At 41.0% G+C, this 144,179-nt stretch overlaps 1 protein-coding gene across 1 annotated transcript; it reads right to left on the bottom strand.

The window, feature by feature from the left end:
• Positions 1-47,288: 47,288 nt before the first annotated feature.
• ALKAL1 (ALK and LTK ligand 1) lies at positions 47,289-94,574 on the bottom strand. The gene is made up of 4 exons (XM_077809008.1): positions 94,229-94,574; positions 54,436-54,489; positions 49,013-49,093; positions 47,289-47,353 (listed from the first exon to the last, which is right to left on the bottom strand). The coding sequence occupies exons 1-4, from the start codon at positions 94,572-94,574 to the stop codon at positions 47,289-47,291; spliced, it is 546 nt and encodes a 181-aa protein (XP_077665134.1).
• Between the last annotated feature and the right edge of the window lie 49,605 nt (positions 94,575-144,179).

Genomic DNA, 144,179 nt, shown 5'->3' with positions numbered 1-144,179 from the left:
CTACAGACCCTGACGGCCTGCAAGTCATCCACGTGACATCAGGCAGCAGCTGCCTTCCTTCACTGATTTTCAGGGGATGGCAGATAGCCATTCTACCTATCAGCTGTTTTCAGGAACCACCAGATCTGTTTATCTACATTTTTATACCACACTCATGTTAGCATGTATTTGATGGGTTTTCTACCTGCAGTGCACCCAAAATCCTGGGAAGATTCTTCTTTGCAAGCTGACCATTCTGCAGTAGGAACAAAAGATCTTCCTGTTATCTTTCCACTGCTTTAGCAAGTTATCAAGAGCCAAATATTTTCCAGTTATTTCGACAACCTTAGTTTCCTCAGATAGTCTTATGTAAGGGCCTTTCAGGAATGATATTTTCTCAGAATTCATATCACTATTAGTGATTCTCTCATACTCTAAATGCCACAATATATTCAGGATAGGACTTTCATGAAATCTAAAGATTTGAAATGCCTGTGAGTAAGTCTGCAATTTAGTCATGGAGGTCACAGAAGTCACAGATTCCATGACTTCCAAAGACCTCTGTGACTTCAGCCAGCACTAGCTGGAAGCTGCAAGGTCCCCTGCTGTCTGCAGAGACAGGGAGCTGCGGGGTACCCCCGCATACCCAGGAGCCCCCCCACCCACCCCCTTCAGCTTCCAGCCACCGCAGACAGCAGCAGGGACCCCTGCGGCTCTCTGCCTCTGCATATGATAGGGGGGACCTCCAGAGCTCTCCACCTCCAGGAGCGGCAGGGGAGACCCCTACCACTCTCCACCGCCCCAGGTGGCAGGGGGGATCCCTGTCCCTCCCCACGGCCGTGGGCGGCAGGGGGGACCCTTGCTGCTCTCATCCACTGTGGGCAGCAGGAGGGACCACTGGAGCTCCCGGCCACCGCGGATGGCAGGAGGGACCCCCAGAGCCACCAGCAGATGGGGACCCTGGAGCTCCGAGCCCCCAAAGGTGGTGGCCAGGATCCTCATTTTGTCATGGATATGTTTAGTAAAAGTCAGGGGCAGGTCTTGGGCTTCCGTGAATTTTTCATTATTGCCCATGACCTGTTCGTGACTTTTACTAAAAATATCTGTGACAAAATCTTAGCCTTACCTATGAGGTCATCTCGATGCCAATGTGAGCTTCTTCCCTAAAGTGCACACTCGAGGGCTTTGTTTTTTAAGAGTGTTCTTATTAGTCTCGATTAATATCCATACCCATTATAAACCACTAAAAATCCACCATGCAAAGAAGAGTAGGAGGGTTATTCTAAAATGTTCTACAAGATTTCTGCCATTAAAGTAACCCTACCTAAAGCCACATTAAATGCATTTGACTATCTGGGAAGTTTACTCAAGGTTACATAGCCAAGGAAGTAAAACTTTTCACAGCTTCTGAACATTGCATTTGGCTGTTGCTGAGCTTTCCAGATGACTATTTCTGCAAAATAAGTTCTGTGTTTAACTTACATACACGCATTATAGAGGCCCTATTTATTCTCTGGCCCCTCTTTGCTGCCTTAGCCATAAAACTAGAGGATCCCACCACCAGTGAATGTCCCTGCTGCAGAGCAATTCCCATGGTAATATCTTTATGCCACCTCCTCTCATATCCGTTAGCACTTGAAACACGGCAAAGAAGTGGCAGTGGTGGGAATTGACTCTTCTTAGCTGCCAGAATGACTCCTTAGGGCAGCTGAGCTTAATTTAGAGCAACCCTGAGAGCAGAGCTGGCTCCCAGACAGTTATGTGTCTTGGCATTTTTAAATTAAAATATATATTATACATATAAAAGCAAAGGAAATAAAGATATACAAAACCTGTGGAGGAAGACATGGTGCTGCTCCCCCTTATACCCAGTATTCCAGTGGGGAGGTCACTCTGGATCAGGGACTTGAATGCAGCTCTCCCACATTGCAGGCAAGCTTCCTAAATCCCAGGCTAGTGAGTATTCTGAGGCATGGGGAGACCTCAATCTTTCCTTTTGAAACTGTTTCACTCCATATGAAATATCTGAACAGTCACTGGGCCAGAGAACGAGCCCAGTGAGAATGACTGTATAGCCTGGTGGTTAAGGTACTCCCTTGAAAGGAGGAAAGACCTACCTTCAAGTCCTTGCTCCTATGTGGGGATTTGAACCTGAGCCTCCCCTCCATCCCAAGTGAGTGTCCTGGATATGGCATTTAAGTTTCCTGGCAAATCTAGTGCCCCCCCACCCCCGCTTTTCCCCCAAAGCTATTCACCAAATTCACAAATTGTTTCAGGTGACCTGAAACTGCATTCTTCAGTGAATAAACTATTAGTCTGGCCAGGCACAAAAGTGAAATAAAGCCACATTTGTCCCCACTCATCAGTTCCTGCACTGAGCAAAGCTCATCCAGAGGTGAAAAACCAGGCCCCACTCTCTACTTAAGACACATGATAGACACAAACATATTTATTCCAGCTAGCTAATCCAGAACAGGCTGCCACCTTATGTTTTTATTGTGCACAACTCTGGCCTGCAAAGAGCTGTAGTTAGTACATGAGGAATAAACAATAACTGGTTGAAGTCAAAAACATCTTCACTTTCTCATACTAATAGATCTAGAAATATAAAGTGTATCTACTGTGCTGTAGATGTATACTCCAGCTTGTTGTGCAGTAACTCTCTGTGTAGACAAGCCCAACATTTTCCATGACATTTAACCAAAACTTTCTCCTTTCTTAATTCTAATTAGCCCTACTTTCAGCCTCGGGTATTATTCCCAGTAATTCCTCTTGATCCTTGATATTTACTAGAAATAGTAAAAAAAAGAAAAAAAAATCTAATTTTGAAAAGTTTTGCCCAAGATGGGGCAGGGGAGATGGGAAGGAGAGAATAAATTTGTCATGGAAATATTCATGTAAGTGCGTCCCAAATTGGAGCAGCTCTAGTGATTACATCTTTCAGATACTTACAGATTGTTTCGTCCCTTCAACAGCTGTCAACAAAATGCATTTAATTCTTTTACTGAAATTCTTTTTTCATTTCAGTCAATGGGAGCAAAAATTAGACTAAGCATTCTTGAAAATTCCAGTGTATGACTTAAAATGAAGAATTCCAAGTGAAAGTTAAAGATACACATGCAAAAGTGAGGTTGTACGTCCCATGAAACTTTGGATATATACTGCTTCCAAAGCATATTAGTCTTGGTATGTACTACTTGTGTTACTGTGTATATACAATAATTGCAGACAAACATCTTATAGAACCCAATCAGTTAGAATCAGCAATAAATGTGCCAGGATATCATTTAATTGGTTGCTAATGATTTGCCATTACACTTACTGAATTGGATGGATTATCACTTTTTATTGCTCCTTAGTCCCAGCCAGGGAGAACTGTGTTTTTGATTTTCCTCATTTTCATCAGTGGTTCGGTTCTACTCACTTGCCTATTTTGATAATGAAGTCAAGAGATTAGATATACTATTTGCTTTTGTGGATTCTAGATTCATCCAGCTAAAGTTATGAAAGGAATTAGCTGAAAGTTTGCCAACTGTCTATCATGGTTTTCCTTGTGACAGATGGATTATTTTTAGATCGGACAGTAAATTCCACGTGACCCTCTTTCCCATGACTACATGCTCTGTTTTTCCAGTGGCTGCTGGATTTTGCTGCTTTGAGTCATCCAAACTGCTCTACTGTTTATTAGATTCCTGAATTTTAATCTTTTGAAAACCAAAAACCAAACAGACTCTGTATTTATAATGATTTCAGAAGTTCCATAGAAATAAATGTTGAAAACATATGGTATCTGTTTGTGTGTTACTGCTTTGTTAGGCCCAGATTGTGACCTGTCCTCTACACCTGTGCAGAGGAGTAAGGCTCTGTGCTACTTACCCATATGATGGGTACCTGTGCAAGGAGGGAAGTCATCTCTACAAGGTTACATGGGCAGGAGGGGAGAGGGAAAGGACAGAGCCTTGTTTCCTCCAATAACATGCCAGCCCTCACAACTGCACCTACACCCTGGGGAGTGTACGGGGGGAGCAAGGGGCAAAATACACTGCATTAGGTACAGGGTTGGTGAAGGATACATCCCCACTCTGGAGCAGAAGGAAAATGGGAAGCAAATTATGACTGAGTCACAGCCTCAGTCATAATTTGGGCAGTGCAACTATAGGCTTACTCATACATGGAGCTTTTGACAAAGTCCCCCTTTGTTCAGCATTATTCATGTACTTATATTTTAATATGCATGCTCTGATTTATGTCTATGTGGTATCTTGTATTATTTACCTGGGAAATGGTAATGTCAAAAATTTGTTAAAATCGCCATCTTGAATCGTGTCTAGTAGTTATTTGACAGTTGTTGGCTACCCTTCTCTTTGGAACTTTGATGCCTTATTGTATGAGTTTGGTGCTCTTTTGTGGAAAGGTGGGAAAAGGACTGGTTAGGTGGTCACTAATCTGCCTAGTGACTAGAGAAGATAAAAGCCCCACTCACAGGCTCTAGGGTGCTGTCCTCCCTAATGGCAACCCACGCTCACGTTGTTGGATCAAGAACCACCGGAAGATCTCTGAGAGAAACCACCACAGCTACTTACCTGAGAAGTAATCCTGATTCAGCTGTCATCATAGGTCTGAGTCCCTCCTGTGCCACCTGTCATCCCCAAGCACAGTGGTAGGTCTGGATTCAACATCTCCAGGCCAAGGCAGACGATCAGATGAACTTTGATCTGTAAAGTATAAACACCTTTGTCTGTCATTTGTAGAGGAAGAGGGCTCTGGGCTTCATGCCCATGCAAGCCACTGAGATATTTTGTCCATATACTTACCTTATGTTAAATAAAGCACCTTTTTCGTTTATTTTTTCTTGTCCCTTATCCTTATTTGCACTGAGATCAATTAGGTGATAGATCCTAATTCAGGGACAGCCGTACCTGTGACTTCTTAGCAGGGGTCCATAACACCTTTAATTTCTTCCTCCACATTGATACACTGTAACACCGTGACCCCTTAAATAAATGCTTCTGACTTTCCCCCTCCCACCTCCCCATGGAACAGGGAGCCAAGGATCAAACTGTGACTGTGTGATAGTTCATTCCCTGGTCTGCTCCTGGACCAGTGTAGCTACATGCTGGCCCTTACTTAGGGCTTATGGTATTGCTGAATGCTAGACCTTAGAAAAGTAATTGCTTCCAGGGAAGCAACATAGTTTTCTGCTAGAGCACTGGTATGGAATAAGGATAGCTGTACTGGATCCTAGTTCTGACAATGACTCGTGTACCAGTAGGCTAAGCATGTAACCTTTTTGTGTCTCACTTTCCCGACTGGTGACATGGTGAAAATACCACCATATGGACGTGACAGGAGTATTAAGACATTTATTCAGTTAGTGCTTGTGAAGCACTTGAAGATCCTCAGGTGGAAGGTACCACGCAGGGCTAAATGTTAATATATTTTACACAATTGTGTAGACAATTGTTGAACTACCATATTTTAGTTAAATTAAAGAAATGTTCAATTTTCTCTTTTTGCAGATTGGAAGAGATTGTTGACTTGTAACACAAGAAAAACAGCTTCCATTCTAACTAATTTGTGTATAACTACTGCATCTGTATTATAAATATAGTGCAGAACCGATCATTGGCAGAAATATATTTGGCACTCAGGTACCATTCATACATAATGGACTTGACATTTCCGCATGGATTCTGAACACACCACACAGACAGTGTTTTTTAAAAAACGAGAATCTAAAAAACCCCCGAAAAATGTGTACCATCTTAGTAAGACACGGTGTTCAGTTATTCTGCCTGGGATGGTACTTTCATTCTGAGCTTCCAATTTTAACCCGTCAATGACTAATTTGCTGTAAATGATAGAAAACTATTTGTTCACATCCTCTGTGCATTGATGAAAGCAAAGATTGATGCCTTCAACCATCTGAGTGGTGCACTAATAGCTTACTAATTAATCCCATGGCTTTGCCTATTGCTATTAGAAGATGGTATAAACTTTCATCTGTTGGTAAGGAGCTGAATCTAAATTCCCAAGTGATCATCAATACGTACATTTACCATGCAATTTATCACCAAAACCTGTCACTGAACATCTATTTAAGTTGATAGGGGAACTTGTGGTAATATCAGTCAGATTTTTATGAAGAAGGGTACAGAGAGATACATGAATTTAGGGCCCTACCAAATTCACAGCCATGAAAACTGGATCACAGACAATGAAATCTGGTCTCCTCACCCCGTGAAAGCTGGTCTTTTGTGTGTCTGAAATTTTAGCTTTTACTGACTTTGCTAGTGCTTTTTCTGTAGCCTGTTGTAGAACTAGTCAACTATCCAGATGAGTTGGTGTACCCATTGGAAAACTCCTGTGTACCCTCAGGGGTACACATACCCCTGGTTGAGAACCACTGATCTATTCTACAGAATGTTGTATAACTAAAAAGTGTGAGATGGGCAGAGAAAAACCTATAGGGTTACAGTAGCTAGGCAAATTATTTCTACTGTAGAGACTAATGACCTGATTTTCAAAGGTGTTGAGCCTCTGCAGCTCCCATTAACTTCATGGAGTTTGTGGGCACTTCTGAAACATCAGGTCCATTAATATTATACTGTTATTGATATAGTACCTATTGTTGAGGTTATCCCCTCACTATTCACAGTAAACTTTAAGCTATCATTGGACCGAGTGCCATTTTCATAGTTTGCATGTACTATGAGGTACATAGATGAGCCAGTGAGATTTAGATTGCATATGCAATATAACCATTCTGCACACTGATAAACATGATTTCCCAGCCCTGGCTGACTGGGGACATCGAAGTTCTATAGTGACAAAGGTTGAGATTACCTAGCCCAGCTGTACTGCCTCCATTATATGAAGTATTTCATTGTGTGATGGTTATACATACAAGCACTGTATTTGTGTGTATTGTTTAGAGAGTTTAATACCAAACAGCCTACTGCACATAAGTTATTTTTGAGTGTCTATAGCTTCATATACAGGATATTATTTAAGCCATCTGAAAATGAAGTTATCTTTTAATTATCTAAGTGCAAAACAAAAAAATCCCACCTTTTTTCATTCTGGTGATAGTCATTGTTTCATTCTTTGATTGCACAAAAAAGCAACCAAAGAGAATTTTGTAAAATGTTGTGTGTGTGTGTTTCTGTCTGTCTCCCTGGAGGGAAAGGAGGGTGGCAAGGAGAGCTGAAAAGGAGAGTGTAAATTCTGTGTTGAAGACAAGACTCTTAACTCAAAGGGGTGGTTACATTTAAGTTTAAAAAAACAAAAACGCATGTTTTTGAAACAGACGTGCCTTCTTTGTGATAACTATGGTGTACTGATATTATAACAGACTCACAGAAACTGACCTAGCAAAATTGTAGTCCCTCTTGGTACCCAAGCAGAAAGAACAGACTTAATATGGAAGATGAATTGTATTTGAAATTTAAAAAATTGTATGATTTGTAGGTGAACAATATAAATGTTCAAGTATTAAGGCTGTGACAGAGTACAGCAGCAATGTTGTCCAATAAAGCAGTAAGACCCAGTTCAGAGGTTTTCCTTTAAAAAATATGCCAAGATTTATTTTAAATAATAGTAATTTCTAAAAATTACCTTCCATAACAACTACAGCATATCCAGATTCCTACATGTGACTTTTCCTTCTGCAACTCTGACTCCATACTGGGCACCAGGGAGTTTTATAGAGTTTTATACACAGAATCCTTTGCAGGGAAGGAAAATCCCTCCTCTGTCTAACTGAGCGATGGATAGCCAATCCAGCCAATTAGTTCTCTTTCCCTCACTCCTGGTACACACAACTGTATACAATATAAAAATCAGATACATGCATATTTAGCTTGAAAAAATAATGTAATATGGCCCAGTTTTGAGCTTGATTACATCAGTGCAAATCCAAACCACTTCTTTAAAATAAAAGCAGTTTAAGTCAAACCAGTTTCTAGTCCCAAATTCTTAATACTGACTAGAAAATGTTCTAAGTGTCTTCATACAGTATAATGTAATGCTGAGCAGTAATCATATTTTAAAATATATAAAAAAATAAATAATTACAATATCTGAAAAGTAGCTCCAAATAGATCAATATGACATTGATGTAACCAAAACTGACAAGACAAATAGAAATGGCTAGTTAGTTTTTCTAGTAACATTTTACTATTTATCAGGTTTTCCAAATGTACCTTAAAAGCAAAAATCTGTCAAGAAATGATGGGTGATATCCTGGCTCCACTGAAATCAATGAAAATTTTGTCATTCACTTTGGTGGGGTCAGAATTTCACCTTAGACCTACAACAGTGATACTAAACAGTTACTGTATGCTTGCTTTGCCATACAGCCAAGTGAAATGAAGGTATTTGCTCTTCTTGGTCACTTGCATGTATATAAATTTTAAATAGATGAACTAATTACAAACTGCTGGATAGCTAATGTCCACATTTCCGCTGTTGGTGTTTTGTTTCTCTCTGGCTCTCTCTCAATTTAGGGTTAATTCTTACCGTCACTTTTTAATAACCCTTAATTATAGATGTGCTGCAAGGAGTCTGAACAAATTATTCCTTAGTGACTTCATCTGCCAGAGGCCTTCTGCTCAGTTGGTGTCCTTTAATTCACATATACCCACTCATAGTTATGTTCCTGCTACTGAAAATTTTCAATGCCATTTTACCCTTACTAGTCTATTATAACATTTGTCATATCAACCATTTAAGATCTGGAGGATATTTTTTTTCCACAAACTGAGTCTGTTTAATGCAAATCTAATGGGCTCATTTGTAAAACCTTCTACTTTGTTGGCAAGCGGCTACCTACACATATAGCCCGATGATTTCCACAATGGGGCACTAAAAGTTCTATATTAAAATGACCTGGTTCATCAGCAAATTATCCCCCAGATTGTAAGTATTTAATGTGATGAACATTTTACAGTAGAAGATCAATGGTAAAATGCTGTGAAAAAGCTTTCAATTTCAGAAACATTACTTTGTGCGGCTATATGTGAAATGCAATAAATTGCTGGATCCTAAAGGACACTGAAGTAGGTAATAAATGTGAGCGCTGTAAAGACTCAATTCCCACTGCACCACATCTGTTCTGGGAATTGCTGTCTTACTGTTCCTAATTTCCCCATGCTGGTGTCAGCTTAAAAGAGAAGTATAGGATTTAAATGAGAACAGGCTAATTTTGGAAGAGTGGGATGCAGTAACACTTTCGTTTAGAGAGCATGTACTTGTTTCTGTCTATTTTAGGGTTTTATCTTGCACTCACCACTACAGCTGGTTGGAATATTTTCAAGAAAATGAAATTTCATCATGGAGATGGATCAGTTTCAGTGAAGTTTTCAGCCAGAAAGCATGTTGAGAGAAAGAGACTCCACTCTATAGCCAGGTAGTTAGGACACTGGTCTCAGATGTGGGAGACCCACATGCAAGTCCCTTACTCTGCCTGAGTGGAGAAGAGTTTTTAAATCCCCAATCACTCTGAATGAGACATGGACTTGAACCTGGGTCTCTCACATCCTAGGTCAGTGCTCAAATGGATGTAAGTTCACACACACAGTTTGATCCAAAAATGGACATTTCTACACAAGTATCTTGTCGCAAAAATGTTCAAAAGGTTTTGTTTTCCTTCCAATACTGAATGCGAACAAATTTTGAACCTCAAAAGTTGTTGGAAAATGGAATTGTCATCCTCTAGTCAGCTCCACTCATCACTAAAGCTCTGAAATCAATGGAAATCAGGCACTTAGGTGCTTATGAAAATCTCACCAGTCACCTTATGTAGAGACCTAAAGCTAAAAATCTTTAAAAATCCAGCCCCAGGTGTGTCTAGAGATACTGATACTAATGTCACCAAGTTCTAGCTCTCTAATGAAAATCAGGACTAAAAACTTGAACCAGCAACAAAAGCAGACGGTGAGCCCACTGTGGGACTGGAGCACAGGGGAAATATGCTCACAACAGCCCAACCCATTATGAAGCCATTTGGCACAAACCTGAACCTCCACATTGAAGCTTACCTTCAAACATTGACACAATGAATTACAGTAATCGAGTCTGGAGGTGCTGAATGTGTAAATTGCTGTGGCTAGAACCTTGTTAGGGAAGAAGGGACAAATCTCCTAGTAAGATAGAGGAGGAAGATGACATCTATGTCACTGATGATACATGGTGTCCATGTCATGTCACTGCGAAAAATATTTTTCTGAGAAGAGCAGTTGTTCTTTGCCACTTTCAAGGTCCTGTTGGATCAAATGACTGGTCCTACCATAATGCTACGCAGTCTCCTCCAGCTAATGTAAGTGAATAAAAAAAAAAAAACACCAGATCACCAGTGGATGAACCCTTTTCACAAAGTGATCACTCTATATCTGACCTCTCAGTCTTCATCCTCAAAGGAAACCTGCACAACACTTTCAAAAGATGAGCCTGGGAGCTTAAATGCATAACTCTTCCAGACACTAAAAATCATGGACTGAATGGAGACAGGATTTATGGATGTATGGCTTATTTCAATCGTCTGTAACCCACTAATCCCCTCTTTTTGTCCTATGACTGGAGGGGTATTAGTGGGCCACTCTACTTGAATGTGTGCTAACTACTTCTGCTAAAAGAAAAGGAGTACTTATGGCACCTTAGAGACTAACAAATTTATTTGAGCATAAGCTTTCGTGAGCTACAGCTCACTTATGCTCATATAAATTTGTTAGTCTCTAAGGTGCCACACGTACGCCTTTTCTTTTTGCGGATACAGACTAACACAGCTGCTACTCTGAAACCTGTACTTATGCTAAACAATCTCTTCCACCTTGCATTTAGCTGTGATGCAAGTCCTAAGCTGCTGTTATCCACCTGTAGAGTTTCAGCACTTTTCTTTTTTTCCCACTCTCTTCCCTTGCAGTTCCAAAGAGGTTGCTCTCGTTTTGGTTCAATTATGTGCAGTTGGCTCCTTTGGATCACTCTTGTGCTCCAGAATCTTTTGCCCCAGTTCATGGGACACCGGTTTTGAAGCTCACCTGATTCAAATGCAAATGATTCTGGATTGCTTCGGGAAAACAAAGATGGACACTGCAGAAACAGTGAGGGAAAAGACACCAGTAGGAGACAAATTGGAAAGGAGAGAGCAATGAGTGATTTTTTTCCCCAAAAAGGAGGCACCAAATCTTGTCTTTGTCGAGGGTACAAACAAACATAGGGCTGTTCTAGCTACACATACATTGTTTGTCTTCATTTATTCTCACTATAGCTGCAAGAAGCATTTTACCAGAGATCCATGTACTCAGGAGATGAAAAGCAAGCATGAAGTCTCCCAGTGGCTATTGACTAGCACTTGGCGAGTTGATTGTTTGTAGATTTGGCATCCCTGAACCTAAGTGATTCCTGGCTACATTAATGGCCTCTCAGGGTCCTTGGAAACTGGTGCCATTTAAACCAGCTTTAACCCTGATCCAATATGTGAGGAGACGAGTGGGGGAGTGTAACAGACTAGTGCAGAGCTGCTCAGGGTCAGGAAAGGGCAAAAGGCATCTTTCTGCCTCTTCGATGACAGATGAGGATCTGAGCCACTGTATTTATGAGCTTAATTTTGTCAGTCTTGTAGATTTCTCATTTAATCAAATTAAGCTCCGCAAGGGTTGGTGTGGACATAGTGAGCTTATTAAACAAAAATGGAGACCTTGCTTGCCAACTGGGTTTTTTCCAATTTCCCATAATGATATCTGTACCATCTGTCTGCAAATCATAAATACACTAATCATGAAGTTTATCATTATAAACCCTAATCTCACAGCTCAGTCCTCTCAAGTTATCTTTGATTATTTTTCCCGACACTGTTTGCTACCTACTCATCAGCTGTTGTAAGACTTTGAGAGTGAGAGCATCCCACAAAAATAGTCCTGAGACTTGACTTAGGCCATGCAGTTAAAAGGTTCTCTTTGAAACATTTGTTGTTAGCAATTGGTCAATTCATTTTATACACACACTCAGAAAAAAGGCCCTCCAGCCATTGATAGGAACACAAGTTTGGTGTGGTAATTAGATGCAGTATCAGAATCACAGTCAATTCTGCAGGGGTGGATTTGTGTGGGAGATATGGAGGGCAGAATTTGTCCCATAGAAGTTAGAAATATCAGATCCATTGGTCATTAATCCATCTTCCTTCCATTTAGGATTTTTTCCTGCAATATATTTTTTTTCTAGTGATTTGTGCAGTCAGCTTTTAAATATTCCACATGAAGTGGCTTCCACCTCACTCCTTGGAAGATTTTACCATAAAGGTCTTAATGAAATTGAGATTTTTCTGGTTTCAGTCTTCATTTGTCCTTTTCTTTTGTTAAATTTCATGGAATATCTCAGGCTCTAAAACTGTACCAGCAATTTCTATTACAATTTTTAAAATGATTCTTGGGCAACCATACCACCAGATTGCTTGAATATTACATAATATTAAAATGCTTTCATTTCTTTTAAACCTCTTTTCACTACAGTCCCCAAGCAGCGTTGCAAGTAAGTAGGGAGTAGAGAGAGGTAAGATAAAGCAAGCCCCCTTGGTTTGCATTGGTTTGTGCCTCTGATCTGGATTATTTTCACTTTGCACAGGTGCAGATGACTATACAAGGTGCAAAACAGGGGAAAATATATTAAATTAAATGGAAGTCTTGAAGATTGGTTAGAAGGAATAGTTCAGCAGAGACAGAGAAACTGGAAAGCTTGAGAAAAAGTGAAACTGGAAGGCCAGGGAAAGGATGGGCCAAGACCTGGAGCAGGCAGAATGTAGCAGCATATCTTTGCAGATATAACCTTTTCAGAGAAACAATGCATGCACCATTCTTTGCCCAATTCACAGTCAAGCAACTATATACCTTTCAGTGACAGATCATGTTGATCACCTCCAAATTAGTTTGGAGAGAAAAAAATTAAAGGCACTATGATACCGTGATTCACGATGTTTTTTTTTAAAAATTAAGACCCCCCCACACACACAAAAGTAAAACCCCTCTGACAACAGTGCTCAGTTCACCTCAGAAGTGTGGTTTTATGTCCGCTTTCTTTTCCCAATCCTAGAGGTTGCAGGGGACCAAACCGACCTCTGGTGCAAAAGAGAACAGTCCCAGAGCTTCTTTAACTTATTCTGACGGCTAAGACCCCAGTATAAAAATGGCAAAACTGAAGGATGTGTAAGTGACTTGCCCACTGTTAAGTGTCCATGTCAGAGAATGATAGATCATGTCCCCACTGTGTTGTTACACAGTAAATCTCTGACTATATTTGTTTTGGACAAAATTTTGTTTTCATCTAAATGAACTGAAAGTTTTTAAAGCATGAAATAAATGACAAATAATGATTTTTAAACTTAAAGGGAGCAACTATTTTTTCTTCATGTAAGAAAAATAAAAGCAAATTGGTTTTGGTTTTGAAATACAACAAAACTTCCCTCATCTTCCATGCTGCTAACTTATTCCAAGAGAAAATATTTACTGAAATACTCTGAATCCGTTAAAATGTTAGGAAAGCCTACAATAATGATTCAGTCTTGTATCTTTGCCATGATAACTAGGACAATCTTAATTCAAAGATTTGCTGTAAATGTCTGAAAGGGAAAAGGGAAAAGAAAGCAGGAAACTATGTAACTGGTGGTTTAGCTCCTGGTGTTATATTATATATACATATATATGTGCTGTATCATCTATCAAAGTGATTATTGTTTTAGTCTATGCATATTTTAGTAATTTTGGTTCCATGTGCTATTCCCTCCCACCACCGCCATGCTGTGAAAATAGATTCAAGACATTTAGCCTGTGCCTCAAACTTCAGTTTAAAACATTATCCTTTACTTATGAAATTGTAAGTACTGAGCAATTTGGGCCAAAATTATTCTCTCTGTGAAATAAGACAAATTCCATTCAGCTTCCCTTGATGATACCTTCAGTTTTAAAACAATCTAGCAGGTTTTTTTTAAAGTAAGAAGATCATTTGTGCCCTTAATTATCCACATGTTGATTAAGTGGATCACAAGCTAAATATGAGTGAACAGTGTAACATTGTTGCAAAAAAAGCAAACATCATTCTGGGATGTATTAGCAGGGATGTTGTAAGCAAGATGGGAGAAGAAATTCTTCCACTCTACTCCATGCTGATTAGGCCTCAAATGGGGTATTGTGTCCGGTTCCAGATGCCACATTTCAGGAAAGATGTGGACAAATTAGAGAAAGTCCAGAGAAGAGCAATAAAAGTGATTAAAAGTCTAGAAAGCATGACCTATGAGGGAAGATTGGAAAAAAACTGGGTTTGTTTAGTCTGGGGAAGAGAAGACTGAGAAGAGACATGATAAACAGTTTTCAAGTACATAAAAAGGTGGTTACAAGGAGGAGGGAGATAAATTGTTCTCTTTAACCTCTGAGGATAGGACAAGGAGCAATGGGCTTAAATTGCAGCAAGGGCGGTTTAGGTTGGCCATTAGGAAAAACTTCCTAACAGTCAGGGTGGTTAAGCACTGGAATAAATTGCCTAGGGAGGTTGTGGAATCTCCATTATTGGAGATTTTTCAGAGTAGGTTAGAAAAACACCTGTCACCGATGGTCTAGATAATACTTAGTCCTGCCATGAGTGCAGGGGACTGGACTAGATGACCTCTCGAGGTCCCTTCCAGTCCTATGATTCTATGATCCTAAGTGATGAGGCTCTGCAAGTGCTCATGTGCACAAACATGACCACTTCCTTTCTTTGATGCATGTCATGCTGTAATGAAACCTGGATTTCCAGAAATCTTTAAAGATTTTCCTTAAGGAAAACTTGGGATCAGTTCTCACATGAGAGATACAGGTGTTCATTAGTAATTATTATGGAGGCCAAGCACACAGGAAAGTCTGTAAACAGGGAGGTGTGTGACCAGAGCAATAAGACTATACGAGAGGCAAGGATGGCCAATCTACCCCTCCCGCCCAAAGATATATTACGATGCTATGCTGAAATTCAGCATAAGAGAGCTACTTAATGCTCCTGTCATTTATAATTCTGTGTTTCAGGTGACAAACTCACTTCATGTCTTTCAGCTAAGGGCTTCCATGCCTCTAAAAGATTCCCGATGAAAAGCAAATAGCAGGCAGCCGAAAGCCTCTGCATGTGGAACCATATTCCTGCAGGAACAACACTGATCCCACTGTAAACTAGCAACTTCAGGTGGAGGCTGAGGATTCCATCACTCAGCTCTGTAACTTTTTCTATGCATATTCTTATTTTTAGAATTTGATGCTTCCAGAATTTGTATTTTGTTCTTCTAATATGCTGTGCCTTTGGTGTATAACATTGCATGAGGGGTGATACAGAGGAGAGTTAAAAATTTTGTACTTGTCTGATTTCCACCGAGGCCATTTTAAAAACGTTTAGCTCTAAAAGTAAAATCTGAGGAGTGTTGAAAATAAGTTTAATATCTGCTATATAAATAACTCAAACTGCTGTTACCCAAATCTAACACAAACCATTTGTTTTAACTAGTTTCACTGAAACCTACTATATTTTGTAGAAGACAAAAGACAGCCACTAAACTAGCCTTTGAGGTTTCTTTTAAAATATTTTAAAATATACATAACTATATATTTTAAACAAGTGGTGACAGTTGTGCCTAAATAAAACATAAAAAAAAAAATTTAACAGGGTAATAAAATAACAAAAATAAAACTATAAGAGTTTAGGTCCTAGAATCTACTCGTCTTGAGATCCATGGCAAAATTCCCACTGACATGGGTGGATCCATCTTTTGGTTATACAGGATAGTTACTACTATAGGAACTTAAGAGGTTCTTTCCTTCTGTTTCTAATAGGAAATTGTCCAGTCTTCACTAGTTATAAAAGACTAAAGTGTTTTTGAGAAGGGGTTATGTCCTATATTTAAATCAGTAAAGTTCTTTACAACCAACTGAAGTAGGTATTATTGTAACTGGTGCTTTTTATCCTTTCTTGACTTACATTTTTTAATGCAGTGGTTCCCAAACTTGTTCCGCCGCTTGTGCAGGGAAAGCCCCTGGCGGGCCGGGCCAGTTTGTTTACCTGCCGCGTCCGCAAGTTTGGCCAATCGCAGCTCCCAGTGGCCGTGGTTCGCTGCCCCAGGCCAATGGGAGCTGTTGGAAGTAGTACGGGCTGAAGGATGCGCTGGATGCCTCTTCCAGCAGCTCCCATTGGCCTGGAGCTGCGATTGGCCAAACCTGCGGACGCGACAGGTAGACAAACCGGCCCGGCCCGCCAGGGGCTTTCCCTGCACAAGCGGCGGAACAAGTTTGGGAACCACTGTTTTAATGTCTCCTTCTAGGAAGAAGAGTTTAAATGACTTTTCTTATATTAGGATAGGGTTACAAGGGAACACAAGGATCATCTGGTCTAACCCCCTGCTGAGATGCAGGATTTGTTGTGTCTAAACCATCCAAGACAGATGGTTACCAAGCCTCTTTTCGAAATCCTCCAGTGAAAGAGCTTTTCTATGCATATTCATATGCATAATAACAATGTTAAACCAGAAAATCCAATAAACCACTAGTAAAATAAACAAACTGATGACTTTTTGCTCTTAAAAATGACTGAAAAGGAAATTAACAATGTGTAAAGTTGTTGAGCACGGAGAAGATACTTCCCTTTGCCCCATCAGTGTCTTCAGTGACTTTTCCTCCAGTGAGCAGGAGGTTCCCTACTGAGACTAGAAAAGCAATGTTTCATTCTGCCAGGGGTTGCCTGTATAGCGATATGAAACATTCTCCTTCAATGGGTCAAAGTGCTATCTTTTGACTAACCATCCTGAGAGCTATGGCAAAGATTTCAGTATTAGTGCATGATGCTGCCGCTAGCCCAACAGGGCTGATCTCTAATGGAGCATCTTTCAAAGATTATGGTAGTTATAGTAGCATCGTGAAATCTCCATTGAGACTGGATTCCCATTGAGCTAGGTGCTGTGCATATAAAGGCTTGTCTACCCTTAAAACACTACAGGGGCATCTGTGACACTGCAGCGCTTCAGTGTAGACACTACCTACGCTGAAGGGAGGGATTCTCCTGTCACCAGAGGTAATCCACCTCCCCGAGAGGTGGTATCTAGATTAATGGAAGAATTCTTCTGTCGACCTAGTGCCGTCTACACAGGGATTTAGGTCGGCTTAACTATGCCGCTTAGGGGTGTGGATTTTTCACACCGCTGACCGACTAAGTTAAACAGATCTAATTTTCTAGTGTAGCCCATGCCTAAGAGGCAAACTCTGTCCCCAAAAGTTTATATTCTAAACAGACAGGACCCCCCAAACGTGGGAGGGGAAACTGAGGCACAGATAAGGAAACTGACTTGCCCAAGGTTGCAGAGCAAGGAATAAGATCCAGATCACCTGACTCCCTATCTTTCTCATTACTTTTCTTTCATATTATATATGCAGATATACTAAGTAGCATGGGCCTGCTTCTGATCTCGCTTACAGAAGCATTAAACCAATGTCATTCCTTTTGGCTTCAGTAAAGTAACTTCTGATTTACATGAGTATACACAAAACCAAAAATCAAGCGCTGAATCATTGATCTCAGTTCCATTTTAGATATTCCACTGTGCTGCCATTGGTGCCATCTGAGAGAAGTTGTAGATTTCCAATTAGATTACAGTCTTCGAGTTAAAAGGCAACCTAGACAACTTTAAGACAGACCAATTTGTCATGTTATTCCCTACAGCAGATTCTGGTCATAATTACAGCGTGAAATAAAACAGAACACATTCTCCAAACATATCAGTTCATTCATATCCAAGATATTGTTAGAAAGCAAATCATTTTTTGACTCAGAGAAGCAAACATTGCACAGATAGCTTTGCTAAAATGCAGGAATGATCATTTGAAGAAACTTAAATGACTGTTTATTTTAAGGGAAACATCCGACAGACAGCCACACACACGAAGTAAACGCAGATTAGTATCTCACTGCTCTGTCAGTGGAATCCACCAGGTGTCAGCAAAGTTTATGGCTGAATTTTTAGCATACACAAGCTATGTGCTACAATAAAATTAACGAGATGGTTGGGCAGCAATCACCTGAATCAGATGCACCTGGACCACAAACCAAACTAGCATAAGGTCTCCTCATGCAACTGTGCTGGGCTGTTCGAGGAACCAAAACAATTTTGCCATGATTTTCATGTCCTTTACCTTCCTATATGCTGGTTTTCAGCTACCTGCTCATAGCATACCATTTTAACTTAAGTGAGTCTGTATTCAAACATTTCCCAAATTTTCATTCCCATTTTACTAGTTGTTCTAGTACTTATCCATACTATTACCAGCTATTACAGTACAGCAAAATGTTATCTTATGAAACTAACTCTAGGTGTCAGTAGTGACAAATATATGCCAGGTCATCATCGGAGACTGCTATAACATGAACTATATGACAGAATGCAGGTAAAACACAACAGGAGACATACAATTCTCCCTGAAGGAGTTCAGTCACAAATTTAACGAACACATTAGTTTTGTAATGATCATCATCAGCATGGAAGCATGTTCTTTGGAATGGTGGCCAAAGCATGAAGGGGCATATGAATATTTAGCATATCTGGCACATAAATACCTTGCCATGCCATCTACAAAAGTACCATGCAAATACCTGTTCTCACTTTCAGATGACATTGTAAATAAGAAGCGGGCAGCATTATCTCCTGTAAATGTAAACAAACTTGTTTGCCTTAGCAAGTGTCTGAACAAGAGGTAGGGCTGAGTGAACTTGTGGGCTCTAAAGTTTAACATTGTTTTGGTTTTGAGTGCAATTATGTAATAAAAAAAAATCTACATTTGTAAATTGCACTTTCACGATAAAGAGATTGCTCTACAGTATTTGTATCAGGTGAACTGAAAAATACTATTTCTTTTGTTTATAATTTTTACAATGCAAATATTTGTAATAAAAAATAATAAAAAGTGAGCACTGTACACTTTGCATTCTGTGTTGTAATTGAGCTCAATATATTTTAAAATGTAGAAAAACATCCAAAAATATTTAATAAATTTCAGTTCGTATTCTATTATTTTTTAACAGTGTGATTAAAACTGTGATTAATCGCAATTATTTTTTAAGTCATAATTAATTTTTGGAGTTAATTGTGTGAGTGAACTGTGATTAATTAACAGCGCTACTAATCACCATAAAGTTTTTACCCCATATGAAAGTGCATGATGTGAAAAGTTTTTGTACTCTTCAGGTAGGTCTTCCCATCTTGGCTGACAGTACTTTTATGGCACTCATGCAGAAAAGCTGCACCAGAAATCCTAATGTTAGAAGGTTTACCACATGCAGGTAGCATGTAGAATTGCTATATAAACAGAATACAATTGTATGGTGTGAACGCACGCAATTGTTAGTACATGATATGTCTATACTGAAACATTCTTCTCATTAATTTGTGTGTTGAGAATGTGTCCTTTATACAATATAAGATTCTACAGTAAGGGTTCAGCGCTCAGGGGTAACGTTGTAAGATGTGTGTTTGGGACCTGTAATATATTTAGGATTTCTAGATTTTGTGGGGTTTATTGATTTCATTTGGGGGGTTATCTTTTACCAGTTTTTTAGTTTTATGTAGATGTCCAAAAGTCAGGGGTTTTCAGGTCTCTCTTTGTCTACACTGTAATGTCTTTGTGATCATAGAATCATAGAATCATAGAATATCAGGGTTGGAAGGGACCCCTGAAGGTCATCTAGTCCAACCCCCTGCTCGAAGCAGGACCAATTCCCAGTTAAATCATCCCAGCCAGGGCTTTGTCAAGCCTGACCTTAAAAACTTCCAAGGAAGGAGATTCCACCACCTCCCTAGACAACGCATTCCAGTGTTTCACCACCCTCTTAGTGAAAAAGTTTTTCCTAATATCCAATCTAAACCTCCCCCACTGCAACTTGAGACCATTACTCCTCGTTCTGTCATCTGCTACCATTGAGAACAGTCTAGAGCCATCCTCTTTGGAACCCCCTTTCAGGTAGTTGAAAGCAGCTATCAAATCCCCCCTCATTCTTCTCTTCTGCAGGCTAAACAATCCCAGCTCCCTCAGCCTCTCCTCATAAGTCATGTGTTCTAGACCCCTAATCATTTTTGTTGCCCTTCGCTGGACTCTCTCCAATTTATCCACATCCTTCTTGTAGTGTGGGGCCCAAAACTGGACACAGTACTCCAGATGAGTCCTCACCAATGTCGAATAGAGGGGGACGATCACGTCCCTCGATCTGCTCGCTATGCCCCTACTTATACATCCCAAAATGCCATTGGCCTTCTTGGCAACAAGGGCACACTGCTGACTCATATCCAGCTTCTCGTCCACTGTCACCCCTAGGTCCTTTTCCGCAGATGTTCCCTAGTGTGCTTTAACATAGTACTGTTTCAAACAGCGCTATATTAAAGCGCACTAGGAGAACATCAGCACGCACCGGCAGTGTCTACTCAAACTAATTAATGTGCCACATATTAGTGTGCAATGACACCCCTATAGTCCCTAATGATGCTCCATGTAGACAAGCCCTCAGATGTAAGTAACCATTTCTGGTGTTTTTCAGGTGTTTAGTGGACAAACAACTTTTTCTTGGTTTGGTTTCATGTATTGGGGTATTTTATCAGTGTTTCTCAATTAAAACCTAAAGTCAGAAATCTTATATATACTGTCGTGCGTTTTTGACAGTGGTGTCCCATAAGAACCTCCTTTGGTTGAAGGGTAATGGGGAATATGTATGTGTGCGGTTCAAACTTTGCATAACATCCTACTTTAAAGCACACGTGTCAGCTTCACTTTGTGCATGGTGAACAGATGTGACTAAGTGTCAGATCTGACACATGCAGTATGTTAATACTGTATTGTTTTTCCTCCACAGTATTTTTGTATTGCTCTCACTATTTCTCTCTTCTCTTTCTTTTTAAGACCAAGGGTAACTCTGGGTTCTCCTAACATGAATTAGGGCAAAACTGTCTCTTGCAATAATAAGTTTCTCATGAGCCTAGCCTTCTCTCACATCATTATAAAACTGATGTTTTAAACTAACTATTCCTTGCCATGATTTAGATTTCCTGACAGTATGGGGCACATCACTAGTGTCCAGAGACTCATGTTAAAATGGGGAGAGAGCCAGACAGGTCAAAACAAAGGACAGGATATCAGATCACCAGTATCTGACCCATGGGAGGTATGACTGTCATCATTACATAAGCTAAGACTGTTTGAATTAGACCAGAGATTAATAAAACCCTTATGTAGGAGTAGTTTAGCATGGATGGATATGTCCCCAGGTATGAATGCATAGCTAAATCTCTGATGGCCAAAGGATCTGTAAGTAAAATAGCTTTCGGCTCCTCCTTTAAACAGCTATAATTTTGTACTGGACATCAGAATAAGATGTTTATTGTGACAATGAAACAGTATTTATATACACTGTATGTACTGCCCTGTCTTCTTTCATTTGCAATATAAGTACTGTCAGAGGATCTTTCATGTGGATGCAACTGTGGCCAAGGCCTGTGTCAAACTGTCTAGAGTGGCTCATGCCCATGGGTGCCAACCCCAGGGCAGATTATTAAAAACCAGGGCACAAAACCCAAATAGGTTGCGTGTTCTATAACTAGATTTTATCTACCATGTATCAAGTGTGAACACCTCAAGCACTACAACAGCCTGAACATGGAGTCACAGACAGTCCCCTGGGGTTCTCCAGCCTATCTTGCCATCCAGGCAAGCCTGCCTTTGTGATAGATGGTCCCTTACACCCCAAATCACAACACTATTCAGGTTACTCCCAGGCCCAAAGGACCAATCACTTACCCCAAGCCCACTGCACTTCAGATCTCAAACCAGAGACAATGCTTGTAGCCAAGCCTATAACAAATTAACTGAAGATTTATTAACTGAGGAAAAACTGGTAAACATACACACAAATGAATTACAGTGTAGGTTTCAAAAAGTAGTAGGAGCTGCTGTAATGTGCAAGGTAATATGGCCTTTAAGGCTAACCCAAGCTGAACAGCCAGGCATCTCCTGCTTATGGTTAGACGTCTTGCCCACTCCCTGAAGTTTAAGCTGCATAAGGACAACAATTTCTTCTTGACAGGAATTTTTATTTTCTTTCTCCAGGTCAAACTGTGATGGGATGAGAGTTTGTGCAAATCCCCTCTTCATGAGTGTGGTGGGAGCAATCAACAAAGTCTTTTGTCCACTTATGTTCCACAACGGCTTTTCTGGTGTCTACAAACCTCCTTTTGTTGGGCAGGAGATGAAATCTCTTGTGGTGAACTAGCCTTTGGTAATGCTTCTGTCCTGATTGTGTAGGTTTTCGGTTTCACCGCAAACACTTCTATAGTTACAGAGCAAAACACTTAAATATTACCTTCTAACATGGGATACAGATATTATAAGTGAGATTACTGCATGCTGCAACTCACAAGCATTTCATAAAGTCCAAACAGTAAACACATCTCTATGCCTATTTAATACCTATTTTAACAATACTAGCAAATGGGTGAGCCAGACTGATTTTTGTCAGTGTTCAGTGAGGCCTACGAGCTTAGCAGGAGCTGGTACCTGCTCTGCCAGTGTCACTGACTATAATATGAACTTTCTTTTGAGAGAGGATTCTGGGAGTTGTCAAGAAAGGTGTTCAATATCCTGTTCGGTCAGAGGCTTATGCTGGCTTCTTGTGCCATTGCCTGGTTTTGATCCTCAACTAGATGGGTATTACATTACAGCAGGAATTCCCAGACCTTTTCAAAGTTCAGACCAGATCTCAATAGAGGTATTTTCTTGTGGAATACTTCCCTCTGTCTAGCAATCATGTGGGCTACCTCACTCACAATCATGTACCACATTACACATGGCACATTAATATTAGAAACATAATGCTTATTTTAAAGATAAAATATGTCAGTAAGTAATCTGATCTTTATGAAAAAAAGAAAGTTACATTGTCCAGTTTTGCCCTTTATTTAATCTCCCCTCTAATCTGCTGTGTCTGCAGTCAACAAGCAGGAAAGTCTGCACCATACAAGAAGCCAGTAAGCACTGATGTCAACACCTACTGACCTCTGTCATGTGACAGAGGTATTTGGCTTCAGAGCTCTAATCCAAGCTGTGACTAGGACCTAGCTCTGAAATGTGGTTCTTGCTTGCACATCTGTGTCAGATCCCTGTATCAGATAATACCAGCAAGTGACCTTCAGGCCACCAGTGATCCACAGACCAGCTGGCAGATACTTAGTGAGCTGGATATATGTTTCATGGAAGATGGCACTTTGTGTCCACTAACTGGATTGTCCAGTTTAGCTGCTGTAGAGGTAGTTGTTGGCCTTGATGTAGGGGAAAAATATGGTTGGCATGAATCCATTTAAAATATAGTGGTTAAAAACAGGAAAAAGTGTCATTGCACATAGAACAAGCAGTACCTGTAAAAATGATGGTTGTACACTTGAACAGAAATAATCTATTCTGTGTTCACCAGTCAGTATAAAAGGCTTTGAACTAAAAACTGTAACTCCAAATATAATCTCAGTTATGGGGTTAGTTTTGGATTTCACACTGTTGGCCCTGTACAAGGGAGCTGTAAATCTAGAAACTCTTTCCCCAGCTGGAACAGCAGCACTCAGGTCTGACGGGCAGGCAAAAGACGTTCAAAAATGAGTTCTGCCATTTCACTGATCTGAAGAGATGCACAGGAAATGGGGTTACTCTCATACCTCAGTGAGTGGAGGATTTAACCTTTATATGTTATTTTTGATCAACCACTAATGTGTTTCATTTACTGTGGAAAATGAACAGTAAACCAATTTACCTCAAATGAAGATCTTTCTAATTTTACATTGTACAGCAAACATGTATATACCTTAAAATTATCTCCACAGTATTTCTTGTTATAATATCACATTAGAGCAGTGGTTCCCAAACTTGTTCCGCAGCTTGTGCTGGGAAAGCACATCCCTCTGCCCGCACTGCTTCTAGCAGCTCTCATCAGCCTGGAGCAGCGAACCGCAGCCACTGGGAACCGCGATCAGCCGAACCTGCGGACATGGCAGGTAAACAAACTGGACCGGCCCGCCAGGGGCTTTCCCTGCACAAGCGGCGGAACAAGTTTGGGAACCACTGCTGTAGACTCCTCCTCAGCAGAGGGAGTTGGAGGCTGGCAAACCCAGAGAATAGGGAAGCCAGATATGTAGGAAGAAGCCCAGGGAAACAGCAGCAAGTACAGGGACTGGGGCTGCTTGTTATAGGGTCCCTGAGCTGGAACCTAGTGTAGCGAGCAGGCCTGGGTTCCCCTACTAGCCACTTGGGAGTGGCAAGCGTATTGGAGGTGCCAGCCAGACAGCAGGTCTGGAAATACTGTTGAATTCCCCAGAAGGGGAGGACTTTAGAGACCTGGCTGGAGGGCTAAGCCACACCTGCAGACCTGGGAGTGAGCGGGGCATCAGAGCGAGACAAGACAGGAGAAGGCAACATCAGAGGGAGAGCACAAGCTGGCAGAGCTGATCCCCAGGATGGCCAGCAGGCAGTACTGCTCACAGTGAGTGAACCCATGACAATAATATAAAATAAAAAAATAACATTTCAGAACCAAAAAAACCCTTTGGAAAGGAAATACTGAAATGTTCTGAAAAATGTCAAAACTGTACATTTCAATGGGGTCAGAACCTTCCTTGTCCCCCAAACTTCAGAAAAATTCACAATTTCACAAAGCATTCTGATTTCAGTGGAGCTGCATTTTGACAGAAAATGGTTCCAGCAAAATGTTTCCAACCAGCTCTACCAGTAAAACTCACCCCAGTATGTTCACAATTATCATGCACAAATAATGTCCGTCGACCACTAGCTTCATTGAGAAAGCAACAGCAAGGCTAAGATTCATAAATTCAGAAATGACCATTAGACGTATAGTCTGAAATTCTCTATCACAAGCCATTGAACTTCACCCACTAACTTGTTTTTGGCTAAAGCATATCTTCCAGAAAAGCACCTAGTCAGGGCCAGCCCACAACATTTTGGCACCTGAGGCGGGGAGCTCAAATGATGCCCCCATGCCCCCTTGCTTGGGCCAAAACTTCAAAAGGTCTCAATTCTGCCTTCTTCCTGTTCTACTCCTCTCATGGCACTGCTCTGCTACCTACCCCAATAAAGGAGAACTAACAACTTAAAATGCCTTGTTCAAAAATTTTAACTTAACTTTCAAATGCCTGACCAGCAAATGTAACTTTTCTTGTCTGCATAGTAAACACTGGCATTTTTATCTGTTTGAATAATCAAAGTGGTGCTTTCCGTGCCTTCTTGATTGCAAAGATTTGAACTGCTTCCTGAAGGTCCACAGTCTGGGCCAGCTCATTCTCTATTGAGATGGTCGCAAGGCCAACCAGTCTCTCCTGTGTCATTGCGGAGCTTAGATGTGTTTTTATTAACTTCAGCTTGGAGAAGCTGCGTTCTCCACTGGTAACTGTTACAGGAAGTGTTAGAAGTATGCGCTGAGCAACAAAAGCATTTGGAAAGAGGGTGGTCATCTTATTTGTGCACATATATTCCAGAACAGCCTTTGGAGTTGATCCTGATGAAATGTATCTTGAAAGGGCTTTCAGTTCATCACCTAAATCACTTGCATCAATATCACGCATGTTATCATGTGTCAACACTGTCTCTAGTGCCCTGCATTGCTGTTGTAGGTCTTCTTCAGGTATAGTGAGGCATTTTGGAATATCATACAACATCCCAAATATACTTTTGTGTTCCTTGGGCTGCATGAAACGTTCTTCAACTGACTCTATTGCACAATCTAGCACCTGGGTAAAGAATTCAACTTTGAATTGTTGTTTGGGGTCTCTTATGGGATTATCCCATGCCTCTAATCAAAATGTCTTCTTCGGTGACTCTTGTATTCTTCAATGGGTGGGAAAATAGCTTCAGGATGAAGTTCCTCTGCCAATATCTGTGCACTCTTCAGAACATTTTGAAATCCCTCATCTGACAGCTAAAATTGTAGGCATGACTTTGCTTTGTCCAGTTGTTCCATTGCTCCAGATATATCAAGGTCAACACCTTGGAGACTCTTGCTTACAACATTTATTTCAAACAGTATATCATACCACAACACTAAGCCACACAGAAATTTGAAGTTATCTACATTTCTGGTGATTCCATTTCCCTCTGGCACTGTTCTCCCACAAACAGTTCCTGTCATAGCATTATCCCAACTATGGCATCATGTATCTTCCCAATTTGGTGTTTGATAGGCTTTATCGCCTCCACTTGACTTTCCCATCGTGTGGCACTCAGTGGTTTCAGTGCCAGAGGATGTTCCCAGATGTTGCTTCAAAGTTTGCCATCAATGAGGTGATGCAGAGAAAAATACATAGATGCTTTGACTTACATTTAAAAATTCAGCAGCCTCACTAGAAGCTGATGCTGCATCATTGACCACCAAGTTCAATAAATGAGAACTGCATGGGACAAAAAAAGCTCGAGGGTTTAACTCTGGGATCCGTGTCTGCACTCTTCTGTTCTTTCCTCTCATGTTGTCACCATTATCGTAACCCTGACCTCTCATGTCAGCTATCGCAATTGCCGTATCTTCCAGCTTTTTAAGGAGCACATTTGTCATACCAGCTCCTGTAGTATCATCAATGTCAAGAAATTCTAGAAAATGCTTTCTGACAGTCACCATTGCAGGGACATTTTCACTAGGTTCTGTTGTTGTTGTTACAAAACGCACCATTAAAGTCATTTGCTCCGTATGGCTGATGTCCAGTGTGCAGTCCAGAATAACAGAGTAATATCTTGCTGACTTCCGATCTGCCACAATCTTCTGTTTGACTTTTGTTGCCAGTAACTGTATGATCTCATTTTGAATTGTTTTTCCAAGGTAGTGGTGTGTGTACATTTCTTGGGTGGTGACTCTTCTTAGATGCTCCTGGAGTACAGCATCAAACTCAGATGTCAGCTCCACAATTTTAAGGAAGTTTCCATTGTTTGGCACATACAGCTGATCTGAAGCGCCACGCAGTGCTAGGTTTTGGGTTGCAAGCATTTTCAAAATGGCAATGAGCCTTTTCAGAACATTTTGCCATTAAAGAGACTCTGATGCAATCTTCTCTTGATGCTGATCATCTCTGGTGGACTTTACTCTTAGTCTCATCTCAAGCTCTTTCCACCTATGGAATGCTCTCTGGTGATTTGCTGCCTTCTCATGGCATGCCAGATTTCTAGCCAGATTTTTCCAGTCCTTTGTTCCTGTGGAATCCAATGTGGCTGGAACATTAGACTGGATGACTTTGCAACAAAAACAGTACGCAGCATTCTGGGTTTTTGAGTACATAAGCCATTGCCTCTCCACTTCGTCACCATTGGGGATTTCACGCCAGTAATGTGTTGGATGAAAACTTCTATTTTCATTGTCTTGGGGTACATGAGGTTTTTCACTTGCTGTGGCCCATGCAGTACAAGAAAGTCCCTAAGGCTACTGCTCAAGTGGGTCCACTGTCCCTGGATCAGCTAGACTTAAGAAACTAAACTCAGCAGCAGATGTTTCTTGCACCTCCACCACACTCTTCTCTGATCTACACTTTTCTTCGGGAATATGCATGGTTACATCCATTTGAGATGGAGATATGGATGCTGCAGAAGCTGCCAGGTCACCTGCACTCTGACTAACTGGAAGATCAGGCATCTCCTCACCACTCACATCCTCACTGGGGCCAGAACATTTGTGTTTATGTATCTCAGGAGATCTCCTTCCTGTTTAGATAGAAAAGCTTCCTTTGCTTTCTTTCTTTTTCTGAATGCCGCCCCAGAGGGATGTTTTCTTCTTTCACTCATGACTGCTGTTCTGTGCCAGCTGTGCCACTCAGTTGAAGGGGACAAATAAGCAGGCTGGTAGCAGGGCCTGAGTGAGGGAAGATATCAGCGTCTTACGGGCCTAACTGGCTCCTACTCCTTCAGTTGACTGCCTGTTCTCCTCAATGGGTTCATGGAAGCAGCGGGAAACAGGAAGCTCCCTGAGAAGCTGGTGTTAATCAGTCCAGGCTCCTGGTGGTGTTAGAGGGGTACATAAGAGGCTCCTCCTCCTCTCTATCCCTGCAGCTCCTGCTGCTTTCTGTTATTCCCTCTCACCTTTCCTCCTGCCTGCCTATTATGTCCCTTGTGCCCTCCTTCCTCCAGCACAGCACTTCACCGTCTCTGTGCATCTAGAGCAGAGAGAATACATATGCACCAGCAGCAGACACAATTTTCTACACTCTGGGTCCTTGTGCCTCCCCACAGTCTAGCACCTGAGGCAGCCACCTCAGTTCGCCTCATGGTAAGGCCAGCCCTGCACCTAGTCTTGATCTGAAGACATCAAAAGATGGAGAATACATTACTTCCCTGGTTAGCTGGTTCCAAAGTTTAATCACCCTCACTTTAAAAATGAAAAAAGTTGTGCCTTGTCTGGTTTCAGCCTCCAGTCACTGGTTTACACGATGCCATTCTCTGCTCGATTAAAGAGCTCTTTAATATCCAGTATTTCCTCTCCTTGAAGGTAACTAGACACTAATCAAGTCACCTCTCAGTCTGCTTTTTGATTAAATTAAACAGGTTGAGCTGTAAGTCTCTCACTATAAGGCATTTTCTGTAGCTCTTTTCTGCATCTGCTCCAATTTTACAACATCCTTTTTAAAACACGGGCACCAGAATTGCATGCAATATTCCAGTGTCAGTCTCACCAATGCCATATTCTGAAGTCAAAATCACCTCTCTACTTCTATTCCTCTGTTTATATAGCTAAGAATCACATTGGCCCTTTTTGCCACCGCACTGTACTGGGAGGTCATATTTGAGTTGCTTCCCAATATGGCCCCTAAATCCTTCTCAGAGTCACTGTTTTCCAGGATATAATTCCCCATTCTGTGGGTATGGCCTGCATTCTTTGTTCATCATGTTTTTGGGAATGATTGTTTTAATAGTCAATCTCAGAGAGGCTAAATTAAAAGAGAAGGATGTATACTACACCTTTTCCCAGCCAGAGCTGGCTGAATTTACCCAACCCATCATTGTAGATACTAGTGGGCCAAAGCAGAAGGCAGCTGAATCCTTCACTCTGCCAGCTTCAGGGGATCAGTGATGTCTAAAAATGGGATTGTTATAGCAACTAGGGAATATGCTGATTTGGTGCGTCGCCACTGCAGGTGGGATTCTATAGAAGCCGCACTGGAACTTGTGACAGAGTGCATCTTTAAGCAGGTTACCTGAGGGATCGTTGTCCTGGAGGCACCACTTGCCTTCCCTCCTCTGGGTGCATTTCTTAAAAAGTCAGCTAGCACCAGTGGGGTGAATCTGGCCCACTTGCTTTAAATGATCAGGTAATAGGACTTCTGCCACAGCATCTTACATAAAGCACAATTCATCTCTTTCCTTAAAAATCACACAGGGAATATGAAAGCTTTTAACAATAAACCATCAAAACAAAAATGTATTGTACACTAGAAAAAAGGTACAGGGGAAGATGTGGAGTTAGCTGCACTGCTCTGTGACTTTAATCTCATCATCCAGTTTGCTAGTGTGTGTGTGTGTGTGTATGAGAAAGAACTGTTTTGTCTGGGCTATTCAGAATTTAAGTTTCTTGAAACCAAGATTATGTCTTTCTACGTTTTGTACCTCAGTGGTGCTCAGTTAAAAATAGTGGTAACCATTTTTTTTTCAGCTGGATTTGTCCTTAATTCCTGATTTTGACACCTACTTTCAGAAAGATATAATCTGAGCACAAACAGGGTTAAACCAAAGAGATGAAGTAATTTAATCATTCAAATTGAAGATTATCCTAACTTTCCTAAAGCAAAGAAAGCAGTTACTTTAATAAACTGTAAAATATCATGTTTCTAGGGGGTTAGAAATCTTTTAAAGTGCAGATAATTCTTTATGTATTGTAAAGATCTATGTTTTAAATGATCTATAAAAAGGATGTCCATGGCATCAGTGAAAATATACCAGTTTAATAAGTTGCATCTCTGTCTCTCACACGCACAAGAAGTATTGCCCTTTGTGACTTTGTTTTATTATCTGTTTAATGCAGTAGTATCCTTGAGATGCTGAAATGTATTCATCAGTACAGTGTGTAAAAAGCCTTAGATAACATGAATATGCCATCAATTGGCTTAAGTATTTGCAGTTTATGCAAATATAATGTAAAGTAATTTAAGAAGTATGACCAGCTAATTTTCTTGTAAGGAGCAATGGCGTTTTGACTCTGTACATCACTGTAACATTCACAGGGGTCTATTCTGATCTTAATTCATGAACAAGCTCCCGAGGGGCAGTGCGGTCCTGGTCCATGACTAGGGCTCCTAGGCACTACAGTAATACAAATTTGTAATTATAATGTAATTATTAAGTCATCCTAATGTGTATTGTAGACGTTGTCAAAAGCATCACGTAAAATATTATGGCATTCTGACCAGTGGAAAAAAGACTTCTGCATCCTTAAAATGGCAAGAATACTAATAAATGCGTATGTACAATGCCTCTGGGAAGAGTAGAGATCACCCTGTGGAAGCAGGAATCAACAATGGGTTTCCAGGTGTACATGGAGGAAAGGATGTGGGACAATGAAAGGATGTTGCACCCAGTTTTCGTAAAAATTCCCACTCAACTTTAGAGCCTGCAGCTTCAATAAACATTTGTGTATGCCAGAGAGATTTATTGAGGCTGTAGCACATGTGATAAAGTATTGTAGTGTTTCCCAGCCTGGGCAGAGCATCAGCTGGACCGATGCCTTGTTGTATGCACCCAATAATCCACAAAGGAATAAGGAGCCTACCGAAAAGCATGCTATTTTTCTCTTCCCCCTGAAGAAGTGAAGTGTTTTTTGTAATTATTATTTCTTGTTTTTCCCTGTCACTGTGGGCCAGAAGCACATTTTTGGTGCTAAACAAATTAATGATGATGATATTAATGCTTTTATTCCCCCTGCTGGGCAAAATTAAGTTCAAAGGTGAAAAAAGAAGACAGTCTTGAATCACAAAGAAAAAGCAGCCCCTTTTTTTCTTGGCCAAAGTAGAATTGTCAAAAAGCCAGAAACAGCAGTCAATTGCTGAGCCAAGAGGGTTTCTCACAGCTCATGTGTTGACCCTTCATTTTCAGGAAAAAAAATTACATTCTACATATTTTACGCCTTTAATAGATCTTATAGAGCTGCACTTTTCTTGGGCTCTTTCCTGGATCTATTAACCATGACATCAGGTTCCATCTGGGCCATTGGCCCCTACCTTTAATTTAAAATAGTTTTGTTAATGTTTTCCAGTCTTTGTTGGCACTGCCTGCAGAGTTCTAGGATGGATTCCATCTGAACCTTATGTCTGGCTAATCTTCAGGTTCACTTCCCTTGTTCCCCTCTTCTGGCAAGAATGTGATTGTCTTCAGGTTTTCCCCATCCCTCCCCATTTTGAAATACATTTTTTCCATCTGGCATCTGCATTTCATCTTCCTTTATTAATCTAAAAGTAAATAATTAAATTTTAAAGAATTCTAGGAAGAGTCAGTGCTCTGCTTAAAATCCAGAACCAGCCTGGGTTTCATTTTTTTCCTCTAAATATATATATTTTTAAAATACTAAAAAATATCTTTAACAGTTTTCCCTTCCTTCAAAACACATCTTGCTTTATTCCACTCTACGGTCTGTAGTTTCTCTTGGCCAGAACTAGTTCAGTTCTAGTTCAGACAGCCTAGCAGTCCTGCATAAGCTACTGTTATGTCTCTTTCAAACAAGACTGTAAATTCATTGTGTCTTTTACTGTATGTTTGTACTTTGATTAACATAATGGGGCCTTGTCCCAGCCTTTATGCAATATTTAATTCAAGTAAGGCGTTATAATAAAAAATAGCAGTATGCCACAACCCTCAAAACTTAACTGTCAAGTTAACTATAGATTCCAGTCAACCACCCAGCCAATTCAATACTGCATTTAAAAAATGTATAGATCAGAACCAATGTCAAAGAGGTGCACATCACTGAGATGAAACAGGCTGGGAGTAGCACGTGATGTTTTACTGCTAAGTAACCACACAAAACTCTTCAGTTCATAGCCTTCCTGACCCTCTACATCACTGCAGATTTGTTTGATCTCCCCCAACACCAGTGTAACAAGAGTGTAGACCAGGGTAACCATATAGCAAGTGTGAAAAATTAGACAAGAGAGTGGGGGGTAATAGGCACCTGTATAATAAAAAGCCTGGAATATCAGGTCTGTTCCTTTAAAATTGGGACATTTGGTCACCCTAGTGCAGACTAGCCTGAACTGGTGGCTAGGAATTCAATTCAGGCAAACTGTGTCACCTGGATAATCAGCCAGAATCATAAGCTTTAAGGCCAGAAGAGACCACTGTATTATCTAGACAGATCTCCTGTGTAACAGAGGCCATAGGATTTCATCCAGTACTCCTTCATTGAGCACGAGATTGTGTCTAGCTAAACACAATCTGTGACCAAAATGGCAGTTTCTTGAAATATTTTTGGGAGATTTTACTCTATTAAGTTTATATATCATTGTGGGCCAAGGATTGCATGTAATTCCATGGATCAGGGTGACCACAGTTCCTTCAGGTTTCAGAGTAGCAGCCGTGTTAGTCTGTATCCGCAAAAAGAAAAGAAGTACTTGTGGCACCTTAGAGACTAACAAATTTATTTGAACATAAGCTTTCATGAGCTACAGCTCACTTCATCAGATGCATGCAGTTTCCTTCAGAAACTAAGCACTCTGTGTGGGGAGGGAGCTTGGGCAAGTTATCTCAGGTTGTAACACCTTCAGAGAAGTATCATCACTTGGAGAGACTTGCATATACTAGTTCAACAGACAAGGAATGGACTTTTGGATAAATAGCCTGAGTTGAGACTGACTCAGGACCTTATGTCCAAGGGGGGCTCAACCTTTCTTGGGAAGGGTAGGAAATACTTTGGCCTACTTAAGCCCCATAAGGCTGATGGGTGACCTCTGGTAAGCTTTCGGCATACATCTAGGAACTTTTATTTTCTCTGTAATGCTTTCACCTTAAGAATAAATGTGCTTGCTTAGAAAGAGCTGTGTGCTGACTTGTGACTGCTGGCAATTACAGGTGTTCATAGCCTTCAAAGAGAAACCAAAGTATAGATGCTCGCCCGTTTAGGCAGTCTGGCTTTCTCGGGATATCACAGTATAGGCAGAGAACTGTGTAGCCTAGAAAAAAAAAAACCTTTCAGCAATCAGAGAGACATAGATCTCTGCCCAAGAGAGGTATTGATCAAGGAGCCAGGAACAGCAAGTGCATGTCCTTGAGGGACAACAGATGGGGAATACTGGTGCAGTTGCCCTGAACTGTGAAAAACCTCCAATCTGGTTTGAAGACATGAAAAGATGGAGAATCCACCACTTCTCTTGGTAGTTTCCTCCAATGATTAATCAGCCTTCCTGTTAAAAAATTGTGCCTTTAAAGCATGAATTAATCTGCCTCAGGGCATGAATCTGGCAGAGACACTAGTAATGAGCAACTCAGTCAAGGTTAAGACCCCCCCAATATGGCAAGCCTCCTCCTAGATTGCCCATACTTCCATTCATGACCTCTATCCAGACTCCACAGACTTGTTTGGATGGTGCCTTTATCGATGCCGCAATCTCATGTAGACATTGAATTATTTATTCTAATGCTGCAGCTGGGGCAGATGCAATGGAAGCGTGGAGCAGGTTGTTTCCAGCATGATGAATACACAGGAGCTGTTATCGCCTTGCTAGCTCTGTCAATGGCCTCATACACATGTGCAGCAGGAGAGTTAACAGAACAGATACCACCATAATGTCTGAGAATGCACCTGGGGCAGGAAAGCAATTGCCCAACACTACACTCCAGACCTTTTCACAAAGATAGGATCTGAGCCATGCCAGAACAATGTTTGCCATTGCCATTGTTGTTGCTCCCATTGCTTTTACCCCCTGCAAGGAAGTGAAGAAACTTTGCTACTGTCTGTGCCCCATGCTCTGGAATGACAACAAATCTCTACTCCTGCTCCAGCAGCCTGGCCCCACTGACCTGCTCTCTGTAGGGTGCTAAGGACCTACAGCCACTGTTCCCTTTTCCTGGTTCTGTCCCTTTAACTTTTTGCGCATCAAATTTTGATTTTTGGGGGGCATTGAGGAGGAAGGAGTTAAGTCATGAATTTGGAATTTTTGCTATCATAAACCATCATGCTTTCTTCTGGTCAATAGGATGCTGACAGATCTAAAAGAATTGGTGTTAATATCTTCAACCATTGCTTTAGAGATTGGACTGATTGACCTAGTCAGTGAGTTTCAATACTGTACCTCAAACCACAACAAAATTGACTGGAGTTGAAGCTATCCGAGGGCTAATTAAACCAGCAGTCAACCAATCTGTCACAACCTCCTTAATGACTTTTCCTTATAAAAGGAGTTTAGGTGTAAGTCAATAGTTGGCAAAATGGTCCATGTCAAGAGCTACTTTCTTGAGTAGAAGCTTCATAGCAGCTGCCTTAAGGACAGCTGGCGTTTCCATAGGTCTCACCCATTGGTGATTTCAATCAATCAACAGTAAACCCATGACGTCCCCTATGGCCTTCAGCAGCCAGGAGGCTCAAGGGTCCATCTCACAACTTATGAAGCAGAGCACCCATGGCATCTCATTGAGTGAGACTGCTCAACACTCAACCAGAAGAGCGTCAGCATTTGCTCCCTCAAAAATACACCCTGTATCGATAAAGACAGACAGCCCAACCTGCATTTGAGCAATTTTATCTGTACTGCAACATGAGAACACCTTTGTAATGAGCAGAGCTGGTTGAAAATGCTATTTTTATTAAAATCTTCAAAAAAAATGTTCCAATGTATTTGAAATGGACCTCTTTTCTATTATTTTCCAAAAAAATTAATTACTTTTTAAAAATAAACAGCTATCGGTAAATGAAAAAATGACACACTTTTAAAAACTTTTTTTTTCCAAAAAGGCAACCCTGATTAACTAGACTGTCCACTGCCCAGTATAGTTCTGTTGTGGGAGACTGTGAATGCTCAAGTTGAGGCAAAGAAGCCATACTTCACTTCTAGCACAGACATGACAAAACTATATCTCACATTTAAATAGACTTCTGTCACCTGTTCTGTAGCAGTCTCCACGCTCTTTACTGTCAAAGGCCATCTATAATCCATTAGTGACTTGAGTGTAGCACCAGGGACGAGGGAATTTAGCAGCCAAAATTTCCATATCTGAGGATAAAAGCTGTTAGTAAAATTCTACTAGATTACCTATGGAGTGATCTCTCAGCAAAACAGAACTCTAACCCCAAATCACCCAAATTTAGGAACTCAGAGGATTAGAAGAGATTGAAGGAGAGTCCCTTTTCTCCCTGCATCACAAACAAGCTTACTTGTCCAATTACAGTTATAGCAAAATTTGCAATTATATGTTCACCTGTTCAAAATCTTTGATGCCTCAGGAGACTCAGCTAAACCTGTATGAATCTTTGTAACTAAACATTAAGATGAAATCCCAACAATGGAGCTCCATCAGAAAGAAAAATAGGATACGGGCTCTGCTGCACTGTTGCGGTGACCCAGTCTAGACATAGTGCAGTTTGGGGCTAACAATAAGAAAAGATATGGGGTAAAAATCCTCACAAGCGCTCAAGTCCCTTTGACATTCAATGAGATTTAGGCTTCTAAATCACTTGGGGCAAAATTTTCCAGAGTGTGTACGTTATTAACAGGTTCCAATTTACCCTTCAGACAACTAGTTTTCCTTTGATCTCTTTATCCACCTATGAATGGTTACAAAAATCTACATATTTTAGAAGCCAACAGCATTATATGTTTGACAGAGTTGGGTGCCTATATTTTAATTTTGCATTCATTTATCTCCGATTACTCCAATGGTGCTATTCTTGATTTACATCTGTGGACAATTGGGGTTAAGCCTTGAATGGCTGGAAAGAGAGACATAGATCTCCTTCATCATGGGGAAGCTATTACTAGTCCTACAAACAAAGTGCAAGATTTTATTGCTACCATTCTTTGACTATATGTGGAGGTACTTTACAAATGCTAGCAGACCTACAATTCTCAGATCTTATTTTTATATACATAATTGTATGATTACTATCAACATCCACTTGTACGTGTCAGTCATGTGATCTAACCTACCTATGATTCAGGAACGCATAATGATTTAGGTATCCCTTGGAACAGTACTAATATATTTCTAAGCACAGTAACCAAAATGGAAGGTATTTTTCATCTCCTTATTAGCGGAATGGATTTCTTTCCTTTTTAAAAAACAATAATTATTCTTTAAAAGGGTGCATGCATTTTTATCTAAATGGATTTCTTCTCTTTTTAAAAAAAAAAAAATACTTGAGGGTTATTGCTTTTAAAAAAAGTTAAGTTCTCTTTCTTTGGCCTAGCTGTAACCTTGTTTGCATGTGATTGAAATCTGAACAGGTGTGCAGTGCCTCTTGAGTGGTGCTTTAAATGTGTTTCCCAAAAGAAAGTCAATATCAGAATACCAAACAGTGGTTAGAATGAATTTATGCAACTACTATCTATTTGCAGTAGTGTTGTAGCTGTCTTGGTCCCACGATATGAGAGAGACAAGGTGGATGAGGTAATAGCTTTTATTGGACCAACTTCTCTTGGTCAAAGAGACAAGCTTTCGAGCTTATAAAGAGCTCTTCAGGGCTGTGGAGCTTGAAAGCTTGTCTCTTTCATCAACAGAAGTTGGCCCAATAAATGAAATTACCTCACCCACATTGTATCTCTACTATCTGTGAAGATATTTATATTGTCCTCATGCTATCTACCTTCTGAATAAATAAATAAAGAACGAAAACCTAACAAGACTCTCTCTTCCCCTTCTTAGCCTGCAGGAACAGCTCATTTTCTAGGGCAGTATTTAGTTTAAAGAGAACATGATCTGTGTATAAGATAATGAATGGTGTACAGAAGGCAAATTGGGCACTCCATTTTACCATTTCTCCTGTGTACGGGGGGCAAAGCACATGACATTAGCATAATGCATATGTGCAAAGGGACTGAATTAAGTATGAACAGGCAACCTTAACTCTGGTATTTCCTAATTTATGAGTGCTTGATCTTGCAGCCTTAATAATTGTGTGTGTAATATTCTATGTAAGTACTTATGCCACCTTTGTCAACCAGGCACCTTCCAGTAGTGCATTAAATAATGTGACTAACTTTGCTCACCTGTGGTTCGTTCTCTCTCCAAAGATAAGGTATCAAGGAGGCCAAGACTGTCATAGAATTCAAATGAAGATAAGATACTTGTATGGATGAGAACATCCACAGTTACATTCAATAGGATAAGAGAGTGTGTGTTTGTTTGTTTGTTTAAAATATGGAATAAGCCCTCATGCTTAAGAGCATAATGCAGTCATAACTGATGGGAGCTGGGAAGAAGCTTTGCCTACGATCAAGTTATAACCACTCAAGTGTTTCTTGCAAGTGTTCCTCTGAAAGTCTGGTACTAGCCACTGTTGTGAACCACAAATCTGACAACTCCTATTTTCCTATAAAAGGTGTGGGTTTTATTCAGATGTCATGGTTATGTGGCAAAAGTAAGACGTATAGTTATGTCATACTTGTATGCACCAGCTCAGAACAACTACTTGTGTATTTCAGCATCTAGGATATAAAAGAACAGGACCATTGACTCTGGAAAAAGGGACTGCTCCTCTGAGAAGAATTTGTGCAGAATATAGGGAGATAGGGTCACATGTGTCCTATATACTACAAGTTTAAATACTCGATTTCCTGACACACAAAAATATGGAATATTTAATCAATGTATTTTCAAAATAATTCACACTAGTCATCTGATTGGTCTTGAAATTGTGTTACTGGCCAGATTTTCAAAGTTAGGCACATGCAATTGCACATCTATATCTGTGCTCACTTAACACACAGCGTGGGATTCACAAAGGTATTTAGGAGTTGATTTCAATGGGAGTTAGGTGCCCAAGTACCTTTGTGAATCCCATCCAGTGTGTGCACATCTACACTGAGTAGTTGCACTCTTTAAATATCATTGCCCCCTCTCTCACACACATTGGGAGCTGAGGATTCTCAGCACCTTGCAAAAGGCATTGAGCACCTTGAATGCAGATTATATGTCCAACCCAATATGTCCAAATTAATATGTCTAAATTAAAATTTCTAGATAATAAGTAGCTTAGATTTTAATATAATTTGATGTTTCACAGCATCCATAGACACAATCTAGAAAAAAAAAATCTGTTTAAGGTGTCAGAGGTGATTTGCTCACAGTGTTCTAGCTTATGTAATTTTAATATGTCTGACAAGACATATGTTAAAGAGATGACAAACACAGATGGCTAAATGGGAATGGCATGTCAGAGAAGGTCTTAACAACAACTAATTGACAAAATCAGAACCAAATAACTGAGTACAATTTTTATATATTTTTTTATGTCTTATAGTATATGTAGATCAAGAGAGAATAAAAATAAAATAGTAGGTTGTTTGGTAAGGCAGATTTTGATATATATATATATACATATTTTAATGTTAGTAGAGACTTAAGTCAACAGCATGTGGGAAGAGGGCCCATCGTATCATTTCTTCTAATAAATTAAAATATTTCTGATAGTATGCTACCTACAAGATTGATTCTGCCCATACAACTTTGTTTGCTCAGCAGAGATTTTGTAGGGTTTGTTTGTTTGTTTTAGTTTCAAGTGCCCGGAAATCATATTTGCGTGGCAAAGTCTTCTGTACAGTGATGAAAGTATGATATTTCATTCCAGTTTTTAAAACTCATTCAGTTGGACCAAACATACAGATGCGATTTTGACAAAGGAGACAACTGAAATTTTAAAAATTCATCTATGCAACAAAGACTGTGATGTCTTATTTTTAATTGAGTCACTAAAATAACATGTTGCCAATTTTTGTGGCACAGTATGACTTAGAACATGTAAAGTATATTTAGGAATGGATAGAGAATATTGTACAGTGTGGGAAACATATAACTTAGCTGTAATTCACAACTCATGTATACAACAGAAACTCTGACAGTGTGTGAATTTCAATGAAATTTTTATTGCTTTAAGTTCACGACTGCAGTACTCGCAAGAAGCAGAACCACAAATTCCAGTCTTTTTCAACATATGGCAATAAACATCTTATTGCATTCTGCATTATATATTTCTTTTATGCTTCATATTTTTTCATTCTGTGTCAGTTTTTACTACTTTACTTCTTGAATTCCTTTTGGAGCAAGGAGTTTTAATCACTTTTTGATCCTTCAATGAAAGGATCTAAGCAAGTGCGACCAATTATTTATCATTCGAGTTAGCGGTGGCACTCATCCATTTGAAATTTTCTGTCAATATTAATGTATTTTCATGGCACATTTAAGGAGTTTTCAATTTTAAACTTTTAGAACTTTTAAATACCAATACATGTTGAAGTTATAGCAATGATCTAAACTATAGCTTTTGCTAATCTGCTGTAGGAGTGGCTTAGCAGTTTAAGCAGTTTTTAGATTTAAAGTGTTTAAACTGCTCTGAGATTGAGATTCACCCAATCTAGAGCACCCTCTGAGAGGCCCTATTCACCTATTAAGATCTGTTTCAAAGTTGTGAGTAGCCCTTAAATAGGTTTTACGTGGGGCTTAGTCTTTGTGTGGCATATTTGGAGTGAATATCAAAAAAACCAATGCTCTTTCTATTGTAAAATGGACTTCATGTAATCGGAAAGAAGAAACATTTCCCTAGATGCCCAGATTTACAGCACCATTAATTTCAGTTTTGCCAGTATTCTGTACGTTTGTTCAGGAATCGGGATGAGTCGTGCCCACATTTACTTATGCAAAAACGTTAATTGATCACTTATGTGAAGTGGGTCTTATCTGAATAATGGGTCATAAAATGAGACCCATAGATGGTAATAAGGTAAAAATACAGTACCTATATACTTACAATACATGTATTTCAACCATGCTATCTATCTTGTTGTTTTCCCACCATAGGATGCAATGATTAAACACAAGGGGTTGTCATCAAAGCATTGTGCAAGATTTTTTCAGAATTCCCCTGTCTTTTTAGGCTGTTAAAGCCTCCCCATTACTTTGCCATATTATTTGATGCTTCTGTAATTCATATACCACTGGCATTCATTAAGGTCAAGGTGGCCCCTGCAGTGAAGTGAATATATATACTTGTAATTAAGCTGCCAACACACGTTTCTGTAACCTCTGGGTTATATTTCCATCCATACTTGGACTACGGCCTTTTCTTTCTGCATTCTAAAGGAACGAGAAAGTTAAAAGGACCAAAAAAAAAAATCTCTATTGGTACCATCTGCCAAGATGCTCATTCCTGGGCCTTAGCTCCCTAGGATGAGATTAGCATAACTTGCACTGCTCTTATAGCATATTGACCTCTGGGGCCGTGGTAGTGGAGAAAGAGCATTAGCCGGGCCCACTAATGGATATTGATATGATCCCCTGCAGGGTACAAATGCTGTCCTCTGAACATTCCACTGAGATCCTTCCAGGCCAGGCTTGGGGGGAAAAGCTCCCTGTGGCTATGCATCTGCACTGCGTTAGCTTTTCTATATGACCTCCACATGTTCCTACCTACTATATAGCCCCACTGCCCACATTGTATAGCCTTTGCCTCCAGCTGCTTTATTATATTTTCGTAGTCTTTCTATGCCCTCTTTCTGTCTCTGTGCTCTAGTGCCTTGCAGTGCATCATACCTCCCTGTCATTACTGGCAGCTGCTTTGATCTTCCCTTAATACTTCATCATGAAGACTGATTTCTTCATCTACATACTAGCATTTGTGCAAAAGCAACCCAGTGCTTTGTTTCAGCAGTTCTCTTGGCAAATAAATGCCTGATCTCCATTTCAGCCCCTGGTAATTTTTGCTTGCTCGCTTTGCCTCGTAACAGTTACCTATGCCATCACCATGAAAGCTGACCGCTCCACCAAATGTTGGCTCCTCGATACACTCAGGGCAGGGATTAAAAGTGGGTGGTATCAAGCTCCAGGCCACAGAGGGAGCCTCCACACAAAAGACTGAAGCAAAAGAGGGGGGCTAATGCCTGGGTGCCCCAATATTGAAAGTCCCAACTCCAGGTAGTTGATGGAACTACGTGAATCCCAGAAAGACTGTAGCAATTAAGGGCCAAACTTAAAAAGGAATGGTGTCTAAATATATCTATAAAGTATATGCATGCGGTTAGTGGTTTGTATATGCAGGCACAACCGAGACTCCTGTGGTCTTGAAAGTGTGGCCCAGCAACAAATTTTATCATCTTTGAGATTGAAAAATGCTGCATCTAAATATTTCTGGGGTGCCCTTCATGTAGTAGAATATGAGTTCAGATTTCTACTCTGATCTGTTTAGGTTTGTATCAGACAATTGGGTTGAAGGAATGTGGTAAGAAGGTAGCCACATGGGGAAGTCAGACAGTAGGTGTGTGTTTCACAGCCTGGGAAAGGCTAGTTTTAACTCCAGCTCCTCACAAGATAGCAGGCTCTAAGAGTCCTAGCCCTTCAAAGGCTAACCAGAACAAATAACCTTCTCCGCACCCAAGGTTCCCAGCAAAACATGACTTACCTCAGCCAAGGCACCAGAAGAAAGCTGAAAGTCTGATTCTTAGGTTTAGTTTCTTCCTGGTCTCAGTCCTGAGAGCTCACAAGCTTATGTTTCTTCCCTCATTCAGTTCACTCACATTCTTTTTCTCTCAGCCCCAACATCTGAGTGTGAGAAGGAGGGACGTCCCTTCGCCACATATGTTTCCACCCTCTCTTGATTATCCCTGCACTGAGAGGAGATAGCTGCACCCTTTCCTATGGAAAGGCAATTAACCATTTCCCTGACAGTCAAGGACCAGGGTCTTTACCTCCTATCGTGGGGAGGCAAAGCTTATGATTTAGTTACAGACCTTCAAATTACTATATTATTATAGGTTAGCCAAGAATGACATTAAATAGCCCAGATCAGGCTTCTTCAGCCTGAAAATAAGAAACTGCATGGGATTTTCTTTTAAATTGAATGTGTGTCTACGTGTCTGAAATGACCTTGGATATTATGCATCCAGCAGGGCTTGGGCAAGGTTTTCCTGCAGTGACTCTTCCTACCCATGGCTATGATGCAGAAACTCATGTCTGGGAGACAGTCTTTTCTCTTCTGCTCTCATGGCTTTCAGTCATATGGAGACACTGAAAAGGAGAAAGAGGCAGCCTATGGGCCTTGCTAGCAGGGAGGTAAACAGAACAGAATGGATGCATAGAAGCTCTCTGAGAACTGTCTGGAGTGGGGAAAGGTATTCCCCATGAGCCTCTGATCTTCCCCTATTCTTTGATCCCAGAACTCCTGGGATCACTCAGTTTCCCTCCCATCCTGCCTCACTGCTCCTTGGAAAACTAGAAGAGCATGGTCCAATTTCAGTTTGGGGCAGTCTTTCTACTACTAGAGAAGGTATGTGCAGAGAAGCAAGCTCATCTGTCTCACTGAAATGTCTCAGGGAAAAGATCCTAGAATTTCATTGTTCAACATTTCATTAATAAGAATACTGTCTCCATTATGCATCAGGTCAGGGCCTGAGCTCTTCTTCACTTTGAGAAAAGTGGGATGTGATGGTAAAAAGTTTGAGAAACAACAACAACATGAATTTATAAAGGAAGAGCAAATGTTACCTTAATTGCTGGAGCTGCTCAATCATTAAAGAAAGATGTAGTAGTTAGAGATTTTTCTAAAATATTTGAACTTGTCATATTATTGTCCAAGTTCTTACACTATGTCCAAGAGGCTTCAGAGCAGCAGCAGCAGAAGCATATATATGCAGTGTGGTATACTCTGTGTAATACAAATCTTGCTTTTCTTGGGCAGGATGGCATATTGAACTGGCCTAGTGCATTGTCCTTACTGCAGCTTGCTGTGGTGCATTGCACTTGTTCTGGGTGGCTGCCAGCTGGGTTTGTAGGGGGTTGTTCCTTCTAAGCATGCTCCTTCTAGCACTTTTATATTGATCTCTGGCATTACTTTTGTGAAAATATTTCTACTGTTGTGGGCTGTGTCAGGATGCTATCTTTAGCCCTATACTAGGTGCTGTGTTCATTGTGCACTTTAGGTACATTCTGTACTCACATTCACATACTTAATCACCTGCAGACTGAACGGCTAGGCAAATGTAGCTCTTAGGAAGCAAACTTTGTGAAAGTCCTGTGCTGTGTAAAATCAAGGGTTAGATCTCTTAACCAAATTTTATTGCAAGTTCTCCAGCATTACATTAGTGTTCTGTTACAGCTAAAGTATTATGTTATCTCTGTAGTAAGTTCCAACTCCATCCAAGGTGTCAATAAAAACAACTTAGAAACAGGTTATTTTTATATTCTTTATTCCACCAAAACTGCATTGCAGTCTTCCAGTCTTTTATAGTATTTACATTATTTGCAACTCTTTCCATAAGTGCCAGTACAAATGTAACTGATGATCATCCAGAATAGCTGTACAAATGTTCCTGAAAGCAAGGTGCATTTCTGGGAATTATTTTCTTATGTGCAATAATATATAAAGTATATATTTAACAAAGCTTCATAATATACAATATCTTCCATTGAAAGTAGAACATCCCACTTACAGCTTATTCAGATTTCAGTTACATAGACTTTTGCATTTCAAGTTAGTGCAAATAATGAAAGTAGGAGCCTGAGCAAAATGGTGTAAATACAATGGAACAGGAAAATCAACAGCAAAAACTAACCAACTCACTGCATATGATAACATTTAATTAGTATATTATTATTCTTTATATACAATATATTTAAATAATTGGCTTATTTGAGCTATAGGAAACAAATTTACAAATTAAAATAAAATAATGTTTCCTTCACACAAATATGGAATGTCCAACATATGAAAATAAAATGCATCTAGTAACAAAACAATGCTGTAAATCAAAAAGATACAAGATGACTTTTCTATTATCTTGGGGAAGATTTCAAGGCACTTTCTCGGCAAATCAGAGTTCTCTTGTAATAGAAAGGACTGCAAGAAGAACAAACATATCTGGTTTCAGAGCTGTGCAACACTGATGTGGTCTGATTAATCCAAATCTGTTTACAAATTACAGTTTTGTGTGAACTAAAGAAACCTCTAGATTTGAAGAAACCTTTAGATTAACTCCTTGGTGCAGGTGGATCTTGCCCCCCTGCTGTGAGCACTAATGAGTTTTGCATCTGCAAATCCTAACTAATGGTGGTAAGAGGCTTAAAAGTTAGTGGTGCATGCTGAAAGTTTCCCATGCATACTGTACAAATGCATTGGCTGCCATTTAAATCTTTATTATCGCCACTCCCAAGTACCATTGTGTACTACCTGTTCTGCAATAAACCACAGTAACTTTAATGAGACAAAAGTATAAAGATTGTAATTGCAACCACGTAATCATTCTTCATATAAACTATGTTCCTAAATGCCTTACAGCGTTGTCATTTTTGTAACCAAGCTAGCAGGTCACCTAGCCAATCTACACATATTGTATGACATCAGTAGACTTCTCCGTGGTCCTGAAATGGAAACAGAGGAAACCTTTGTACATCCCTTCCTGGAAAGGTTGGTGTAATACACTTTTGGAAAGAGAGCTTGGGATTTCCAAAGGAAAACCTGAGCCATAATGTACAAATACCACTCCATCCTTTTCTCCCAGGGCATGGAAAGCAGGGGGAGGAACAAGCTTGTGCTCCCCTCTATCGCAGTTGCTGTTTTGGTTAAACAAAATTATCAAGGTCACTTACATCCTAAAATGGGCCTATTTTTTATGTTGCGGGGGGGAGAAGGTACTTAAATATCTGCGGTGAGGTTAGTCCTGCTGTTGGTGCCATGAAGGAACCCAAAAGGGCTCTCTCAGATGTAACACAAGGAGCAGGTCCTTCATGGGAGACAGGAACAACAATAATTTTGGTTCTCTGTCAGCTGCTGAAGGGAGCACTACATTTGACCTTATTGAGCCAGCAGGAGGAGAAGAATCAATCACACAAATTAAATCCTCAACTAATGGGGTAAGGAGAAGCACCAGTCCTGCCCACTGCTGCCAAGACAAATGGCAAGGGAGCAAGCAAAGGCACCCCCATTGCATGATGGGTAAGAGGTAGGGTAGAGGAAGGTGGGTCAAACATACCCCTTGCCCTTCACCCCCCCCCCCAAGAGAAAAGCCTCAGCTGCTGTAAGGTACTAGGGTTGGAAAAAGGGGCACAAAGAGCAGGCTCTGATCTCCCCTGCAGGAGGATAGAACATGGGAGAGGAGAGGGAGGCAAGGAAGACTTGGGACATGTTTATACTGTCTGACTGTATTACTTTTTTCCTCTAACCTTTACTTTGTTTTTTTTAAAGAAAGCCCAAATGCATGTTAAAGAGAACATGGTGAGTGGGAAGCTGCTCACATTGCCTGCCCTTCTAACCTCCAAATCAGCTCTTCATTTTCTATCCATTTGGCAAGTGAATTAGGACAGCTGGGTCCATAAATCAGGGGCCACTTCTGATCTCCTTACCCTGATTTTTAGGATAAAGCAGAAGGCAGTAAACTTTCTGGGGAATAGGCCTGCACTGAGGCTACAGCAAACATCTTTAGCTCTATCAGTTAGAAGACCATGTGAAGAGAAGAATGGGAACATAGAACTGTCTGTGGGAATCCTGCAGAGCGAGCTGGAGGGGTAAAAAAAGACATGGAGGAGGGAAGACGAGGCAGAAGAGAGGCGGGGAAAGCAGACCAGTGAGACATAGTGTAAGAAGGAGACAAGGAGCAGGAAAAAAAATAGAATTGAGTAGGGGGGAAGATAAATATTGTAGAAACACACAGGAAGAAAATAAAAAACAGAGATAAACAGAAGAGAGATGTTAGGAAAGACACCTGCTTCTAGTCAGTGAGGAGACAATGGGCTAGAATCAGTGGTGTGCTGTGGCAGTGGAACAAAGCATGTTGAGATAGTGATGACTCGGGTTTAAACAAGGAAAATAAAAAATACCGGGATAAAAGAAAGAGTTGTCTCATTTCTTCTGGCACTAGAATATTGATATACTTTTCTAAGCTCTCCCCCCCAACCAATCCCCCCCACCCCCGGATCTTCCCATTTTCACTTGGGAATCAAATCAGCAAAGGCAGCTGCTTTTTATCCTGCTCTTCTTTCCTTGTTCCCTTTCAATTTGAACTGAGATCTTGATACCAAAAAAAAAGACACAGCTTCTTAAATCTTAAGGCTATCACTATATTTTAAAAGGAAAATGTTTTTGAAATCATGCTACCTTGTGGTAACTTCTTTGCAAGCATTGTTTGGGTGTAGTAAGAAGTGAACACCAGCAGAAGATATTTAAATAAACAAATATCCCAGCTTTTGATATTTATAAGCTATGATGACTCTAGAGTGCTTTTAACAATCAGCATGAAAAGTTTGAACATTCTAAACAGCCTTCTGAGAGTCTATGTGGTTGAGTGACGTTCTTTCAAAGATGTGCATTGTTTTCTTCCTATTTATGATACTGTGCCCCATATTTAACCACAGGCAATGGATTGGTATCCAGAAAGCGTGCTGCCCAAGAGTTAATAAAGCCTCAGGCTGTATTATGTTTTCTATGCTCCCCCAAAACCTCCACTTTGATGAATGCAAACCCTCCTTCATGCTTGTTCCCAGGGGCAGATTTTGGAGTTACAGATGCACCTGAATCTGGTGCAAAGGCACAGGACGTTTTGCACTGTGCCTTTAAGGGATTCTAGCCCACCTGGGATCTTCACAGATATCAGGGGAATTGTGGGTTGGGAACCAGACTTCCTGTTTTTTTCCATGGAGGAGCAAACCCTGCCACATGGAAGAAAGAATCTGGAGGAAATACTGTGAGGGAGCTTCACAGATTCCCTGCCCTCCCACACCTTTCCAGGTTCCTTCTCAGATATTTCCATGGAAGTGGGTCATCTCACCCATAATTATTTAGTGCCAGAAACATCACATGGAGCCATGAGCTAATATAAGAATACTACATTGGAGCATGCATAACAGATGCAGGACAGGTCTATACATTAATGTGCTATCTCCATGATACACCAGTAGGTGCAAAATTCAAACTGTGGCACAATAGAGCACATTAATACCAAAGCAGCAGGTTATAAACACTAACATATTTCTGTTTGTTTTCTAGATAACAGGTGAAAGGTATCAAGCAAATCATTAGGCCATAAAGTAAACAAGGATCAGATGAAGAAAAAGGATACTTACACAGCAAACTTTCTAAGGTTGTGTACACAAAGGACTCATTGCCAACCTTGTTAGTAATCTTGCACACCTTTTGTAATCTATAAAATAAAATAATTCACAACAACAATAAATAATTGGAATTGTCATGTATTCTGGGTGAGCAACATTAATGTTCAGAGTGGGAACCAGGTTTATGTGAACTGCACAATAAAAACATTTCTGTTTGAAATACATGAAATAATTTGTGCTGGTTGCAAAATGATACCAGTAGCTTATTACAATTTTGCTTTTCATCACACACCTATGGTACACCATTGTATTAAAAGAAGGTAAATTTTGTCTTTTGCTCCTTACAAAATCTATATAATATGAAGGAATCACATGGCTCTGTGAATTTAATAAATATACATAACGTGCAAGGCCATATATACAATCCTGTTCTGGCAGGGTTTTGGTGTCTTATGAGATAGAAGATAGTGAGGTCACAAACCAATTAAAGGGATATTATTCAATCCCTATACACTACAGGAAAGAGGAAGTAATTTTACTACAATGAACAATATTATTTATTCTTTACAGGATCAGGCCTTGATTTCTATATTCCCAATTCTACACAGCACAGGGATTGGAGAACTAGGGCCTAGTATTATTCAGTCAAGTTTGGACTTGGCTGTTCTGGGTTGTATGAAGGCCAGATTCTGTGAGGTACTAATGTTCAATGGGACTTGAGCTCTCAACACCTCACAAGAACTGTTCTCTACTTTTCAGAATGATGACATATGTCTGGAAGTGTGAGGTTTTGCATGACTAATAGATTTAAATGTTGTAGACAAACAGTGCTGTTGATTGCCAGTCAGTTTCTCTTTTCCTTTCCGTTTCACTAGAACAATTTCTTTGTTAAGAGTTCCATTTTCCCCCCTTTTAATACATTATTTAGAAAAAAAAATTCTTAAACAAAGCTCTGGTACAGATTTAGCACCTGGCCTTGAAGTCCTTATTCAGGTAAACCTCCCATTGAGTTGAAATGGGAATTTTAGCTCAGTAAGGACTGTAGGACTGGGGCTGTAATCTGTCAATAGTAAAAGCAATGATTCTCTTCTTGCTGGCATTATTTTTATTTGCAAAAACCAATTGAAAATTGGGAGTTCATTGGTTTTCATTCTTTGAGGTGTGTATGTAATTACAGAAAATTCTTCTAAAAATTGGCATTTTATTGCTACAATGTATCCATTTTCCAGAGGCCTGGTTCTCTTCTCACTTACATTAGTCTTATTTAGGAGCATCTCCATTGAAGTTAATGGAATTACACTAGTGTAAAACCAATGAAAGTGAGAGACAAATCAGACCCAGTGTATTTTCCACGGTATGGCACTGGAGTGAGGACTGCTATAAGCAAAGGTTATGATCAGGCCTAGCATGGCACACATTTAGGCCTGGTTGTATCAGCATAGCTACATTGGTCAGGGGGTGGAAAAAAACACGTCCCAACTAATGTAGCTATGCCAACATAGCCCCCAGTGTAGACACCACTATGTTAACAGAAGAGGCCTTCCATCCATTCAGCTAACGTCCTTTGAGGAGGTGGTATTCCTGCACCAACAGAACACGTTTTTGTTGGTGTCAGCTGCATCTACACTACAGAGATATGCTGGCATAGTCTACATAGTAAAGACATACCCTTGGGAGGCAAAACAAGCATGTTTATAGACGGAAAAACACTGCTGTTAGAGCTAAAAATCATTTCATCTGTTACTTACATGCTGGTGTTGAACAGTCCCTTGTGTTGTGATAGAGCCGATGGAAATGCTTACTGCACTCAGCTGAGAATGAGACTGGCCCTGTTGGATCGCAAATAGCAGTTAGTGACAAAAGGAAATGTTTGAGTATTTCAAAGCCTGTTTGATAGCTGGTACATGTGTATATAAATCCCCCTGCTCCAACATTCTTCTGGATGAAACACAATCTTCAGAAACAGATCTGTATTTGCCTAAGACATCACAGGTTGAAAAAAGCAAGTCTGAGCTATCTCACAACTGCTAATGTTTTACAGCCTTAATACAATTATGCTTAATCTGTTAATACAATTTAAACAATTACATTGTAATCTGATTATGATGCCACAAGATAACAGAAAGGTGTTATGTAAATTGGTGTGGAGGTAGTGAGAAATTTTAAATTCCAAAGTCAAAATATTTTTATCATTAAATTTTCCCTTATTTCCTTTTTTTCTATTTAACACATTATCTCACCGTAATGAGGTCCTATCATGCATTCTTTCACTGATATGATCATGGTCTATGTGTCAGAAATACAGTCCTTTGAAAGTGAAACAGCTCTTTGTCTTGAAGTCCCAGAAATAAGTCCAAAGCCAGGAGTAAATTTTCCAATAAAGTAAAAAACAAAATTGTGTAGCTACCACAGTGCCCACTTAGCTTAATACACCGTAGTCTAATGTGGAAGGAATAAATATGATGTAGTTCATTGTTTGGCTGCTATAATTTTTATCTCTAAAGAAGCAACATTTTAAACAAAGTTCCCAAGTCCAGCAAAGCTAAAGTAATTAGACTACAACTTCAGTTTGCTTTAGATGCTCCATGGAGACTCTTTGATTCTATGTAAGGATTTGTTTTATTAAACTGTTTTAATAAGATAGCAACTTGCAGGATTGGCCCCATAGTGCCTCTTGCAAAGTATTATGCATCCTCAACCACTCAGTGTGTTTCAGAGTTAGGCTCAAAGGAAAGTAACTGGTTTGCCTCTGCTATTTTGGATCCATGACATCTTCCTAGCTGTGCTTCCTAGTCTGGGCATACGGTCAGTGTCTTCTGTTTGCATGGCACAAATATGCTGAAACTGAGGAGGACTTCAGAACTTGGCTCAAGAGTTAAAGAAAGTGAAACAAAATAGCCCAAAAGTAGCTAATAAGCCAGGAAGTCAGATGAAGGTGGTAGGAATACCTGGAAAAATAGTTATTTTTCCCTCACACATGTGAGATGAAACAGAAGTAAAATCTTTAAAATTGATTGTTATATTAGGGAACATCTGGGGTTTTAAATTAAACCCTTATTTTGTTTAATGTGTTTATTGTCCAAGAATCTTATATACAGTACTTATTCAACATTTAAATTGATCATAATCTCTTGGCATATTTGATGTGTAGAATATTTTTCTTAATTTGGAAGCATATGGACTATGGAAAAATGTTGATTATTTTTCCGCATCCCGACCCCTTCATAAATTTAGGATGCCCTAAAACTAACAATGAATGTCTGTAAAATGGCTTGTGTTGTTTACAGTGATGCAAACAGGATTATAATTTGGAATAATAGGATGAAATTAAGACATTGAAAATGTAGACTAAATTTCAAGAAAAATTTACTGATGGTGAGATCTACTAAAGTTATGGAATAGTCTTTCAAGGGAAGTGGCCCCATTACTTGAGACCTTTAAAATGTATATTGGGAACATTACAAAATATACCATAGGGAATAATCCTGGGCTACGTGAATAGACTACGTGATCTACGGGATAATCCAGCTTTCCCTATTCATGCAAGGAATTCTTACTGAGGTAAACAGTCTGACTAATTTCATTGGGATTACTCATACAGAAATGGACTTATATGATTAAGGGCTTCAGGATCAGGCCTTATTTAGGTCTTTATCCATCGCTAACTTCTGTATTCTGGTCATATGTTCTACAGTATTCATGGATATTTTTCACTATCATTTTTGACCAATGTACTCTGTTTTAGGTACAATTTCTATTCCATCTAAGTTCTTATACTGTACCCACTTCAGTATTTGAGCAGTTAATGTTAAACAATATGACTAACATCAGTCTAGTGACATTTTCTTTTTTCACTCCCCAAAAGAGAACTCTTATGAGTGTTTTTAGTTGTTGTTTTTAAAATAAATAAAATGGGTGTATTACGCACTGCTACACTGGAAAGCAAAGTCAAAGACTTTTGCTGGTGGTGGTTTTATGTGTGTTTGTTTTTGTTTTTTTAAGGTGTACTGGACAGGGGTAAGGTTTGCAGTCACTCTTAGTTCCTTTAACTAAAACTTCTAAAACTGGGGATCAGGCACTAGAAAACCCTTCTCTCCTCTCACACATGCTTTATTCTAAGTAGACAATTCTACCATTCCTGAGAAGAGTCAAAAGTGAAAGAGCTTCCACAGGGTGAGACAATACTTTATGTAACCTGAGCCCCATCATTTAGAGCCTTAAAAATATGGACCAAGACCTTCTATTTGACCCATTGTTCTATAGGAAACTAGTAAAGTACAGGATCATGTGCTGGTTCCATTCTGTATTTCTGAGATGTGCTACTACATTCCATACCATTTGTAATTTTATCAGGACTCACGTTTTCAAGCCCAGGTACACTGTCTTGCAATAAACCAGTTAGGAAGTAACAATGGCATATATGATCAAGGCCATGTCTTTATTGGTTTCTAAAGCCTCAGGTGATAAGAGTAGATTCTGTGCAGATGCAACTGTGCAAAAATCCACAGTCATCAAGAACTCTAGAATGACCCTTAAACTGTGCTTAGCTTGAAGATTTGTGGACATTTGACCCTGAGTGAAGGAGACAGCACTGAGGTAGCAAGCTCTGTGAAGCATTGCCTTTTGCCTCTAAATATCGCTTTGAAATATCCAGGAAAAATATGTTCAAAACCAATTTTTATTTTTAAAGAAATCTCTCAGTGATGTAGGAAAAAGTCAGAGATGAATTTACAGAGGCATATGAAAGAGTTAGAAGGAGAGGCTGAATGGTTAGGGAAGATTCTGCTGAATTTTGCCTTTAGTCCATTGGTAGAAGAACTTCAGAATCTGAAGACATTTTCGTAGATGGAAATGGATTTCCACTGAAAAAGGGAGGACTTTGGCATAGAGGAACAGGATAAGACAAAAAAATATCATGTTATTAAACCAACTCCGAAGGTGATTAAGGAGGCTTGAAATGACTGAAAGCTTAGAGGGGTTAAAGAGAAGGGAAAGAGGGGGAGAGAACGAGAAGGAGCTTTCTGCTTTTCAGTGTTATTGTTTTATTTAGAAATAAAAAATCACTTGATTTGTGTTTTGAGTATATGCATTTTAAGTAATTCAGGCCACCCTTGGTTTTTTTAAATTTTTTCCTATCTTGGAAAACAGTACCTACGATACACCAAGGCAACTCACTTCTCAACATCAGTAGTATCCAGAACACTTGAACAACCCAAGAGACATTGAAAGTTAAAGCTTCTGGAAGCAGGCCCTGTCCAGGAGGAGTAAAATTGTAATCTCACTCCACTAAATCTTTCAGCAAAGAGGTAGATACAGATTCTTAGTTTAAGAACAACTAAGGAAGAATTAGTAAAAGGAAATTTGGTTATCAGTTGAATGTACATTCTTCTATTCAGCCAAAAAAAGCTTAGAACAGCTGGATTCCTTTACACCACAATTGTGGCATTTGGGAACTACAGGACTTTTAATCTCATTGTATTTCTCTTTGTCTCTTTCTCCTACTCTTCCCCCTCCTTCCTCCCATATTTTCAGTCCACCCTGCTGCCCCTCTATCTCCTTCAACCCTTGCAGAGAATCCTCTATATCACCTAGTTGAGTTACTTTCCACTTTGGCTGGAGCTACGTCTCATCCCTCTGCTACCTGGGGTCATATCTCCTGCTCCTCCTTACCCACCAGGACTTCCTCATCTCCCTGTCTCCTCTCCAGTCTCCTCTTTGCCACTCTTCCCTGCCCTAAGCTGCGTCTCGTTCTCCTCCCCACAGGCCTGGGGCTTCTCTCCAGCTTCCTTTTTCATTTGGTTGCTGCTATTTCCCCTCCAACCTCCTTTCCTCTCTCCTGTTCCAGTTCTCTTGTTCCCAAGTCCTCTATGCCCCATAATATTCAGGAGCACTCTTCTACAGGTCTCTCACCATCACCACTCATCTGATATTCTCCTACCCCTTAATTCCTGAACATGGTGGAGGGGAGAGACTGGAGAGGAGTTTGGGAGGTTTTCAAGCTTTGAAACTGAAACCAGTGTTTGTTTTTTTAACCATTTTATACATATATATTTTAAACAATGAATGATTCTTATGATTTTTATTTGATTTAATCTTTTTCATTTCCTAAATGTCTACTTATTTTTGCTCTTTAAAATAAACTTTGATATTTACACATCAATCATGGTCCTGTGTGTGACTGAACATAAGAACAGAGAGAGAGGCACTTCACTTTTAGGCTGATGAGTGACAGAGAATTGCCTATAAATAAGCTTGGCAGAATCCTTTTTTTATTTTTATTTTTTATAATTTTGACAGAAAATATTGATGTTTATTTTTAAGCGTTTTTTTAGATTTGGATTGATTTAAATGTTCAGTTACATAAAATTATGAGGTAGCCACAATTATTTAATGACAGTAGACACTGAAATTCAAAACGTTTAAGCTTTACAATCTGTTAAAACACAAATTGTCAACATCACATGTCAAAATGTACACACTTAAATCAACAAATTATACCTGCTTTTACTACTCATTTGCTAGTCCTTTTCTAATAAGCCTAATTCAAAAGTCTAAATCACTGCATTTTGACTCTAATAAGTTCTCAGGTAGCATTTTCCCTACTTTGCCTATTTGTAATTCAGTTATCATCGGTGGAAATATTTTGTCATCAGTTTGTGTGTATCGTGACATTGATGTTTACTAACATTCAATCGATAAAAAATTAATCTTTCTGAGCCTACCTATAAATAATAAACATAGCCTAGAAACAGCCATAATACTAATGAAGTTGAAAATAAGAACAGTAAGATAGCTCTGACATAACTTTATGGTCAAGGACAGAATAGAGTAAAATTAGAGATGGACTCAAGGTGACTTTTCAAAAAATCATCAAGAGAAAGCAGATGTGATTTACATTCATGTATACCTCATTTTCCTCATATCAAATTGCAAATGGCAATATGGATATATTCAGTTCATCAATAGCACTGGCAAGCTGTTAATTTAAATCCAGTGAGATTATGGGGACTGAACTCCCTTAGTCTCTTTTGAAAATTCCAGCCTTAATTTAATTTCACAAATGTTAAATTCAGAACCAGACATTAAGAATGATATTAGCTATGTAACTAGTTTTTCATGTCTGTTTAGAATATAATCATGTACACGAATTAAAGCAAAGAGTTGTCCTTACCTGTAAAGTGTTTTATGAACTTGTCTTTTAAATTGGAATCTCTTGGAAATATTTCTGAAGAAAAAAAAAATATACACATGATACTTTTATTACAATAAGCTAAGAATAATGTGCACACAAATATGCTATACACACACACAATAACCTCCCATATTGGTAAACATTCTCAGTTTCATAGATATGATATAGTTTATTAAATTAGCTTCAATATTTTTTCCAAATAATTCATAGGTCGATCGATTAATGCCAGAAGGGACCATTACAATCTTCTAGTATGACCTCCTGCATCAAACAGGCCATAGAATTTCACCCAGTAATTCCTGTATTAATTAAATCCATACCTTTTAGTAGACCTAGACCATATTTTTTAGAAAGACCACAATCCGATGAAGTGAGCTGTAGCTCATGAAAGCTTATGCTCAGATAAATTTGTTAGTCTCCAGGGTGCCACAAGTACTCCTTTTCTTTTTGGGAATACAGATTAACACAGCTGCTACTCTGAAACCAATCTAAACACAGGAATGCTGTGCTAGACTGTAAGTACTCAGGTACCACAGTGACTGGGGCCATATAAAAAACTAGATAGCCGAATACAGTATCTTGTTCTAAAGATACCTAGAACTTCTGGCTTCGGAGGAAGGGGGAAACACTCAGTAATACACCTAAAACATGATTAAATTCCCATTAAAGTAAATGGAGCTTTTCCCCTGATGTCAGTAGGAGTTAGATCTTGCCCCTTCTCCAACATCTATTCCTTATAACTCTGCATCATTCAATTTACACTTTAAATATAATTGTGTCAGATAGTAAATACTTGGATCATAAAATACATGCTAATAAGTAGACAAATTAGGAGTTAACATTATGAACTTGTCACTAAACATGTATAGGCACTATAAGCTGTTTCCTTCTTGTTTATATAGTGTTAAAATCTCTGTATTCTTCTGCTGCTCTCTACCCAGTTCCCAGAGACAAACAATAGGAAATAGCTCTACCTGAATTTTTTTAATATTATCAGCAATGAATCCAGCTCTGGTCTGAATTAACTCCCATTCAACTAAAGATAGAAAGCAAGTTCCCTTTCATAGATTGGAAGACAGCAGCCATCTGTCAAAATAAATTGTTAGTGACTCTGGGCAGGGATTTTGGTTTGGGGTTTCTTTTGGCTGGGGGAGGGGGCAGAGATGGGGAGAGACTGTATTTTTTAGGTTGTCATTTTCAAAGGAATTTATGTCCCCTAATCCTACTGAATTTCGGTGAGACTTGGGCATCTAACTCCCATAGGCACCCTGGAAAATCCCAGCCTGATCTGACATGGATTTCATTCGTTGGCCAATTCATTTCTTCCCCAGCACACTGAAGTTATTTTCATGAAATTTCAGGGGATTTAAAATGACTCTCAGAGAAATGTGAAAAAGGCCTTTACTTTCATTTCACTAGAATATTCCCAGAAAGTGAACACACACACACACACACACACACAAGCCATAAACACAGCTGAAATAAATTTGTATTAAAAATGTGAATAGTCACAGATTTTTTGGGTAGCATTTTCCCAACTGCACCTGCTAACATGAGCAGCTCTACCTGAAACTAACTGGTAGCACTAAAGGAGCAATAGTAACTTGCACTCTGAAGCAGTTCTCAATTTAAAGGAAACATGACCAGACTATGAGGCTAACAATGAGAGCCAGCATGATGGTACTATTGTTAAGAGAGTTAATTCTCATCTTTTTAGCTGCGTCTTCTCAGTTTTAAAAGCAGGCATGTTTTCAAAATTACCGACACTAAAGATCAACAAATTCTACCAAGATTTAAAGGACTACAAAAAAAAAAAGCCATATTCCCAAAGCACTTTAAATTAAGTGAAACCAATGGCAGCCATTGCTGGATAGACTGTATACGATGGACCCAACAACAGAAGCCAGAAGCAGAATCTTGACACAGAGTAAGCTTCCAAAAGTTGGTGTAAAATTCCCAAGATAAGAGCCCTGTGCTACTTTAGCCAGGCTTGCGACCAGCTCTTTTTAACAGTTTTAGTAACATTTCACATGGTACGCATCACCTATTAAAGGATGCTCATGTAGCAAGGTAAATTGCTTAGATGCATAATCATTTCATGAAGGGAAAACAGCATGTGTAGTAGAAATGAGCTATATTTGCAAAGTTTTGCTTAAATTATCTTCCTATGGAGCTGCACTGGGCATAAATACAGCAGAATAGTATCTTATGTGTGGAAGATGCAAAGGAAATTTTTACATGGGTAAGCAGCATATATATTTTACTCTTTGAACATGAAGAGAATGTGGCTGTCATAAATATAAAGGGTAAACCCCTTTGAAATCCCTCCTGGCCAGGGGAAAGCTCCTCTCACTTGTAAAGGATTAAGAAGCTAAAGGTAACCTCGCTGGCACCTGACCAAAATGACCAATGAGGAGACAAGATACTTTCAAAAGCTGGGAGGAGGGAGAGAAACAAAGGGTCTGTGTGTCTGTCTATATGCTGGTTTCTGCAGGGGATAGACCAGGAATGGAGTCTTAGAACTTTTAGTAAGTAATCTAGCTAGGTATGTGTTAGATTATGATTTCTTTAAATGGCTGAGAAAAGAATTGTGCTAAATAGAATAACTATTTCTGTCTGTGTATCTTTTTTGTAACTTAAGGTTTTGCCTAGAGGGGTTCTCTATGTTTTTGAATCTAATTACCCTGTAAGATATCTACCATCCTGATTTTACAGGGGGGATTTCTTTATTTCTATTTACTTCTATTTTTATTAAAAGTCTTTTTGTAAGAAAACTGAATGCTTTTTCATTGTTCTCAGATCCAAGGGTTTGGGTCTGTGGTCACCTATGCAAATTGGTGAGGCTTTTTATCCAACATTTCCCAGGAAAGGAGGGGTGCAAGTGTTGGGAGGATTGTTCATTGTTCTTAAGATCCAAGGGTCTGGGTCTGTAGTCACCTAGGCAAATTGGTGAGGCTTTTTACCAAACCTTGTCCAGGAAGTGGGGTGCAAGGTTTTGGGAAGTATTTGGGGGGGAAAGACGTGTCCAAACAGCTCTTCCCCAGTAACCAGTATTAGTTTGGTGGTGGTAGCGGTCAATCCAAGGACAACGGGTGGAATATTTTGTACCTTGGGGAAGTTTTGACCTAAGCTGGTAAAGATAAGCTTAGGAGGTTTTTCATGCAGGTCCCCACATCTGTACCCTAGAGTTCAGAGTGGGGGAGGAACCTTGACAGTGGCATAGGGAGGTCAAATACAATCATAGTACTATTTAAAGACCACAAATATAATGGGTATAGGATACTAAGCCATGTATGTACTCATATAGAACATACATGATGCAACATATTGTGCATAGATTTATAATCTTGCATTTCCCCTTTATATTGATAGGCAAAGTTACAAATTAATTATAATGACATGTATTATATAAGCAAGAGTTCCATCCCTAGTATAATCCCAATTAATAATCATAAGAAATCTTCTTTACTCAGGGATTTCTTCCTTGGTTCCAGTGGGATCTCTCATCTTGGATGTCTAGTCTCCTTTGGATAATTAAGCACAACGGGGGCAAATCCTGCCCCTCCTTTCCCCCTCCACAGGTGGTGATAGTCATGAAAATTACTAAGGCTGGAATAGTGGTGCTAGAACTGTTCTACAATTGCTCTGATGCCTGGGGCAGGAATGATGGTTTTATGGTTAAAGTATCAGAGGGGGATTGAGAGCTAGGCTTTTCCTTGGCTCTAACTCACAGATTTTGTGCATTACTTTGCTTCTGTCTCCCTTCTCATTCTTTGTCTTGTCTAGATATACTCAAAAAGAAAAGGAGTACTTGTGGCACCTTAGAGACTAACCAATTTATTTGAGCATAAGCTTTCATGAGCTACAGCTCACTAGATATACTGTGAGCTCACGAGGTCATGAACTGTTTTCTACTCTGTTTGAACTGTACTTAGCATAATGGTGCCCTGGGCCTTGGCTGGGCCTCTGTGCTACTTTACTCCATTATTCTCTTCCTACAACAAAACAAGTGACTCCATGTTCACTTTCTGCATTCCAAGGTCTGGGTTATATGTAAGCGGGAGAATGGTCCTGCTATTGTGGGGAACTTTCCTGGCTTCTGCACTACCCCGGTGAAGTGGGCTAGAGAAAGGATCTGAGTCCTCGCTCCCACTTCCTTTACCCAGAGGCCTCTCTGCCCTTGAGGACTCCCCTTCCACAATCCTGTCTGGCACAGTCCTCGTAACCCCGACAAGGCTGGGTCCAGGCTTCCTGAGGGGCTCAACCCCCAACCCTGCTGTGGTCACCTAGGACAGGGGCTAGGGTGTCCCCACTCTGGGGTACTCTCTCTGCACTGGGCACTTCCCTGACCCACTGACCATTTCATACAATTTAAAGCAAACACAAGTTGTTTAATTAACAATTAATTTTAAAAAAGAACAAGGAAAAATGGGAAAGGTTAAAGGAAAACACATCACCCCGCTCTGTGGCACGGAACATCACAAACAGTGTCTCTGGAATGTCAGGGCAGTTCACAGTCTGTTCCTTGTAGGTCCCAGGCCTTCTTCTCAGGCCCTGGCTGTGCTGCAGGGATGCTGTGGGTTGGACACTTGCTCTGGTGGTGGCCACACACCTCCGGGCTTTGGGTGGTGGGACCCTTCTTCCCAGCATCAGCCCCTCGTCAGGTTAAGATTGCCCTCCAAGTCGGGCCTGCAAGGACCCTTGGCTGGGGAGGGGGTCTTTCTGCGCTGGGCCCTTTGCCCAAGGTCTCCCCTTGGCTGGCCCCAGTTGCTCACCACACCTGGCTCTGTGGCTGCAGCTCTGTTCCCAGCACAGGATCTGTTCTCCCTGGGCTGCTTCTGTGACTCTGCTCCCAACTCTGACCTGCTTCCTGGGCTGCTTTTCTGGCCGCTCTGGATCCGACACGGCTCTGCTCCCCAGGTCAGCTTGGGCCCCTGCTTTCTCCTTAGCTCGGCCCCACTCTGTCTGACCCAGGCAATTCCACCTGACACGGAGGATAGGACCCCTTTGGCTTCCTGACTCCCCAATTAGCCTTCCTGCCCTGTCAATCAGGCTGATCTGGAGCATTGGCCTCCACCCTTTTGGTACTGGGAGCTAGCCAACAAAAACACCCCCACTGAATGTTAGTAAGGGGACAACCCCTTACATATAGAACATTACATTGTGCAAGTCTCTAGTTATCATTACCGTACAGCATTTACTTTTGCAAATATTGTGTAAGTGGTTTTAAATAAATTATTTTTCAAGCAGAAAGCAAGGGGTATTTCATTCTGGTTATATGACCAAACATTTTCATGCAAAGCTGTTTTGTTTCATCCTATTTCTCAGGATAAATGCCTGAAAAGGTGGGTTTTATTTTGTGGTTCTACTGAAGCTAAATTAATTCCATTACTAAGGAAGAGTTTGGAACAGATCCTGCACTATGTTTTAGTAGTATTTTTTCTATTAGTCTAGTTTAGAGGTACTTAGACTTTGTGTAACTGAGAGAGGCAATGACAACTTGTCAGGAGCCCAACGGATACACCTACCTTGCCTATAGGAACGTACTTTTCATGGATTTTACACAAATTCCCAGAATCATCACTTCTATCTTTGAATCCCTCCATTGAAATATTTAGCATTGTCTCTGCTTACTCCTCTGTGAATGGTAATCTTAGAAAAATATACATTTAAGAATATCTGCCTTAAAAAAGAACCAAATGTTTATAAGTCAGCTCTGGACTTATTTCCACATATTTGGACTTCAAATTCTTTTACAACTATGGTATTTTAAGCTTTATGTAAGCTCTTTTTTTGTGTATTTTCCTGGCACCAGTATTGCAGCTAGAGAATGAGAATCTGGCTCTTCCGCTATAAACCTTGATGCTCAGTCATCCCAAATCACATTTTGGCATGTATGCCATAAATCCAAGCAACATTTTCTCCAAAAAATTATTTCAATTCAAGATACTGTTTATTATGTTGTATTTGTTGTTGTTATTGTTTAACTAAAAAGGGGGAGGGGGTAAAAAAAAAAGATTTTGCAAAGCTCTTGTCCTTAGTGTGGACTGGGCTTGTTTGTTGGTTTAGGAATAAAACTTTAAAATGGCCAAGAATAATATTTTGATTTGAAACATACTGGAACACATTCAGTAGCATTCTTTGTCACAACAGAAATTCCCCATTCATTTCTATGGGGCTTTTCTTCAGCAAAACCATCCCATAATGTCTAAGGAGCCCATAGATAGCCGATTAAGACAATATTACAATGCCAAGATGAAAGAAAGTTATTGTGAGATTGTCTAGATCTTGCTACACCCAGTTTAAACAAATTTATATAAATGGAAAGTGTTACATTGCTAAAAGCAAAAACAAAATATTGCCAATGCAAGTTAATTAGTCAAATCATTCACTGTGACAACTGAGAAGAATATTTCCTCGCCCATTATTTTGGAAATCCTGCAGACTGGTGGTGACCAAAGGGAAATGCATAGTCCAGTCCTTGCTGGACTCTATTCAGCCCTATGTGCCAAAATCCAGTTTCAACATCATATTTGGCCTGGCAAGTTCTGGCAGAATATCGTACACTGTGGGAACTGTCACCTTTTCAGTTCCTGACACAATGGCTATGGAGGTATGGAGCACCTCAGTTTGCCTCACAAATTAATGCACAGCTTATTCGGGCAGTATTGCAACTCTAAGATACACCTCTTCGCACATTCTTGCATTCCTTGCAGACTGTTGCTAGGATTGTATTTTGAGTTTGTTACTGAGAAATTATATTTACATACTAGGTGCCTTGTGCTTTCATTGTACAATATCACAGTGTTCACTTTCCTTAATGATAGCTTCTGGGTCTAGTGCACTATGGGGAATCATGTTGCCCAGTGTCCCACTTTGCAAATGGGCTGAAATCATCTTCCTGGAGCAAGTGTACATGAAGGTATAGAGCTCCCTGAAATATGATGGCTGCTAAATGAGAAAATATTCATCTCAACTGTCTAGTTCAATACTTGTAAATCAATCCATCCATGTTGGCTCCCAGATCTATTTCAGTCTTTGTTCTATTTTTGAGCTTCTCTCTTTTTTTCTCCAGATACAATCTAATTGGTGCAACTAATAAATGCATAGTTAACTCGGTAGATTTCCTGCCCTCCCCCTCGCCCCCAATACAAAAAACCCACCTCGTATATATATGGTGTGTATACTATATACACACCATGTATATCATTATATCAATATATATCATTGCTTCCATCAGCCTAAGTGAAATATCTCTTTTTGTTTAAGAGGAGGCACTGTATATATCTTGCTCAACTCTCATTGACTGAAGGGTTATTTTGAGGGTTTGGTATGTGTATTATGTTTTATGGGGGATTAATGGGAAATGATTTGACACTCAGTAGGGATGTTACACCCAGAGAAGATCTCCCTCCCATGAGTAGTACAAATCTGTTTGAAATTCAGAACTGACAATGCACTGCATTGTAGCGTAATGAAGATTTAAGGACGTTAACTAATGTTTTATCACTTTCTAAGGGTGGTCTATTACCGGTGACACCACAAGTGAAAATGGATTGGCTGGTTTCATCTTAGTACAGGACTCAAAATAAATCAATAATAAAACAAGCCAAAAAACACTGTCTGCTCAATAGAATATCATGAACTTATATACCACTGCCGGCTACAGAATGGAATACGCCAGACATGCTCAGGCATATCATTCCTCTCTGCTATTTGAGCTAACTGAGCTGTTAATTTAATTCACCATGTAAAGGCCACTCCTATAGCTCTCCAAATAAGTCTGTTTTGGGGAATGAAAGCTGTGAGTCAAGTGTACTAACTAATTCACAATGAAGCATTTGACTAATTTATTTTCCTTTTCTACTTACGCAATATCTTTGAACACAGCACCAGCCTAGTGGTTTTATTTGCTGTACAACAAATCTGTATTCAGTATTTTTACTCTAGTTGTAGAGAATATTCAAATGTAAACTGTGATAGTTGGTTGCGATTTGTCAGCCAAGCCACATGGCACTGTTGTTGTTCCCTTATTAGATGAGTGTATTTATGATCTGCTTATTCATTTGTCCAAATTTTAAATTTTGCTTCTGTATATACTCAAGCTAGTGAATTTGCAATTCACTTTTTGTGATTTTTCTTCTGAGTAAAAATTTTCTGATGTTCACAGAAAGTGAGCCTCAAAGGGGGTATGAACATGGCCAAGAAAACACTATTAAATGTTGAAGGTAGAACATTTTATACACTATTCTCCCAGCTTTAGTTAGGAGCACTATTGTGGTATTACATGAACACACACACACACACATAGTCCCAGAATGTCTTTATTCAGTAACAAGTCATTAAAAAGCCAAAGACTAGAAGAGTAGGGGCATGATGTGAGTCATGACTGGAGTGTAACAGTGTCTGCAATTTAGCCTGACAATGCTTTCCTGCACTATGGCTGATTCATGCCAGTAATATCAGTCACTTGCTGACATGAGCTCTACATTTATATATAAATACCATCCTGGTATATTTTTAGAGGCAGTGCAAGAGGGCACAAAGGGAGCACCAGTTTCTTCAATCTTCATCCTTCACCTCCATCACACACACCCCTGCAGCACAGGGTTCCAGCCATTTGCACCAATGCCAGGCTCTGCAAAGGCCCCAAAAACAGCGGAGGGAAGAAGTGGAGCTATTGTCACCGTTTCTCCTTTTTTCTCCTTTCCATCTGAATACTAGGTGGTAAAATGAGGGTTCTGCAAGGTTCTGGATGTGGAGGGAAGGAGAGGATAGTTCAGATGAGGCATTGTCTGATCTGCTGAGAACTTCGCTCTACTGCCTGAAAATTTCCCATTGAATGTTATTGCTATTCAGAGCAGCATTCACTCTTAATTAGCAAGAGCCCCACAAGGAGCAAAGCCACTTGTGGTCAAGCGATGCTGTCTAGAGAGGATCAAGATGGGGTAAAGCACAGAGGGCCTGTCTCTCTGCAGGGATATCTCCAGTTTCCTCTTGGATATGAGAACATATCCTGGTTCCCATTGTACAGCCCCAAATTCTTCCCCGACAGGGTTTGATGCCTTAGAATCTTCACACAGGAAGCTATTTCTGAGTTTATGGAATGAATTTCCTCCTCCCATGATCTTCATGCAGAAGGGACACTATAGCCATTATTCTTAAAAGAGTTACTTGCTTTGTTTATCCTTTTTTTCAGTTACCTAACTATGGATAGTTTCTGAATTAAACACTGTTATTTGTTGCTAACGTGCAATAAAAAAAATAGTTGACTAGAGCTGCACAAGAATCACATGAGATTAAACTTGAAATGCCCAAATAACAACACTTCCTCCCAATGTACCATAGCACATGTTTGTTTCATAAATACCACCCTGCTAAATCATCTGTCTTTTATGATGTCCTTTGTGGATATGTTTTACAACTCTAAATGACTGATAGTTATTAACATACCAGCCATTGGCTCCAGGCACATAGAATTCTTCCCTCTCTAACGTTAAATAAGTCTGTTGAAGAAGACGCTCTTCAGTCTCCCACAAGAGGAGAGAAGCACAAGTGCTGCTTTTACAGGATGTATATGCAACAATTTGCATGAGAAATTACACTTACCATGGTGCCCCATATTCTACTGTGACAGTTGTTCCTGCATAGCAGAGTTCCATGTCCTAGAGTTTTGATTTGTGGAGTTTCCTTTTTGTTCTTCTGGTGGAGGGGAGTGTGGGAAAGTTGGGTTTTCCCTCCTGTCCAAGAGGCAGGGACTTCAGTCCCTTTAACTTACTTCCATTAGGCGGCCCCTTAACGCTGCACTGCTATTCTCGAATCAGTTCCTTTTAAGAGCATACTTAAGGTCTGCTGCCTACCAATGCTCTCCCTATTTCTGTGCCTTCCCAAGCCCAGATTTCCGATGTTTGGCTCCCCTCTCTCATGCAAGCAGGGGACACACAAAGTCTGTTCACATTTGCAGAGAAATTAGTCCCGCAACAGTGGCTTTCGCAGTCAGGAAAACTAGAAGAGAACAGACAAGGAAAATGCAAACTGACTTTACCTGCATTTCTCTTTTCCATTTTCTATTACTGCTACCTGTGTGGATTTATAACCCAGCTTTCTGACTTGGTGTCCATGCAGCAAAGTTGTAATCCTGTCTTTGTGACATTATAACAGCTAGTGCTGTCCAATTTTCAGCACGTAGAACTTCACTGAGGAATCAGCAAACAAAAATAACATAGGATGTTTGTATGATAAACTTTTCTTTAAACAAAAATGTTATTGGTTATTAGCAACACTCATATGCCAAATTACCAAAAAAGCTAAAACTAAACAAATGAATATAATATCAAAATAAATGTGAAAGTATTTCTCCCAGATTAAAGTGCTTTTTAAATAAGCATAATGTACAAATAAGTACACTAGTATGGCTATCTCATACGGCATTTCACTCACTGTTCAGCTAAAAAAAAAAGAGGTATTCTAAAGAGGTTAACATTACAAGTGTAGAGGTTTAATTGTAGGACAATGTATTATATTGAGTGGGTACACTTAGTCGCAAAATAATATGCCAGATTCATCCCTGAGGTAAATCTGCTGAAATCAACGGAATTGCACCAGAGATTAATTTGACCCATTATGTCACTCTAGCAGCAAAAATGATGAGACCAGCACATGTGCACAGCACTAAAGGGAATCTGATCTAAAAAGTTACTTAAACATGCCTGTGCATACTTTTTTGACTGAATATTATTTTGTGTTTCAGTTACTCATTTCAAATCAGAATGGTAGAATTCTACACTCACTTTTCACCAGTGTAAATGATTACATAACGTGAAAGGCAAGGCTGAATAAGGTCTAGAGTAGCACTTCAATAATCTCTACATGAATACTTCAGAAATGGTGAGACAAACAAAATGCCCCTCCCTCTCTCTCAGCAAGAAGAAATTTTGGTTGAACCAGAGGTGGGATGGCCAACTCCTGGGAAGGGAATGGGAGAGCAATTTGTGCCTTAAATTGCACCTGGGGATGTACTTGGGGGGAGAGGATTCTCTGCCTTTGATTAGTTAGTCAGGGGATGTTGAGGGAAGCTTATTGGCTCTCATGTATCCCCTCCCTCCATTAAACCCCTGCTATGTGTCTGGTGGACATCTTGCCACTGTTGCTGGCCTGATCTCCCTCCCTATAGTTGAAGTATACTGGAGCTGTGTTTCCAGGATTCTGCAGATCTGACCAATCACTTCTTTTGGGGGTGGATCAGGAAAGAATTTTTATTTGTTGGGCCAAACTGGCAAGCGTCTGCAGGGTTTTTTCCCTTCCTTACAGCACTATGGAGCCCACTTTAGGTAAAAAGGAATAAGGGTGGGATTCAAATGTTAGGAAGTAATAAAGGAATGTTTAGTTTGTCAAAACTTGCAGCTGGCGTCCAGTGTGCATAAAGGCTAAAAGGACCAGTTCTCTGAAGTAAATGGACAGTAGGATATGGCTGGTGGACTTCTTGCCATAAAGAGAAAGGGGAGACCTGAAGTCTTTACAGACCAAGGTCCCCCTTGGTATCCATCATTCCTCAGCCTTCTCTGATCATGGCTCTATGGCCTTGAAAAGTTTGTAGGTGAGCCCCTGATTGCGTTCCACTTTCACTAGCCTGATCTGGCTCAAGTGCTCAACCAGAAAACTCTCACCTTTCCTTTCTTCGGGGGCATCCCCATGCTCAGGCTCTCAGCCCAGCTCTGCTCTGCTCTTTCTTTGAGCTCTCTTTACCCTGAGGACACTGGGATCTCCCTTCCTAGCCTCTGGGTTTTAAACTCTCCCTCTAAACTTTCTCAGGATTCTAGCCTCCCCTCTCAGCTTTCTGAACTCTCATTAATAATTCCCAAGAGCAACCCCACCCTCTTCATTACACCAAAGTAGGGTGTACCTGGACTAGAACAGAAGCACTGCACCCAATTTCATTTAAGGGCCAGCTCTCCTATTATACTGACGAACGGTACAAAGGAAAATAAAAGCTGTCTGAAGACAGCACCTATTAATTTCTCTAACAATTTGGGCATTTGCCTCCACTGTTTTCCAAACACCTCTAAAAATTTGCCACTATATTAAGGCATTTCTATATATCAGCTCATTTACATTATGAACAATTACATATAATATCTATATTCATTTACCTTCCAGTCAGAATTTATACCAATACATGTTAATCCATAAATTGACTGTAGATCTTCTCGAATACTTTCCTACTGTCATCTGTCAGCTTGTATTTCACTCTGCGTCTGTAATGCCTTGTGTAGGCTTTTAGCTATGCAGCAGAAATATATTTTCAGCTGCACATGTGAAAGCTTCACCCACTGTCTCTCAATCCTTAATGCAAGGAGCAAGACTATCAAACAAATCTAGAGTAAATTTAATTCTAGTTATGCTTAAATTATCTTTTCAAGTTTCCAGTCACTGCTCTCTTTCTCCTGATCGTTTGTTTACTGCAGCAGAAACTCCATGATTAAATATGTTTTTATTTAATATAAGATTTTAAAATGTCAAAGGAAACATGCAACATCAGTGGCTAATTTTATAAAAGGAAATTTGCTTTAAATGCTTTAGTTTTCAAGAGAAAATAGCCATTTCTGATGAATATGTTAAGGGGGAAAAGATCAAACATTTTCACTGAAATGTAATCAAAGAAAAACAGATCAAGAGAATTACTCAAGTTATCTATAAAACACTAAACTCTTTCATTCAGGACACAAGTGTCATTTTTATTCCATCAGAGTTTTAAGATAGAATGTGTTGAGAAAAGGAAAATGTTGCTACTATCACAATACATACCTTCTAAATATTATTATCTATTATCATAAAACTGGAAACTGAAATTGATGTTCCTATTATGATACTTAGAATCATTCATGTCATTATTAGAAATCTTGTATCATCAAAGTATAAAAAGGCTTTGTATAAAATCACAACCAAACAATGACGGACAAAAAAATACACCATTTTAGATAACTGACTTACATCTAAAGTAGTAAACTGAAAAGCATCAGTAGCTGTTGTGTGGGGTGCCTGGTAGGTATATTTCCTAAAGGTGTAATATTCACAGGTGATACAGCTGTGGCTGCTGAAAGACAGTACTGTAGTAGCAGATTTAGGGATTGATCCTGCTCCCTTTGACTTCAGTGGAAGCAAGAACAGGTCCCTAATCTGTGTGTAATTCAAATGATCTACTTAGCAAAACAATTAAATCAGCGCTCTAACAGCTGAAATTTATTTTAAGTTCGTTGAGCCAGATTATCTTCTTCAATCCAGCCTTTTTTTCTCTGCTCTGGTGGCACAAAGGACATAATACCAATAGATTTTCCCAGTTGGAGATTCCCCCAGAATGACTAAGTTTCCAGTTTGTATAGTCATCTTCTATGTTATATTCCCTCCCCCTGGCCCCTTCAGTCCTTGGTATAGAAATGGGCATGACTAGCGCACTACTGTACTCTAAAAAAGAAAAGGAGTACTTGTGGCACCTTAGAGACTAACCAATTTATTTGAGCATGAGCTTTCGTGAGCTACAGCTCACTTCATCGGATGCATACCGTGGAAACTGCAGCAGACTTTATATATACACAGAGAATATGAAACAATACCTCCTCCCACCCCACTGTCCTGCTGGTAATAGCTTATCTAAAGTGATCATCAGGTTAGGCCATTTCCAGCACAAATCCAGGTTTTCTCACCCTCCACCCCCCCACACAAATTCACTCTCCTGCTGGTGATAGCCCATCCAAAGTGACAACTCTTTACACAATGTGCATGATAATCAAGTTAGGCCATTTCCTGCACAAATCCAGGTTCTCTCACTCCCTCACCTTGCTACCTTGCCTATTTTCTCTTGTTTTTTCCTACCCCCCCCCCCAGATGTTCTGGTTTAACTTGGATTTAAACTTGGAGAGTGGTCAGTTTGGATGAGCTATTACCAGCAGGAGAGTGAGTTTGTGTGTGTATGGGGGTGGGTTTTTGGAGGGGGGTGAGGGAGTGAGAGAACCTGGATTTGTGCAGGAAATGGCCTAACTTGATTATCATGCACATTGTGTAAAGAGTTGTCACTTTGGATGGGCTATCACCAGCAGGAGAGTGAATTTGTGGGGGGGGGTAGAGGGTGAGAAAACCTGGATTTGTGCTGGAAATGGCCTAACCTGATGATCACTTTAGATAAGCTATTACCAGCAGGACAGTGGGGTGGGAGGAGGTATTGTTTCATATTCTCTGTGTATATATAAAGTCTGCTGCAGTTTCCACGGTATGCATCCGATGAAGTGAGCTGTAGCTCACGAAAGCTCATGCTCAAATAAATTGGTTAGTCTCTAAGGTGCCACAAGTACTCCTTTTCTTTTTGCGAATACAGACTAACACGGCTGTTACTCTGAGTACTGTACTCTAGCTATTCTCATCTTGTGTACTGGCCTCTTGAGGCATTAGAGTAGCCTTGGGACTGTTTTAAACTAAAATGAGGCCAGAGTATGATCAGGGAACTGCAACTGGCTCTTTTGGTGCAAGCAGCTCTGCCCAGCAAGATATGAGGTGCAACTGAGAATCTAAAAATTATATCTGTATATCCCCAAGCCCGACAAATAAGAAGGTATCCAATAAGTGTGCAACCAAAGGAATCGACGCTTCTACTTTTTAGTACCCATTCTAAGAAGGAGCTGAATTTTTCAGAGGATGCTCAAGATACGAACCACCATGTTGAAAGACTATTTCATGACACTTGTAACCCCAAATAAACAACCTCCCAAGAGATAACTCATTTAGGCGCATTGAGAGGAGCCTGAAGGTAGATTTTATACTTGCCAATCAAGATCCAAATCCCTCAAATTTGAAGAAAATCCACAATTCAATAGCACTGCCATATCACAGGATATTCAAATGGATCCAAATGATTACTTGCTAACCATTCCCTGGGTCAGGTCTTATGGGTAACAACTGTTCTCCAGATCAGAAAGATCTACAAAGAGAGTGGTTTAAAGGAAACAAAAGGGGCCAACAATCTGCTCCATTGCTGCCTTTTTTTCATTATTATTATTTGAGCTTTGACAAATGACATGTAGACTTGGGTATCTCTGCTGTGAAATGCTAGTGCAGAGCATGGAATGAAATTTGGAAATCTGCAGAGAAACTCACTTATTATGCTTCTGAAAGCATGTGAACTGTGCTAAGCACCAGTCACTTTAAAAAGATAATCAGTCTTTTTTGTTTTCTTAATAATTCAAGAGCTATCCACTTCAGACACAACTGAAAGAAACCAGGCCCCAATCAGATATCTGAGGGGGGATGACACCAAGAACACTAGTCAGACAAACAGAATGGTGGAGCAAGGCGGGCACAGTGAGTTTCACCTAGCTTTTAATGACCTTCTGAAGGCCATTAAATAACCCTTACTTGGCCATCACCTTTACCTAGCCACTTGTGACTGCCTATTTGGCCCCATACTTGGGCAGACTCCCATCCTCCTTTGTGATCCCCATGTGCATCATTACAGAGGAGGGATCAAGGCCCACCTCAGGCTGATTTAATTTTTGTATTTATTTATGTATATACCAACCATTTCTATTCTCTGGGACATGCATTTCTTCTCCATGTAGTGGCCCAGCAAATGAAGCCCATAACTACATGGGCCATGATCCCTCACTTGCCAAGGGATTTTGATTCCTTTGCCAGTGAATGAGTTAACTTAGCAGATAAGTAAAAATCATTAAAGAATAATGTTCAAAATACAATGGTCTCTTCTAAGCCAATGCTTTCTAATCTTTCATTAATACTTGACTTAGAGAGTCTGAAATGCCAGCTTCTTCTTCAGCCTCAACCACAGTGAAATTATCAGGATATATTTACAAGGCTGATTGTCTTTGAGCACAAAAAAACAGCTATAGCAATGCTTATTAATGATTCTTCTATGGTCTCTCTCAAAAAGCATAGTTGTGTGAGTTAACCCTAGCCTGTAGAAACTTTGAGGTTTCACTTAACAAAAGACCATTAAAAAACATAACTTCTCCTTCTTTTCCATTGTAAGCTTCTGCTTCAATCCATCCGTTTGGCAGGAGAGTGAAATAAACCAAACTTACTACATATATGCATAAATACACACACACACAATTTTTTCCCCACTTCATGCTAGACTGGTCTTCCCAGCAAACTGTTTAAAAATATTCCAATGGAAGTAAATGTAGATATATGCAGTTTTTCAGGTTTTATATTAAACAAAATGAAGAAAAAACATTTAACGACCATAGTTTTTATCATGAATCTGCTTATACCAAACAATGAATTAGAATTTAAGCATCATTTGGATGCCAGTCTAAAGCTCCCCAGTAAACTATTCCTCTTTCTCCTGTGTCAGAGTTGTAGATATGTGCTTAAAAAGCCCTCTTATCAAGTTTTCTTATATGCCTGTTTTTTACATTTAAAAAGGCATTAAAACCATTATATATACCACACACAAATTAAGTTGAGTGAGAGCATTATGTTATATTAATCTATTAGATACTGTATTAATCTGAGTACAATCTGAGAGCATTAGTGAGAGATTTCAGTAAAAAGAGAGGATAGGATACTACCCTAGCTGTTTGTGAGACAAAGTAGCAGGCACACCTGACTGTGGAACAAAAAATATTTATTACATTTTGAACAAACCCTGATTTACTATAAACATTAACTGCTTATAAAGCTTTAAAAGGACAAGTTATTTAAAGTAATGAGACATATTAGGCTCCAGTTTACTTGCAGTGTAGGTGGTAATGTTTCAGTGTACTTGACATTTCCTATGCTTATTTTAGAAATGTTTCTATTTCTTCTTTGAATTAGAACAGTAATGGTGCAGATAGAGTAATTAGTAATCTGGACTGAATATCTAAATAAAGGACATACCAGTCTACAAGGAATCCTTACACTTAAAGCTTAGGGCCAGATTCTCATTTACACCTTTAGACTGCTCTGTTAGCCTAAAACTGCTTCAAAGTGAACACAAATTACATTTGCACCCATATTGAGGACACTTTACACTGCCAGAGTGGTATAAAAAGGCCTTTCTATAAATAAGAATTAGACTCAAAGTATTTGCTTATCCAGTGTGTTAAGTCTTTAATGTATTTATGAGATGTTCATACACTATGGTACACTATGGTAATGGGGACCTATCTAGGAAAGATAAACCAAAGGGAAAAATGTGAAAACCTCACATTGAAATGGGCCAAAGTTTGGGAGGAAAAGAGTGTTAGCCTTAAACAGAGCCCATCTAATCCGCTACAAATAATCTCCATATACTATGTCCCTGTTGTTTCCATATTTGTTCTTTTATGCAATGCCTATCACCACTGTAATTTAACGTGTATGTGTGTATACGTACATACGTACGTACACAGCTGGGGAGAAAGGGCGCTGGGCCAGCAATTGTATCATTACCCACAAAACCCAGGAGGATTTTTCTAGGCAAGATAATGCTGACCTTGATAGTATTATCTTATTCTCAGTACTGTTTGTGACACCACTCTCTGCCCCTACAGGGGATGAAGAGCTGTTTTAGGCAGAAGTGAGGAGCCAGGGGGAACAAGGTTAGAGTGCAGTTAGTGGGCAGCAGAGTCCCTGGGTCTCAATGTAGATGTGCCAGCCTTTTGCAGATTCTTCTGTGATCCATGAGCTTTCCCTGCAGATCTCAGGACATCCTCATGTTAGTACGGCTATCTATAAAGCTCACCTCTCCATGGTGTGATGTGAAAGTACCTGCAAGATTTAATTTGCAGAGTATCCCAATTCTGCTGTGGGTTTTCCAATATTTGGCCCTGAATACTCAGATCTATTGTTTACTACAAAAAGCTTGACAAGGCTAATCATGGTGTTCATTTGGAAATGGTACTTTGAAAAATTACCAAATGAAGGATTTATGCTTTGCTTCTGAATACGTAGGAAGGAGTTTTCACAGCAATTTTTTTTTCTACCAAACATTGAACTGTGACTTTTTCTGGTCTCCTAAGTTACATTATTCAGTGCAGAAATAGCCACAGCTACCTGAAAGCTAAACGCCTTAGATCCCATAAGCACAATGGCATTGAATTTAGTAATAATAGTGAATAGAGTTGTTGATACAATGAAATCTATTACAATATGTCCAGGGAATACTGAGAGGCCACTTAAGATGAGGACAAGATTGTACAATGCCTGATGTAGGTGCTCTGAAATTTACTAGAATCAGTATAGTAAGATATATTGGATTTGTAATGATTTAATTTGCTTGATTGTGGCACAAGCAGCTGGAGGCTCAAGCAGATAATTACATTTCTAAGCCACCAAGTAATCCTTCTATGGGGGTTGTGTAATAGTCACTGATGACAGGAAGCCAGTTGGAAACCAACATGAGCTCATACCCACATCAGTTTTCTAGTCATACAAAGTTCAGTGAATGATTAGCAGTAGGGTGGTTAGGGGTTTCACTTCATTGAAAAGGTATCATGCTGTTATTGTCCAAAAGGGCTTACTAACGTCTTGTCAAAGCAGGTAAGGATTATAAATTACATTGGTTATACTGGAAGGGGTGTGGTGGATAAAGGACCACAGGCCATTTTTCTGAAATCTTTCACCAGCATTACACACAAGAAAGAATATTCTATGGTTTCATGGTTATTACAAGCTGGTGATGTAGTTGAAGCCATATCAAATAATTTTAAGAAGATGTAAATGGATATAAACAAACCATACTATGTACAATACAAGACAAAAATCTCTAGGAAATTACTAAACTTGTTTGACAAACTAGATGTCTGTTGTAAATAATACTTTTCAGCAGTAGATCTCATAGCACTTTACAAGGGAGACCAGTATCATTACCTCTATTTTATAGATGGGGAAACTGAGGCACAGAGCAGCAACATGACTTGTCCAAGGTCACCCAGCAGGCCAGTGGCAGAGCCACTAATAGAACCCAGGTCTTCTGAGTAGCAATTCGCTACTCTATCCACTATGATACACTGCCCGTACATTAGTTATGATATGTCATTAACAGACAAAGAATGAGTAACTGCTTTATCAAAGCTATTCTAACAACATCACAGCTAACTCTTTGGCTATTTTAATCCCACAGGATTTAATAGGTTTGCCGATCTACTGTACTTATCTAGTGCTGCCGCATTTATCCACTGCTGCTTCCACATGCACTGTTAAGTATGCACTACTTACTAACACTATTTCTCTAAAGCCATCTTCCACTGAAATGCCTAACCTTGGTTCATAAATAGTGAAAGGGTGAGAAACAGTGTACTGAACGATTTAATAGGGTTGTGAGCACTACGCTTTATAAGGCAAATCTATCATTGTGCTCGTGTCATAGCATCCCTAATCTTGCAGTAAATCTTAAAGCTGACAATAGCTGCAGTAAGTGGTGGAGCAGTTTAATTTTTTTTTTCCCATCACCATCCCCAGACACTTAGGTTCCAACTGTGTCATAATGGAATATTTGCTAAAATGAAACTTAACTACCATAGCTGAAAACACCAAGAAAAGAACTAAGGCTACAATTATTACAGCTGATTTCAATTTTGGAACAAAAACTGGCTTTTTTCTGAAATGAAATGTTTCACAAACAATTGTTGACACTGTTTAAATGTTTCATTTTTGAGATAAATTGTGCCATTTCCCCCATTATTTTTAAAAGTATTGAAAACATCATTGAACTTAATCATTTTCAAAAACAAAAGTTTAAGACAAAAAAAATCACATATTTCAAAAATAAAAAGGATTGATTTCTAACACTTCAAAACAAAAAACTTCAAATTTTCATTTTTTTTTGTAATAGGTTCTCATTTTCAATCAGCTCTAGTGTTTGCATTAAACACACTTTTCTTCTTTTGATGAGACAATTCACCTCTTGTAAGAGTAACCACAGGTTTATTGAAATTAGCAAGGTTAAATCCACTTGCGCAGCACTGAATTTTACCCATTAGGCATAATAAAATATAGTAGGAATAGAATGATATCAAGAATGTCAGTAGTCAGGCAAATGGCTGTATTCTAAATGTCTCTGATTCAGTTCCTATCAGTTTTGACATACTGTACAAATGAACAATCACATGATAGCAAAATCAATATTTTCACTAGAACCACCATGTTTCAATCAACTGATATTAAACATGTCCAAAACATGAATAAATAGCCTATAAAAAGGTCACTGAAGCAACAATCAGTGATAACCTCTGTCTCACACATACAACCATGATCAAGATCTCTCTGGCATCAGGCTGCCATTCTGAGTCCTAATCCACTGGACCCAAGTCCTTTAAACTTCCCTTTAGCTGAGCAGGCTCCAGCAGTGTCTGTGGCTTCTCTATAACATTTCCAACCAAATGTTCTGTCTGTTATCCCTTCACAGAAATGGGTAGTTCTGCTACCAGTGGCCACCAGGACCAGTATCGACCCCTCAGATTTCTCCACAGCTTAAGTACACCTTTTCCTGGAACTGCAACCATCTGGGTGCTTTGGAATAACCATTTAGCTCTTCATTGAACAACAGATAGACACACAGGTAGATTTGCAAGGGATTCTAAAGGCAAATACTCTAGACTTAGATAGCACAAGGGAAACACAGATCTAGACAAATGACAAATACTAATACTCATTTCCCTGCATCAGTTTCCTCACCACTCTGGAGCATTTTCTGGAATTAGTACAGAGTCCTCTGGGGTGTCCAGGATCCTCTCTCTCTAGGTCAGCTAGCTCCTTTTTTCCTCAGCTGCTCACACAATTAAATAGGACCCCCCCTGCTAAAAAAGCATAGAATAGAAATGTGTGGTTGGAGAGGACCTCAAGAGGTCACCTAGATCATTCCCCCATGCGGAAGAAGGACCAAGTATACCATCCCTGATAGCTGTTGCCTCTTTCTATCTCTTCCTTTTTCCTGCCCAAACCTCCCTGTGTGTTTCTGTGAGTCTCCTCTGACTCATCCAGTCTCTGTAGTTTTCAAAGGCTAGCATCAACACTTTGATTTCTTTGTTCTGCATCTGGGGATCTTCCACTCTCCAGACCCCCTTTCTGTAGACAGACTGGGTCAAACTGTTTTCCCCAGGCTTCAGCCATCCCACTATCCTAAGCTGATCATTAACATATTAGAACTAAACAGTGTATCTTGTCTGACAAACTCCAGTCAATTTAAGGCTGACTCACTATGCACTGAGGCATTCCATGAGGCATCAATTTCACAACATCAGCCTGAATTCATAAGTTGTGTGCAGACAAATTTCCAAAATCATCACCAGCCCTAATGTAATAAGATGACTAATAAAAGTATGTAGTGTGAAAGAAATCAGACTGTTAACTTATTAGCTATTGTAACGGTCACTTTAGAAAGTAAAACTCACTTCCAGGCAGTTCTGTGTCACGTACCAGAGAGATTTTGTAAGTGAATTAGACACAAAGCCCACTGAGATCAATGGAAGTTCTTCCATTCTGTTTGGTGGGTTTTGGCTCCTCCCCAGAGTGTCCTGCTAGGTATTTCTCCTGTAGTATATATTAGCCATTTTTAGAGATTTGGTAAAGTATAGTTAGACATTGCTGATTTTCCTTCAAAGTAATTGGAGGAATTATTTTCATGCATATGGAATTTATACTATTGCTTAAAAACTTATATTATTATAAAAGCCACAAATAATAGGTTGAAAAGATGTTTTAATAGAAAATACTATCCCACTGTGTACATGAATGTGTGTATATATGTCCACAGACACCATACCCTTTTCTAACAACCCACGGTCAATTCCTACCTCATCACCAAAAGCAAACCTACTCAAAGCCCAAACATCAAAATATTACTCAGGAAATTATAGCTTTCAATACGGTCTCAATCAAGGACTTCTTCTACAGAAGAAAACACTTGTGATATGTTTATATAAGTGTAATTCTTTGAAGTAAGGATATATTGAGAAAATATTAAAAAATAACATTTTAAATGGCACTGTTTAGAAAAAGCACAAAATGTGTTATTATTTTAGTAAATTTATTTGTGAAAAGTGCTAGATAAGCAGTGCTGGAGATTAAATTCTCTAGAATACAGACACAGCACAGGCATACTTTTACCCTGGCAAACTACCTCCACACTCACTTGGAAAGAACATCTGTAAAAATAAAAGATCAGCCTCTGGCATCTGCTGAAACTGGCAACAAGGCTTCCAAAAACTGCTGTGATGTGGACACTTTTCTGATAGAAACTGTACTATGGCAAACTGAATCAGTTTCCATCCTACCTCTCCAGTCACTGTATTACTAGGTAGCCCCTCATTTTCTTCTTACATACTTTCCACTCTCATCCAGTGTCTCTCAGGACCCCTTCACTCCCTCCCTTCTCTTCTCACTTTTTTGTGGTATACATGGGTGATTCCACCAACTCTCACTGATTCAGTTATCACCCCCTAAGCTGATGATACCCAAATCCACTTAGCACTTCTGACCACTCTCATTCTATCTGCCCCTGCTTCTTTAACTGGGAAATATCTCTCAAATGTGCAGACATCGATTTAAACTCAAAGTGAAAAGGAATTCAGGAACTCCTTATTTTTCCTCCCTCAAAAAAAAAAAAAAATCCTCCCTCTTCTCTGTTACTATCAACAACTTCACCATCTCTCATGACACCAAGGTTAACAAACGTAGAGTAATCTAAGGACACCCTTTTTCCTTTCCTCCACCACATCTAGAGCTTGTCTACACAAACAATTAGTTTGTGGCAAACTGGAGTGTGAATCTACCCTGGACTAGCCCGCCTCATATTAATTGTCCACGTGAACTCTTCTGCATTAACTTAGAGTTTCTCTAAAATTCATCCCTTCCTCTCCATTCCCACTACTCTGGTTCTGTTGACTCCTGTAACATCCTCTCACTGGCCTCCACAAATTTCACAGTATACCCTTCAAACTTATCTGCATCTTCTTTGTGTACTGCTTTTGCACGTCAACCTTCCTGAATGTTTGCACTGGCTTCCAGTTTACCCCAATATCATATTCAAACTCCTTATCCTCACCTATTGCACCCTATATATCATTTCTTTTCTACTCTGCTTCGTGTGTCCTATGTTCTGCCACTTCCACTTGCATTAATGCTCCCTTTGGACAAAATATAGTTTTGGCATAAATAAGTGTGATTGCACTTGCTTATGCCAGGACTGAGTTTGGCCCTGTGTCCCTTCTCCCACAATGGTTTCTGTACCTTTATCATCCTGCTCCCTGTTCATAAAAGTTTCTGTGACCATACGCAACCATTATCTATCTATGATGGGTGGGATTTTCAAAAGCACTATGAGATTTAAGAGCACAAGCCCCATTTGTACTTGCTGAAGAACTTACACACTTTTGAGAATCCCACACAGTATTTCTAATGCAACTACTACTGTAGTACTCAAAAACCATGATATCAAACAACCTCATTCTCTGCCTGAAAATCCCTCCAGAAAACTCACTTCTTTCAGAAAGCTTTTCCCCATTGTCCTCCACCCTGTCAGCGCTGGCATTACCATATCCCAGACTGTGGGGGGCGACGCTAGGACCCAGAGTGTAGAAAATTGTGTCTGCTGCTGGTGCATATGAATTCTCTCTGCTCTAGATGGACAGAGACGGTGGAGTGCTGTGCTGGAGGAAGGAGGGCATAAGCAACATATCAGGCAGGCAGGAGGAAAGGTGAGAGGGAATAACAGAAAGTAGCAGGAGCTGCAGGGAGAGAGAGGAGGAGGAGCCTCTTATGTACCTCTCTAGTACCCCCAGGAGCCTGGATTGACTAACACCAGCTTCTCAGGGAGCTTCCTGTTTCCATGAACCCACTGAGGAGAACAGGCAGTCAACTGAAGTAGTAGGAGCCAGTTAGGCCCTTAAGACGCTGATATCTTCCAACACTCAGGCCCTGCTACCAGCCTGCTTATTTGTCCCCTTCAACTGAGTGTTGAGAGCCACTCTAGCTGGCAGAGAACAGCAGTCATGAGTGAAAGAAGAAAACGCCCCTCTGGGGCATCATTCAGAAAAACAAAGAAAGCAAAGGAAACTTTTCTATCTAAGCAGGAAGGAGCTCACCTGAGATACATAGACACAAATGGTCACGATGAGCCTTCCGGCCCCAGTGAGGATGTGAGTGGTGAGGAGATGCCTGATCTTCCAGTTAGTCAGAGTGCAGCTGACCTGGCAGCTACTGCAGCATCCATATCTCCATCTCTGATGTAACCATGCACATTCCTGAAGAAAAGTGTAGATCAGATATGAGTGTGGTGGAGGCGCAAGAAACAGCTGCTGCTGAGTTTAGTTCCTTAAGTCTAGATGATCCAGGACAGTGGGCCCACTTGAGCAGTAGCCTTAGGGACTTTCTTGTATTGCATGGGCCACAGCAACTGAAAAACTTCATGTACCCCAAAGACAATGAAAATAGAAGTTTCCATCCAACACATTACTGGCGTGAAATCCCCAATGGTGACAAAGTGGAGAGGCAATGGCTTATGTACTCAAAAACCCAGAATTCTGCATACTGTTTTTGTTGCAAAGTCTTCTAGTCTATTGTTCCTGCCACATTGGATTCTACAGGAACAAAGGACTGGAAAAATCTGGCTAGAAATCTGGCATGCCATGAGAAGGCAGCAAATCACCAGAGAGCATTCCATAGGTGGAAAGAGCTTGAGATGAGACTAAGATTAAAGTCCACCAGAGATGATCAGCATCAAGAGAAGATTGCATCAGAGTCTCTTTACTGGCAAAATGTTCTGAAAAGGCTCATTGCCATTTTGAGAATGCTTGCAACCCAAAACCTAGCACTGCGTGGCGCTTCAGATCAGCTGTATGTGCCAAACAATGGAAATTTCCTTAAAATTGTGGAGCTGACATCTGAGTTTGATGCTGTACTCCAGGAGCATCTAAGAAGAGTCACCACCCAAGAAATGTACACACACCACTACCTTGGAAAAACAATTCAAAATGAGATCATACAGTTACTGGCAACAAAAGTCAAACAGAAGATTGTGGCAGATCGGAAGTCAGCAAGATATTACTCTGTTATTCTGGACTGCACACTGGACATCAGCCATACGGAGCAAATGACTTTAATGGTGCGTTTTGTAACAACAACAACAGAACCTAGTGAAAATGTCCCTGCAATGGTGACTGTCAGAAAGCATTTTCTAGAATTTCTTGACATTGATGATACTACAGGAGCTGGTATGACAAATGTGCTCCTTAAAAATCTGGAAGATACGGCAATTGCGATAGCTGACATGAGAGGTCAGGGTTACGATAATGGTGACAACATGAGAGGAAAGAACAGAGGAGTGCAGACACGGATCCCAGAATTAAACCCTCGAGCTTTTTTTGTCCCATGCAGTTCTCATTCATTGAACTTGGTGGTCAATGATGCAGCATCAGCTTCTAGTGAGGCTGCTGAATTTTTTAATGTAAGTCAAAGCATCTATGTATTTTTTTCTGCATCAACTCATCAATGGCAAATTTTGGAGCAACATCTAAGAACATCCTCTCTGACACTGAAACCACTGAGTGCCACACGATGGGAAAGTCAAGTGGAGGAGATAAAGCCTATCAAACACCAAATTGGGAAGACAGATGATGCCATAGTTGCCATTATTTGGGATAATGCTATGACAGGAACTGTTTTTGGGAGAACAGTGCCAGAGGGAAATGGAATCACCAGAAACATAGATAACTTCAAATTTCTGTGTGGCTTAGTGTTGTGGCATGACATACTGTTGAAATAAATGTTGTAAGCAAGAGACTCAAAGCTGTAGCTCATGAAAGCTTATGCTCAAATAAATTTGTTAGTCTCTAAGGTGCCACAAGTACTCTTTCTTTTTTTTGTGAAAGTTAAGTGTTACTTAAAATTTTTGAACAAGGCATTTTAAGTTGTTAGTTCTCCTTTATTGGGGTAGGTAGCAGAGCAGTACCATGAGAGGAGTAGAACAGGAAGAAGGCAGAATTGAGACCTTCCAAAGTTTTGGCCCAAGCAAGGGGGAATGGGGGCGTCATTTGAGCTCCCCGCTCAGGGGCCAAAATGTTGTGGGCCAGCCCTGTTGACCCTCATTCCAGACATAGTCCCAAACATTTAAAATTAATTTAAAACTAAATCCAAAGAATAATAAATTTATGTCCATAGATAGATTTTTTTTTATGTATATCAAGAATTAAAGGAATCCTAACAATGGCAGAGTCCATTACTAGATGGACATGTAGAATTCTATATTTGGAGAGAAAACTGTATTCATATCAGATGATGATGATGAAATAGTTTCTGTTGGAATGGAAAGTAAGGATGATATTAAACAGCAGCTACTAAATTTAAACATTTTTAATTAGCAGGTCCAGATAACTTGCATCCAAGAGTTTTATAAAATCTAACCAAGGATCTCTCTGGACTGTTAATACTGATTTTCAGTAAGTTGTAATAAAGGGGAAGTTCCAGAGAACTGAAAGAAAGTTAATGATGTTCCAATGTTTTAAAAGGTAAATGGGATGACCCAGGTAAATACAACCCTGGTAGCCTGACATCGATTCCAGGAAAAATCATGTAATGGCTGATAAGTGACTTGATTAATAAAGAATTAAAGGAGAGTAAATAATAATGCCAATCAACATCACTTTATGGAAAACAGATCTTGTCAAACTAATTTCATATCATTTTTTGATGATGAGATTACAAGTTTGGTTGATAAAGGTTATAGTGCTGATATAATATACTTAGACTTTTGTAAAGGCATTTGACTTAGTTACACCTGACATCTTGATTAATAAACTAGAATGATACAAATTTAACATGGCATACATTAAATGAATTAAAAACTAGTGAAATGATAGGTCTCAAAATGTAATTATAAAGAGGGATTCATTGTCGATGGGCTGTGTTTTTAGAGGAGGCCTCAGGATGATAGGTGCCTGGCCCTATTTAACATCTTTATCAATGACTTGGAGGAAAAAAACATAAAATAATCACGGATAAAATTTTCAGATAATGCATAGATTCAGGGGGACCTGGTAAATACTGAAAAGGACAGGTCACTGATACACAGCAATCTGGATATCTTGGATAAGCTGACTGCACGAAAACAGTATGTGTTTCAGTATGGCCAATGTAAAGTTATATTTTTTCATACAAAGAATGCTGGCCATAAGTACAGGATGGAGGAGACTCTATCCTGGGAAGCAGGGACCCTGAAAAAAATTTGAAGGTCATGGTAGATAATCAGCTGAAAATGAGCTCCAAGTGTGATTCTGTGGCCAAAAGAATGAATGTGATCCTTGGATATATAATCAGGGGAATATCAACTAGGCATAGAAAGAGTAGGTTTCCTCTGTATTTTCCACTGGTACAACCACTGCTGGAAATCTGTGTCCATTCTGGTATCTACAATTCAACAAGGATGCTGATAAATTAGAGAGGGTTCAGAGATGAGTCACAAGGATGATTAAAGGGTTGGAAAACATGCCTTATAGTGAAAGATTCAAAGAGCTCAATCTATTCATTTTATCAAAGAGAAGGTTAAGGGTTGATTTGATCCTAGTCTATAAGTACCAACACAAGGAACAAATATTTGATAATGCACTCTTCAGTGTAGCAGAAAAAGATATAACACGATCCAAGGAAGGAAACTGAAGCTAGACAAATTCAGACTAGAAATAAAGGTGCAAATTTTTAACAGTGAAGATACTTAACCATTGGAACAGCCATGCCTGGATTAACCAATGTCTGTTTAGTGCACTTGCACAGGATTTGGGTGGGTGGTGCTGTGACCTGGAACACAGGGACTCAGGGCCGCTCAGGTTTAGCCTAGCTGCCCCTCAGTCATGACGAGGGGGAAGCCAGGCCTAATTTGAATGAAGGTGGGCAGCCCACAATTTCCAGAGTGCATAGCCCAAATATCCTTTAATCTGACACTAGGAACAATTTATCAAAGGCTGTGTTGAATTCTCCATCAAAGGAAAATTTTAAATCAAGATTGGATGTTTCTCTAAATTATATGTTCTAGTCCAAGCACAGCTGTTAGACTTGAAGCCAGAATTAATAGAGACAAGTCTTGTGGCCTGTGTTATACAGAAGGTCAGACTAGATGCTCACAGTAGTCCCTTCTCGCCTTAAAAATCTATGGGGGTGTGTACCACTTTGTTTGGTGGTGTGTACTGTACATACTCATACTGCCCCTCTAGCATGGGTATAAATAGCAGTGTAAACAGTGAGGCGTGGCTTAGACAAGTAAAGACATGCCTGAAGAAAGTGGATGTGTATTGAAGTACATCCCCTAAATGATGTTCTACTCACCCAAACTGTTCCTCCCCACCTACAATGATGTTTTAGCAGTGTAGTGTCCAGCTGGATCTCCACGGCTGGAGCCTTTCCCTGGAAAAGACTCAGGAAGTGGCGAAAGGCTCTGGCGGGGCGGGGGGCTGCTCCCCGCTGCTGGAGTCCTTCTCTGCTACAGTAACAGACTCCAGCAATGGGAAAGGCTCTGCCAACAGCTGAAGCCTTCCCCCGTCTCAAGGCAAAACTTCAGCAGCTCTCCACTGCGGCAGGGAAAGATTCCACTGCAGGAGCCTTTCCTTCACTTCAGGGGAATACTTGAGCAGGGGGAAAAGGCTCAGCCTTTCCCTGCTATCTCTCCCCCACCAGCACCTTTTCTCATCCCAGTGAATAGCTCCAGCAACAGGGAGCTGCAGAAGCCTTTTCCCACTGCCTTGCCTCTGCCAGAGCCTTTCACAGCGTCCACACTGCTGTCTGTAGCTAGATGTACTCTACATGCCACTGTATAGATGCCTATATAACAATAAACATATCCCATAGTCTTACCCTATTGTAACCCTTGTTCATCCATACCATCACCCACCACCTTTGACTCATTGCTGTGCCCCTGCTGGGTTAACAAGTAATTGGATAATAATACAGAATAAAATAAATAGCTTATTGATTCATGTCAGTCAATAGTTTGGTCACAGTCTCACTACCAAGCTAGGCTGAGTCACATTGCTGGCATAGAGGTAAAAATGCACATCCCATTATTGATCCTGTGGACCATCCAGTCCTCGTCACAGATTATTCTGAAGCTAATTTATGTTACCTGTTATTTGCTTACTTCTATTTTGGGTAAAATCTTGGCCCTATTAAAGTCCATGGGAATTTTCCATTGATTTCAATGGAGCCAAAATTTAACCCATTATTCATTGGGGCTCATTTGTCATGCTAAATATACTTATACAATACAAACAGGATTCCAGAAAGCATCAGAAGATTTTCCCTTGTTTAGTAATGGAGACATCACTGTTTTTTGTTGTTGTTTTTAAGCCTTTCCTAATACCCAGCATCCAAAGAGGGCTCCTGGCTGTAAATTGCTCAAAGGCAGGGGCCTCTCTGCAGCCCAGATTTAAGTGTTTATCTCTCAGAGAGGGATGGAGCTTAGCATATACCCCTCTGGTTGGCAACTCCCATTGGCTAGCTTTGGCAGCTTCCTGATAAGCATGCTGACTTTTGTGAATCACAGTCTGGCATCTCTCTCTTCTCCTTCATTCTACAGGGAGCCTAGGTACCTAATTCAGCTTGGTGAATCATAATATGCTCCTGTGATTTTTTAGGCACCTAAACATTAGGTGCTGTGACTCTGAGTCACAATGCCTAACTTCTTTCGTGTATCCAGGCCTGAAGTGCTGAGCAGAGCCTGCACTGGGCATAAGAAGACTAAACCATTCCTTAGAGCCCTGAGCAGCTCAAGGGGGTCCCCAATTAATTATTAGTATGTGTTGTATGTGAGGGCCTCCAAAAATATTCCTGCTTAGGGCCCCCCCGGGCACTGGTGCTGAGCACCTTACGGGGTCAGGCCCCTACTAATATTAATAAGATTTTTTTTAAGTTACTCACCTCTCAAAACTTGAACATCTAAAGCATTAAACTGTATACAAATTGCTTTAAACAACTACATGAATATTATATATTTATTATGCTGATTCTAAATTTGCATAAGGTAAAAATACTGTAATGAGCAATTTTTTAAAAATATTTTTACAAATTTAAAATATAATCTGATCAGAAGACAACATGGTTGATTAATTTACAGTTAAAAGTAACATATTTTATGGTGGATCCTTAGAGCATATTGTGTGAACCCATGATTCCAGTTCACTGTGAATTTATTACTGATCACATGTTTATGGTTAAACAAATCATGCTAGTAAGGTGTTTTTATTTGTCTCCCTTTACTTAGGTCTTACATTGAATTATTCTGTAGGTTCTTCAGGGCATGGATAGTGGAACAGATTCTTGACTTGTACCCAAACTCTGCACAATTGCAGTGTGGGGGATTGCCGATACAGCGCCATTTACAGCTCTTTGAGCCTCACCTACACAGACCCAGCTCAAGTTTCAGCTGTGGGGTATAGCTCTAACTTACACATTTGGGGTCCTTATGCCCTAGAGGTATCAGGCTTAGTAGAGTGCTATTCTACCACACTCCCTCTCCACTCAGCCACCCCCTTTATCCTTTTCTACAGTGGGAGTGGGTAGGACAGCTGTTACAGGAGGTAGCTGATCTGCATCTGCCAGGTTTCCATCAGTGGGTGAGTTCCCCTGCACGAGGGGGTCCTCCACTGGCCCTGTTTGGCCATGTTAAGTCAATTTGTGGACCAAGCAGACCAGAGAAACCAGCCCACTGTCAATTTATATGGTTGTACAATACCTAGCACAGGCCCTTGACCCTGATTGGGCCCTTTGGATGTTACTGGAATACAGTAAATAAGAAGTCCATGAGAAAGCACGGAAAAGAGGAAATCCCATACTGACAGTTATCACCTTTCATCGGACCAAATCCCATGAAATCCCAGTACATGGTGAGCCAGAAGAATTTGAAATGTCAGCTGTATTGTACTAAGAGCAAAATAGGATTTCAAGAAAACTGGGCCTGAGCTACAAAACCACTACACCTAGCGGGGAGTAGCTAATGCACAAATGGGTATTCGTAACACAGTCTGTAATCACACCCATAATGCCTTCATAACCATTAAAAGGGGTGAGCCCAATATCTGTCAGCATTTACTTATAGGATGGGGCAAACCATCTTTAATCAGGGTAACAGAAGAAGAGCTGCTAGAGTGGTATATAAAGCGAGTCACAAAAGGGAAAGAGACATGAACTCAGCAAAAACACTACCTCGTGCAAAATATGTGAGCAACCATCCAGGTTACAGATTGGGGAGAAGTTTGCAAAGCCATCTATGGAGGCCTGGATGCATAGTTTTTAATAAGTTTAATCCTTCATGCAGCACTGAATATCTCAGCCCAGATGGTAAAAGTTAGGCTTCTAAGTCTTTATCTAGATTCCTAAGTAAGTGACCTGATTTTCAAAAGTGCTGAGCACCCAGCTGTTTTCATTGAAGTGCTCAGGATTTTTTATGATATCACTTCATTAGATCCCTAGATATGGATTAGGAACCTAACCTTAGGCCCCTATTTTTTAAAATTTTGGCCTAAACCAGTGGTCCCCAAACTTTTTAAGCCACACCCACCCTTGCCCCTAATATAATCTGTCTGTGCACTCCTCCAGCAGCTGTGGTTGGGAGCCATGGCCAGGAGCGGGGCTGGGGGCTGAGGCCAGGACTAGAGCCAGGGCCAGGAGCTTAGACTGGGGGCAGGACCGAAGGGGAGCTGGGGGAAGAGCGGAGCTGGGTGGCACTTCCCCACCCTCCCGCCCCCCTGGAGTTGGCCTGGATCCCTCCACACACCCCTGAACATTCCTCTGTGCACCCCTAGGATGGGGATTGCCCCACAGTTTGGGGACCACTGGCCTTAAAGGTCACACAAGGTGGGGTTTTGAAAACACCTAAGTGGATTAGAAGCACAATTCTTACTGAATTTCAATGGGACTTGTATTCCTAAATCACTTAGGTGTTTTTCAACATCCTGTGAAATATGTCCTGTCTGGCTTTCATTTGTAAAAAGATATGCAAGTGTCACTGGAACTTATCTAATAATTTTTATTTGATGGATTTCATTATATTTTAAAACTCAATATATTTGTACTTTTAATTGTTCACACAGTAGCTGGGACAGTGGCCTGTAGGCTTGACCCCATCCAGTATGGGTTTGAGAACTGCTGGCAAATCATAGGTTGTAATAGCTGTCCACATGTGAGTCCATATCCCTTTACAGCATGTCAAACCCTGTTTGGCAGGCACACACATAGTGATTTCAAAATGTAAGTGTGATACTGTGCACAATAATCCTGAGGGCAGAACCATCAGGTGAGAAACTGTAGCAGCACAACTGTAATCCACTGAGACCTCAGTAAATTCAATGACAACCCTAACCCTTTAACACTTGCCCTGTGCTTGGGGCTCAGGGAACACATATTCCTATTCTATGTGGAGATTATTTAAATTAAGAGCCAAGATAAAGATGACATTCTTATAAACTAGGGAAATGTGGTCTAGGCTGAATTACTTTAAGGTAGGTGCATAACTAGTTGAAAGACCAAACTCAAATAGTAGTTATCAATGGTGTTCTGTCAGACTGGGAGGGTGTATCTAGTGGGGTCCTGCCAGGATCAGTGCTATTCAATATGTTCATTAATGACTTAGATTGGGGATCGGCAACCTTTGGCACGTGGCCCATCAGGGAAATCTGCTGGTGGGCTGGCACGGTTTAATTGCAGCGTCCGCAGGTTCAACCGATCGCAGCTCCCACTGGCCACGGTTTGCCGTTCCAGGCCAATGGGGGCTGTGGGAAGCAGCGCGGGCCGAGGGATGTGCTGGCCGCCACTTCCCGCAGTCCCCATTGGCCTGGAACGGCGAACCGCGGCCAGTGGGAGCTGCAATCGGCCGAACCTGCGGACTCTGCAGGTAAACAAACCATCCCGGCCCACCAGCGGATTTCTCTGATGGGCCTCTTGCCAAAGGTTGCTGATCCCTTACTTAAATAATGAAGTGTAGAGAATGCTTAAAAAATTTGCAGATGATACCAAACTAGACAGGATTGCAGCGATTTTGGAGGACAGGATTAGAAATCAAAAAATCTTGACAAATTTTGGAGAATTAGTCAGAAGTCAATGCAGGCAAGTGCAAAGAACTTACTTAGTAAGGAAAAAATCTAATGCACTACTACAAAATGAGGAATAACTGGTTGTAATATCACTGAAAAGGATCAGGGGTTTTGGTGGACCACAAACTGAATGTGAGTCAACAAGATGATGCAATTGTGAGAAAGGGTAATATCATTTTGGGCTGTATTAACAGGACTGTTGTATGTAACACACAGGAGGTAATTGTCCCACTCTACTTGGTTCTGGTGAGGCCTCATCTGGAGTACTGTGTCCAATTCTGAATGCCACACTTTAGGAAAGATGTGGACAAATTGAAAAAAAGAGTCCAGAGGAAAAACTGATAAGAGCTTTAGAAAACTTGAACTATGATGAAAAATTTAAAAAACTGGGCATGTTTGAGGTGGACCTGATAACAGTCTTCAAATATGTTAAGGTTGTTATAAAGAGGACTGGGATCAGTTGTTCGCCATGTCCACTGAAGGTAGGACAAGCTATAATGGGCTTAATATGCATCAAGGGAGATTTAGGTTAGATATTAGGAAAAACCTTCTAGCTATAAAAGGGTAGTTAAACTCTAGAATAGGCTTCCAAAGGAGGTTGTAGAATCCCCATCAGTTGAGGATTTTAAGAACAGATTGGACAAAAATCTATCATGGATGGTCTATGTTTACTTGATCCTGCCTCAGCACAGGGGGCTGGACTTGATGACTTCTCAAGGTCCCTTCTAGCCCTACATTTCTATGATTTGATGTCAGTAATAATACAAAGTAACATTTCATCTGGTAGGAAAGGGTGGGTCTAAAATGGCTCCTGAACAGGTGGAGGGGACAGACTGAGATCACAGAGGTTCGTTCCAGGGAGGGGAGTTGGGACAGAGAAACAGGGTGTCAGATAAAGGAACAAAATGAAATAAAACAATAATAATAGCACTGATACAGGTTGAATTTGGTCTGCCATCACATTGTTCATCCAAGCCATCTGGCTTGGGTGTTCTACCCCTTCCCCTACCCTTTGTCTGTCTTGCCTATTTCATTTGTAAGCTCTTCAGGGCAAGAACCACCCTCTATCCATTGTTTGTACAGTACCTAGCACAATGGAGCGCCATTCTTGGTTGGCTCTTAGGCACTACCATAATAAACACGATATTATTAGATTCCCCTCAAAACAGAAGAAAACACAAAGAGCTAGTTGAATTGCAAAGCACATGGTATAACCCTGTGCTAAATATAATCTTCCTTCCAAAATAACTATACAAAATACACATTAGCCATTATAAAATAATAGCGAACTGTGAACTAACTGAAACCTGATAATCATACAACACTGTCCAGAAATTCTGCTGAAATAGCTCTTGATAATTACTTCAACAAGAAGATAATCAGAAGAGCTAAACATGCTATGGTTTCTTTACTCCATAAGAATTAATTTGTTGTCTATTAGCTACTAGATTTTGAATACACACACAATTATAATTTTGCTTACCTATCAATTTATTTCCTTCAAAACAGCAAAACTACTAATCCTTAATCATGGATTAAGTGGCTGGAAGCAGCTCACAGAAGGACTTGCTCACCAACCTTCCAATAAAAGTGATTGACTCACAAATTGTAGATTTGGAACCACAAGATTAACTAAAAGAAAAGGAGTACTTGTGGCACCTTAGAGACTAACAAATTTATTTGAGCGTAAGCTTTTGTGAGCTACAGCTCACTTCATCGGATGCATTCATGAAGTGAGCTGTAGCTCACGAAAGCTTATGCTCAAATAAATTTGTTAGTCTCTAAGGTGCCACAAGTACTCCTTTTCTTTTTGTGAATACAGACTAACACGGCTGCTACTCTGAAACCTAAGATTAACTAAGGAAGTCAAATAAAAATATTTGACTTCTTAACTTAATAAAGTAGAATTACTTATAAAGTGGCTCCATCTGTTACTTTAGCTGATCTTTAGGGGTGGTTCTGTCTGGTGGACATGTTATTCTGGAGAATGGAAAATTTCGATTAACTGTTATTTCCTTTTCTCCCAATATCCAGAAATCTTTACTTTCACACTATAAGTAGGAAAAGGTTATTTCAAAATTGAAAATAATAATAAATAATAATAATTAATAGAAGGCATAGGCACTGCCTGGAATATCCCATGTTTATCATGAAAGAACATACTTTTTAATTTCCTATTATTTTTATAATAATTAGCAAGTTTCTATTCTTCATCAGCCTCAGTTCTGTTCTCCATTACATCATTTAAAATCTGAAGTTGTCTGTTGAATTTACACTGGTGTAACTGAGAACAGAACCTGGTTTTGTGGCCTAATATCCTGGAAAAAAATCAACTAATATCTTTTAAAATAATGTCCTGTCATAACAAAGGCAAAATTTGACCTATCTAGCTGTTGTGAATTTAGATGACTCTTTCTTCTACAAAAAGCAAGAATAGTGAATACATACAGTCTTTTAATTTTTAGGACTACTTTAGCATGTAGGATACACCAAAGCTGTCCTGTTTTGAAGAAAGTATTTGGATAAAAGGCAGCTAAGAAATTCTCATGAAATTAATGAAATGTTTATGTTTACCCCAACATTCAATTAGAAGATAACCTGAGGACCACCTTATCTTTGTGGAAAATACTGCTTTAATTTTCAGATGAAAAGGCTGAATTGAAAACTCATGTACTCAGAGTAATGATGATTAGGAAGCCACAGTTACATATAGGGAAGGGAGAAAATTTCAGTCATGGTTCAAAAAGGAGGGACCCATAAAAACTTTTCAAAGCAAAAAATATGCTTCTTAATATGACGAGTTGTCAGGCTTATAGAGGCTCAAAGTATGGATGATTTAATTGGGGATTGGTCCTGCTTTGAGCAGGGGGTTGGACTAGGGACCTCAGGAGGTCATCTTCCAACCCTGATATTCTATGATTCTATGTTGCAGTAGCAAATTTAACTCCATTAGGGATAACACTCTTCAAAGGAACAACGTGTCTTTTTAGTCACATTCTAGAAGAAATCCTAGCAGAAGATTGTCTTTTGTTTGCTAGATATTACTTTGTCTGAATACCCCTCTGGGAATAGATGCTCACTTTCCTTAATCAAAATTACAAGTGTAACTTGGAAGGATCTGGGCGATGGATGTTCCTGTGACTTGGGTTCTGAGTAGAGAGAGAGAGAAAGTGATGATGAAGCTGACATCTTCACTGGATCTGGAAATAATGGTCTCCATGCACAATATGAGATAATTTAGTATAATCTAAGACCTCTTTTTCCAAATTTATTGAATGGCTCCTAGCAGAAAAGGGAAAGGAAGGACACATAAAATAGGTGTTTCTCCTACTGTTCCATAGCTCCATGTACCTTTTGTTTTTGAAAGAAGAAACAAAAAGGGGTAGTGAATTGTCATTTGACACAAAATGATCATTTTCAAAAATGAACATAAGAGTGATGATCCAAATAAGGAGCTCTGCCTGAGTCCTGAGCTGATTGAACCAGCCTTCTGACTGAGAAATCCCTTTATCAATCCAGTTCAATAGACACTTTATGACCATCTGAAACAAAAGTTGTCACCATGCCATTGACATAAATGAAAAGAGTTGATGAACTAAGTCCAGTTCCAAGTAGATGGGTGACCACCTCAAAAACCTCAGCCATAAAAACAGGTGCTAATTGGCACCCTTGCTGTCTATTGTGTCAGTAAATCAGAAGCTGAATAAGCATGAAAATTTCTGAACTCTAGAGAAGCTCTCTCTAGATCAGGGAGGAAGCTTACTTGGTGGTTAACCATGTTGTACCTGTTCTATGGATAACTGGAGGTCTGTAGTTTCCAAGGTTATCAGTTCTGCATTCTTCACAAGCACCACTTTCTCTAAAACTAAGTCTTTAAAGAGAAAGAAACCATGCTGTGTGAACTGCACTCAAAAGTATTTCTCTGTCTATCAGAAAAGATTCTAAAAAATAGAGATTTATATGGGTAATGAAGAGTCACCGTTACATTAGATATGATATAAATATTGTATATGCCTATAACTTTTATATTTTAATTCATAAGAAACTTCCTCTATGGTAGGTATTGTATAATTATGTCTTCCTTTAAAGCATCTGATATTAGCAACTGTTAGTGACAGGATACAGAATTTGATGGCCCACTAGTCTTTTCCAGTATGTCAATACCTATGTTCCCTGCTATCACCCTTCTTGTCAGCACATGAATCTGTGGGGATATTGTCTGAACAAGTTTTCTAGTAGACTTTTTCATAACTACCAGGGTTAGTCTGGCTGCTCTCAGCGCTAAAAGGTTTATCCTTCTTTTGCATCTATCATGCTTTTTTAAAAAAATATTTTTTTTTTTAAATAGCACTCCCCAGCCTGAGGATTTCTATCCATAGATGAGGGGGTGAAATTATTCTGTCCTTCTACCATCCAGTCATGAGCATAAATTACTTATGGTGGAACTTGGTCAAGCATCCTGCATGTTGCCTTGAAAAGGGGACCAGTGAAAAATCAGACATATTTGCAGTTGTCTCACATGTAGTCCAAGCCAGGATAGTGATAGATCATGCATCCTGGGCACCTCTCTTTTCAGGAAACTGGTGGTCTAAGCACTGGAGGAAACTCTGGCAGGTTCATTAAGGATACTCTCCTTTCTGGGACTGTATTCACTAATTACATCTTCCTGCCCCTTTGAAAAGTAGAAGTCGAGAACTATGTATAGAAGAGGCATAAGTACAATACTGAAGGGCCAAACTTTATTTGTTTTTGCCATGTCAACTTTTCTAATGTGTCTTTTCCTCAACATCATCAGGAGGAAACAGCAGTGAGCCTGATGGAAAACGCCAGTGGGCTACAGCTGGGATACATTCACGCTTTAATCTACTTTTTGTAAATCTTATAATGCTACCTTCATACAAAAATACCACTATTGTAGAATGTACATAGCCTAACCATACATAGACAAAAGACTGTGTGGTACACTTATCTATTAAAGAATTCTGCTAACTATTCACTGTAACTCAGTGTATTGGCATCATCAGTGGATACAAGATGTTATCATCACAATAAGACCTTAGTACCTGATCTGTGTTGTGCACAATTGTGTTGATCACAATTGACTTTTGTGCCCAAAGCCACAATTCATTCCCCTGCCATACTTCATTGTTTAATGGTACCAACGTTTCTGACCTACTCTGAGCTTCTTCACACAAAAAGAAGGAAACTTAAACTGCATATCCCCCACACAGACTCATGAAAGTGGCTAACATTTAATTAATATCTGGACCAAATGGTGCTGTCAGTGTCAATAAAACTGAAGACATCTTGAATTAATAAATCCAGAGCTAAAAAATAACACCAGTTATTTTCTCTGTGCTTAATTCTAGGAAGAACACAACTGCCAGCGCAGAATGTGGGTAGGAATTCGTTTTTCTGCGAATTGTTTCTGTGCTGACCCAAGGAGAGAACAAGTCAATGTAAATGTGAAAAGCGAAGGGCTTAATTTAATACAACTACTCAGTAGTTTTGTTTTTGCAAAAAAGTATGAAGCTCGATTTTTGCAGCCAAAGTGACAATCACATGGCACCAGTAAACTCGATTGCCCCTCTCACACCTCCGGATAAGGACCGCATGATTTGGTAAGTTTGGTGTAACTTTATCCTCCCCCCTACACACACACACACAGCCCGAGACAAGCTGAACTGCTAGTTTGGGGAATGGAGCCAAAGCGGAGGCGGCAGGATAACAAATCGCTTCCTATATTTGTTTGCTAGTTGTCTTTGCGTCTGCCCCGGGAGGGACGCAAAGGCAGAAACAAATCCAGGGGCTGCCGAGAGTAGAGCCGCCTGGAAACTAGGGCGATTGATAAAGAAGCCCCTGTTCTGCAAGAGCCTCTCGTGCTGCCGCGGCTCACCCCCGCCCCCAGCGGCTCTCCCTACCCCGGCGCTTTCCGCTGGTGCAGCCCGTCATCTGACTTCCTGCGGTGTGTAAGGGAGAGGGACAGCGGCTCACGAGTAAACGCAGGCTCTTAGCCTCGGGAGACCTGCAGCACTTAAAGACTAACAAGGCACCCGAGGACCTGAAAGCGAGTGGGAATCGCCTAGGTAGAAACTTTTAAGGACAGGGTGGGGAAAGTTCTGCAGTTCATACGGGCAGCAGCATCCAATCCCGCGGCATCGGGCCACGCGCTCGGCTCCAGTCAAAACATCCACGCGCTGCTCCTGCCTGCACCGAAAGTTTGCAGCTTTCGCGCCGCGGTGGCTGCAACGGGAGCCGAGCAGCAGCGACAAGGACACTGGGGCAAAGGGGGAAGGAAGAGGAGAAGCAGATTTCTGGAAGCTCGCTCTCTGCTTCCGTGTTTCTACAAGGCTCAGGCCAGCTCCTCGGCGCGGCAGGGATCCCCGTGAAAGCGGCAGATCTCAGACCAGCCAGGATGACGGTCAGCTTGGCTCCTGCTGGCTCTAAAGCCATCAGCACGTCCCGCTCCCGCAGATAGAAGGGCAGGGTCGAAATACAGATCCCCACGGAACACAAGACAACGCGCGTGATTGCCCTCGGGGGAGCAGGGGAGACGCGCCCTTCCTCCCAGCCTAGGTCTGACAAGTACCGCAGCTGCTGAGGACAAGTTCCCTCCGCCAGGCCAGGGATGGGGAGAGAGGCTCAGCGGTTAGTGACTGAAACCCGTCCCCCGCCTGCTGGGATCCGGGGTGCGGAGGGGAAAGGAGTGGGGAAAGGGACGCTGCTCTTACCTACGTGCCTGGAGCTGGTGAAGAGCCGGGGCACCTGCCCCCCTGCTCGCTCCCTGGAGGCGGAGGAGGAGGAGGTCACCCGGGGGTCTTGGTCCACAGCTGCGGAGTAGAGGGCGCTGCCGCTGTAGCGCCGGGAGATCACCCTGTCCCCCCTTGGAGAGGGGTGGAGCGGGTGGCTCTCGCTGTCCCCGATAGCTTGCAAGAGGAGATTGAGCAGAGTCCTCCTGTCCCCTCCTGGCGCCTCCAGGTCCCTGCTGCTGCCCTCGACCCCCGGCGGCGCAGGGGCTGAAGTGAGCAGCAGGAAGAAGATGGCAGGCAGAGCGTGACATCTCTTTGCCCCTCGCATCTCTCTGGCTCCTGGGAGAAGAGAGAGCAGAGCACGGTTAGCTCCTGGCCATGCCCGCACCCAGCCCTCTCCTCATGCTGGGGCCGGCTCCTGTCCCACTGGGTGGGGAAAGCGAGCGAATCCAATGGGGCTGACTGAGCCGGCTGCAGGGCGCGGGGGAAGAAGAGCGCCGCTGGGACCAGGCTGGCTGGAGCGCCGCGGAGGCGCGTGTCACTGGGCGCGCAGGGGAGCCGGCTGGGCGCAAGGGCGCTGGGCTCAGCGCACCCCCTCTCCTCTCGCGCCCCTATCTCCAAGTGCGCGCTGCCGGGCTGGGGACCTTGCTAGTGCCAGTCCCGCTGCGCTCGGGGCGGTGGGGGGCGGCGGGGGAGGAGGAGGGGTCTCGGGATTGCCTGGCCCCGCCACACTTCCCCGCCCACCGCGCCAAGCGCTGCAGTTTCATCTCAGACCCCGGATCCCTTTAGGACACATTTATAGACACGGATTAGGACAAGGGTATTAACCAAGCAGCACATATTACAATCCAGGGCTTTATTGGGGGATTTGCCTGGCTTTCTTCTCCCAGTGTGATCACTCTTGAGGCTTTAGTCATTCAGCGGAATCACAGCCAGTTTTAACTTTCAGCTGGACACAAATAACCGAGACAGAGGCGTTTCTTTTAATGGGGAAGGAGGGAGAAATCTTCCCAGGACTTGTAAACCCTAGAACTAGAAATCCCCACACTACTCTGGCATTGCCGTGGAGTCTCATACTGATATTCATTATATAAAATACCCTTTCTCGGTCTCTCCCCTTAGAATGACAGTTTCCCCCCGTTCTGGTTAAGGGCTTGCCTTTCATCTCTGGTTTCAGAGTAGCAGCCGTCTTAGTCTGTATCCGTACAAAGAAAAGGAGGACTTGTGGCACCTTAGAGATTAACAAATTTATTAGAGCATAAGCTTTCCTGAGATGCATCCGATGAAGTGAGCTGTAGCTCACCAAAGCTTATGCTTTAATAAATTTGTTAGTCTCTAAGGTGTCACAAGTACTCCTTTCCTTTCATCTCTGGGAATCTACTAGGCACTTTCATTGACCAAACTCCTGGCATTCGGGGAGGAGGGGGGGTAAGGGACTTGGCTAGGTGACTGGTAAGAGAATTTAGGCGCTTTATTGTTCCATGTAGCCCGTGTTCTGATACGAATACATTTTAAAAGTCCAAACCTCTAATTTGCTTTACTATATCGGGGTGAGAGCTCAACGCCCTCCACGCGAGCATATTACACACTTGTGGATACCACAGCCAAGATACTTCCATAAGTATTTTAGGAAAACGGATGCTGGGGTGTTTCATTATTTTGGACCGGAGACAAATATGAAAGGCTGTTTAAAAGGCAAACACAATAACGACGGGCTGAGACTCCTAGCAGAGAGCTTAATACATTTAAGTAAGCTACTCTAAATATAGCAAACAATTAGGATTATGAAAGGGGGGGGATAATTCGGTTATTTACAAACCGATTTATGTTTGCATCGCTTCCAACTCCCTTTTGCCAAAAGAGTTAAAAAGATCTCACAGCAAGCGAACTGCCTCCAAAATGGTTCAGGTTTGCAGCCCTCCCCCGGCAGCTATTGCATATGACTAGCTCTGGGAATGAATTAGGAACAGATTTAGCCTTTCATTCATTGATGCGGCGAGCGGATCCTGATTATTCTAAGTGGTGACAATACCCGTGGAATAATTAAAGAAATCGCTAAACCCCAGCCACCACATCTTGATTACAAAGAGAATTGCAGCAGCCTGGCAAAATGTGTCTCTCTCTCTAAATAGAGAACAAGGGGGAGCGCTTACCTTGAAGTAGAATCAAATTTTGCTCAATTCTGGTATCTCTAAGTTGCTAAGAGACTTTCCTTCTTCTTCCTCCAAGTACAGACTTACTTCTTTGGTAAGGGAGTGAATGGGGAGCGATCGGTTCGAAACCCAAAACAGCAGGATGCGCCTTTAGCAGCCATTCACCTGTCTTATATAGTTCACTGTCGGCGTATTCATTTGAGTACTATCGACTGTAGGTGGGTGGCAGTCAATGAAGACCTCTTTGCTAATCATTCTTCTGCTCAGCGAAAGTGTTTCTGACAAACTTCCTCCTCCCTTTTCCTCCCCCAGTGGATAGAAATTGAAAGCCATCAGTTGAAGTGGCTCGGATCTATTTGTGAAACTAGATTTTTCTGTGGATTAGGAAATGCTTGCTAATAAACCTACACGTATAAGAGAGGAGAACACTTTTGAACGTAGTGGAATTCCCTTGTACAACTATTAATACATCTGGAGAAAGTAAAATTAATTGAACTCATATTGTTGAATGGAGAGGAAAAAGAAGCCATCAGAAAAGAACAGTGTGTATAAATTGCACACACCCAGATTTGTCATGGTTGAAAGTGGTTATATTTTGAGGGCAGATAGGGAGAGAGAATTTCTAAGGAACCGATAAACTAAAGCACATTAAAAGTTAATACTTTTCTTTAAAAAATAATTTCCAAACATGGGAGACAAAAAATAAAATGGCAAAATAGTTACCACTCCCTTAGCAAAATCATTAATTCCAAAATGTATGTAAATATGCCTTGAAGATTCATAAAGATGGAAAGGAAGCTTTGAAATCATTGGGAATTGGACCTCTGCACTGGAAGAACAGTCAGGCACAGAAGGTACTGCAGTAAATTGAAAAGCAGCACATTTAAAAATGATAGGAGAAAATACTTCTTCACAGCAGCACAGAATTAGCCCATGGAGCCCTTTGCCACAAGTTACCTGAGGCCAAAGTTTAACAGGATTCAAAAAAGAATTGGACATTTATATGGAGAAACAAAAGTTGTAAGAGTAAGGGGGTTTTTTAAGCAAGAGTTTTGGAGGTGATATAAATCTTCATGCTTAAACATATAAGCAAAACTTTAACTACTAGAGGAGCTAGGAAGAAACTTTCCCTTGATCAGTGGCAATCACTATGATTCTAAATTAATCTTCCCAGTCTCAGATCTCAAAACCATAGTAAGGAGAAGGCATTTTTCAAGCTTCCCTAATCAGCTCTGCAAATGCAGCTGAATCTTGATCTGTAACATCTTATGGATCCTGATCTGGACTCCTGAGCGTCTCTTGAGCAAAAACTACTACTCATGCCATCCAAATTCTGAGGTGGTTCTGGGAAGTGGATGTCTGCTAGGAATTAGTATAAAACCAGCAAATTTGGTTGTAGGTAGCCGTAACCTATTCCTTGACACGTGTGGTCAATAATCTATAGTTATATACTGTAAAGCTCTGTGTCACACTTTCATTTTATTTGATTGCCATTCATTGAATACCTTGTGGACCACCCAACTTCTTCCTTTCTCTTTTATGCTTGCTGCCAGTTCTTTCTCTCTTTCCAATGACCCGCACCCTATCTTTTTTGGATTAACAATATAAAACAACAATAAAGACTTTCAAATAAATAAATAAATAAATATAAAAAGAACAACCCAGGTTGCCAAAGGTGAAAGCCCAATGCACTATCCCATCTTTTACATTTTTTAATGTATTCCTCTTCTGTTTTCAAGAGAGAAATAAGAAACCAAGGGAGTAAAGAGAGTAAGCATAACAGACAGTATGGCTGATCTATCTTCCATTAAAGTCACTGCAAAGATTCTCATTGACTGCAATGGGAGTTGGATCAAGCCTAAAATAATGACAAGAACTAATTAGGGCAACATGCATCCTGAATCTCTACTTTTAAGTAGCTTTTCCTATTTTGTTATAAAAAAAGTACCCACGAGCCTCAGAGACTATGATTTGTTTTAAAGATTTATTTTCTGCTATTGTGCAAAGCCTTACCTCTGCTTATGTTGTTGGGTATGTGCATTCTTCATAAAGTATTTCAAAGAAGGAGACACGGGCAGCAAGTGGGGGGAGAAGACTGCTTTATTAATCCCAGGCAATTTTGATAGGTTGAAAACCTGTTCTCAGGCCAGGACTGCAGCAGGGCTATCTAGCAGTGGCCATGAAGAGCCCCCACATCAGTATTCTTGGAAAGAATCCCAGTGTGATTTTTATAGCAAAGTACTTGGAAGACAGCAGAGAGAGTAATCCTTAATTCTATCATTTGACACAGCCCCTTATTTAGGATACATGTAAAGAACATGACCACAATAGCCATAAATTGTTTGAGATATTTACGTGCTAGCCAAACTATAAACCACTGGTTTAGTTATTGCATTGATTAGTGGTACTTTCTTTTGCTTCTCTGACATCCCTCAGTAGCAAGTCTGTGTTTAGCTGGGCTGAAATTAAAGTCGTACTGACAAAATCATTTCAGTGAGACACTCTTGAATTTTCACCTTATCATAGAATCATAGAATATCAGGGTTGGAAGGGACCTCAGGAGGTCATCTAGTCCAACCCCCTGCTCAAAGCAGGACCAATCCCCAATTAAATCATCCCAGCCAGGGCTTTGTCAAGCCTGACCTTAAAAACTTCTAAGGAAGGAGATTCTACCACCTCCCTAGGTAACGCATCCCAGTGTTTCACCACTCTCCTAGTGAAAAAATTTTTCCTAATATCCAACCTAAACCTCCCCCACTGCAACTTGAGACCATTACTCCTTGTCCTGTCCTCTTCTACCACTGAGAATAGTCTAGAACCATCCTCTCTGGAACCACCTCTCAGGTAGTTGAAAGCAGCTATCAAATCCCCCCTCATTCTTCTCTTCTGCAGACTAAACAATCCCAGTTCCCTCAGCCTCTCCTCATAACTCATGTGTTCCAGACCCCTAATAATTTTTGTTGCCCTTCGCTGGACTCTCTCCAATTTATCCACATCCTTCTTGTAGTGTGGGGCCCAAAACTGGACACAGTACTCCAGATGAGGCCTCACCAATGTCGAATAGAGGGGGATGATCACGTCCCTCGATCTACTCGCTATGCCCCTACTTATACATCCCAAAATGCCATTGGCCTTCTTGGCAACAAGGGCACACTGCTGACTCATATCCAGCTTCTCGTCCACTGTCACCCCTAGGTCCTTTTCCGCAGAACTGCTGCCTAGCCATTCGGTCCCTGGTCTGTAGCGGTGCATTAGGTTCTTCCGTCCTAAGTGCAGGACCCTGCACTTATCCTTATTGAAACTGATCAGATTTCTTTTGGCCCAATCCTCCAATTTGTCTAGGTCCCTCTGTATCCTATCCCTGCCCTCCAGCGTATCTATCACTCCTCCTAGTTTAGTATCATCCGCAAATTTGCTGAGAGTGCAATCCACACCATCCTCCAGATCATTTATGAAGATATTGAACAAAACTGGCCCCAGGACCGACCCCTGGGGCACTCCACTTGACACCGGCTGCCAACTAGACATGGAGCCATTGATCACTACCCGTTGAGCCCGACAATCTAGCCAACTTTCTACCCACCTTCTAGTGCATTCATCCAGCCCATACTTCTTTAACTTGCTGACAAGAATACTGTGGGAGACCGTGTCAAAAGCTTTGCTAACGTCAAGAAACAACACATCCACTGCTTTCCCTTCATCCACAGAACCAGTAATCTCATCATAGAAGGCGATTAGATTAGTCAGGCATGACCTTCCCTTGGTGAATCCATGCTGACTGTTCCTGATCACTTTCCTCCCATGTAAGTGCTTCAGGATTGATTCCTTGAGGACCTGCTCCATGATTTTTCCGGGGACTGAGGTGAGGCTGACTGAGCTGTAGTTCCCAGGATCCTCCTTCTTCCCTTTTTTAAAGATTGGCATTACATTAGCCTTTTTCCAGTTATCTGGGACTTCCCCCGTTCGCCATGAGTTTTCAAAGATAATGGCCAATGGCTCTGCAATCACAGCCACCAATTCCTTTAGCACTCTTGGATGCAACACGTCCGGCCCCATGGACTTGTGCACGTCCAGCTTTTCTAAATAGTCCCTAACCACCTCTTTCTCCACAGAGGGCTGGCCATCTACTCCCCATGCTGTGATGCCCAGTGCAGCAGTCTGGGAGCTGACCTTGTTAGTGAAGACAGAGGCAAAAAAAGTATTGAGTACATTAGCTTTTTCCACATCCTCTGTCACTCAGTCAACACAGCTCAATTGCAAGTGGGTGACCTGCTTGCAAGTGTTGCTTTAGTGATGAGGTTTTACCACAGATTCTAGGTACTAAAATACACAAATTACCTAAATTTACCCCAAAATTATCCATATAACTGAAAGCAGATAAAGTGAAGATTCAAAGGATAGGTGCCTGACTGAGTCAAAGTGAATCTGTTAGCATGTCTTTCATGTCGACCCGACTACACAAGAAAACCCAGAAGGTGAAATCCTGCTCCTATTGAAGTCAATGGGAGTTTTAACTTATAATCATCAATTTTATGTTACTCAGTACATTTGCAGGTGGTTGAGGTGGATGCCCCAGCCTGTTCCAGAATCATCCATGATAAAAGCTATCATCAGGGAAGTGACTGAAAACGTTACCCCTTTCCACACATTCAAGGGGTCTATCCACCAAATGAGTGCTCACCGGACCTGAGGCAGGACCGTGTTCATGAGCCATCTGGATGAGGAGGCCAAAGTTGTAAGGACCACAGGTGAAGTTTGGCAAGGTGCACACTGACATGTAGCCTAAGAGCTCCAGACACATAGGGACTGTCATAGTCTATTTCATCTGTGAATTGTTTATGACAGACTGAAGAGACCAGAACGAGTCTGCTGGCAGGTAACCACTTGCTGCTCTGAAGCTGACTAAAGCTCCTATTAACTCTACTGTGTGTGATGGTATGAGAGACAATTTACTGTAGTTCACAAGCAATCTTGGTTGAGAGAACAGAGAAAGGACACAATTTAAGGTTGTCTCAAGCTCCTGCTGTAATCCACATTTACCCCTGGGACCTGCTAGTAATCAGCCAGTAGGGGTAAATGTGGATTTCCTGTTTTCATTAATGTGTTGCCACTACTTCCAGGCACTTGGTAAACACTCTTGGTGCCATGGAGAATCAGAAGGGCAGAACCCTGTATTAATAATAGGCCCCACCGTGAATCTTAGATACTTCTTGTGGCCTGGGTGAATGGTGATATGGAAGTAAACATCCTACGAATTAAAAGCTACACACCAGTCTTGAGCTTGGAGAGACTCTCAGTAGTGCCACGGTAGCATACCTTGTGCATATGGAAGGTTCACTGGTTCTTGGCTAGACAAATGTGAGTCTTGACTAACCAGTGGCAGCTGGGTCCTATAGGAGAACTCTGTATGTCTCTTGGTGTTGCTGATTGCAGACCTTAGAGGAGAAGGTTCTTTGTTCAGTGATGGGGAGAACGTATTTCTTTACAGACATCACCCATGTTTAAAGTGTCAGAGTCAGTACTGATGTTGGTAGATTTTTCAGCACCAGTGAAGGACCTTGTTCTGTCTGAGTCTCATGCCCCAATGGGATCGATACAGAGAGGAACACACCATTAAGTCTGTTGCATTAATATCATGCAGAGTTTGTAGGATTTCTCTCCAGAGGCTTTGCTGTGACTGTCCTCATGGGAGGACGCTGAGCTCTTTCTTGAATTTCTGCCTTGGTGCTTGGAGCAACTCCTTTTGGTGCTCTACTTCATTGCTGGAGGTGTTGCTGCAGGCTTCAATGTTTAAGCTGACTTTAGTGCCAGTACCAATATCTATTCCAGATCTTTCCTCAGTGCCGTCTTCTCCATGGTGATCTTAGATGTCACCCTCCCCCCTTCTTGATAGTATGCTTGAAGATGCTGGCTTGTCCACCAGTAGGATTCTGGAGCTTGTTTCCACAGGGACTGATGAGATCTGCCTGGACTGTTCCAGAGAGTGGAGTCTCTGCCTCTCATATCAAGACTGGATAAGAATACCAAGCATCGGCTCAGAAGGTGATTACCCCAGGCAAAAGAGAAATCTACTCTGCCTGCCCTTTAGTAGAATTAGTTTATCACAGGATGGACAGAATTGGAAGCCTTCACGTTTGAGTCTGCCATTCTGAAGAGCCCTGTATGGGTTGGGAGGTTGGGGAAATGGTCCGACTAACAAAGTTTGGTCCAGATGGTTGGAATCAGATCATGGTGAGGGAAACGGGAGATCAGAAGTGGTTCTGAAGATTTTGGATATTAACCTGAGCTAAGAACTAGTAGATCAGACAGTCACCAGATTCTGTCTCATGGCCATGGGTGGTAAAAGGGAACTGAGAGAAGGTTGTGGCCACCCCACCCTTTGGCCTTTGTACAGGAGCATGAGGAGCCACAGGTCCTATGGACAGTCATGACAGACACTGCTATTAACAACCTCCCCAAAAAACTACAGTCTCACACATGAGGCACATGCTCATCTGCAGTGGGCTACACACTGACACATACTTGAAGAATAACATAACTGGCTGTGGCCAAAAGGGCTGAAGTTATCTTTGGAAGTATAAACAATACAAGTCAGAGTACAAAGGTAATAGTACCTCTTTGTTTGACACCAGTTTGACCACCACTGGAATACTGTGTCCAGTTCTGATGTCCACAATTCAAGAAGGATTTTAATAAATTGGAGAGGGGTCAGAAAAGACACACAAGAATGTTTAAAGGATTAGAAAACATGCCTTATAGTGAAATAGTCAAGGAGGTCAATCTATTTAGTTTATCAAAGAGAAGGTTATGAGGTGACCTGATCACAATCTATAAGTATCTACACAAGGAACACAAATTTGATAATAGAGCGCTCTTTAGTCCAGCAGACAAAGTATAACAAGACCCAATCACTGAAGTTGAAGCTAGAAAAATGTAGACTAGAAATACAATACAAATTTTTAACAGGGAGGATAATTAACCATTGGAACAATTTACCAAGTCTGTTGTGGTTTCTCCAGCACTGGAAATCTATAAATCAAGACTGAATGTCCACTGAATGCATCCGATGAAGTGAGCTGTAGCTCACAAAAGCTTATGCTCAAATACATTTGTTAGTCTCTAAGGTGCCACAAGTACTCCTTTTCTTTTTGCGAATACAGACTAACCCAGCTGCTACTCTGAAACCATTCTTCTAAAGATGTGATTCAGTTCAAACAGGAATTAATTCAAGGAAGTTCTGTGACCTGTGTTATACTGGAGGTCAGATTAGATGATCACAATGGTCCCTTTTAGTTTTATAATCCATGACATTATTATCCATATAAATTTTCATATCCTCTTTGGAATCACATAATCTCTTGGTCCCAAGTGTATTTTATTGTAAAAAATTTCACAGGCAAATTATGCATTATTTAGTAGTGTGGGTTTTTCTTATGAATTTAATTTTTTTTGTATTTCACTTTCAGTTAATTTCCCCTTTTTGTGTATTATGATACTGGATGCATTGACGCACCTATCCTCAAAAGCTTAAATATAATGAAAACACTAATTCTTCCTAGTCTTGTTACCTTTCTGGCCCTTTTTCATCTTTTCCCTGATTTCTGTCGTGGTATCCTCTGCAACAGTCTCTCTGCCTCTTCCTACAGGTGCCTTTAAATCTTTCCTTCTGTTGCTCAGTCATCCCTTCCATCCATCCATGTATCCACCCACACACAGAGAAATCTCTCATCCCTTATATTTCCTTTTAATTTAGAAACACACACACACACACTGCAGTTGCAAGATCAAACACTGAGAAATTCCAAGAATTAAGGCTTCAATGTTGTACATCCCATATATTTTAATAATAGACAGCAATATTTTAAGATGTACATTTAACATGAGAAAATGCTGAATATGTGCAATCTATCAGTCATATCATGCTCTTCACTGTGGCATTTGACTTGTGCCCTAGTTATTGTTGAGGCAACCTTAACACTTTTAATTCCCTAACTTTTAATGGCCCTGCAACTGTAATTTACATTATCATTTTTGTTAGTTCCATGGGGATTTTTAAGGGGAGAAAAGAAGAAAAAATATAAGAGAAAATCAGGAAGTGATCAATGTGAATGACTTATAAGCTCTTCTATTGTAGGCTTTTTCTCAGTTTAACTGAAATGGAGGTTAATTTATGCTGAGCTGTACAGTTCTCATTCCACACCTGTTCATCTCCTTTCACCACAGGTATTTGCCAGGTACAAGAATTAACAAGTGCATATCTAATTGGGGCCCAATAAAACCATTGGGATGCACACTTGAAGAGTACCATCCAAATGGAATAATGGGTCACGCAACTATCTCCTCATCAACATCTTCCTTTTTCTGGTACCTCATAGAGAACTCTACACTGAAAATATAGACCTGCACATGAGGAGAAAACTGGCCAGGTACATAAGGGGTAGAGTGGAACTGAAAAGAATGTATGTCATCCCCCCTCAAGCCTGAGAGAATCAGTACAAAATAGAACATGAAGCCAGACTGTACTGCATTTGGGTGGAGTCTGGTTGTGAATTCCTTTTTAAGAGGATTCTTTGGGCAGCTAAGGTCTCCAAAGGAGCTACATGGACCCGGAGTGAGAGAGACCCCAAACCCAGCATAGACACACACAAGGCCTTCCCCATAGATAGTCCCAGCCTTCTCTTGGTTCCCCAAGATCAAATCAGTATCTTAGATGTCCATATAATAATGCGAGAAGTATGGGAAATAAGCAGGAAGAACGCTAAACGCTAGTAAATAAACACAACTATGACATAGTTGGCATCACAGAGACCTGGTGGGATAATACACATGACTGGAATATTGGCATAGAAGGGTACAGCTTGCTCAGGCAGGGAAAAAAAGAAGGAGGTTTTGCCTTATATATTAAAAATGTATACATTTGGACTGAGGTTGAGATAGAAATAGGAGACAGACTTGTTGAAAGTCTCTGGGTAAGGATAAAGGGGGTAAAAAACAAGGTGATGTCATGGTAGGGGTCTACTACAGGCCATCTAATCAGGAAGAAGAGGTGAATAAGGCTTTTTTTAAACAACTAACAAAATCATCCAAAGCACAGGACTTGGTGATGATAGTTGTCAGCTACTCAGACATCTGTTGGGAAAATAACACAGATTATCCAACAAGTGCTTGGAATGTATTGAAGACAATTTTTTATTTCAGAAGGTGAAGAAAGCTACTAGAGGGGAGGCTGTTCTAGATTTGATTTTGACAAATAGGGAGCTGGTTGAGAATTTGAAAGTGGAAGGCAGCTTGGGTGAAAGTGATCATGAAATGATAGAGTTCATGATTCTAAGGAATGGTAGGAGGGAGAACAGCAAAATAAAGACAATGGATTTCAAGAAGGCAGACTTTAGCAAACTCAGGGAGTTGGTAGGTAAAATCCAATGGGAAGCAAGTCTAAGGGGAAAAACAATTGGAGATAGTTGGCAGTTCTTCAAAGAGACATTATTAAGGGCACGAGAGCAAACTATCTCACTGCGTAGGAAGATAGGAAGTATGGGAAGAGACCACCTTGGCTTAACCAGGAGATCTTCAATGATCTAAAAATCAAAAAAGAGTCCTACTAAAAGTGGAAACTAGGTCAAATTACAAAGGATGAATATAAACAACTTAACACATGTATGTAGGGACAAAATTAGAAAGGCCAAGGCACCAAACAAGATCAAACTAGCTAGAGACATAAAGGCTAACAAGAAAACATTCTACAAATACATGAGAAGCAAGAGGAAGACCGAGGACAGGGTAGGCCTGTTACTCAATGTGTGGGGGGAAATAATAACAGAAAATGTGGAAATGGCAGAAGTATTTAATGACTTCTTTGTTTCGGTTTTCACCAAGAAGGTTGGTGGTGATTGGTCGTCTAACATAGTGAATATCAGTGAAAATGAGGTAGGATCATAAGAGGCTAAATTAGGGAAAGAACAAGTTAAAAATTATGTAGACAAATTAGATATCTTCAAGTCACCAGGGCCTGATGAAATGCATCCTAGAATATTCAAGGAGCTGACTGAGGAGATATCTGAGCTATTAGCGATTATCTTTGAAAAATCATGGAAGACTGGAGAGATCCCAGAAGACTGGAAAAGGGCAAATATAGTGCCAATTTATGTAAAGGGAGATAAGGACAACCCAGGGAATTACTGACCAGTCAGCTTAACTTCTGTACCCAGAAAGATAATTGAGCAAATAATTAAGCAATCAGTCTGCAAACATCTAGAAGATAATAAGGTGATAAGTGACAGTTAGCGTGCATTTGTCAAAAACAAGTCATGTCAAACCAACCTGGTAGTTTCTCTGACAGGATAACAAGCCTTGTGGATGGGGGGAAGCAGTAGACGTGGTATATTTTGACTTTAGTAAAGCTTCTGATACAGTCTTGCATGATCTTCTGATAAACAAACTGGGGAAATGCAACCTAGTTGGAGCTACTATAGGGTGGGTGCAAATCTGGTTGGAAAACCGTTCCCAGAGCGTAGTTATCAGTGGTTCACAGTCATGCTGGAAGGACATAACCAGTGGGGTCCAACAGGGGTCAATTCTGGGGCTGGTTCTGTCAATATCTTCATGAATGATTTAGATAATGGCATAGAGAGTACACTTATAAAGTTTGCGGGTGATACCAAGCTGGGAGGGGTTGCAAGTGTTTTGGAGGATAGGTTTAAAATGCAAAATGATCTGGACAAACTGAAGAAATGGTCTGAAGTAAATAGGATGAAATTCAATAAGGACAAATGCAAAGTACTCCTCTTAAGACGGAACAATCAGTTGCACACATACAAAATGGGAAATGACTGCCTAGGAAGGAGTACTGCGGAAAGGGATCTGGGAGTCATCGTGGACCACAAGCTAAATATGAGTCAACAGTGGAACCATGTTGCAAAAATAGCAAATGTCATTCTGGGATGTATTAGCAGGAGTATTGTAAGCAAGACACAAGAAGTAATTCTTCCGCTCTACTCCTCGCTGATTAGGCCTCAACTGGAGTATTGTGTCCTGTTCTGGGCACCACATTTCAGGAAGGATGTGGACAAATTGGAGGGAATCCAGAGAAGATCAATAAAAATGATTAAAGGCCTAGAAAACATGACCTATGAGGGAAGATTGAAAAAACTGGGTTTGTTTAGTCTGGAAAAGAGAAGACTGGGGGGGGACATGATAACAGTTTTCAAGTACGTAAAAGGTTGTTATAAGGAGGAGGGAGAAAATTTGTTTTTCTTAGCCTCTGAGGATAGGACAAGAAGCAATGGGCTTAAATTGCAGCAAGGGCGGTTTGAGTTGGACATTAGGAAAAACTTCCTAGCTGTCAGAGTGGTTAAGCACTGGAATAAATTGCCCAGGAAGATTATGGAATCTCCATCATTGGAGATTTTTAAGAGTAGGTTGGACAGACACCTGTCAGGGATGGTCTAGATAATACTTAGTCGTGCCATGAGTGCAGGAAACTGGACTAGATGACCTCTCGAGGTCCCTTCCAGTCCTATGATTCTGTGATCCAGAGGGTCAATAACTGCTGCTCAAGGGCATCTTTGCAGGATTTTCCTCCCTACAGATTACTTCCCAGGGGTATTTCCATTGGAGAGACTGTTCCAGGCTTAACTGTGTACTTTTACTTTTGCTGAGTATGTGTTTGAAGTGCTTGGCTGTGAGACAATGTATCATGTGAACCTTCAGAAGCATTTCTAATCACAACTGGGACTCATGACCACAGGCACTGACTTTCAGTTTTCCCGAGGGGTCCTCCACCCCTGCTCTGCTCCGAGGCCCCTCCCCTTCCCCCAAACTCACCCTCACCCTGCCTCATTGGGCCCCCCACTCACCTCCTGCCCACCACCAAACAGCTGATCAGCAGCGGGCAGGAGGCGCTGGGGGGGAGGCGGAGGAGCTGATGGGCAGGGCCCACCGAACAACTGATCGGCAGGTGGTTGGTGGGTGCTGAGCACCCACTATTTTTTTTTCCATGGCTGCTCCAGCCCCAGAGCACCCACAGAGGCAGCGCCTATGGCTCATGACTGCCCTTTGCTTTTCCTTTCTTTCTTAAAATGCAGTTCCTAAGCACACCTGAGTAAGCCTGGCTGGCAAGAGGAGTAACTGGATATCTCTAAAAATGGCTGCTTTGCCTGTCAGACCCCATCCTCCTCTTGCTGAAATCAATGGTAAAATTCCCACTGACTGGACGGAAGGAGGACTGGGCCCATTATTGCACTCACAGACTGCATTTAAGACACCGATGCCCTTTCTATGGCTCTCCTGCATCTTGACCAGGTATCCTCCTCAACTATGCTCTTTTCATCATGGAGAAGGAAATTTGCTCACATTGCTGAGCAAAGGGTACATTTCTGTGGACTATTTGGAAACACTCTGCACCAATTCTAATACCGAGCACACAGCAATGTCACATCGATCTTAAACCCAGATCGGAGCCACAGCTCCGGAGTCACAGTAGGAGAACTCTAAAAGATAGAAGGGTTGGTCATAGATCAGAAAGTAATGTGCACACACATTGTGACCCTGCATTTGTTACTCTCTTAGTTTGACTAACATGCATTCTTTGATTACAGTGGTTGATTACTGACTATTGATAATTGTATAGACCATCAGCTTTACTCAGAGATTTAAGAAACGGGGGGGAAACTGAGACAGGGCCTCCACCCCAACTAAAAGGAGGGAGATTCCATGAGCCACTAAGGATGCTTTAGAAGTGCTATAAGACCCATTGAAAAATCCATTACCAAAGCTCATGGGTCTGGGATAACTAGATGTTCTCATCCCAGACAAAGGAATTTATCTATTTCAAGAGAAAAAAATAAGAGTAGGGCTAGCCTTTGACAGGGTCAAGCAAAGAACATTCATTAAGAGCCCCAGATTGCCTGCACCATATGGCCCTTTATTAAATCTAACTTGATCAGGTTTAACTAATTTGAGCCTAAGCCTTTCTAGACAGTTGGAGAGTAATTTTACTTTAAAAAAATCAACCAAGTGAGATGGATTATCGTAGTGCCCTCTTCAGTCTTTCTATAAAGCACAAAAGTAATAATTGCATCATGTGGATATGTCTACACTTCAAGCTGGGCATTTCATTCCCAGCTTGAGGAGACATACCTATGCTAGCTCTGATGGAACTGGCATGCTAAAAATAGATTGTAGCTGCAGCAGCATGAAAAACAGGAAGGGTTAGCTGCCCAGAATACAGCCTGGAACCCTATGTACGTGCTAGGGGAAGTTAGCTCCTCGCACCACTGTGACTACATTCTAATTTTAGTGTGCTGTCTCAACCAGTGGAATTTATACTCCTGGTTTGAAGTGTAGGCATTCCCTAAGTGCCAGATGGCCAACCTCAAGGATTCCACCAAAACGTTCATGAGGGTTTTATTTTAGACAGAAAAAAAATGTTTGATTATTCAGTGTGCTAAAATTTTGAGTGTTGATAATTGATGGAACACAAACTGAATTATTTCTGTAAAAGGTGGGAAGAGAAAGAAGAGTACAGAAGTCACTGGTACCACCAACACAATAGCTCCACCCCTCATTTTTAAATTGTCTCCTCAAAATGTACTTCAAGAGACCTTTAAACCTTGTGCCCTTGATTGCCTGTTGTCTGGCTTATTAACTGGCCTTTAAGCCAGCTGAGCAGCTGGGGAACTGTGGAGTTGACTGGGAAACCAGGCTGCCCAGCAAACTGAAAAGTTCCATCTAAATTCTGCCAAAACAGATTTTTTTGGAATTTCGTTCCCACAAAAAATTACAAGTTTTTGACGTCCTGATTTGAGACAAAACATTTCTCAAAAACTCAAAAAAAATTCACAGGAGGGAAAATTCTAACAAACACACATTGTTTTCTGCTCTGAAGAGCTTTATATAAGCAGGAAATACAGCCAAAAAGTGGGAAGGTGAACAGAGGCACAGAAAGATTATATGACTTGCCCAAGGTTACACAGAAAAGTAAGGTCTCCTGATCCCCACTCCAGTGCCCCATCCATCCATTTGGCCATGCCACCTCCCTTATCTTAAACAAACAAGCAAACTAAAAATCTCTGCAGCCTGCTGTCTCTCTAATTACTGTTCCATTACCTCCATTATCCAGACTCCTTACTTTGTTAGATTCTGTTTTCACTCTTTGATTTCCTCTCTTCAGTAGAGTTGTTTGGGAATTTGTTAATTATTTTATTTTATTTTTGGTCAGAAAATGCCAATTTGTCAAAACCAGAACTTTTTGCAGAAAAGTATAATTTTTAACACAGTGTTCACCGGGAAAGCTTCTGAAGTCCAGGATAGAATTTCTGGCCAAAATGGAGAAAGAAAGTGTAACTCCTCCCCACCAACAAAGGCCAGTAGTTAGGACATTCAGCTGGGATGTGAGCGATCTAGGTTCAGGTCCCTGCTCTGAACCAGGCAGAGCAGGGAGATAAACCTCCGTTTCCGGTAGCTCAGCTGAGCATCCTAATACTGGGCTATTGGCTATTCTAGGGGAGTGGTGTCTTTCTCTTGTGTGATTTTTACACACATACAAATTCAAAAGATCTCAGTTTGATTCTGAAGTGGGATAAAAACAAATTTTGAAACCTCAAAATTTTTCCTCTTTTCTGGCCAGCCCTACTCTTCAGCTCTGAAACATGGTAGAATGACTCATGAGAAAACTCCCCTACTGCAGTCAGCCAAGTGTCTTCCATTCATGACAAGAAAGCAAAATAAAGAACATACTCAGAGAGTAGAAAATCTCCACAGTTTAAGGTTCAGTTCTTGTCAATGACTCCTTGCTGTGGAATCTGAAAACATTCTTTCCACTTGTTTCCCAAGCACCCTTACCTGTGCAAGGGAAGGGAGGAGCTGAGCTCAAGTTACCCATCTGTCACAAGGGACAAGATAGCCATCCTGAGTCCTGTCATAGCCTCCAATCTGATGCTTGTCCCCTTCATTACAAAAAACCCACTCTTACTAACAAACATCACTAATGCCCACCTCCTAGCTAATTTCAGCAACTTCTTCTCTGTCTTAACTCTTCTCCCCTTTCTGTTCTTATTATTATTAATAAATAAAATAATAATAATAATAATAGTTACTGTAACACCAATATTTAAGAAGGGCTGTAGAGGTGATCCTGGCAATTACAGACTGGTAAGTCTAACGTCAGTACTGGGCAAATTAGTTGAAACAAAAGTAAAGAATAAAATTGTCAGACACATAGAAGAACATAAATTGTTGCACAAAAGTCAACATGGTTTCTGTAAAGGGAGATCATGTCTTACTAATCTATTAGAGTTCTTTGAGGGGGGTCAACAAACATGTGAACAAGGGGGATCCAGTGGACATAGTGTACTTAGATTTTCAGAAAGCCTTTGACAAGGTCCCTCACCAAAGGCTCTTACGTAAATTAAGTTTTCATGGGATAAAAGGGAAGATCCTTTCATGGATTGAGAACTGGTTAAAAGAAAGGGAACAAAGGGTAGGAATAAATGGTAAATTTTCAAAATGAAGAGGGGAAACTAGAGATGTTCCCCAAGGGTCAGTCCTAGGACCAATCCTATTCAACTTATTCATAAATGATCTGGAGGAAGGGGTAAACAGTGAGGTGGCAAAGTTTGCAGATGATACTAAACTGCTCAAGATAGTTAAGACCAAAGCAGTCTGTGAAGAACTTCAAAAAGATCTCACAAAACTAAATGATGGGGCAACAAAATGGCAAATTAAATTTAATGTGGATAAATGTAAAGTAATGCATATTGGAAAAAATAACCCCAACTATATATACAATATGATGGGGGCTAATTTAGCTACAGCTAATCAGGAGAAAGATCTTGGAGTCGTCGTGGATAGTTCTCTGAAGACATCCATGCAGTGTGCAGCAGCAGTAAAAAAAGCAAACGAGATGTTAGGAATAATTAAAAAAGGGATAGAGAATAAGATGGAGAATATCTTATTGCCCTTATATAAATCTATGGTATGCCCACATCTTGAATACTGCATACAGATGTGGTCTCCTCATCTCAAAAAAAAATATATTGGCATTAGAAAAGGTTCAGAAAAGGGCAACTAAAATGATTATGGGTTTGGAACGGGTCCCCTTTGAGGAGAGATTAAAGAGGCTAGGACTTTACTGCTTGGAAAAGAGGAGACTAAGGGGAGATATGATAAAGGTATATAAAATCATGAGTGGTGTGGAGAAAGTGAATAAGGAAAAGTTATTTAGTTGTTCCCATAATATAAGAACTAGGGGTCACCAAATGAAATTAATGGGTAGCAGGTTTAAAACAAATAAAAGGACGTTCTTCATTCAGCACACAGTCAACCTGTGGAACTCCTTGCCTGAGGAGTTTATGAAGGCTAGAACTATAACAGGGTTTAAAAGAGAACTGGATTAATTCATGGAGGTTAAGTCCATTAATGGCTATTAGCCAGGATGGGTAAGGAATGGTGTCCCTAGCCTCTGTTTGTCAGAGGGTGGAGATGGATGGCAGGAGACAGATCACTTGATCATTACCTGTTAGGTTCACTCCCTCTGGGGCACCTGGCATTGGCCACTGTCGGTAGACAGGATACTGGGCTGGATGGACCTTAGGTCTGACCCAGTATGGCCTTTCTTATGTTCTTATGTGACCTTTGAGAAGTTAGTTAGACCTTTCTCCTTCACTCTCCTTGCCTTGGGCTTCCAAAATTCACTACTCTCGTGGTTATCGTCTTACCTTTCTGACTGCACCTTCATTGTCTCTTTCAGAGACTTCACAGCCTCTTCCATCTGCCCTTCTATGCTAGTCCTTCAGGACTCTCTCCTAGGTCCTCTTCTGATTGCACTTAAACATGTATTTATGTCTCAAAGATAAGCATGTGCTTAAGTAATTTGCTGAATCAGGGCCTATAAGAGGGCAGGCTTTCCAGCAATCTGATGGGCAATGAACTTATGCCTTATGATTTCCTATGAAGACATATTTCATGCTGACATTAGCAACATTTCAGCTGATTGTTTTATGTGTTCGGTTACTAAAGAACTTGAAAAGTGCATTATTAAGATTTTTTCAAGTAAAAGAAAGGGAATCATGAGAAAATATGACAGTTTGTTGACTTGTTTGGAATAATTTCTCAAACATTATTAATTATATCTCACTGGATTAAAGAACACTTTCTGAAACAAGGAATGAGCCCAAACTAAACTATGCAAATATCACATTTCTTCTTATAGTGTTAGTGAAACCTTATTCTCTTTTAACAACAACAAATCTAATGTTTCAAGCATAGAATAATATAATAGAGACTGAGACCTTCAGAATAAATACAGTTATTAATGCCAAAATTATCTACTTAGCATGAGCAGGACACAAAACCTACCATTCTAGAAGTTTTTCTAATAATAAATAAAATAATAACCCTTTTGGATAAAAAGGCTACAAATTCATTAAAATATTATTTTAGAACAACAGAAACATTTTAAACTTGACAGACATTATGCAAATAATTGCTCACCAATGGGAGTAAGGAGTTCACTATGTAGCCCATAATAAGAACACCAAACCAGGTGCTGTACAAAACCAAATGACTCTACACCACCTTCAGCCTCCTACGTGCTCATATGCACACAATGATCCATTCATTTTCCTAGGGTAACATCTCAGTGGACATAATGTGGATCCCAGCCTGCAAACCTTATTCAAGCAAGTAGTCCTTAACAACACAAATAATCCCTTTGATTTCAGTGGATCTATTGTCCCAGAACCCTTATTTAACCACTGCACCAGCATGCTGCAGTGCTGGAAGCTTAGAGGTAAAATCCTGGCCCTATTGAAGTCAATGGCAAAACTAGCTTGATTTCAGTGGGGCCAGGTTTTCATCCAAGGTCTTGATTTCTGTGTGACAGGGTCATAAATACCTACCTATGTTCCACAGCCGGTGTACATTAACAGTCATTGAGTCTTGAAAAAAAGTAAAAGGTATAAAAAACAAAAAATAATATCTTATATGCCCAAAATATGTGGAAATGGTAACATCAGATGAGCATTATATAGTTTTTAAGATCTGCTTTTGGGATATTTGGTCTTCTTATTGCCCTGGTGTTTGGCCCTCAAAATTAGCTGCCAGGTGATCTGCCGCAACCCCATCCCCTGTCAGAAACTTTTCTTCCTTTGTTTCACAGATATTTTGGAACACGCAGCAGGCAGCAATAACAATGGGGATATTGCTTTCACTGAGGTCTAACCTAGTAAGCTAACTGTGCCAGTGACCATTTAAACATCCAAAGGCACATTCTACTACCATTCTGAACTTGCTTAGCCTATTGTTGAACCACTCCTTACTGCTGTCCATGTGGGAGAAGGGATAGGCTGAGCGTCCCAGGATCACAATTGGCATTTCAACATCATGAATGGTTAGTTTGTGATCTGGAAAGAAAGTCCATGATTGCAGCTTTCTGAACAGACCTGTATTCCTAAAGATACACAAGTCATGCACCTTTCCTGATCATCCCAAATTGATGTCAATGAAATGCCCTCTATGATCCAGCAGCGCTTGCAACACCATTGAAAAGTACCTCTTTCAGTTTATGTATTCTTTGGCAAGGTGGTCTTGTGCCAAGATAGAGATATGTGTTCTGTCTATCACCCCACCATAGTTAGGGAACTCCATTGCGGCAAAACCATCCACTATGTCCTGCACGTTGCCCAGCGTCACTACCCCTCTTAGCAGAAGTCAATTAATGGCCCTTCACATTTGGATCACAACAGCTCCCACAGTGGATTTACCAACTCCGAATTGCCCACTGACTGGTAGCAGTCTGGCATTGCAAACTTCTACAGAGCCATCACCAATTGCTTCTCCTCTGTCAGAGCAGGTCTCATTTTAGTGTTGCTATACTTCAAGGCTGCGGAAAGCTCTGCACACAGTTCCTGGAAAGTGGCCTTCCACATTCGAAAGTTCTACAGCCACTGTTCATCATCCCATAGCTGCATAACAACGCAATCCCACCCGTCAGTGCTTGTTTCCCGGGATCAGAAACGGCGCTTAACCATGTTCAGCTGCTGAATGACGGCCAGCAACAACCGGGAATTTTTTCAGTCTATGGCTTGCAGCAGGGCTGCTTGAAAGACATCGCAATGTTCTGTGTGGCAGCTCCTGTCTCGACTCTGGAAATACTGTGGGATAAGGCTCAAGGTGTTTGTAATGCTCTCAACAAGAGTTCACAGCTGAGTGGGGTCCATGCTTCTCAGGCTATGGCATATGCACGACTAAGCCAGGCTTTTGAAAAAAGGCACCAAAAAACGTGAGTTGTTTGCCATTGATATCAGGGAAGGGAGGAAGGAAACTGCATCATGGAAAGTTGAAGCCCTGTTCCCATTCCTCTTTGTGACAATGTTTTTGGCAGGTCATTAGTTGTCCCATAACGCATTGCAAGCCCATCCCAAAGCCCCTTGAGACTAGTTGCACTCTGGTGTACTGCACTGTGCATTGATGCAAGCGCTGCTAGTGAGGATGCAATGAGTGTGGTGTGGACATGCCCAACTGACTTAATTACTGTGGCATCTGACTGTCAACTTAAATTAAGAGAACTTAACTTTGTAGTGTAGACATGCCCTTAGAAGAGATGTCCTGCTTTTGAGAAAATGAGTGGGACATTTTATACAACATGTGCCATAAAAATATTAACTATTAGAACAGACGAAACATTGAGATTATATAAAGGAAAGAAGTTTTATTCTGTGTTATAGTTTTCTTTTATAAAGAAAAATAAATCATTGTGATACCAAGTGGAGTGACAGTACATATAATCATACTTGTTATAACAATGTAACATGACAATTCTTAGGTAAATGCAGTAGCTTCTAGTACATTGGTGAGAAGGTAATGTTCTTCTGTGTATCTCATCTACCAATAGATGGCAGCGATCCCTCACTTTCTTGAAGACATAATATTGTTGCACTGAACAATAGTCAGGTACACGCAAATGGACCACTGCACATACACATTTTTCTACTCCCTAAGTTTTTCAATATGTATTTTGACAGAACATTTCCATGGTTTCATGTGTGCAGGTGTCAGGCCATCTAACCCTCTCAGGCGACTAGAGCCTATTTTGATGCTATGCCCTACAGCGTGGTTCTCTCCAGTTTGGTTTTTGATGGCTTGGAGTTTTCATCACTGGACTATTTATTCCTTCAGTATCTTAGTTCAGTGGTTCTCAAAGCTGGTCCACTACTTGTTCAGGGAAAGCCCCTGGCGGGCCGGACAGGTTCGTTTACCTGCTGCGTCCGCAGGTTTGGCCGATCGCAGCTCCCACTGGCCGCGGTTTGCTGCTCCGGGCCAATGGGGGCTGCGGGAAGGGCAGCCAGCACGTCCCTTGGCCCATGCCGCTTCCCGCAGCCCCCACTGGCCTGGAGCCACGATCGGCTGAATCTGCAGATGCGGCAGGTAAACAAACTGGTCCGTCCTGCCAAGGGCTTTCCCTGAACAAGCAACGGACCAGCTTTGAGAACCACTGCCTTAGTTGATCAGTATAATTTCTTCCTGTCCATTGCCATTGAATAAGTGGCTCCGATGCATCTCTTCCCTTTTCATTGTTCCCTTCTTCCTTCCCTTTGTGGCTACCTTAGGTTCAATGATCAGCCCCGGGAGATGAAGAAGTTGGGAAGAAGACTGGAGTACGGCTGGACAGTGACTTATTTTGAGGCCAATCACAGATTCTATTTGGAGAGTCTTGTTCTGGGCTGATGGCCAGATAAAATTTGGGGGACAAGAATGGGGAATTCCCTGGAGGAACTGCTCTGTGCTGTTGTTAGCCTGGTGAATTATTCTCACCTATCTCTATGACAGATTCAGCATTTTCTTGTTTTGTTTTTCCCTTTCATTCTTTGATAAGAGGATCAAGCAGAATAGAAGTAGGCTAGGCTTACTATGCTACCAATGTCATAAGAACAAAAGAACTACCATACTGGGTCAGACCAAAGGTCCATCTAGCCCAGTGTCCTGTCTTCCGACAGTGGCCAATGCCAGATGTCCCAGAGGGAATGAACAGAACAGGTAATCATCAAGTGATCCCTCCCTTGTCACCCATTCCCAACTCCTGATGTCAGATCAGGAAAAGAAAGACAAACAGCAAGTCTGCCCTGGCTGGGTTCCAGACAGTCTCTCTCTCAGAACCAGATGGTGCTTGGTGGACTCGAGCATACCACCTACAGTGTGGACGTTGTTTTTTTTCCTCCTCTGTACCTTCAGTTCCCACAAACACACCCCAAGTCTTCAGGAGTCATTGAATGGCTAGTCACCCAGAAACTAAGGACTGGTCTACCCTACCGCAGTAAGCTGATCTAAGTTTTGGTACTTCAGTTATGTGAATAATGTAACTGAAGTCGACATAGCTTAGGTTGACTTACCACAGTGTTTACACTGTGCTATGTCAATGGGAGATGCTCTCGCACTGACTTACCTTACTCTTTTTGGGGAGCTAGATTACCAGAGTCGACCGGAGAGTGCTCTGCCATTGACTTAGCAGGTCTTCACCAGACCCACTAAATCAGCACCGCTATATTGATCGTAGCAGTGCCGATCTACCAGTAAGTGTAGACACAGCCTAAGAAGCAGCGAAGAAGGAGCCACTTTCCCCAGTTCCATACAAGGATATTCTAGAGTTATAAGAAATGCCTGCCCCCAAAACTGGAGCACTGGGAATGGGGAAACGTGTCTGTACTCACTGCCAGCTGAATCTCTGCTTAGCCAGTTATGGAGACACCCTATAATTTCTAGTGCAATTGCCCCTGTTCAGATCATCAGCAGAGTTTGAACCTGGGGCCTCTTGCACTAGAAGCATGAACCTCCTTTAATGGTTAACCTGTTCTAGCCAAGAGGGGGGTTGAAACTCACATCTAGAGTCACTGAGTCATAGAATTTAAGGCCAGAAAGGACCACTAGATCATCTACTCTGATCTCCTATATCTCACAGCCACCAGCACCACCCAGCACCAGCACACGCAAGCCAACAACCAAAATTATGCCAAAATATTACAGTCCATAAAAGACTAGAATTTTATGTGCCACAGCGAAAGAATAGGCAGGACGGAGGTGCACCGGTGCCCAGGGCCCCCACAATGGCAGGGAGATGATTAAGTGAGATATACTCAGCTAATCTGGGCAAGTGACCCAAATCCACATGCTGCATTTGAGAAAAAAAGGTGAGAAAGGTGAGAAAAAAAGGTGAGGAAAAAAAAGGAAGGTGAGAAAAAAAACCCAAGGTCATTGCCAATCTTACCTGAGAAAAAATCCCTTCCCAACCCCACATATGGCAATCCACTAGACTGCAAGCATGTGAGCAAGAACCAGTGAGCCAAGCACCTGAGAAAAAGAATAGTCACTGCCTCCTCAGAGCACTGGTCCATCCCATCTCATCTACAGCTATGGCCATCCCTAGAGCTTCAGAGGAAGGAGATAAAAACAACAACAAAACCCACAGAATAGAATTTTGGGGTGGGGGAAGGGAATACCTTCCTGACACCTGCAGTTGTCCAGCTGAAGCCCTGAAGATTTTAGGAACATAAGGCAAAAATGGGAATCATAGAATCATAGGGTTGGAAGAGACCTCAGGAGGTCATCTAATCCAATCCCCTGCTCAAAGCAGGACCAACTAAATCATCCCAGCCAAGGCTTTGTCAAGCCGGGCCTTAAAAACCTCTAAGGATGGAGATTCCACCACCTCCCAAGGGAACCAATCCCAGTGCTTCACTACCCTCCTAGTGAAATAGTGTTTCCTAATATCCTACCTCGATCTCCCGCACTGCAACTTGAGACCATTGCTTTCTGTTCTGTCATCTGCCACCACTGAGAACAGCCTAGCTCCATCCTCTTTGGAACCCCCCTTCAGGTAGTTGAAGGCTGCTATCAAATCCCCCCTTGCTCTTTCTCTTCTGCAGACTAAATAACTCCAGTTCCCTCAGCCTCTCCTCATAAGTCATGTGCCCCAGCCCCCTAATAATTTTTGTTGCTCTCCGCTGGACTCTCTCCAATTTTTTCACATTCCTTCTGTAGTGGGGGGACCAAAACTGGACGAAATACTCCAGGTGTGGCCTCACCAGTGCTGAATAGAGGGGAATAATCACTTCCCCCAATCTGCTGGCAATGCTTCTACTAATACACCCCAGTATGCCGTTGGCCTTCTTGGCAACGAGGGCACACTGCTGACTCATATCCAGCTTCTTGTCCACTGTAATCCCCAGGTCCTTTTTGGCAGAACTGCTACTTAGCCAGTCAGTCCCCAGCCTGTAGCAGTGCATGGGATTCTTCCTTCCTAAGTGCAGGACTTTGAACTTATCCTCGTTGAATCTCATCAGATTTCTTTTGGCCCAATCCTCCAATTTGTCTAGGTCACTCTGGACCCTATCCCTACCCTCCAGCGCATCTCAAATCATAGAATGCTGTATTTTGTGACTATAGCATAACTACTCTCAAATCATAGAAGGTTAGGGTTGGAAGGGACCTCAGGAGGTCATCTAGTCCACCCCCCTGCTTGAAGCAGGACCAATCCCCAATTTTTCCCCAGATCCCTAAATGGCCCCCTCAAGGATTGAACTCACAACCCTGGGTTTAGCAGGCCAATGCATCTATCTCTCCCCCCAGCTTAATGTCATCTGCGAACTTGCTGAGGGTGCAATTAATCCCATCCTCCAGATCATTGATAAAGATGTTGAACAAAACCGGCCCCAGGACTGACCCTTGGGGCACTCCGCTTGATATTGGCTGCCAACTAGACATCGAGCCATTGATCACTACTGTTGAGCCTGACAATCTAGCCAGCTTTCTATCCACTTATAGTCCATTCATCCAATCCATACTTTTTTAACTTTCTGGCAAGAATACTGTGGGAGACCGTATCAAAAGCTTTGCTGAAGTCAAGATATATCATATCCACCACTGTCCCCATATCCACAGAGCCAGAGCCAATTATCTCATCATAGAAGGCAATCAGGTGGTCAGGCATGACTTGCCCTTGGTGAATTCATGTTGACAGTTCCTGATCACCTTCTTCTCCTCCAAGTGCTTCAAAATGGATTCCTTGAGGACCTGCTTCATGATTTTTCTGGGGACTGAAGTGAGGCTGACCAGTCTGTAGTTCCCCAGATTCTCTTTTTTAAATATGGGCACTATATTTGCCTTTTTCTAATCATCCGGGACCTCCCCCAATCACCACGAATATTCAAAGATAATGGACAATGGCTCTGCAATCACATCAGCCAGCTCCCTCAGCACCCTTGGATGCATTAGATCTGGACCCATGGACCTGTGCATGGCCAGCTTTTCTAAATAGTCCTTAACCTGTTCTTTCACCACTGAGTGCTGCTCACCTCCTCCCCATAGTGTGTTGCCCAGTGCAGCAGTCTGGGAGCTGATCTTGTCTGTGAAGACCGAGGCAAAAAAAGCATGGAGTACTTCAGCTTTTTCCACATCATCTGTCACTATGTTGCCTCCCACATCCAGTAAGGGTCCCACACTTTCACTGACCTTCTTCTTGTTGCTAACATACCTGTAGAAACTCTTCTTGTTACTCTTCACATCCCTTGCTAGCTGCAACAGCAATTGTGCATTGGCCTTCCTGATTACACCCCTGCATGCTCTAGCAATATTTTTATACTCCTCCCTAGTCATCTGTCCAAATTTCCACTTCTTGTAAGCTTCCTTTTTGAGTTTAAGCTCACCAAAGATTTCACTGTTAAGCCAAGCTGGTCGCCTGCCATATTTGCTATTCTTTCTGCACTTCAGGATGGTTTGTTCCTGCGCCCTCAATAAGTCTTCTTTAAAATACAGCCAGCTTTCCTGGACTCCTTAACCTCATATTAGCTTCCCAGGGGATCCTGCCCATCAGTTCCCTAAGGGAATCCAAGTCTGCTTTTCTGAAGTCCAGGGTCCATATTTTGCTACTCTCCTTCCTTCCTTTTGTGAGGATCCTGAACGCAACTATCTCATGGTCAATGCTGCCTAGATTGCCACCCACTTCTACTTCCCCTAACAATTCTTCCCTGTTTGTAAGCAGCAGCTCAAGAGGAGCATGGCCCCTAGTCGGTTGCTCCAGCACTTGTACCAGGAAGTTGTCCGCAACACTCTCCAAAAACTTCCTGGATTGTCTGTGCATTGCTGTATTGCTCTCTCAGCAGATGTCAGGGTGATTGAAGTCCCCCATTAGTACCAGGGCCTGTGATCTGGAAACTTCAGTTAGTTGCCGAAAGAAAGCCTCGTCTACCTCATCCTTCTGATCTGGTAGTCTATAGCACAGGCCCACCACAACATCACCCTTGTTGCTCTCGCCTCTAAACTTAACCCAAAGACTCTCAACAGGCTTTTCTCCAGTTTCAAACTGGAGCGCTGAGCAATCATACTGCTCTCTTACATACAACGCAACTCCTCCACCTTTCCTTCCATACCTGTCCTTCCTGAACAGTTTATACCCATCCATGACAGTGCTCCAGTCATGTGAATTGTCCCACCAAGTTTCTGTTATTCCAATCACATCATAGTTCCTTGATTGTGCCAGGACTTCCAATTCTTCCTGCTTGTTTCCCAGACTTCTTGCATTCGTGTACATGCACCTAGCCGATTGCCCTACTTTCTCAGTATGAATCAGGAGGCTTCCTGCTTTGTACTCTCCTCCTTGTGTTTCCTCCCAGTAACCCACTTCCTCACTTACCTCTGGGTTTAGGTCACCATCTCCCGGTGAACCTTGTTTAAAGCCCTCCTCACTAGGTTAGCAAGCTTGCCTGCGAAGACGCTCTTCCCTCTCTTCATTAGGTGGATCCCATCTCTTCCTAGAAATCCTTCTTCCCAGAACAACATCCCGTGGTCGAAGAATCCAAAGCCCGCTCTCCGACACCACCTGCATAACCACGCATTCACCTCCACAATTTGACTGTCCCTACCTGGGCCTGGAAGTAAGCCCCAGAGCTGCTGAGCCCTATCCCCACCATCACAAGCAACCCAACCATACAATCATTCTCATAAATTTGGCCAGCTCTCTCTGTTAACACTAATTAAGTTGCTTTACCCCCACAACTTCCATTTGGAGGCTGTTCTAGAACCTTATTCTTCAGATGGTTAGAGTCCTTCTTCTAATTTTCAGCCTTGAATTTGTTCAATGGCCAGTTTATACCCATTTGCTCTTGTGTCAACATGGTCTTTTAGTTCAAATAGCTCTTCACATTCCCTGGTGTTTATCCCTACACCCCACAGTGTAGTTATAGAGAGCAATCATATCCCCTCTTAGCCTTCTTTTTGTTAGGCTAAACAAGCGAAGCTCTTCCAGTCTTGTCTCATAAGATAGGCCCTCCGTCCCCTAATCATCCTAGTAGCTACTTGCTGCACCTGTTCCAGTTTGAATTAATCTTCTTGAACATGAGTGACCAGAATTCTAAACAGTATTCCAAATGACGTCTTACCAACGGCTTGTATGATGGTAATACTTCTCTGGAAATACCTTGCCTGATAAATCCCAGGATTGCATTGGCCTTTCTCATAGCCACCTCACACCGATGGCTCATAGATCCTCTGATCACCCCGCACACCCACGTATCACTCCTTCTTTGTTGCTTCCAATTGATGAAACCTCAGCTTGTAGCAGCAATTCTTTTTATTGTCTCTAAGCACATGATCTTGCACTTTGTACAATTGAAATTCATCCCATTTCTGTCACTCAAGCCTTCAAGATCATCTAGATCTTATGGTATATTCTGATCCTCTTCTGTATTGATGGTGCCTTCCAATTTTGTACCATCAGCAAATTTCATTAGCGCGCTCGTACTTCTTGTGACTAGGTCATTAATAAAAGATATTGGATAAGATTAGTCCCAAGTCTGATCCTTGACGAACTCCACTAGTAATGTCCCTGAGTCTGATAGTTGACCTTTCAGCTTAACCAGATGCCTTCTCCTCTTTAGTCAGCTCCTTATTCAGCTTACAATTCTTGTGTTAATCCCCATCTTCTCTAGCATGGCTTATATTATGTGGGGCACAGCCAAGGTTTCTGAGTTAGTGTACTCTAGGACTTAAAGGGCTTCCCTTATCTGGCAAACAATTATTAGACAACTCCAGAAAATTACATGATACCTCCCCAAGCTGCCTCAATAAAAAGCCAGCTAGTAGAATGAGTGTTTCAGCTGGATCAGAAATACCACAAGAACACTTTGTCATGATATTTCAGCATTTCCATTTCTGGTCCCAGCTAACACCTGAAAATGTAAGCAAAAATAAACAAAAATTAGATTCAGTTAAGTTTGAAAAAAGAAAAGGAGTACTTGTGGCACCTTAGAGACTAACCAATTTATTTGAGCATAAGCTTTCATGAGCTACAGCTCACTTCATCGGATGCATACCGTGGAAAGTTTAGAAGATCTTATATACACACAAAGCATGAAAAAATACCTCCTCCCACCCCACTCTCCTGCTGGTAATAGCTTATCTAAAGTGATCACTCTCCTTACAATGTGTATGATAATCAAGTTGGGCCATTTCCAGCACAAATCCAGGGGAAATGGCCCAACTTGATTATCATACACATTGTAAGAAGAGTGATCACTTTAGATAAGCTATTACCAGCAGGAGAGTGGGGTGGGAGGAGGTATTTTTTCATGCTTTGTGTGTATATAAGATCTTCTGAACTTTCCACGGTATACATCCGATGAAGTGAGCTGTAGCTCACGAAAGCTTATGCTCAAATAAATTGGTTAGTCTCTAAGGTGCCACAAGTACTCCTTTTCTTTTTGCGAATACAGACTAACACGGCTGTTACTCTGAAACCAGTTAAGTTTGAGTTTTGAAAGGTTTGAATCATTTCTATTTTCCCCAAACCAATATGCCTGTCCATATGTAACATATGAATTAATTCTCTAGCAAAGATTTGTATTTTCTATTATTTGTATTTGTGTTGTTTTGAAGACCACCTAGACCAGCAAGAGATTCTGTCACTGCCTGTCATGTATATTTGGGTGCCTTAACACTAAGCCACTATGGATCAGAGCCCTGACAACAGTAGCCCACGAGCATAAAGCTGTTACCCTGGCTTCCACCAACCTAGTTACTCCTTCCAGGGTGACCCCAACAGCCCTTCTGGTCCTGAGTCTCTACAAAACCATCTATCCCAAGTGCTTACCTACCAGACACGCAGACTTTTTCGCCTTTGGTTCATCAGCCCAAAGGTGTGAAAACAGACCCCAGTTGTCAGTTCAGTTTGGCACACATACTCCACACAGTTTGCACGCCTGCTTTGGGGTAAAAATAAACAAAAAAAAATTATTTTAAAATATCACAGATTCAGAGATGGAATAGTAAAAAAAAGCAAACCCGTACATGTTACACAGAAAATAAACAAAGATGCTTCAGGCTTTCCACTTCTGTATTAGACATATTTCCTTTGCTAATATGTTACCTGTGGCCTCTGAACAGTTTCCCAGACTACCTTCTGTCATACAGGGGATCCAGCATTTCACAGACAGCCTGCCGCTTAGGCTACGCCTTCACTACACACCACTTTCAGTGGCTTGTAGACACGTAGCACACTGGGTCCACACTGAGGTGTGTAGCTACACATGTAAGTGAAAGGCTCTGGCAGGGGGAGGCAGTGGAGAAAGGATGAGCCTTTTCCCTTTCCTCCGCCACACCTGCCAGAGTATTTCCCTGCAGAGGGGAAGGGCTCCAGCAGCAGGGACCTGACAGCCTTTCCACACTGCCCCCTCTCCCCCCCACCCCCCAACACACTGCTGAAGTCTTTTCCTGTGGAGGGGAAGCAGGACTCTACACTGTTTTAGCAGTGTAGATGGGAGGCATGGCTTGGTCCACCAGAGTGTGTGTAGGGTATATTCCCAGTACTTACCTGCACCCTTCAAGTCTGTCTTTACTGGATTAATCCTTGCCTCACCATGCGGGGTGGGAGGGGGCACTATGTGTGTATGGACCGTACCCCCACCAAAAGAATTCTGCAGTGTAGACAGACTCTTAGAGGCTGCCCCTCAGTTTCTAGATATAAACTTCAGTTTCAAGCCTCCTATATAGTGTCCCCTCCTCCCGTTTTTTCCCCTTTTCTCCTGACATGGTGACTCATGTATATTTAAAGTGGAAAAATGCTAGCTGGGATGTCTTAATGTTTTCCCATTAACCCTAGTGGCCCATCGTTTTTCTTTTTCTGTGTTGCACAATGCTAGGTTCTTGGAGCTAGTCTCATCTGGTGGGGGGAGGCTGGCCATCCCAGCCTGACTGTCCACTGCCCTGTTGTGAGGTGAAGCTGGATGTTGAAGCATAAATTATGAGCACAGTTTTATATCTACACTAATGCATAAATTCATATCTACAGCCTGTATGCTCATCTCCTAATGGCCATCAAGTTCAGAACTTTGCAACCTCATAAAGGACTTTTGCTTAACATATTTTTATACACTGTAACGTTGTATCCAACCAATTGATTCAATTGCTTACTTTTGGAGGGTTAGACCTCTTGTTCTCCCATTGAGGCATCTGGTCCCTGATTGTCACAGTATTATACTAACACCTAGAGGCTCCAAATGAGATTGGAGCCCCTGTATGCTAGGCATTCTGTAAAGTCAAATCCTTGTTCCAAAGGATTTATAATCTAAATAGGGAAGACAGACAAAGGGTGGGAGAAAATAAATATTATCATTTAAGGTTCACTTAAACCTGAGGCAGAGCCAGGAATTGAACCCAGGTTTCTTGAGTCCAAATCTAGTGCTGCCTTAACCACAAGATAATTCTTCCTCTTGAAGGGGGTGACAGTATAATATAAGGAACCTACTTAAGAGAAAAATGTTTCTGGAAGAGGCCAGAGTCCTCTCTAGAGCTGTAACAAATGCAGGAACTGTAAACATACATAGCTAGTCATTGGCCAGACCATACAAGTCATATAAAGTTAGAACCTATCACCTTCATCTCCAAAAACCCAATCCTCTATATTTTGGGCTAACGGGAAATCTCCATAGTAATAAGTCTATTATTTTCTCTGTGGGCCCCAGCTACTATGGTGTGTCATAACAACACACATTTCAGCCAATACATTGCGAACTTCCTAAAGAATCTAAAATTCTCTCACATCCTCTCACCACTATTTCAGTATGGCTGCTAATCTAAACAAACTTCAAAGATAAGCAAATCCAGTTGTTCAGTATCATACAATGTTAAAAATAAATAAATAAGTCAACATGCAACAGAGACTGAAGAATCTGGGTTTGATTCTTTATGTATTCAGCACGTATATATAAGGCAAAACTTTGCAGTCATTACACTGGGGAATCTTTTACCTGTAAAATGAGTTAAGAATTTGGACCATGCTGTTCCTCATGGAACATTTTGTATGCACTGCTACTTTTACTAGTGAAGCCTCCATAAAAAGTTTATGATAATATGTATTTCATGTTCTGCATCTGGTAGCAAATGACATTTCAAATTTGGCAGTCCCAATCTTCAGCTCTCAGAGCACAAACATTTTGCACCCAAAGCATAATTTCCAGTTAAACAAAACATCAATCAAACCAAGCAACCAGTCAACAAAAAACCTGTGTACAGTGCAATACTTTTGCTTAAAACAGAAGAAGGAAATATATGTGAGGCAATCTGAAACACGTTAAACCTGTTGGCAGTTGTTATTTATGATGTAGTACATCAAGTTTGATACCTCCTGAGTTGTGTTATATAAATACGTGTAAAGACATAGTATCTCCCTAAAAAGCTAACAATGTAATGTTGGATCATATTAAAGAAGTTCTATATTAAAATCACAAATGAGTTTGATTCCCCATAGTTTAAATTCCAGGGTATTACTAATTAAGAGGTCTCTTGGGTTTTGGTACTGTTTCTCTCCCTCTATGTGTGAAACTTGCAAGCTGCTAATTGTGTTAGTACATTCTAAGACAAGAGTCTATTCTCAAAGCAATTCTTTGTAACAACTACTCACAGAGAGAGAGACTCAAAGCAATACTCTGTAACAACAGAAACAGCACCCAGAGACTCCCCGCCCTTTTGTTGTATTCATCTCGCTTTGTTAACAATTGCGATTAAAATAGAAATAGAGGATGTATGTGGATGGATGCTTGGTGTGGATAATAACCGAATGATCAGGGGTGCCAGCCTAAGAATCCAGTGTCCATCGGCTGAAGAAGGCGTCAAGTGGAAATAACCAGAAGACCCCCCGGAGGGCAGACTGGAATCCACCCAACAGCCTCAAGAATGGGAGAACCAAAGAACAAGATAACATCTGGCAGCATGGAGCCGTCAGGAATGTGCCATCTGCTGATTGATTCAGCAACAGCATGATGAAGCAATTCCCATAGACTGGCATAGGAAGGAATTCCTCTAAAAATGGGCTCTCAAAAGTGAGAACTTTGTGGTCTGATTCTGCAAATCAACTTCCAGGAGCATCAGATGAGCATCTGATGAGGCCCTGCTCCCTGCTCATGTCCAGGCCACCTGGCCAGTGGCTTGGCATGAGCAACTCTAAGGCTGGTAACTATTATAACAACCTTGCAGAACCTGTGTGTGTGTGTGTTTGTATGAATGAATGTGTGAATAAATATGAAAATGAATGGAATGTTATAGCTATAACTAACTGCTTACTATGATTCTTTCTGTATTCACAATCAATGTGGCATTTTGCCTTTTCCCCTTTAATAAGATCCTGCTGGTTTTCATTTTATTGGTATAACATTTGTTGTGTTATATAAATACATATAAAGACACAGTACCTCTCCAGAAAGCTAACAATGTAAGAGGACAAGTGACCTACACAAGATGGCGGAAAGGTAGGGATACAAATCACATTACTTCCAGCTAATGGAGATTTTCTTTTAGCTCAAGAGATAGAGGACTAGGTTTTTGGAGATGAAGGTTTTAGGTTCTAACTTTATATGACTTGTGTGGCTTGGCCCATGACTAGTTATGTATGTTTTTAGTTTCTGCATTTGTTACAGCTTTAGAGAAGATTCTGGCCTCTTCCAGAAACATGTTTCTCTTAAATAGGTTCCTTATATTATGCTAGTACCAGCTGAAAAAGGAAGAATTACCTTGTGTTTAAGGCACTGGATTGGGACTCAGGAGACCTGGGTTCAATTCCTGGCTCTGATTTCAATTCTATTACATTATTTTTATGAATAGAGAAAGTTTTTTCATTCGCCCCTCATAAAAAGCCATAATTAATTAGCAGATTTCTTGTAGCACCTCTGCAGAAGTGGAGCTTGAATTGGGATTTAAAGGAAGAGAAGGTAGTAGGCAGACACACATTTGTGTGAGAATCTGACAAACCCACTGGCATTTATTGATGGAATGGAGAGGAGAGAGGGAGGGAGTGTGTGTGTGTGTGTGTGTTTTCAGCGAGGGTGTGGAGGGCGTGATGCATTCAGAATAATGGGTAATGAAGATGACATTAATAGCTATGTTTTGTATAGCCTGAAGAAGGTAATGTGTCTGTCAGGGAGCCTATAAAGGAAGAGGTCATGGTACTCAGTATGCAAGATGATGAAAGCTTAGACAAAATTTTTGGCTATCTAGACAGAATAAAAAGGATGGATCTTAGAAATGTTATGGGGGAAGAAGCAACATGATTTGAACTCACCCTGGATGTGAGAGGCAAAAAAGTTAAAGGAGTTGAATCTAGGTTATGGGCTTAGAAACAGGAAGGGTGTGGGTATTGTCAATAGTGACAGAGAATGAGAGGTGTGGAGACCATTTCTGAGGTAAGACAAGGAGCTAATGTTAAGTTTAAGTTAACAAGATAACCAGGATCTGTCAGCGAAAGAGGCTAAAATGTGGCATTAAATGGAGGGAGACAGGTCAGAAGTGGAAAGACAGATCTGGGAGATACTGGCATAACAGTAGTTGAAAACTGGGTGAGGAGATGATATTATCCAGATAGAGGCTTCTTTTACTAAGGTAACTGCTAACATTGTATTATTAAGACTGGAATATTGTTCATTTTTCTGCTGGCCCTCTGCACAGGGGGGATTTCATCCTTAATCCTTTTGCCTTTCTAATGAGACTTCCAAACCAGGTTACCACTTATGGCAATGGTGGTGATGGCAGTAGGGTTTTCTGTGTGTGTGTTGTTAGTGGACACTCAGGTAATTTCTACACTAGGAACAGAACCAAAACCTCCAAAACATTTTGTATAGGCCACCCAGCCTTCAGGTGGTAATGAATTTTACTCACCACCATTTAAACTGCATTTAAACTGGAGACTTAGAAATTAATGCCAGAACTATCAAGAATTTGCAGCTGTGCATTACACCTGTTGTTTTCCCTCCTCAAGTATTGTTGCAAGACAATAGAAGGTCTGGAAAGCCCCAGACTTGTAGTGCTGTTTGCGCCTGGGGGACACTTACATGTGCTGTGTAATGTCTTACAGACAAAATTGACAGCATGTGGGTTAATTCTGGGGGAACAGTCTCCAAATTGCACAGTACAGTTGAGATGCTGGGATGTTGGTAAACTAAAAACTGACTATGCTGGTAATAACAAGTATTGGGTGGTGGCTAACAAGGTCCACTTCTGATATGGATCCAGAGAATGTTATTTCAATTTGCCTATGTTCTGTTACACTCGTAAATGTCCTGTGGTAATAAATGGAAAGATTTTATATTTTGAACCAGTTTTTATAATATACCTAAAATAAAAGCAAAGTTAAAATGAGAAGGCTACTCCAAAGGCAAAGCAACCATATAATGTGGAATTACACCCTGATGGTTTATATCATAAGATGTGAGCTTGCAGCCCCTGGTTCGTACTTTGAGTCTAGTATTAATGGTGGTTCAAATAATTACAACTACTATAGTCTTGGGAATGTGTTGCTGGGTAATGAACTTAAAAAGAAACCACAGAAAGACTGGAATATAGTGCAAATAAAATGAATGCTAATATAAAAAAGAAAAACAAAAGCAATGGAATGTGGGCCTGGCTTAACATGAGTAACTGGACATAGGTGAGGCCTCATTTCATAGGAAACAGGATTAGGGAGGTAAATAGATCAGCAGGCTGGAAACAGAATGTCTGTACTAGCTAAGATATGGGGAAGTATCCAGGGAACCATTTACAATGGACAAGATAAGCCTGGAACATAAATTGAAGTAAAGATTAAGATGTATATGGACAGTGCATGAACAAAGCATACTGTACAGGGATGTTTCCTACAAAGTAACCAAACCAATCTCAAAATGTGTGATGCAATGTATAGTAAACAGAAAGTAATGTGTGCGCATATATGTGCTGTTTAAAGTTGGGTGTATGGTATGGCCTACGCCCACCCCTTATGCTTGAGTCCTATCCACTTAGCCTAGCTGTGCTGTATGCTGAATAAAAGAACCTGAGTAATAAGACTGGAGTCAGAGCGAATTCCTGGAGAACCAAATGGAAGAGGTCTCGGGGAGCACCAACAATACTGAGATTTAGGTGTCTGCATCGAAGTGGGGGAACATTACTACATTGACACCAAACAGTAAACAGGATTTTCCTCGTGTGTTGAGACTGCATAACATAGCCATCAGGCCTGAAAAGCCCTTGCCTATAGGACCCGACCAAAATGATTTCTTGCCACTAGGAAGAATGCTGAGGGAGGAAAGTGGGCTGATGTAGATTAGAAGCAGGAAAGGATGATGCACTGGTGGTGAAGCGCGGGGACAAGTCCAACAGTCAGCAGGGCCAAGCACCTGGATAATCAGACAGAGTCTGATAGCCAACAAATTTGCATGCAAATTGTGAGTGAAAAGCGAGTAGAGAACGGTTATGCAGATAGGAGAAATAGTGTGAATAATGTGAATTGTATTAGATTATGTGGGCTGTGCATCAAACACAATCAGCAGACCACCTGAGAGTGGGACAGCAATGTGCTCATTAGGATATGAAGATGAGATGGGACTGGGTATTCCTAGGTGTAAACCGTGTGGGTATTATTGGGGATTTGCACTTTTTACAGAGCCTGCCTTCCTTAGATGGCTGTCTAAGGTGGCCACCACTTTGAGGCACAGTGGCTTTAGAAGATGCACAACAGCCAGGTAGCTCATAATCATGTCCCACAGTGGGTAGGACTGGTCTGTGGTGTTGATGTGATTTCAGCTGCTGTTCCTTTTTGCAGGAGTGCCAAAATAAAGGATTTTCACACTCAGTCAATTGTGGTAGAAGTAGTTGAACTGGTGTTGAAAAGGGAGAGGGCATTCCTTCCCCAAGTCCCTGTATCAGTGTCCACTAGCACATTACTGGGGGTTGATTGGTGAATGTGAATTGATGCACAGTCTATCAGCTGCCTGACACTGTCCAAAAAATCAGCCTTGAGAGGCCGCAATTGAAAACAGTGCATTGGACACACTTAACAGGGCTGACCCTGGGCTAACAATGCTCAACCAGCCAACCAGGAGTAACTAAGCATTGAGAAATGTGTTAGATTACATGGCCTGGGCATTCAACAAATTCAGTCGCACATGTGGTAGTGAAATAGCTAGTGGGGCATGAGCCTGGTCTTAGTTCTTCAGTTTATAGTCTCCTTCATAGCCTTTTAATTAAATAGAATAATAATTTGGCAAAGCTGATAAATTCTAGGAATCCAGCTTCAGAAGCTACTTGTATTAAATAGTGTCTTCTACTATATTTTAGGTTCTTTTCTGTTAACTAGTTAAATATGTAATCTACTCTTTGGAGTCCTGTGCTTATGTCCTGGCAATGGAATCCACATCAGCATATTACAGAAAAGGTAGCCAGATGGCAACATATTTGTTATTGGCCAAGTGAAACAAGGCCCTCCCCTCAACTTGATGGCATTGCCATGTCTGTCTGGATGTATTGTGATAACTTTTGAATGCCATGTCCAATCAATTCCAAAATTTCATGGAACCTTCTAGCTATAAATGGGCAGAACACTATAGATTTGAGAAAAATTAGAAAACTGGAAAGGGGTAATAGGGAATACACAGTCCTGCTAGCATCACACCCACAAGTATTAACCAGGTCTGTGATTGTCTATAGATCAAAGAACCAGTTGATGGCAGCCATTAATACATTCCAGCATAGCACCCCACACCCATCATCATCTCAGCTCTGCCCACCACCCCAAATATTGACACCCTGAATAACTTATCTCTCAGAAGGAAAAAAAAAAGAAATATTTTAATAAATCACAAATTATACAAGTTTAACTACCTACACATGTCCCTGCAATAGAAACGGATGGGAGGGTGACACACAGGGAGTTGCGGGGCAGGGGTGAGGGAAATGCAGAGATTCAAGGAGCCCCAGGTATGTACAATGAGATGCATTTCAGATTTAAAGAATGTTTCTTTTTTGTACTGGAAAGGTCTGTACAAAAGACACTTGTCTAAACATTCAGACAGTGGTTCTTTTCCCACTGTAGTAATTAAATAACATCACAGAATGCTCTCAGTTATTGCTGAACATTCACTCTTTCCCTCAGTGATGAGCAAATTAAGAAAATTAAGGAATTAAGTCCCAAAATTAAGGTAGCAGCCATAATGCTTAAATCATCCTTGTGCATTTGCAGTGCAGCAAGTCTCAAAATAAGGACTTGAACCTGCAGGCTCAATCCTGCAGACAGACTCCAACCCTCTGTAGAGTCCTGCTGAAGTCAGTGTGGCTCTGAAGAGGTTACCCAAATTGAACAGTGTGTGAGTTTAGCCCAGGAGCCTGCAAAAACATACATACATGCTTAAATTCACTTCTGGGAGTAAAGGTAAGCACGTGTGTAAGTGCAGGATAATTCCAATTAGCATCCAGTGTGGTAATATTTTGTGATTCCCTCACCACCAATTCTGTAAGTCAGTTGATTATGTTGAGGTTGGCTTATTCCATGTCAAAGTTCATTCAGAACACAAACTTTCACATGTGGTTTGACTGCAGTGATGTATTGTGTTTTTAGTTGCACAGTAGTTTGACTAGGTTTTAATGATAGAGCCACATGCTCTTTATATTATTCCTGTTGTAATTACAGAGTATAGGTCATAAAACTCAGAAATGCTGTAAGCATTCTGTGCAGACCCCGGTGGTCAACAGACTGGTTTTATCTTCTGCTACAAAATGAATACCAGCACCGCTTCCATGTATCTGACTTCCGATTTGTAGTGTCTTGTGAAAGTAAGTACCTGCACACAGACGGGTATAGGAAAAATGTTCATATTAGCAGAGATTCAGCAATTTGTCCTCATTCTAACAAGTCATACATTAGGCTAATTTCCATTATGGATCTCAGGTACCTGGAAAGTGTACATAAAGGGACAACATTATATAAGTCACCCATCCTCTTCTCTTTGAAGTCCCTCCTTAAGACCCATTTCTGCTATGATGGCTACACAAAATTAGTCACCTAAACTATTAATTTACTCTAAGAAAATCCTTACCGACCTCATTCTGTATTTATTAGTACTAGCTTTCACTGAATATCTGTATAATTTTTCTGATATGACCCCCATCTTTCCACCCCCAGCCTTCTCTACTGTTGTCTTATCTTCTCTATACACCATAACTAATTTAGTTTGTAATTGCCTTGTGGCAGGAATGAGGCTTTGAAAATGGGAGATGCTTTTACACCCCCTTAAGAGCCGAGGATGGTGATCATAATTTTTATCATTATTCTTTCATCCTAAAAAAGCCTTTCTTTCTTAGCATGAAGATGCCCAGAATCCCATTTGAAGTTGTCATCTCCCTTATTGTCACATGGAGGATGAGATAAAGTTCCCCATGTCGCTAGAGGAGGAATTAGGATGGATACTTCCCTGGCCATTTCTTTAAGTATCTGACCTCATATTAGTCTTTGCATACATATTATAAGAACAGGCATGATTTTTTGTGCTTTAGTCTGTATTATTATTGTTCCACCATCTCTCTATTTGCTCTCAAAAGCAAAATTGCCAAAAATATCTGCCATGATAATTTCATGTGAACATTTGAGATGGACATGCATAATTATGAAATTTTGAACCAAAAGTGAATGGTGGAAAGTGATCTTCCCAAGTTTTGGGGACCTCAAAATAGACCAAAAATTATGTAGAGGATTCAAAACACATGTCTAGTAAATGACAACATTCTGATTGTTTTCCCACCTGCCTTAATACAAATGGATATGGAATGAAGCAAGGTTAAATATATGCACATAATCTTAACAATTGTATTTCCCGTTGTCTGAGTGCTAAACTGTGTCAAAGTTGCATTAATGCAGATTTTCTTGGATGGAATGTCCTAATTTTGTTATATAGCAAAGAAATCATGAAATAAAACCACCATGTATAAAGCCAAACAATAACCAAGTAATAAGTGCCAATCTTCACACCTTGGGAAAGAGATATCTGCTCAAAACTTCAGAAAATGGTCCCATTCCTGCTTCAGTCCATAAGCTCTTCCATGACTGCACTTGCTGTTCAATGTGGAAGGGGAACAGGAGAAAATCTTAGACATGGTCTTCTGTGTGTGAAGCTACCCTTCACAATATGCCCCACAGAGATATCACTGTGACAGAGTACACCAGCCTCCCAAGGGCCAGTGTGCAAACAGGCTGACAATCTGGTGGAGCTCTTCATTTAGCGATTCCTCCAGTGTGGAGGAAACCCCAGCTGGTATGAAGTCAGCACACATTCTCATTTGTATCCACTAGTGGAGTGGACATGACTGCAGCACTACTGAACTCGGGCTATTCTTTGCTTATGCAATGGCCAGTCAGTTAGAACTAGTCCCAGAATCCAGAGGTCAAAACCAACCACCATGAAGTCCCTCTCCACCCCTCCACACCTCTATTGCAACTGGTAGGATAAGCATCTGTTCCAATATCTTTTTCGTTTTATTGTTAGAAGGGAAAAGAGAAAAGAGTGACAAGGAAAGTGTTGAAGAGAAAACAGAAGAGGCAAAGAAAGCATTTAATTTTCTCTGCCCCCCCCACCTTTGCTTCCACTATCAAACAAAGTGAAAGAAAATCTTTTAACAATGAATGTGCTTGTATGACTTTATTTCTCTGCACATATTTCTCTGTGTTTAACCTCTTCATTGGATTAGTTTTCTGGATTGATACTAAAGAATTGGCTTAGAGTCTAAAAGCATCATTTTTTGGCATGCATTTCACAAGATTTCACTTACAAGGCTGTCTCATCTGCCTCAGTTTGCTCTTGGCTCCCACTTCCTCTGTCTGATTCAGTGGATGGTCTCCTCAGGGAACATATTTCAGCATATATCATTTTAAAACAGTGGGATGGGAAGGAGGGCTGTTTTCACAGCGTAGAATCCAGCCTGCTTTTTTAAAATCTACATCTGGCTAGGTGTTTACAACTACCTTCCCCCCCCCCAGATTTTGACCCCCCCGTAATAACCCAGGCCCTTTGACTTCTGGATTGCAGCAATTTCAATGTGCTATTCTTGGGCTAACTTGAAGATTTCTTGAAGCTATAATTAGTGGAGAAGGTGATATTAGCCTGAACAAACACACTGCTATTTCTCGAGGAAAGTTATTGGCTTCTCATTCACTTCTGGATTCAGCTAAAGACACTGATACTGATCTTTAAAGCCTTATGTGGACTTTAAGTTACAGCTCTTTGATAAATCACCTCTTTCCCCATAAGTGGCAGTAGCTGTTGGTATCAGTTAGGATATCTGAGCAAATAGGCCCTAGATTTAAATGTTTGGGGGCTGGAAGCTGATTGTTCTCAGCCGAAGGCCCTCAGTTCTGGGATTTGTTCCCCACACTGAGCTGGGTCTGCAGATGTCTAGCACACCTCCTTGAGAGGATATGAGGTAAAGGGGAAGAGAAGGAAAGTGTGTTGATAATCTGATAATGTCCTTTTTCTTCCTTTTCAATTCCTGGGAAAATAAAAATTGTTATTGGATTTTGGCCTGTGCCATGAGACATGACTGAGTGCATTGTATAAATCAAATAAATAATATATCTGAATCAAAAAGACAACATGTGTGAGGTAATATCTCTTTTGGGGCCAACTTCTGAATAAAGGATCTTACCTCACCCACCTTCTCTCTCTAATATCCTGGGACCAACATGGCTACAACAGCACTTCAAATATCATATCTAATCAAGCCGTTTATTTCTAAATATTTTAAGCAGTCCTTCTCCCTGGTATTACCATTCTTTGATTCAGTGAACAAAGTCAACAGGAAAACCTAACTACAATTTAATAATCCAACAAATAACCTGATGTGTTAGAGCTAGCAATGCACACTCTTGCAGCTAGGCCCTGTGTATACTCTACAGAACTATTGAAGAGGAAGTCAAGTCAGAATTACTGATACATGGGATATAGTACGGTATACCAGTGTATCTTATAACTTAACTCACGAAAGGTAGAGTGATCAGAGAAGCAGACAAGAGAAGCAGCAATTCCACTGTTTGCTCTGTGGCCTTCACAAATGACAACTTCTGGGTGAATTTTTTCATCCAAAACTTTTAACATTTATTGAAATTAACCAGCTCTCCCACTCAAAGAGCTCCTCTTTCAGATTCAGGGTTTCACAGATCTCCTTCCTGGGGCTGTGTGTTTCCAATCTTGGTTTCCCTGGTTTGTAGACTATCCCTTTAGGTTACAGGGTTTCTCAGCCCTCCTTCTTGGGGTTGTATCCTGGCTGAGTTCTTCTCAGTTCCAGCTTCTTCCCAGTCAACTAATTACTCTTTTGATACTCCCCTGGTGGATCTAATAAACCCAAACCTCTGTCTGTCCTGGATGAGAGAGAGGAGTCTTGCCCTGGTTCTGGGCTCTTAGAGGAACAGTGGTCTGGGATGGCCTTATACCTTCACTTCCCCAGACATTAACTGCTCCCAGGGACCATCTTCTCTTCCAACAGCAGCTTAAGTTATTTTTCTAGGTTTCATCCACTTTACCTGGACATAAGAAGGAATATGGCAACTGGCTTCCCAACCTACCTCCTCTGGCCTTAAAGGTCAGAACCCTGTTACAGATGCCTTTTCTAGATATTGACCATTCCACTCCATAGCTAAAGTAATAAGGCAGATGATGCCTCACAAAACAGCTATATATTCAGATACAGTGAATAAAATCATTATTGAAAATCATCCATCAGCAACTGCAGAACATATTCGTCTCCCAAGCTCAATAACTCTGACCACAAATTTGTCTTTGCATATTTCCATCTGAGACTAAAATGCACAGGAAAAGAGATGTTTGGGTCTCCAAAATTTGAAAAGTCCAACCTAAATATTGACAGCATTTGAAAACTACTATGTAGTTGAAATCTTAAACAGGTTTGAGACCCTGCCTGAGTATATTGATGTGGAATCCATATGGATGGACTTCAAATCCCATATGATCGACACCACCAAAACCATTATTGGTTCCAAAAAAAGAGCCAAGAAGTCCTAGATCTCCATTAATATCTTAACCAGAATTGAACAGTGTCACTCATCTCAACTGACAGTTGATATGGTCATGAGTCATAAGCTAAATGGTGCTTGTAATAAAGCAATACACATTGATTGCAGAGCTAGTATGTAAGCCAAAGCCATCACATGCAAGAAAGTTTCTGCCAGGAACGATGTCACCTCCTTGTATATACTTGTTTGATCTCACTGATGAGAAAGGTCACTCACTTGATGTGATCTGTGCCAGTTCTGGTCAGCTAATCAATACAGAAGTGGAGCGTATGCCACGCTGTAGTGATCATTTCTATCAGCTGTTAACTGAACCCTTAATTTCTTTGGACCCAAACATTAAGATGACTGCTGAGTTGACACATTCTGCACAAAATGATTCTGGCAATTTACTATTGATGAAATCCAGAGATGTAAAGAAGATTTAGGTAAATAAGGTGTCAGGAATCTGTGGATTTCCTGTGGAACTGGTAAAAAGCACTGGACCAGCTATTCTTTTGTGGCTGCAGACTCTGTTCAATACCACCTTCAGATCAGAGTTGGTTCCATCCGATCAGCAAAAAAGTATTATTTTACCTCTCTGGAAACAAAGACAGCAAACAAGACTATCACAGGATAACTCTTTTATCCATCCCAGGGAAAGTTTTAGAAACAAAGAATGTAGGCCATATTTACAAGATGAGGGACTCTGTCCTGGAAAACTGACTGTGAAAAAAAGTTGGGGATCATTGCGGATGATCAGCTGAACATGAACTCCCAATTTGATGCTGTGACCACAAGATCTAATGCGATCCTGGGATACATAAGCAGGGGAATCTCGAGTCAGATTAGAAAGGTTATTTTAACTCTGTATTTGGCATTGGTGTGACCCTTGCTGGAACACTGTGTCCAGTTCTGGTGCCCCCAATTCAAGAAAGATGTTGATAAATTGGAGACGGTTCAGAGAGGAGCCACAAGAATGAATAAAGAACTAGAAAACATGCCTTATAGTGGTAGACTCAAGGAGCTCAGTTTCTTTAGCTTAACAACAAGAAGGTTAAGGGGTGACTTGATTACAGTCTATAAGTATCTACATGGAGAATAAATGTTTAATAATTGGCTCCTCAGTGTAGCAGACAAAGGTATAACATGATCCAATGGCTGGAAGTTGAAGCTAGATAAATTCACCCTGGAAATATGGCATAATTTTTTAACAGAGAGGGAAATTAATCACTAGAGCAATTTACCAAGGGGTATGGCAGAATCTCCATCACTGACAATTTTTAAATCAAGGATGTTTTCTGAAAAAATATGCTCTAAGAATTATTTTGGGAAAGTTCCATGGCCTGTGTTATACAGGAGGTCAAACTAAAACATCACAGTGTTCCCTTCTGGATTAGAATCTAGGACTCTATTCTGGCCTATAGGACTGTCAAGATTGAAAAGGAGTTGGACACCACTCAGATGAACCTCCAAATGATCAAAAACATCAAATGGGACAAATTCAAGTGGAATGAAGAGTTTTGTTTTCTAACTAAACAAAGTCCCGCTTTCTCAGTCACCCAATGCTCTCCGATATGGTATAATCATCTATTCCAAATGCCTCCCAACTTCTCTGCAAGAATCATTTTTGACTTTGACCCATTGAAAGCAGGATGGAAAAGACCCCCCAGAAGACTAAAACATATTGCATCAATAGACACCTCTCCATCATAGTCATCCTATCCTGCAATGCATCAGATTCAGCTCAGGACATTACATTATGGAGGTGCATGAAGCATTAGTGACTTCTCTGCTGTCCAAGTGACAGCATGAAAAACTAACTAACTTAACCTTCCAAGACTTAATCTGGGGCCTTCTTTCTGGACAAGCTTATACTGACACTGGATTGAACAAGGATTATATCAGTGTATGCACAATGTGCCCAGCCATTTGATGGCGTCATCATCAGCCAGGTGGAGAGCTGGTAGCCCACTGACTAAATAAGTCAGTGGGCACTCGTCAAGGATATGCCACATAGTCTGAAGTTAACTGCAGCTGCATCGTGGATCATTAGAAAAACCCCATTTAAAGAGACTGGCCACACAGTTGCCCTTTCCTGTTCAAAACCGGTTCAGAGATGACCACAGGTGCCTTGGCAGATCAAAACCTAGTGGACAGATGGTTGGGTCAGTGACGAGCAAGTGGTTAATGACTGTTGTCGTGGACCATTTGTACGTGCCGAGTAGATTTCACCGTCATGTCCTGTGGTAGCATAAATGACCATAAAGGGTGCCTAGAAAACAGGCGAGCTAGCGGGTGGTTGAAGAGGTCTGCGTGCAAAGGCAGGTTGCTATTCTCACGGATCTTGGCCAGCAGCATAACAGAGGCCTTCTCGCAGCAAAAATAGAGCAGTGCTAACTTACTAAATATTGGTAACCAGGGCAACAAAGTTGCCTGTAAAGTCCTGGTAACAACATGTGTAGCTAGGGTGACCAGACAGCAAGTGTTAAAAATCGGGACGGGAGTGGGGGTAATGGGATCCTATATAAGAAAAAGGCGCAAAAATCGGGACTGTCCCTATAAAATCAGGACATCTGGTCACACTATGTGTAGCTTTGTTAAGCTCTACATCAACCAGCCTCATTTGAGACGAGCAACACCAGACAAGAGCACCATACTCTGCTGTTGAATAGCAGAGGGCAAAGGCTGATATTCTAAGTGTCCGGGCACTCACACCCCAGGTTGAACTGGCCAATTTTCTGAGCAGTTTGTTCTGAGTGCTGACTTGGGCTGCCAAAGTTAGCAAGGATTTGAGGGCTGGGAGTAAACCTGTTTAATTTACTGATAAGAAATCTTTAATATATGCATCAATGCAAAGCCAATACAGCTATAGGACAGAAAGGTGCCTTTCAATGTTTCACATATCAGCAAAACTGTTGTATAAGTTCCACTCCAGGAACATCATCTTAGTGATAATATACAAATTGGAAAGAGATCCGTTTTGCTTTTCAATTCTTATTCTTAGTATGGCTTAGTGTGTTGTTAGTCTGAAAAATCTCATTTGTGACATCAGAACATTTTACATTGAAGGAGAAAATATATATAACTACGAAAATGTCATATGATTTCACAGTGAGAAGCCATTCCCAAACAAACAAACAACCCCCCATTCTCAGATTAAAAAATAGGAGATGAACTATAAAATGAGGAAACAGTGCCAGTCTATACAGCATTAGTATGACTGAAGCTAGAGCCTGGTGGGCAGTTCTGGTCTTCGAAGTTTAGAAAGGTCTGTAAAACTAGAGAAAATATAAAGAAAGGCAACCCAAATGATGCAAGGATTTGCAGTCAATAGGCGAGGATGAAAGAGCTAAATGTATGGAATATAAGCGAAAAAGAAAACATTTGCAAGGGACTGAGCAAAGAGTATAAATACTATGGAGGGGTCAGGCTCTAAATGAACAAAAGGTATTGGTCACCATCTCTGATAATTTTAAGACAAAAAGCAATTGCCAGAAGTTAATGAAGGAAAGGTTACTAAGAGAGTATGAGCATCTGACCCGAGGCAAAGCTATGAAGAGGTGATCAAGGCACCAACACTACTAAGACAGGCAACCCAATTACAACCCACTTTCCCCCAAAACAAATAAACAAACAAATATTGAATGGCCACATACCAATGTAAACTCATGAATCCAAATGTTGGAGGGGAAGGGAAGGCTCTGAGTTGTCAATAGGTACATCTCCTTCCAGAGACACCACCTCTGCTCTACAGAATCCCTTTCCTTAGAACCATACATGCCCTCCAACCAGCAAGATTGCCCCTCTATCTGATCTGTGTTTTCAGCAGGGGAGGAGATGGGCTGGTGGCCTCCAATCCTCTCTGAATTCTGCTGGCTCATTTCCCTCTTCCGTGGCTCTCCCAGGAGGGCTGTATGGTTACACTTCCCAGCAATTATCTTTAGGGAGATCTCTAGCATGGTTCAACGCATGCTCCCAAAATTCAATAGTAGGAAAGGCTTCCGATCCAATTAATAAACTGCTGCACTGCTGACTGGGATTCAGACACCATAAGCAGCTGGTATCTAAGAAAACCAAGGTGTAATCCTAGATACTGAATGAAGACCTCAGGCATGGAACCCAAGGGGAAGGTGAGATTCAGATGAAATAAAACCTGAGACTCACAGTGGGTTCACACACCTCAATGAACTTTTCACTGGAGCTTTGGATTTCACTGCTGCTCTAGTTTACATATGACACTGACCCTAATTTATAGATCTTTACTGGCTGAAGACCCAATCATATGCCCACTGGAATCAATGGAAAGACCTCCATTGACACCAATGAACAACAGACTGGGACCTGAGGGATCAGTGAATTTCACTGAAGTGTAGGTGAGATGTCTTTAAACTGTGGTTTTTGAAATACTGACACATGAATATAAACTGCTCAAAACCACAACATTATCATTAATTTTACATAGTTGTGGGAACACCAATTTTGCCATGAGTGTATTATCCTGCTTTATTTACTAGTTTAAAGATGACTAGAAAAAATCCTACTTACTCAAGTATTTTTGTTTAGTAACATGACTATGCTTGGTGAGACTTTCTTCCCAGTTTAACCTCCAGACCATTTCAATCAAAAACCTGATTCTCAATGTGTCATGAGAGGTGAACATATTTTCATGGAACCTGGAAACTGACTTGTAGATATCTGGCACCCAGTGTGACAGCAAAGATGTCCTCTTAGGCAAAAAAAGAGAGAAAGAATGTGTTGAAAAAGTCTGAGTCATTAAGGAGCCTTCAAAATAATTTCCACATCTATTCATTTTTCTCTATACCAAAACTTACACACATTTCAAAAAGAAAGTATGTGCATCTGCTCTGGTTCCTTTTTATAGGAATTCCAGAAAAATGATGATTTATCATTTTTCATTATGACAGGAAGAAAAACATCAACATGATGGGCCAGATTACATTCTGCCTTTTGTTCAACTCATGCAATTGCTTCAATGGCATTATGCCCAGGATATATTTGTTCCTGCATAAAGAAAAGGAGTACTTGTGGCACTTTAGAGACTTAGAGACCTGTATGTCCACTGTGGTTGTCAGTTGTCGTGATGGTGCCTTCTTGCATTACTTAAAAGCAATCTTAAAATGATAAAAGATTCAGGCCAACAGTCTCAAAAGTCTGAGAGTGCCCAAATGGCAATTTCAACAGCTGAAAGTATGGGGGTGGGAAAGCGGCCATCTGGGTGTCCAAGGCATTTTCCATGCCATATGTTAGTCTCATTCAGATACCTAGTGTTTGCCCTTGGTACTGTACACTGCCTGACAGTGGGCTGGAGCCTGGCTGAGGTGTTGAGTGCTCATGTGACATTTTCAAAGCCCTCCCTGGTCCCCTAGCATGCAGCAAGGTTCCTCTCAGATAGTCATGCCAGAGGCATGCCTAACTCAGCAGAGGCAAGTTGAGACCTCCTGGCCATCCCATGCCAATTCCCCTATTTATGGTGGTCTTGAAAACATGAGGCAGATTGCAAGGTCTAATTTCTTTCTCCCCCCACATCCCCATCTCTGAAGCAACTAACCGTACAATAGAGAACAATAACTATTTTAAAATATTTGTAGAAATATTTAGAAGACAAATAGCATCTCTATGGGGACTCATCTGCAAAATAAAATAAAATGAATTACTCACCATACAAACTAACACACACACTGGCCACCTGAAACCATTTACATGAATAGGGTTTGTCCACATGGCCTGACTCTAGCTGGAGGAGAATATGAAACAGAGATCACAGAAGACGAACTTCAGTGAGGACACACAAGCACTGAACTCCCACTGTAACAGATACCAAAGTGGCACAGAACTAGCTAGCCACCTTCATTCCTGGCCCTGCCATAGTGATGTTTGAGGGGGTAACCAGGAAAAGGACCTGTGGCTGGAATATAGCTATGCTCTGTCAGTCCCACTTGACACAACAAGTGACTTCAGCATAGGCACTGACTTCATGGGTGCTCTGGGGCTCAAGCATCCATGGGGAAAAAAAAAACAGGGTTGCTCAGCACTCACCAGCCACAGCTGTTCGATAGGGCCATGATCAGCTGTTCGGTGACTGGCTGGAGTTGCTCGGGGAAGGGTGGAGAGCAGCGAGCAGCAGGTGGGGCGCCTCGGGGGAGGGGATGGAAGGGGCAGGAAGAGATAGAGCAAGGGCTGGGTTTTGGGGGAAGGGCAGAAATGGGGGGAAGCACCCACTGGGAAAAATAATAATCAGTGCCTGTGGCCCTCAGAGCCACTGCCAAATAGCACAAATTAGAGAAAGTTGGCATAAATTGAGCCAGCTATCAAACCAACTTGCAGTTAGTCTCCAGATTAATAGGATGTTAAAGCTGGTGCACAGCTATCTTCACTTCCCCTAACCCCCCCCAGCTGTGCTAGGAGTGACTTTGCCAGAGCT

This window comes from Eretmochelys imbricata, chromosome 2 (genome assembly GCF_965152235.1).
Source record: "Eretmochelys imbricata isolate rEreImb1 chromosome 2, rEreImb1.hap1, whole genome shotgun sequence".
In the NCBI taxonomy this organism is placed as follows: Eukaryota; Metazoa; Chordata; order Testudines; family Cheloniidae; genus Eretmochelys; species Eretmochelys imbricata.
Note: the sequence above shows the minus strand (reverse complement) of the source record. Positions and strands in the feature narration are given on the sequence as shown.

What these genes read in the sequence shown, in the direction of transcription:
- ALKAL1 (XM_077809008.1), bottom strand. Translation starts at nt 94,574, where the DNA reads ATGCGAGGGGCAAAGAGATGTCACGCTCTGCCTGCCATCTTCTTCCTG. An exon ending in CACCAGCTCCAGGCACGTAG is followed by an intron (nt 54,490 to 94,228) that starts GTAAGAGCAGCG and finishes TTTTTTCTTCAG; the next exon opens with AAATATTTCCAAGAGATTCC. An exon ending in GGACTGTTCAACACCAGCAT is followed by an intron (nt 47,354 to 49,012) that starts GTAAGTAACAGA and finishes TTTATTTTATAG; the next exon opens with ATTACAAAAGGTGTGCAAGA.